Here is a 123,711-nt window from a genome sequence, read left to right as displayed (position 1 = left end):
GTTACTGAAGTCCTCAAATCTTGATTTAAAGACTTCAAGTTACAGAGAATACACCATTTACTCTACTCTAATTCAAACCAGCAAGTGACCCATGCCCCATGCTGCAGAGGAAAGGAAAAAACCCCAGGGTCTCTGTCAATCTGACCTGGGGTAAAATTTCTTCCCAACCCCAAATACAGCACTCAGTTAGACCCTGAGCATGTGGGCAAGACTCACCAGCTAGACACTTGAGAGAGAATTTTCTGTAGTAACTCAGAGATCTCCCCATCTAGTGTCCCATCTCCAGCCGTTGGGGATATTTGCTAATCGCAATGACAGGTGGGCCATATGCCATTGCAGGCAGTCTCATCATACCACCCCTCAAACTTATCAAACTGAGCCTTAAAACAAGTTAGGTTTTGTTTCCCCCCTACTCCTCTTGGGAGGCTGTTCCAGAACTTCACTCCTCTGATGGTTAGAAACCTTTGTCTAATGTCAAGCCTAACTTATAGATGGCCAGTTTATACCCATTTGTTCTTGAGCCAGCTCTTCTCCCTCACTGGTGTTTATCCCTTTGATTTATTTATAGAGAGCAATCATATCTCCCCTCAACCTTTGGCTTGTTTAGCCAGAAAAAAACCAAGCTCCTTAAGTCTCCTCTCATAAGGTAGGCTCTCGGTTCTTCTGATTATCACAGTAGCCCTTCCCTGCACCGTCTCTGGTTGATTGTGCAGTGTTGCTGATGAGTGATGAGCTGAAGGCAATCGTGCAGAAAGGCTCTGACATCCAGTAATAGACTATTGCATGGCACAGGAGAGCTGGTTGAAAAATCTCATTTTATTTCAGCAAAAATGTCAAATACAAAGATCTTGTCTTTAAGTGGTTCATGGAAAATGTCAAGTTTTTGACCAAAAAAAATCAAAACAAATGTTTGGTACATTTCAGATTTTAGATTTGCATTTTGTCTTGGTTTTCAAAAATCAAAGTGAAACGAAAACTGCAGTTAGAAATGAAGCCAAATGACAATTTTTGGTTTGAATTTTTTTCATTGACAGTTTAGTGGAAATTGAACCATTTTGGGGACACATTTCACCAACACTGTATTTTTTGGTTGGGGGAAAAAAAAATTCAACTGAAAAATTACAACCAGCTGTAGTTAGGAGTAGCAGTGACTACTGTCCAATGAGATAACAAATTCAGTCTGCCTCTGTTTCAGCTTTGAATCACTTGAGTATCTCCTGAGTGAAATCTAAGGTTTTATTCCACCAGTCCCTAAAAAGAAGGTGAATCATAGATTTCACAAACGGAAAAGGCCTGTTAGGTCATGCCTGTCAGTGCAGAATTGTTCCGTACAGCACAGCGTCTCGTGTTTCATCCAGTCTATTTTAAATTGTGCCAGGGGATCAGGTTTCCATCATTGTTCCATAGGCGAATATGGATATTCTCTGATATTCAGCCTAAGTTTTCCTTCTCTTTAATGTCATCCCATGTTCACTCAGTGTCAAAGGACCACACGGTGTCTCTCCATCTGGTGCATATTTATGTCCATCCAATAGGAAAACATTGCACATGATCAACCATTGCCTCCATCAGAAATGAATGTTGTTTGCTGTTAGTATTTAAATTTTGGTCTTATTTTTCATGATGACAGAGGCCAAGAAAAATTCATGGATAAGAATTATGGTAACACTGCTGTGGGCATCGATGCATTTGGAACTGGTCAGAGTTTGATAACAAAATGTTAACAGTCCCAGGGAACGAGGAGGGTGTTGTGCATTAGAGGCAAAATGCTGCACACGAGCATGAGAAAAACATGGAAACATGAGATCAGCAGATTCTAGGCACAAACTCTCTAGCCCCAGTGAATGAACAAGAGAAGGATCATGGGGAGAGGAGGAAAAAAGGTGGATGGTTTCTATTTCAATGTGATCAGAAAACAACTTTTGAAAAATGATTTACAAATTCCACTCCTGCCAATGCTGTTTTCTCGGATAAATAAATAGATGGATGAACATCATTTGATGGTGAGAAGAATTTTTTCCCCACGTGTGTGTGTGTGTGAATAAAAAGGTAGAAAACAGCCTAACATTTCTTACGATCCTGTTGTACACTTGAAAGGAAAGTTGAGTGTTTATTCAAGATTTTTATTAAATGCATGCACATCGTCAGGCAATTTATTAAGTTCAGAGTCCACTGAAGTCCAGGGAAAGATTTCCATTGATTTCAAAGGGTTTTGGATCATCCCCTTAAGGAAGCAAGTACATAAAACCTCTGGTGATGTAACATTGCTCCTAAAAAGTGTTTTCCCAGGTGCCATGGCTCTGAGAAGAGAGGTCTTCATTTTAGTTCCCAAGTTGCCTATATTACAAATAAACTCGGAAACTCCTATTTACATCAAGAATGAATGACGAATCCAAGGTAGAGAGAGTGATTCCCGCTAGAAGAGCCCACCACATTTTCAGTTTCTTGCAGGAATGATTGTTTTCTGTTCCTCATTTTGGTCTTTGTCAAGTGTCGTGTCCCACGTTTGGGCCTTTGTAGGTTAAGAAATACACACTTTGGTCCCCTCTCTCTCTCTCTCTCTCTCTCTCTGTCTGTCTCCTCCCTCCCTCCATTCCCAGCTCTGAGGGGGGCGTTCTTTAGTGGTCACAGATCCTTCTGCCCCTTTCTATTCTAGTCTGTCCCTGTCCCTGTCCCAGTCCTGTCTCTTTCCCACCCCCCCTTCCCTGCCTCCTCAGCTCAGTCTCCTCTCCTAGTTACTCCCAGTCTTCATCCCCCTGTGTTCCTCATCCTAGGCCTTGCTTCCTTGCCTGTCCAATCTAGTCTCCCTGGCAGAGTTCCAATATTTTCCCCACTCTGACTCTTCATCCCAGTCTCCCTCCACCCCCAGACTCATTCAATCTCACTCCCCCTGCCCAGCCCCAGTCTCCCACTGTAGGTTCCTTGTCCCAGTCTGCTTGCCCAGCCAGTCCCAGGCTCCTTCCCATCTGCTCATCTTATCTCAGTTTGCCACCCACTAGTTCCCAGTCTCAGCCCTGGTCTACACTAGGGGTTAGGTCGAATTTAGCCATGTTAGGTCAGTTTTAAAATGAATGCGTCTACACAACCAACCCCGTTCCGTCGACCTAAAGGGCTATTAAAATTGACTTCTGTACTCCTCCCCGGCGAGGGGAGTAGCCCTAAAATTGACCTTGCTAGGTTGAATTTGGAGTAGTGCAGACGCAATTCGATGGTATTGGCCTCCGGGAGCTATCCCAGAGTGCTCCAATGTGACTGTTCTAGACAGCACTTTGAACTCCAATGCACTAGGCAGGTACACAGTAAACGCCCCGGGAAATTTTGAATTTCATTTCCTGTTTGGTCAGCGTGACAAGCTCAGCAGCACAGGTGACCATGCAGTACCCCCAGAATTGCAAACGAGCTCCAGCATGGACCGAAAGGGAGACACTGGATCTGATTGCTGTATGGGGAGAAGAATCTGTGCAGGCCGAACGCTGATCAAAAAGAAGAAATGCTAATATATATGCCAAAATCGCACAGGGCATAGTGGAGAGAGGCTACAACAGGGGCACACAGCAGTGCCGTGTGAAAGTCAAAGAGCTCAGGCAAGCCTACCAAAAGACAAAGGAGGCAAACGGTCACTCCAGGTCAGAGCCCCATACATGCCGCTTCTATGAACAGCTGCATGACATTCTAGGGGGGGACCCTACCACTACCCCACCACTGTCCATGGACACCTGCGAGGGGGCAGTCTCCCGCAACAGGGAGGAGGATTTTGTAGATGAGGAGGAGGAGAATGTGCAGCAGGCAAGCAGTGAATCCGTTCTCCCCAGCAGCCAGGACCTTTTCATCACCCTGGAGCCAATACCCTCCCAAGGCGGGATCCCCGACCCTGAACCCGGAGAAGGCAGCTCTGGTGAGTGCACATTTTTAACTACAGTACAGGGTTTAAAAGCAATAGTGTTTAATGTTTGATTTGCCCTGAAGAATTGGGATGCATTCACGACCAGTATAGCTACTGGAAAAATCTGTTAATGTGTCAGGGGATGGAGCTGGAATCCTCCAGGGACATCTCCATGAAGCTCTCCTGGAGGTACTCTGAAAGCCTTTTCAGAAGGTTTCTGGGGAGGGCTGCCTTATTTCATCCTCCACGGTAGGACACTTTACCACGCCAAGCCAGTAGCAAGTAGTCTGGAATCATTGCAGCACAAATCATGGCAGCGAATGGTCCTGTGTTTTGGTCGCATTCAAGCAACATTCGGTCTTTATCTTTCTGTGTTAGCCTCAGGAGAGTGATATCATTCATGGTCACCTGGTTGAAATAGGGGAATTTTTGTAAGGGAACAGTAAAAGGACCCCGCTGAGTTCTTTGTGCTTGGCTAAAAGGGATCATCCCGGAGAATAGCCACACGGCGCGGGGAGGGGAAAAGTGATCATCCTAGACAATAGCCAGGCGGTGGGGTGTGGGGAAGTGTGTGCTGCACATCCACCCGAAAACTGCAGCCCCTCCTTTTAAATGTGAAACCCAACCAGCATTGCTTGCTATGGGAAAGGATGGCACTGCAGTTTGAAACCATTCCCACATGTTATGAAGGCAGAGGAAGCCAACCCCACGTACCAAAAGGCTGCCTGGAAACTGAATTCTGTTGCCAAGCCATGTGTGATGTGTCACCATACGGGCAGGCACTCAATATAAAAGGAAAAATGCGACCTTGTACCTAAAGCACATGTGCTGTCTGCTGTGAATTGCTTGACTCACTGTGAAAGAGTCTCCCTTTTGTTCTCAGAAATGTATCATCTTAAATTTTACTCTCCTTTTTTATCCCCCCCACAGGTGCAAATGTTTCTGTGCTCCCCCTATCATCTCTGTCCCTGATGTTATCGCAGATTAGAAGGCAAAAAAAGCGCACTTCCAATGACACGTTTTCCGAGCTCATGCAGTCCTCTCGCACTGATAGGACACAGCTTAATGCATGGAGGCTTTCAGTGGCAGAGGCCAGGAAAGCATTAAGTGAGAGCAAAGAGCAGAGGCAGGAGGCAATGCTGAGGCTAATGGGGGAGCAAACGGACATGATGAGGCATCTGGTGGAGCTGCAGGAAAGCCAACAGGAGCACAGACCCCTGCCGCATCCATTGTATAACAACCTGCCCTCCTCCCCAATTTCCATATCCTCCTCACCCAGATGCCCAAGAACACAGAGGGGGAGGCTCCGGGTACCAGCCATTCCACTCCAGAGGATGGCCAAGCAACAGAAGGCTATCATTCAAATAGTTTTGATTTGTAGTGTGGCTACAATAAGCAATGTGGCCTTGTCCTTCCCTCCTCCCACACCCCACCCCACCCGGACTACCTTGTCAGTTATCTCACTTTTTTTTTTAATTAATAAAAAAAGAATGCATGGTTTCAAAACAATAGTTACTTTATTTCGAAGCGGGGAGGGTGGTTGGCTTGCAGGGAGTTAAAATCAATAAAGGGGGCAGGTTTGCAGCGAGGAGAAACACACACAGCTGTCACACCATAGGCTGGCCAGTCATGAAACTGGTTTTCAAAGCCTCTCTGATGTGCAGCGCACATAACTGTGCTCTTCTAATTGCCCTGGTGTCTGACTGCTCAAAATTGGCCGCCAGGCGATTTGCCTCAACCTCCCACCCCTCATTAAACATCTCCCCCTTACTCTCACAGATATTATGAAACACACAGCAAGCAGCAATAACAATGGGAATGTTGGTTGCGTTGAGGTCTAACCTAGTCAGCAAACAGCGCCAGTGAGCTTTTAAACGTCCAAATGCACATTCTACCACCATTCTGCACTTGCTCAGCCTGTAGCTGAACTGCTCCTTACTACAGTCCAGGCTGCCTGTGTATGGCTTCATGAGCCATGGGAGCAAGGGGTAGGCTGGGTCCCCAAAATTAACTATAGGCATTTGAACATCCCCAATGGTAATTTCCTGGTCTAGGAAGTAAGTCCCTTCTTCCAACTACTCGAACAGCCCTGAGTTCCTAAAGATGCGAGCGTCATGCATCTTTTCTGGCCATCCCATGTTGATGTCGGTGAAACGTCCCTTGTGATCCACCAGTGCTTGCAGCACCATTGAGAAGTACCCCTTGCGGTTTATATACTGGTTGGCAAGGTGATCCGGTGCCAAGATAGGGATATGTGTTCCATCTATCGTCCCACCACAGTTAGGGAATCCCATTGCAGCAAAGCCATCCAGTGTGAAGTGCACATTTCCCAGCGTCACTACCCTTGATAGCAGAACGTCAGTGATTACATGGTTACTTGGATCACAGCAATCCCCACAGTAGACTTGCCCACTCCAAATTGATTCGCGACTGACCGGTAGCAGTCAGGCGTTGCAAGCTTCCACAGGGCTATTGCCACTCGCTTCTCAACTGTCAGGGCAGCTCTCATCTCGGTATTCCTGCGCTTCAGGGTGGGGGAAAGCAACTCACAAAGTTGAAGGAAAGTGGCCTTATGCATGCGAAAGTTTTACACCCACTGTGAATCATCCCATACTTGCAACACTGTGCAGTCCCACTGCCACCATGATGCCCCAATTGCCACAGCCTGTGCTTTCAGGAATGCCTGTGTCCATGTCATCATCACAATTGTCCTCGTGCTGGCGTCTCTTAGCCCGGTTCTGCACATACTCCAGGATAATGCACAAGGTGTTTACAATGCTCACAACAGCAGCAGTGAGCTGAGCGGGCTCCATGCTTGCCATGGTATGGCGTCTGTATGGGTAACCCAGGAAAAAAGGTGCAAAACGATTGTCTGCCGTTGCTTTCACAGAGGGAGGGAGGGAGGGAAGGAGGGGAGACTGACGACATGTACCCAAAACCACCCTCAACAATGTTTTTGCCCCATCAGGCATTGGGAGCTTAACCCAGAATTCCAATGGGTGGCAGAGACTGCGGGAACTGTGGGATAGCTACCATGCACTGCTCCGTGAGTCGATGCTAGCCACGGTAGTGAGGACGCACTCTGCCAACTTAATGCGCTTAGTGGGAACATACACAATCAACTATATAAAATCGATTTCTAAAAATCAACTTCTATAAAATGGGCCTAACTTCATAGTGTAGACATACCCTCAGTCTCCTCCCCACTCCCTGGCTCCTTATCATAATTCACGCCCTCCACTGTCCTCGTTCTTGCACACTCTCTGCATTCAAGTCAGGTGGCTTCTTACTCCACCCTACCTGGTACTAGCCATGGGAACACTGAGAACACAGGAGAGACCATCTCCCCCTGCTTTCAGTTCTGGTGCTTGTTGCCACTGGAGTACCAATTGCATAGAAAATGCTGCTCAGCCCCTGTGGCCCTGAGCGGGGTGCAGATGGTATCTTCAAAGAAGTTGGCTGCCAAAACCCAACCTGTTCATACTGAGCATTTGCAAACTGAGATTTTTCAAAGGGCTCTCACATGGCCAAATGTAGGCAGTTTTTCATGTCAAAAGCACATTTCTGACATCAGGGCAACTCCCCTGTCCAATTTCAAGCCATTACTCCAAAATACACAAGTGCTAGAGCTTCTCTACAAAAATGCTTGTCGGAATATTTTTAACATGGGCACGATAATGTATTTTCCCCTGATCTTGCTTTTATAAACAGCTGAATTGTTTTTGCGGAAGCTTTCAAAAAAATAAATAATTCAAACGGAGGCAAACACCCGGCATGGAAAATTTCAGCTCAAACAATTGAAGTCTGGTGAAGTTATAAGCAACTGAAAAGAGGATCTTGTGTTGGGCAACTTGAGCTAGAAGTGTCTCTACCAGTGCCTCCTATTATGTAAAATCCAAACATGGAGTCATCTCTTTAGGAACATCCGGACTTGAAATAATTCCCCAGCCTCAGTCTTTTTCGTGAACTTTCTTGTTCGTGAAAATCACTTTCAGTTCTATATTTTCACCAGTAGGTGCCACTCTCCTTTTTTACATGTCTTACAGTGCAAGGTGATGGGGGACTGGCGTCCAAGTTCAGATCTGTAGACAACATCAGGCACGTTTGGATCCCGAGATTTGCTTAAAGACAGATCTGTAAAATAAATACATAAAGGGCCAGATCCTCAGCTGATAGAAAGGGACATCAGTGGAGCTACACCAACTTGCACCAGCTGAGGATCTAGCTCTAGACTTTACAGTTTGTAAATTCAGGTGCAGACATTAGCTATTTTCAAATAGCACCCACAAGTAATCACCCTTAATAATGCTAAGTACTTTTCCTCTTCAAAGTACTGAGCAAACACTAGCTAATGAACCCTCCCAACTCCCGTGGGAGGTAAGTAAACATACTTCTCCCAGATTTAACCATAGGAAACTGAGCCATACGCCCTGATTCTGGCTTGCGCTGAGTTCTGTTCACTGCAGCAGAGGCAGAGGCAGGGAGGCAGCACGCACTGGCCCCTTGGTTCTCAGAGTGCACCTGCTCTGGCCCCCAGCCCCAGCAGACGTTAGAATAGCCTAACAGCTGCTTTAACTGACGCTAGCTGGCTATGAGCCCGAGGAGACCATATGCCAGTTCCAAATTGGCAGAGTTCAAGTGTGGTCTGCTGCACCATGACACTAAGGGATGTGAAAAGCAGTTGGCGTAGACACAGGCTATGCTAGTTAACTCCAGCTAAGACCTCCCCTGTCCTGAGAGAATTCTGTGCTGGCCAGCTAGGGCCACTTTCTGTCACCTAAGCAATGCAAAGAGCAAGGGGGTGGGGGGCGGGGAATCTGAGCTGTAGGGAGTCTTAAGCAGCTGCCCAAGGCCACATAGTAAGTCAGTGTCAGAGACTAGGTTAGGAGTCATGATTCATGGTCCCCTGCTCTAACCATTAGTTCTTGCTGCCTTGTGAATTTTGTCATCCACCTTTCCCAGGAAGGATGCTGCTGTGTCACACCCCCACTACACTGCCACACCAGCTTACTTATCACCACCGTTCAGCTGTACCAGGCTGGGACCTTGGAGTTAACAGTGCTGGGAAGTTAGAATTTCCACATAGCACTGAATGAGACTTCCTAATTAATCCCTATTCCCTAGGCTTTTGTGTCGACTTTAACACTGACAGTCAAATATCTCAGCAAGCAGGGATTAGCTGACTCAGGAATGATCTGAATCTTTGGCAGGCAGGCAGGACACTGGGAGGTTATCCAGATGCATAATGGGGGAAGAGAAACTACCCACAATTTAGGGTGGGCAATCTGGTGCCTCTCCTCACCCTGAATAAACAGAGATGCATGTGGTTATTACACAGCATAAACTGCTAAGGATGGGGTAATGGAGCCATGTGCTTTCAGGCCAGTGCTGTCAGCACAAGGGGCAATGACCTTGAAAGAGGCAAAACATACCTGCAATAGAGAAGGGGAAGGAACACTCAGCCACTGGTCTTGCTTCATCCCAAACCAGCCATGCTAGCACTTCTGCTTTTGGTTCCCTCTCCCCATCTAAGTGAGGGACTCTGGGCCCATCCTCCATTGCTGGCTCTGATCCTAGGCCCAGTTACTATTGAACTGTTCACACTCCAATACATAATGGAACTTCTGAATCTGAATCTGAATCCTTCCTGAGCCATCAGAGGTCTTTCGTAGCACAAACAGGGCTCTGCCATCCCTGTCTATCCTGGGCTGCTCTTTGCATGTTTTCCCTGTTGTTAATTCCCATAAATTTTTGCCTTCTCTGCAGAGTGACTGATGGAGGGATTCTTTCGGTCGGCCCCTTTTACATGTTCCTCCGTCTGCTGAATGGCATGCCTACCATGGCAGATCCTCTGGCTTCGTTCTTAATACATGTCCCAGATATGTCCATTCTCTTTTCTGGATAACTTTAAAGATAAGTGGTTGTTGGACACTCTGACCAATCTCAGCATTTGTTATAAATTCAATCCATTTAATACCTAGTATTTCCCTGCGGCATTTCCTTTTAAAGCCATTGAGACATCTGTCTGTACCTTTGGTGGATTTCCAGCTGTCACATCCATATGTTAAGGTGCAAAGACCACTGGAGTTGAACATCTCGTGTTTGGTCTTTAAGTTATAGATTTTCAGTGACCAAACCTTTAGCTTGCTCCAAAAACTATTTAGCACTCCAGTGGCTCAGAGTGCATGCTGCTGGACCATGCATCAGGGCTCAGCACAGACAGAAGAGGAGGAGGTCGCTAGCCATAGCAGAAGGGGTGAGGCAGTTGTGAGCTGCAGGAGAACGTTTTTACTGTTTGGCTTTTTTTAATTTAAAAAAAAAAGAATCTCCCCCCACCCCCAAATGTGACCAGTTGGATAGCTGATCAAACCCCACAAACTTTGCAACACAGGTTTTCATCCAAGCTTTCGGGGTGGGGAGGACATGGAGGGGGAAAGTTTTCCTCTGAACTCTAATTTTTGATGAAAAACACTGTTACAAACTCATATGTGGGAAATTTCCACCAGCTCCAACTAAAGTGTATCAGTGTGACATACATAAAGCTGAGCCAAATGATCACCACAGTCACTAGCCCGTTCTGCAATTGAGACTCTCTGGGTCACTGAACCGGACTATCAAAATCTGCCATCTGGGTGGGAATGAAGCTACATTGGCGAAGAAGGAGTTAGGCCACATCTCCTTTCCGTGGACCAAGATATTTTGTAAATTACAGGCCCAGTGGAGGTTGTAGCCTAATGCTGATCCATGTTGTAAAATGCCATCACTTCACGAGCCCTGGATAACAGGGAGGAAATTTGGGCTTGCCATACTGGGAGAGTTCAACGGCTCAGTTAGTCTCCTGCCGCCAGCAGTGACCCACACACAAGTGCATCTCTGCTATCTCACTGGATCCTCTGACGTGGGGCTGCGGTAGATCCAGGTCAGTGGAGGAGGAGAGCTCTACAATTTTGGTTGCAGGGCTGTGGTTTAGCGTGAAGGTCCCAGAAGAGGGGAACCCTGGCAAGAGTCAGGCTGAGCTCTAAGTAAGTGCTCTGCTCCTGCTTAGATAGCAAGCAGAGGGACTCAGGGTCACTTCTCCTTGCCCTTGCCTGATACAGGCTCCTCACATCGCCAGGTGGAGGGTCTGCAGGGGCAGCATGGAGAGGCAGCGCTGGGGCAGCAAGGCTGCCTGAGGACAGCAGGAAGGAGAGCAGGTGTAATGCCGACAGACCCAAGTCGTCGGTGGGCAGGATTGAACGGGGGACCTACAGCATAGGCATGAGCTGTTAGCTAAGGCTGTAGCACAGACTCATTTAACTCTCTCTAAGTGGTCACGGTGCCACTAGATGGGACAGAACACCACACCCAGAGCATGTGTGGGTTACACAGGGAATACAGTCTCTCTACTAGCAGAGAAAGAGAAGCTGTACTGCCCTGCAGCCACCCTTACTTTAGCACCCGTTGGTTAGACTTGCACCATACCCCGGGCTCTCCAACCACGTGGCTGCATGCAGCAGTGACTTAGGAGGAAGCCAGGGCAAACCACGCACACCCAAGGATCGTGCACGGCCTGCTGGGGGCACCAGGACCTCTAGGGAGCTCTGAATGGGTGAGTTCATTTCTCTCACGAATAGTGCACATTTGCCCCCTCAGACACTCGCACTGTGCCTCTACACCTATCCTATAAAGAGGTATGCTCCGCCCAACTCTCCCTGGGACAGCAAAACAACTCCATTTGGGCAAGTTGTGTGTTTTAAAGACACAAAAAGACACTCCCCATGAGGTCAGCCTTGGCAGCCCTTGCCCACGCCCATGGTGTCTGCAGGAAGTGCGCCATTGGCTGGTATTTGAAATCCTGGCTCCCTAGATATGCTCTGTTTCGCACCCACTAAGAGGCTGAATTGATCTCCTCAGCCAGAGCCAGACAAGCCAGCTTTGTTCTGTGGAGGCATGTGACAGGCCAACTGAAGAAGAAACTGTTTCAGTGGGATATTGTTTCTGCTGGGCTAGGGAAAATTAGAGAGGATCCTTGCCTAAGGCATGTCCCCAATCCCCTTTCTTTGCCCCTTATTCCTAGTCATCATAAGACTGGAGGAAAACATTGACTACCCTGTCCATCCAGATGCCAGGGGGAGGTGCTACCTGCCCCAGCACTTTGGCACATGAGATTAGTGTTCCTAAAGTCTCTCGGTTTCAGAGTAGCAGCCGTGTTAGTCTGTATTCGCAAAAAGAAAAGGAGTACTTGTGGCACCTCAGCGACTAACCAATTTATCTGAGCATAAGCTTTCGTGGGCTACAGTACTAGTTAACCTGGGCTTGTTGCAATAGTGTGATTGCAGTTTGAAAGAAAAAGAAGGAAAACTGGCTCCTTTTTTATGAAATGGTGGTGCTGTGGAGGGGCCTGGCAGCACACCAGGTGTTTACATGCTAACTGACAGCTGCATTGATGGTGTCCAAGAAATTTCAGGGCTTTATTAACTTTTGGCTGCAACTTGAGACTGTTTTGGAAACAAAACTGACAAGGCAAAAGCAGGTAGACGTGTGTGTGTGAGAGAGAGAGAGAGAGAGAAATGGTGTGTGTGCACACATTTGAGTGTTCTGTGTGTATATGTGTGTGACTCTGTAAGCATGCACAAGTGTGTGTGTGTTCTCCATGTGTGTACTTTCTATGTGTGTCCTTTATGTTTGTTACTATATGTGTGACAGTGAATGTATGCGTGTGTATGTTTGCATGTATGTGGGTAGTCAGTGTGTGTTTGTACTCTGTGTGTGTGACTAACTACTTGCGTGCATGTGCGTGTGTACTGTGAGTGAGCGAGACCATGTGTGCATGCACGTGTGTACTCTGTGTGTGAGGGAGAGACTGTGAGCGCACGTGTGTATTCTGTGTGTGAGGGAGAGACTGTGAGCGTACGTGTGTACTCTGTGGTGAGGGAGAGACTGTGAGCGCACGTGTGTACTCTGTGTGTGAGGGAGAGACTGTGAGCGCACGCGTGTACTCTGTGTGTGAGGGAGAGACTGTGAGCATACGCGTGTACTCTGTGTGTGAGGGAGAGACTGTGAGCGCACGTGTGTACTCTGTGTGTGAGGGAGAGACTGTGAAGGTACGCGTGTACTCTGTGTTTGAGGGAGAGACTGTGAGCGTACATGTGTACTCTGTGTGTGAGGGAGAGACTGTGAGCGCACGCGTGTACTCTGTGTGTGAGGGAGAGACTGTGAGCGTACGCGTGTACTCTGTGTGTGAGGGAGAGACTGTGAGCGTACGTGTGTACTCTGTGTGAGACAGACTGTGTTTGTGCGTGTACTCTGTGTGTGTGACTATTTCTGCATCTGCGTGTACGTATATATGCATATGCTGTGTGTGTGCGTGCATGTGTACACAGTATGTGTGTCCCTGGGTGGGTGTGTGCTCACGCGTGGATGTGTGGTTTTCCCTTTTTTCATGCACAAGATCATCATTTGAATTCATTATAGAAAACATTTACAAGTGGTGTCTATTGAGCCCCTCCTGCCTTCCTAGATAAAAGACAAAAGAAGAGCTTGAGCCAGTAAAATGCTACAGCCAGTGTGAAATACTGTCCTTGGTAAAACACTGCCATGTCCTAGAGTAATTGTGGAAAATCCACTAGTAACCTGCTTACGCGCTGAAATGATTCTGAGCACTGAGTTTCCCATACTGCACCACTTTGAAGTAAGCGGAGCAGCCCAGTGGTGAACCCACAGCAAACCTGCAGCCGCCGTACTCTGTGCTGCCACTGGGCATCTCGCTACGGCGACAGCTGGGTTTCATGGTTAGCCCTTATGCTCTGAAGAGTTTTCTCAAACAAGGATTTTTCCCCAGCATTCCCCAGGGATTAGTAACAGGGCAGCCTGTTAATAAGGGGCTCGAGGACACAGCTCAGCACACCCCTTAGCACAAAGAGTAGAGTACTGTGGTGTTTGTGAAAGAACTCGATGAGTCCTTCACGTGCCAGTCATCTCCTGGTGAGTCAGCTTGAAATTTTGCTGGCCTAGGTCACTGGGTCTAAAAGCAGCTGCCAAGATCAGGGATCATCATGGAGGCTACGTCATTGGCTCTTAAAGCAGCACTGTTTACTCCAGTACATCTGAAGCCGTTTTATGTTTGTTCCATCGCTGACTGCAGGGAAAGGCATGGTCAAAAGGAAACAGGAAACAGCCATATCTTTCTGCCAAGAAGCCTGGATGCTCAGAGTAGGCCGAGCAATCATGTGAAGTCTGGAGCCAAAACATGAGACCCCTGTGGATACCATACACCAAACATTAAACAGGCAGAAATCTTGTGGTTCTGGACATAAGATGACCACCTACAGGGGATAGGAAGGACCTTTGTCCCCCAGGAGCAGTATTGCTAGGTGCATTATGGGTATTTAGCCTTCATCTGAATCACCTAGTCTTGGGTCTCTGTAGCTCAAGGGCTGCCCATACATGCCATTTGGAGCAGGGCTTTTTGCAACTTGGATGCATGTTCCCTAGGAAACAAAGCAGAGGCTTCCAAAACTGCTTTGCATTTGTACTGAACTGGAGACCCTCTGAATAGGCTAAAGTATCAGGTGTTACCCCATTGCCTATCTATCCTCTCTCTACTCCCCCACCATCCGCCCACTTGCCCCAGTCTCTTTAACTCCCCTGGCATTTCAGGCTTCATTTAATTTAGCTAGTACTGTGAGTGGCATATGCTAGAAGTTTAATTACAAGAGTAGTTGGCAAAAAGAAAAGGAGGACTTGTGGCACCTTAGAGACTAACCAATTTATTTGAGCATAAGCTTTCGTGAGCTACCAAAGTGAGCTGTAGCTCACGAAAGCTTATGCTCAAATAAATTGGTTAGTCTCTAAGGTGCCACAAGTCCTCCTTTTCTTTTTGTGAATACAGACTAACACGGCTGTTACTCTGAAAAGAGTAGTTGGGTTGCAACACATCCAGCAATGCATCCCTTTAATCAGTCAAGAGTCCCAGGCCTTGTCCCTCTTGGCTACTAGAACCTAAAAGGGAGCCACTGGGTCCATTCTTGGTGCAGATTGTCAGCACTTCCCTTGGAGAGGGCAGGGGACAGTATCTCTTAAAGAAGGTACTGTTAGGCTGTCGGGGGCCCAGCTTTTTCCCCTAACTGGTCCCCTTCAATTCATCCGCAATTAGACCTGTCTGTAAACTCTTCTCCTAAATTCAGTCTATCAACTCCTAATCTCCATAGATTAGTCTCTTTTCATCTCCTGGTTGGCTTCTCACAGGCAGCCTGGCATGGAGCTGTTGCCCCTCTCCTATGCCAGGCCTTTCCGCTTGTTGTCTTTATTGGTCACAGCTGTGGGGGCATGTCTCCCGCACTGGCAATTCTGGCAGCTGGTTGGGCGTGGGATTAGCCTGATTGCCTATAAGCAAAGAAGATTCTCCTCTCCCTTTGGCCCATGCTTAGTGTAGGGTTTGGAAACCCTATTACGCAGGCCCTTGCTCAACTATAAACAATTGGTTGACATTGTTAGTCTTGCTGATTATCTCCCAGCTTCTGCTCTCCCTTTTCGGGGGGAAGCAGAGAAGGAACTCTGGCAATAACTGGAGTGCCCAGCTTCCCCTGGCCCCGGTCAATCAGGTTTTTAGGTCTGGATATAGTATGGAGCCTGCACTCATCTCACTGATCAGTACCCTTTTCCTGGCAATGGACAGAAATCAAGGTCCAGATTATCAGCTGGTATAAATCAGCATCGTTAATAAAGCTTTGATGTCAATAGAGCTTTGCTGATTTACACCAGCTGAAGATCTAGTTGCAAGCATCCATTCTGATTCTTTAAGATCTATTGGCAGCCTTTGGTAACATTGTCCAGGAGGTCTCGCTGAGATGGCTGCAGACCCCGCCAGTGGCGAGTCATTTTGGAATGGTTCTGTTCTTTCCTTTCCTTTCTGCTCCTTGGAGGTGATAATAAGTAACCATTTGTTTCCCCTGAGAGCTCTTTATTTCCTCAGGTACCACAGTCATCTGCTTCCTGTCCAGTGTCTCTGTGAAGCTGTCAGGGGAGAGAATGTGTGGTATGTGGTGCCTTCAGTCTGCAGTTGACACATAGTTAAGTCTCCATTTCATCAGAGCTGGCTGGAGTTGCTGATCGAAGTTCCCAGTGTCTCACCTGGATAGGGGTTTGGAGGAGGACAAGCTGGCTGACACATGCTATACCTATAATATAACATGCTATATACTATATAACAATAATGACTCCCACCTTTTAATAATCAGCTTCACACCCTACCCACTGGCCTTACTGGATTCTCAGCAGCTCCCAGAGCCTTGGAGAACAGCTGTGGCCAGGAATTCTCATTGTCCTCTAGCCCTGTCTGGGAAGTTGAGACCTTGTCTTTTGATGTGGACCTCACCATCGTAATTCACCCTCACCCCTGCCATTCCAGGATGGCAGGGCTTTTTATTATATGAATAGATGTTCCCTATGGTCCAGGCTGAGGGTCCAAAAACCACTTTTTTCTTTGGATTGAATTAAACTAAAAATCTTCTTTTTGGAAAAGAGGAATCTCCCCCATCCTGGCCCTACAGCATGCAGCAGTCTGAAAAGTGCTAAAGAAATTTTTACACAACACTGGAGACCTTGCAAACTACTGCCTGGTGTATAACGTCCATTGTCTAAGCAAGCTAATCAAGGAGCTAGCAAAAGACAGTCTCTGCCTGTCAGCAGCCAGTATCTTGGATCCATCTCAATCAGGCTTCAGACTAGCACATGGGATTCAGGCAGCCTTTGGTGCATTGGTGGATGGCCTCCTGCAGGCCAGAGACATGGGAGGTATATCCACTTAGCCTGCTTGACATCTCTGTGGCATTTAAAACTATGCCCGTCCCGCCTCCAAGAAGATGCAGGGCCAAATGCAAACACCTTGACATTGGCTCAGGTCATTCGTCCTGTGATGGAACCTCTAGAATTGTTATGGGTGACTGTTCCTCCACCTTCACAGCCCTAATCTGGGGATCCCCACAGCTACCACTCTCTCCTTCATAGTATTCAGCATCTGTTGAGAGAGCTGTTGAGAGAACAGGCCAGCTGGCTGCCTGCTCCACTGCCACATAAACCATCACCTCCCAGCTTCTCACTGCTGAGCCAACATCAGCACTTGGCCTGTGTCTACACTGCGAAATTAGGTCGAATTTATAGAAGTCGATTGTGTGTGTCCCCACTTAAGACCATTAAGTCAGCGGAGTGCGTCCACAGTACTGAGGCTAGTGTCGACTTCTGGAGCGCTGCACTGGGGATGGCTATCCCACAGTTCCTGCAGTCTCCGCTGCCCATTGGAATTCTGGGTAGAGATCCCAATGCCTGATGGGGCAAATGCATTGTTGCAGGTGGTTCTGGGTACATGTCATCAGGCCCCCCACCCCTCTCTCCCTCCCTCCATGAAAGCAATGGCAAACAATCGTTTCATGCCTTTTTTCCTGGGTTATCCGTGCAGACGCCATACCACGGCAAGCATGGAGCCTGCTCAGCTCACCGTCACCGTATGTCTCCTGGGTGCTGGCAGAAGTGGTACTGCCTTGTGGCAACAGACGGTGCAGTATGACTGGTAGCCATCGTCCTCTCCTGGGTGCTCTTGGCTGACCGCGGTGAGGTCGGTCAGGGGCACCTGGACATAAATGTGAGTGACTCCAGGTCATTCTCTTCTGAAGTTTTGTCTCATGGAGATTCAGTCTGCCTGGAAACGATGACGGCTACAGTTGTACTGCACCATCTGCTGCCAGGCTACCCCTTGCTCCCCCCTCCCGCCGTGAAAGCAACGGCCGACAATAGTTTTGCACCTTTTTCCATGCGGGCGCCATATTGCTCTCAGCATCGTCATCCACCCACCGCTTCCACTGCCACTCTGCTCTCCTGCTCTCCTGCAGACGCCATACCATGGCAAGCATGGAGCCCGTTCAGATCACCCCAGCTGTTATGAGCGTTGTAAACACCACACGTGTTATCCAGCAGTATATGCAGAACCAGAGCCTGCAAAAGCAGGCGAGGAGGTGACGTCAGCGTGGTGACGAGAGTGATGAGGACATGGACACAGACTTCTCTCAAAGTACGGGCCCCGGTAATTTAGACATCATGGTGGTAATGGGGCAGGTTCATGCCCTGGAATGCCAATTCTGGGCCCAGGAAACAAGCACAGACTGGTGGGACCACATAGTGTTGCAGGTCTGGGACGATTCCCAGTGGCTGAGAAATTTTTGCATGCGTAATGGCACTTTCATGGAACTTTGACTTGCTTTCCCCTGCCCTGAAGCACAAGAATACCAAGATGAGAGCAGCCCTCACAGTTCACAAGTGAGTGGCGATAGCCCTGTGGAAGCTGGCAATGCCAGACAGCTACCAGTCAGTCAGGAATCAATTTGGAGTGGGCAAATCTACTGTGGGGTCTGCTGTGATCCAAGTAGCCAAAGCAATCACTGAACTGCTGCTATCAAGGGTAGTGACTCTTGGAAATGTGCAGGTCATAGTGGATGTCTTTGCTGCAATGGGATTCCCTAACTGTGGTGGGACAATAGACAGAACCCATATCCCTATCTTGGGACCGGACCACCAAGGCAGCAAGTACATAAACCAAAAGGGGTACTTTTCAATGGTGCTGCAAGCACTGGTGGATCACAATGGACATGTCACCAACATCAACGTGGGATGGCCGGGAAAGGTACATGACGCTCGCATCTTCAGGAACTCTGGTCTGTTTCAAAAGCTGCAGCAAGGGACTGTCTTCCCAGACCAGAAAATAACCATTGGGGATGTTGAAATGCCTATAGTTATCCTTGGGGACCCAGCCAACCCCTTAATGCCATGGCTCATGAAGCCGTACACAGGCAGCCTGGACAGTAGTCAGGAGCTGTTCAACTATAGGCTGAGCAAGTGCAGAATGGTGGTAGAATGTGCATTTGGACGTTTACTGACTCGCTTAGACCTCAGCGAAACCAATATTCCCATTGTTATTACTGCTTGCTGTGCGCTCCACAACATCTGTGAGAGTAAGGGGAGACGTTTATGGTGGGGTGGGAGGTTGAGGCAAATCGCCTGGCCGCTGATTATGTGCAGCCAGACACCAGGTCAGTTAGAAGAGTACAGGAGGGCGCGCTGCGCATCAGAGAAGCTTTGAAAACCAGTTTCATGACTGGCCAGGCTCCAGTGTGAAAGTTCTGTTTGTTTCTCCTTGATGAAAACCCCTCCCCCTTGGTTCACTGTACTTCCCTGTAAGCCAACCGCCCTCTCCCCCCGCCTTCGATCACCACTTGCAGAGGCAATAAAGTCATTGTTGCTTCACATTCATACATTCTTTATTAATTCATCACACAAATAGGGGGATAACTGCCAAGGTAGCCCAGGAGGGGTGGGGGAGGAGAGAAGCACTGGGTGGGGTGGGGGAGGAGGGAAGGACAAGGCCACACAACACTTTAAAACGTATTGAATGCCAGCTTTCTGTTGCTTGGGCAGTCCTCTGGGGTGGAGTGCTTGGGTGCCCGGAGGCCCCCACACCACGTTCTTGGGCTTCTGGGTAAGGAGGCCATGGAAGTTGGAGAGGAGGGCGGTTGGTTACACGGGCTGTAGTGGGGGTCTGTGCTCATGCTGCCTTTCCTGCAGCTCAACCATACGCTGGAGCATATCCGTTTGATCCTCCAGTAGCCTCAGCATTGCCTCCTGCTTTCTGTCAGCAAGCTGACACCACCTATCATCTTCAATCCGCCACCTGTCCTTGCGTTCACATTGTGCTTTCCTGCACTCTGACATTGTTTGCCTCCACGCATTCTGCTGGGCTCTTTCAGTGCGGGAGGACTGCATGAGCTCAGAGAATATTTAATCGCAAGTGCGTTTTTTTTCTCTTTCTAATCTTCGCTAGCCTCTGGGACGGAGATGATAGTGTGATCGTTGAATCCTTTGCAGCTGCAAGAGGGGAAAAAAGGGAGAGGAGTAGTTAAAAAGACACATTTTAGAGAACAATGGGTAGACTCTTTCACGGTGAACCTTACTGTTAACGTCCCATAGCACATGTGCTTTCAGTACAAGGTCACATTTTGCCTCTTATATTGAGGGTCTGCTGGTTTGGTGTGGGAGATCGCACATGCAGGGCCAGCGAGCAATGGAATTCGGCCCGCAGGCACCATGGTAAGCCACAGTCTTTTGGCTTCTTTAACCTTCATACCATGTGGGAATGGCTTCAAACAGCAGCACCCTCCTTTCCCATACCAAGCAGCCGTTGGGTTGGCCATTTAAAAGGAGGGGCTGCAGTTTTCAGGTTAATGTGCAGCACAAATCCAACTAACACACACATTCCCAATTCTCTGGGATGACCGCTTCACCCCTCCCCCCATCGCGTGGATAACAGCGGGGGAAGATTTCTTTTCAGCCACAGGCACACAGCCCAGCAAGAACGGCCACCTCTGAATGCCCCCTTAATAAAATTACCCTATTTCAACCAGGTGACCATGAGGAGTGACCATCCAGGAGAGCTTTATGGAGATGTCCCTGGAGGATTTCTGCTCCATCCCCATACACGTTAACAGACTTTTCCAGTAGCTGTACTGGCCGCGAATGCATCCCAAGTCTTCAGGGCAAATTAATCATTAAACACGCTTGCTTTTAAACCATGTATTTGTAAGCAGAGTCAGGATGAGCTCTACCCTGACATCTGGTGGTGAATTGTGGCAAGTTGTGGAAAAGAACTTCAGGGGCTGATCTTGTTTGCATAGGCACACCCACCCCGCCTAGCATGAGCCCACAGCAGCCCAAATGGTCACTTTGGCTGCTGTGGGATCCCCAGTTTCTCTATTATTGGGGCAGGAAGAATAAAGTGTGGTTACCCTGATTATGTGACTCAAGGACAGTGGAACTGTTTTATGATGGAGGGACTCGCCATCAACTCAGTAGCACTCACTAGACAAGGGACATGGGTTCCAAAGCCCAGTGAATTGAGGGAGGGTGGGGATAGGTATTTGGGTTAGGGGCTTGTTTTGAGAGTCTGAAAGATCAGTTGTATTGCCTCCTTTCTCTACTGTGGAATATCAGAGCTAATTTTGATTCCAGTCTAGTTACAGGCTGCTGAGCTGAATTCACTTTGGGCTAAGGGTGCACCAGCACTGAGGCTCTCCTACTACAAGCTGAAATCACTGAGTGCTGTATTAAGTAGGGGGGGGCCTGAAGATATCTTGTGGAGCGGCTAGCAGAGCAGTTCACAGGGTGGCTGGTGGAGCGGAGGGGGCTGGCTGGCGGTGAAGACTGTAGCAGAACCCCATGGAGAAGCAGTGCAGTTGGCCTCGGACCATGTAAGGTGCCCCTTAACACCCTCCTCTCCCGTTTCCACCCTGGCTGGGAGGTAGAACTCTGCAGATAAACTTTTGAACTCTGGGGCTGTACTGACCAGGGACAGAGACTTTTGGGTTGTTGGATTTTTGGGACTTTGGGTGATTTTTGGGTTGCTGGACTCAAGTACCAAAGGGAAAGGACACAGCCCAATTTGCTGGGGTGGGTCTTTGCTCATGGTTTGGTTTATGAACCCTAGTTGTGGTGTTTTCCCAATTTAATGCTGATGTTTATCTCATGTTAGTAAAGATTTTCTGCTACACTGAGACTCTGTGCTTGCGAGAGGGGAAGTATTGCCTCTTTGAGGCACCCAGGGGTGTGTGTAAAATTTTCCCAGATCACTGGGTGGGGGCTCGAGCCAGTTTTGCATTGCATTGTTGAGAGGGAACCCCTATGTACTGAACCCGGCCCTTGCTGCTATCAACTGGGCCTGGCAGAAGGGTTACATATTATGTTTACAAAGGTACACTCACCAGAGATCCCTTCTCCGTCTGGCTGGTCCAGGAGCCCACCTTGGATGGGTTCAGGGGGTACTGGCTCCAGGTCCAGGGTGAGAAACAGTTCCTGGGTCTTGGGGAAAACGGTTTCTCCGCTTGCTTGCTGTGCGCTATCTTCAACCTCCTCCTCATCATCATCATCTTCCTCATCCCCAAAATGCACATCCCTGTTGCATGAGAATCCATTGACTGAGTCAAAGCACAGGGGTGGAGTAGTGGTGGCTGCACCCCCTAGAATGGCATGCAGCTCATCATAGAAGCAGCATATCTGGGGCTCTGACCCAGAGCAGTCATTTGCCTCTGGTTTTTTGGTAAGTTTGCCTGAGCTCCTTAAGTTTCCCGCGGCACTGCTGCGGGTCCCTGTTATAGCCTCTGTCCTTCATGCCCTTGGAGATTTTTTCAAATGTTTGGGCATTTCTTCTTTTGGAATGGAGTTCTGATAGCACAGATTCATCTCCCCATGCAGTGATCAGATCCCGTACCTCCCGTTCAGTCCATGCTGGAGCTCTTTTGCGATTCTGGAACTCCATCATGGTCACCTCTGCTGATGAGATCTGCACTCACCTGCAGCTTGCTACGCTGGCCAAACAGGAAATGAGATTCAAAAGTTCACAGGCCTTTTCCTGTCTACCTGGCCAGTGCATCTGAGTTGAGAGTGCTGTCCAGAGCGGTCACAATGGAACACTCTGGGATAGCTCCCGGAGGCCAATACCGTCGAATTGCGACCACACTACCCCAAATTTGATCCAGTGAGGTCAATTTCAGCGCTAATCCCCTCATCGGGAGAGGAGTACAGAAATCGATTTTGAGCCCTTTTAAGTAAAAAAAAAAAAAAAAAAGGCTTCATCATGTGGATGTGTGCAGGGTTAAATTGATCTAATGCTGCTAAATGCTAGACCTAAACTCGTAGTGTAGCCCAGGGCCTGGATAAAGAGCAGGTGGCTAACGGGGAACCCAGTAACACAGAGGTGATGCTGGTAAGAAGAGGGAAGCTCTTGAATGAACCTCCCCGCGATCAAGGGCATTTGCCGTCAGCTGAAGTCAGTCCACAGCCGTGGAATCTGCCTCAGACTCCTCGGTGCTAGAGGATGCCCGAATAGCCATGGGAGCAGAAGACATTACCTCCGTCTGCAACCAGAGGCAGAAAGTAAAACCAGAGCCTGAGCAGGGACAATTAAAGACAATTTTTAGACTCCTTTCCCGGTGAATAATCAACGAAGATGCTACTTGTGACACAAGAAACAACATAGTAGTTCATGTTTCAAATGGTTATTTACAGGCATGCACTGGCCAAGATTTTCAAACTTGGGTGCCTACTACTATGGTCATCAGAGAGGGCCCATGGAGTATAGGGAGAGTGGTAACATGGCCTGGGTACTGGGCTAGGCGTTCTGAGCATCAGGTTCTAGTCCCAGGTCTGCTGCTGGGCAACTGTGGGCAAGTCACGTCCCCTCTTTGTGCCTGTTTTCCCTCTGGGTCTATTAGATTGTAAGCTCTGTGGGGCAGGGCCTGTCTCTTACTATGTGTACTTACATGATGGAGTCCCAATCTCAGCTGGGACCGCCAGGCATGATTGTAATATAAATAGTCAAACCATGTTTAGGCACCTTAGCATAGGTGACCTAATATTGAGCAAGTGCTGAGATACCCATAAATCCCTTTGAAGCAGTGGGAAAAGCCCTTCCGATATTTATTTAGGTGCTTAAATATGAATTTAAGAGGCTAACTTTAGGCATCCAGGGTTGAAAATCTTGGCCACAGTATACAATCAAGCATATACTGAGGAAGACAAGTATATACACTAGTTGAGGCAATTCACATTCAGGTAATGACACATGATCAAGGCACAGAGGCTGAATTTTCAAAACTGGCCACCCATAAACTGAGGCACGCAAAATTAGAGGTCACTTTTTGAAATTTTTGGCCAGAGCTGTCAAGTATGAGCTTGTGGCAATTTCCATACAATGCCTGGGTGCCCAGAAGGCTGGGATCAATTCAGAGAAGAGTCCTGACTCAGGATCTAGATTATTTGACTGTTGCTCTCACTCCAGTGAAATTCATCTGAGTAGAGAGGCTGTTCCAAGGGTTGGAGGGCCTTGTTCTGGGCCTCTGCCGCAGCGTGAAGTGCTGTGATTAGAAAAAAGAACAGGAGGACTTGTGGCACCTTAGAGACTAACACATTTATTAGAGCATAAGCTTTCGTGGGCTACAGCCCACTTCATCGGATGCATAGAATGGAACATATAGTAAGAAGATATATTTACACATACAGAGAAGGTGGAAGTTGCCATCCAAACTGTGAGAGGCTAATTAATTAAGATGAGCTATTATCAGCAGAAGAAAAAAAACTTTTTGTAGTGATAATCAAGATGGCCCATTTAGACAGTTGACAAGAAGGTAATATCCTCACACCTTCTTGTGTATATATATCTTCTTACTATATGTTCCATTCTATGCATCCGATGAAGTGGGCTGTAGCCCACAAAAGCTTATGCTCTAATAAATGTGTTAGTCTCTAAGGTGCCACAAGTCCTCCTGTTCTTTTTGCGGAGACAGACTAACATGGCTGCTACTCTGAAACCAGTGATTAGTAAGTAACTAGTCTGTTAGCGCGCATCAGTCCTGGGACCATCTGAGTCTAGCTGTGATTTTTTTTTTCCCCATCCCAAACATCTGCTTTGAAACCTGAGTGGTTTCATTTTACAATCCCAGTTTCTACGCTGGAGAAGGCTCCATGGGGATGTCTACACCAGGGGTTCTCAACCTTTTCCTTTCTGAGCTCCCCCCGCAACCCATGCTATAAAAACTCCACGACTCACCAGTATCACAACTGTTTTTCTGCAAGGGCCAGAATTAGGGAGGAGCAAGCAGGGCAATTGCCCGGGGCCCCATCCCACAGGGGTCCCCGCAAATCTAAGTTGCTCAGACTTTGGCTTCAGCCCCTGGTGGCAGGGCTGGGAGCCCTGGGTTTCAGCCCCACCTTGCAAGGCTTCAGCTTTCTGCCCTGGGCCCCAGCAAGTCTAACACTGGCCCTGCTTAGCAGACCCCCTGAAACCTGCTTGCGGCCCCTTAGGGGGCCCCGGACTCCCTGGTTGAGAACCGCTGGTCTACACTATGATGGCGAGCAAGCCTCCCAGACCAGGTAGACAGACCCATGCTAGTGGGGCTCGAGCTAGTGCACTAAAAATAGCCATGTGGCTATAGCAGCTCAGGCTGTCAAGCCGACCTGACCCCTATGCTTGCGAGCCTGAGCTCCAGTCTGAACTGCAACATCCACGTAGCTATTTTTAGCGCACTCGTTCAACCTCTGCTACCGTGAGTCTGTCTAGCCGGTCTGGGAGGCTCAGTCCCAGCTGCAGTGTGGTTGGTGTTCCTCAATGTGGAGGAGTCTTGGCAGGATAAATTGTGATCTTTATCAGGACAACTTTAACTGCAAATTAAAGGAAAATGTCAAAGGGAATTTAGTGCTGGCAAATAGCAAAGGATTGACAGCCATGGAGGCTACAGGCAAATGTTCCACGGGACAGGCATTAGCAGGGTAAGATTTCCCACACTTCCCTGCCAGAACCACCACTAAGGGTGAGAAGGTAGTTCTCTCTCTGCATCCACTCAGCGCGTGGCTGATTTCTGGGAATGGCCATGCATTTTCACTTCAGCTCCTCCATAACTTTTTTCTTTAGTGGCTGCACCTCTGACGCTGTTCAATCCCTCCCTCACTGTAAATGGTTTCCAAATGTGATGGAATTCAAACAAAGTGCCTTGAGCACTTGCTTTCAAGTTCCCAAGGCAGAAATTTCAGCCCTTTGGAAGCACATGACACAGCAAAAAAAAAAAGAAAAACACCAGCGAGAAAAGGAGGAAGCTGGAAATGCTGTGGGCTTCATTTCTGCAACAGACACAGCATTTCCTGTCCCTTCCAGGTCATGATTCAGCATTTCCAAAGTCAAAGTTGGTTGGGTCAGCTTCATGTCTGTGTGGAGCAGAGGTGAACTTGAGGGGCACGAGGAGGAACGGGTATTGTTACTGTGACCAATTGAAAGAAACCAGTTTGGACTCTATCAAAGAATGAGCTGGGTTGTAGTCTGCGAGATGAATCTATTCTGCAGCTCATGTCAATGAGGGTCCAGCTACCCGACGGCTGTACTGGACAAGTCTGCTCCTCTTACTCTGCGAGCAAAGGTCTACTGCCACTGCATTGTGCTGGACATGTCTGCTCCGGTGGGGAGAATCTAGTTATCCTGTTTCCTCTATTGTCCCTACAAGGGAGCGTCTCCCTGTCCCACCACTGCACCCTGCTGGGTGCGTCTATTCTCCCATAGTCTGCCTTTCCCACTGCCGCATGGCCCCAGGCATACCTCTCCAGTGTCCCACATTGTGGGGCACGCCCGCATCTGGCCTCTATTTTTAAAGTTGTCCCACAGTCCTGCATGCCCAGTGCCAAGTCCCTGCTCAGCAAGCATCCTTGGTGCATGATGTCTTCGTGTCACAACCAGTCACTGCCGCATTGCAAGCAAGTGGAGCAAGGCCAGCCAACATGGCATATGAAGGTCAACAGCTGCAACTGAGTGCCAGTCTCTAAAGTGTCAAGAGCATGCATAATTTTCACCTTAGCATCTTATGGATACCAGGTCTGGCAGTACAGGCATAAAGGCCATAAACAACTTGCAAGATTACTAGCATTGCTGGAGTTCTGTTGCATCTATCTAATTTTCTTTATTCAGTTCAATGTGAGCATGCAAGCTCAAAAAACTCAAATGCTGACCTAGCATGCTGACCTCTAGGATTGTCCACTAATTTCTATTCAAATGAACAAACTCGCGAGGCACCACAACCAAAGGAAGTGTTGGAGTTGGCAAAAAAAAAAAAGCAACCACAAAATACAATAACACTGAGCATTAGAGCAAATGAATGATTTCTTTTATTGGAAGAAGTGGCTTTCTGCGGAAAGCATGCTTCTTGCACACAGAATCAGCATTTAGTCTCATTATAATATGTTCCAGGCTGCTTGCATGTTTGTTCCTACATATATTTTGAAATAAAACAGTAATCAATAACAAAATGTATGGCCCTTATTGTGTTCCTGATTTCCCTCATTTTGAGGGTCACGGTTCCACATTTCATAGTCCGGGGATTGAGACGGCAGGTGAGTCTTCTTCACTCCCCATGCCAGTAATGGTCCCCCCGCCCAGAAACTGTACTTTGTCAGGCTAATCCACACAGGACTCCATGTAATCTGTGTGGATTATACACATAGGTCTTTGCTGCTTGTCCCAGCTGGAACTAGGAACACGTTAGAATGAAAAATACTCAGAGGAGAATTAGCCAAATCACCTTCAGCCTGCAGAAAGGATTAGTTCAGGTTTGGTTGAAATTCTGGGAAGAAAGTCAAGCTATTTTTTATTGCATTTAAACGGACTTGTACTTCCCTAGTCCTTATGTGGGCTGAGAGTTAGCTGTTCCACAGCAACAGAAACGTGATGGCAGCGGGAAAATACACTGTGTATGGAGGTCCATGTCAGGAATAGGGGTGCATGAGAGAATAGGGGGTATGTGCTGGGAATGGACCGTTCATAGGGGATGTGTGTCAGGAATGGGGAAACTCACTGGATAACGGAGGAACTCACCCGGAATGGAAAGAGAGACACTGGGAAGCAAGGTGCACATTAGAAATGGGGGAATGTGTCAGACTGTATGAGGTACATGCTGGAAGTTGTGGAACATGACTGAATACAAACGTCTGTCCATCCATTTCACAGAGTAGACTGGCAACATCAACCCCACTGTTGGCTGCCCCACTTGTCACAGTGCAATCTGACAAGGCCTTCTGAAGGAGCATGCCATGGGCATGGTGATGTGGTTGTGGGTTTAGAGCTTACTTAGCCTTGAAATGGTTGCCATCACATCACAAGAGGAGAAGACAAGATGAACAGTCATGGCCATTTATAGTCCTGTAACATTGTTTATTCATTATGATCACAGAGTAGCTTTTTGTCCAGACATAGACTGAACATGCCAATAACATGATGATGTTGTTATTAACTGTGCACACAACCCCATCATTTTACCTACTGCTCCACAAGAGATACAGTGAGGCAAACTATCAAGGTTCTTTCCCCACTCTGAACTCTAGGGTACAGATGTGGGGACCTGCATGAAAACCTCCTAAGCTTTCTTTTACCAGCTGAGGTTGTTTTCATGCAGGTCCCCACATCTGTACCTTTGAGTTCAGAGTGGGGAAGGAACCTTGACATGGTGGCAGAGCGGTGGGATTAACTTGAAATCATTTTGAGATCAATTTGAGATTTTTTGAGCCAGAAACACAGATTTTAAAAGGGAATTTTTTTTTCCTTTGGGCTGCTGGAAAGCAGGTTTCCAACTGAAAGCAGCTGGAGTTTTTTTCTCTGCTTTGGGGCCAGAGCAGAGACAAAAGGGAATTGTCTTTTGTGAGCTGGAGTTTTCTCTACCTAAAGGTAGTTAACCTCCTGCAGGGAAATTCACAAGTCTTCACAGACCTGAAGTTTTTTGGGGTTTTTTTGTTTTTTTTTCCTTCTCCTAAGAGTAACTAGAGGGGTTTTCTGCCTATTTGCCTGGAGACAAAGGTGTAAGGGTTTTTTTTAGGATTTCTCTGTAGGCTGACAATCACTATAAGAGAACAGGATAAACAGAGGTATCCGGACAGCACAGCAAAATTTTACAAGCCAAATTTTTTTGTTTTGGTTTTCTTTCTAACTCTCGGGTGTAAAGTTAGTTAAAAACAGAAAGGTTAGGATGACAGACTCCACGGTTCAACAAAAGCTGGAATTAGCCAGATTTGAGGCTGAGGAAAAAGAAAAGGACTATGAAAGACAGATAGAACTCATACGGAAAGAAATGGAGGCAAGGGGAAAAGAAAGGGAGGCTGCCCACAGGAGGGAAATGGAGGCAAGGGCCAAAGAGAGGAAGCATGCACTGGAGATGGAGAAGGCAAAGGCTCAGCAAAATATACCAACAAACCTTAACAATCCTTCTCCAGGTACCACTTCCCATCCCAGAAAGTTCCCCACCTACAAGGCAGGCGATGATACCGAGGCCTTCTTAGAAAACTTTGAAAGGGCCTGCCTTGGGTACAGCATCTCTACAGACCAATACATGGTAGAGCTGGGGCCGCAGCTCAGTGGACCCTTAGCTGAGGTGGCGGCTGAAATGCCTAAGGAACACATGAACCAGTATGAACTGTTTAAAACCAAGGCGAGAGTCAGAATGGGGCTAACCCCCGAGCATTCCCATCGGTGGTTCAGAGCCCTAAGGTGGAAACCAGACGTGTCATTTACCTGACATGCCTACCACATTGTGAAACATTGAGATGCCTGGATATCAGGAGCAAGTGTTAAATCTCCAGCAGATTTGCCCTTCCTAATGCTAATGGAACAGTTCTTAGAGGCTGTTCCTGAGGAAATAGAAAGGTACATCCTAGATGGGAAGCCCAAAACTGTAATTGAGGCGGTGGAGATTGGAGCCAAATGGGTGAAGGTGGCAGAAAAGAAAAAAACTGGTCACAGTTGGAGCAGATACCAGAAGGGACAACCTCAGACCACCCCCTATTACCGGGGGCCGCTCAAGGCCCCAACTACCACCCAAGGAACCCTCCATTCACCTTATTGTCCTGCCACACCGTTCTCCAGCAACCCACCTCGCCCCAGAGACCCGTCAGCTGGACGATGTTTTAAATGTAACGAGCCAGGACATGTAAAGGCCAACTGCCCCAAGAACCCCAACAGAGTACAGTTCATTGCACCGGAATCACACCAGAGATCCGCAGGCCCAGATACCTCCCAGATACCCTTGAAGCAGAGGGAAATTGTGAGTGTGGGCAGGAAGAAGGTCACTGCATGGAGGGACACCGGAGCACAAGTGTCAGCTATCCATGCTTCCTTAGTGGACCCCAATTTAATCAACCCAGAGATCCAAGTGATGATTCAACCCTTCAAGTCAAACTCTTTCGATTTGCCTACAGCCAAGTTGCCTGTCCAGTACAAGGGCTGGTCACGAATGTGGACTTTTGCAGTCTATGATGATTATCCCATCCCCATGCTGTTGGGGAAAGACTTGGCCAATCATGTGAAGCGAGCCAAGAGGGTGGGAATGGTCACCCTCAGCCAGGCTAAATAAGCCGTCACGCCTAGCTCTGTTCCAGAAACTTCTACCAGGACCCAGTCAGAGGTGATGGACCCGGACACCAGGCCAATGTCTGCAACAGCAGTAGTGGATCCAGTCCCAGAGACCCAGACAGAGACAGAGCCAGAACCAGAACCGGTGGAACAACTAGCACCAGACCCATTGCCAGCACTGAATCCAGTACTTGCAACCCCAACACCAGAGGGCCCCACCGAACCTGAACCGGCAGCAGCTGATAACTCTACACAAGAGGCTCAGCCGGAGCCTGAACCCCAACATAGTGCACCAGCAGAAAGCGGTTCACAGTCAACGGAAACAGCCCCATCCCCTACATCGCTTCCAGAGGGACCAAGCATAGGTCCACAATCCAATAAGGAACTGATGTCTCCAGCATCAAGGGAACAGTTCCAGACCAAACAGGAAGTAGATGAAAGCCTCCAGAGAGCTTGGACGGTAGCACGGAGAAATTCACTGCCTCTCAGCTCTTCTAATCTATCCAGGTTTGTTGTAGAAAGAGGACTTTTATACAAGGAAACTCTTTCTGGTGGACACCAGGAAGACTGGCATCCACAGAGACAGTTGGCAGTTCCAACTAAGTACTGGGTCAAGCTCTTGAGCTTAGCCCGCGATCATCCTAGTGGCCATGCTGGGGTGAACAGGACCAAAGACTGGTTGGGGAGGTCATTCCACTGGGAGGGAATGGGCAAGGATGCTTCTACCTATGTCCAGACTTGTGAGGTATGCCAAAAAGTGGGAAAACCCCAAGACCAGGTCAAAGCCCCTCTCCAGCCACTCTCCATCATTGAAGTTCCATTTCAGTGAGTAGCTGTGGATATCCTGGGTCCTTTTCCGAAAAAGACACCCAGAGGAAAGCAGTACATACTGACTTTCATGGATTTTGCCACCCGATGGCCGGAAGCAGTAGCTGTAAGCAACACCAGGGCTAAAAGTGTGTGCCAGGCACTAGCAGACATTTTTGCCAGGGTAGGTTGGCCCTCCAACATCCTCACAGATGCAGGAACTAATTTCCTGGCAGGAACTATGGAAAACCTTTGGGAAGCTCATGGGGTAAATCACTTGGGTTGCCACTCCTTACCAGCATCAAACAAATGGCATGGTGGAGAAGTTTAACAGAACTTTGGGGGCCATGATACGTAAATTCGTAAATGAGCACTCCAATGATTGGGACCTAGTGTTGCAGCAGTTGCTCTTTGCCTACAGAGCTGTACCACATCCCAGTTTAGGATTTTCACTATTGGAACTTGAATATGGCCACGAGGTTAAGAGGCAATTGCAGTTGGTGAAGTAGCAATGGGAGGGGTTTACACCTTCTCCAGGAACTAACATTCTGGACTTTGTAACCAACCTACAAAACACCCTCCAAACCTCTCTAGCCCTTGCTAAAGAAAACCTACAGGATGCTCTAAAAGAGCAAAAAGCCTGGTATGATAAACATGCCAGAGAACGTTCCTTCAAAGTAGGAGACCAGGTCATGGTCTTAAAGGCGCTCCAGGCTCATAAAATGGAAGCATCGTGGGAAGGGCCATTCACGGTCCAGGAGCGCCTGGGAGGTGTTAATTATCTCATAGCATTCCCTACCTCCAACTGAAAGCCTAAGGTGTACCATATTAATTCTCTAAAGACCTTTTATTCCAGAGAATTAAAGGTTTGTCAGTTTACAGTGCAGGGACGAGATGACGCTGAGTGGCCTGAAGGTGTCTGCTACGAAGGGCAAAGTGCTGGTGGCGTGGAAGAGGTGAACCTCTCCATGACCCTTGGGCGTATGCAGCGACAGCAGATCAAGGAGCTGTGCACTAGCTATGCACTGATGTTCTCAGCCACCCCAGGACTGACTGAACGGGCATACCACTCCATTGACACAGGTAATGCTCACCTAATTAAAGTCCAACCTTACCGGGTGTCTCCTCAAGCTAAAACTGGTATAGAATGGGAGATCCAGGATATGCTACAGATGGGGGTAATCCGCCCCTCTCGCAGTGCATGGGCATCTCCAGTGGTTCTAGTTCCCAAACCAGATGGGGAGATATGCTTTTGCATGGACTACCATAAGCTAAATGCTGTAACTCGCCCAGACAACTATCCAATGCCACTCACAGATGAACTATTAGAGAAACTGGGACAGGCTGAGTTCATCTCTACCTTGGACTTAACGAAGGGGTACTGGCAGGTACCTCTAGATGAATCCTCCAAGGAAAGGTCAGCCTTCACCACACATGTCGGGCTGTATGAATTTAATGTACTCCCTTTCGGGCTGCGGAATGCACCTGCCACCTTCCAAAGACTTGTAGATGGTCTCCTAGCGGGATTAGGAGAATATGCAGTCGCCTACCTTGACGATGTGGCCATATTTTCGGATTCCTGGGCAGAACAACTGGAACATCTACAAAAAGTCTTTGAGTGCATAAGGGAGGCAGGACTCACTGTTAAGGCTAAGAAGTGTCAGATAGGCCTAAACAGAGTGACTTACCTTAGACACCAGGTGGGTCAAGGAAATATCAACCCCTTACAGGCCAAAGTGGATGCTATCCAAAAGTGGCCTGACCCAAAGTCAAAGAAACAGGTTCAATCCTTCTTAGGTTTGTCCGGTTATTACAGACTATTTGTACCGCAATACAGCCAAATCGCCGCCCCACTGATAGACCTAACCAAAAAGAAACAGCCAAATGCCGTTCAGTGGACTGAAGAGTGTCAGAAGGCTTTTAACCAGCTTAAAGCAACACTCATGTCTGACCCTATACTAAGGGCCCCAGACTTTGACAAACCATTCCTAGTAACCACAGATGTGTCCGAGCGTGGTGTGGGAGCAGTTTTAATGCAGGAAGGACCGGATCAAGAATTCCACCCTGTAGTGTTTCTCAGCAAGAAGCTGTCTGAAAGGGAAAGCAACTGGTCAGTCAGTGAAAAAGAATGTTACACCATTGTCTACGCTCTGGAAAAGCTACGCCCATATGTTTGGGGACAGCATTTCCACCTACAAACCGACCATGCTGCACTAGAGTGGCTTCATACCACCATGGGAAATAACAAAAAACTTATTCGGTGGAGTTTAGCTCTCCAAGATTTTGATTTCGACATCCAACACATCTCAGGAGCTTCTAACAAAGTGGCTGATGCACTCTCCCGTGAAAAATTCCCAGAATCAACTGGTTAAAATTGTCCTTGAAATCTGGAAAATTTTGTTAGTCTTCATGCAGTTAGTAGTATATTTAGAGGTGCATGTGTCTTATTAACTCTGTTTTCTCCTAGAGCTCCAATAAGAAATCACAGACAGTGTTTCACCCTAGCTGTGATTTGGGGGGCATGTCATAAATATAAAGGGAAGGGTAAACTCCTTTAAAATCTCTCCTGGCCAGAGGAAAAACTGTTTCACCTGTAAAGGGTTAAGAAGCTAGGATAACCTCGCTGGCACCTGACCACAATGACCAATGAGGAGACAAGATACTTTCAAAGCTGGAGGGTGGGAGAAGCAAAGGGTCTGGGTCTGTCTGTGTGATGCTTTTGCCGGGGACAGAACAGGAATGGAGTCTTAGAATTTAGTAAGTAATCTAGCTAGATATGTACTAGATTATGATTTCTTTAAATGGCTGAGGAAATAAGCTGTGCTGAATGGAATGGATATTCCTGTTTTTGTGTCTTTTTGTAACTTAAGGTTTTGCCTAGAGGGATTCTTTATGTTTTGAATCTAATTACCCTATAAGGTATTTACCATCCTGATTTTACAGAGGTGATTCTTTTTACTTTTTCTTCTATTAAAATTCTCCTTTTAAGAAACTGAATGCTTTTTCATTGCTCTTAAGATCCAAGGGTTTGGGTCTGTGGTCACCTATGCAAATTGGTGAGGATTTTTATCAAACCTTCCCCAGGAAGGGGGATGGCAAGGTTTTCGTGAGGATTTTGGGGGGAAAGACATTTCCAAACAACTCTTTCCCAGTAACCGGTTAAACGTTTGGTGGTGGCAGTGGAAGTCCAAGGGCAAAGGGTAAAATAATTTGTACCTGGGGAAGTTTGAACCTAAGCTGGTAAAAGTAAGCTTAGGAGGTTTATATGCAGGTCCCCACATCTGTACCCTAGAGTTCAGAGTGGAGAAGGAACCTTGACACAAACAAAGCCTGCCCCAAGGAGCGGATGAATCAGAAAGCACAATACAGAACAAAGCAAAACAAACACAGGATTTTGTCAGCTCATTATAGCCGGCATGCTTACTACAGTTGGTGGGTCTTCGGATGCATTCTTTGAAAGTAAGGCTGGGAGCCAGCAAAGCCTACATTGCGTGGGAGCTGTTCTGAGTTTATGGCGGTGGCATGGAAGAAAGATAAAGAGAGTCATGAGGATGCGAAGGCAGAACGGAGGGAAGAAGAGGGAGTATAGTAGGAGTTGAGGGGACTTTAGCAGGGCAGAATTGTGGAGAGCTTTGAAGCGAAGAGGAGAACCTGGAACTTTGGCCAGCAAAGCACTTAAGCACATGGATAGTCCTGGTGAAGTCATTGGGATTACTTATGTACTTAAAGGTAAGCATATGCTTAAGTGTTTTGCTAGACTGAGGCCTTGATGCAGAAGGGCAGGGGAAATCAGTGCAGGGATTGGAGTAGTAAGGAGATATGGCCTGAGTAGGGGGAAAGGAAGATTAGGTAGCTATATGCTTATGTGCACCCACATCACTATAGTATCTGAGCTCTCTGGCAACTTTGTTTTGGGTGGAGACAGGAGAGCTATCCAGGGGACAATATGTCCTGCAGGCAGTTTCTGTATCTCTGGCAGCTCTTGGGACAAAAAGAGCAGAGTGGCCAAATTTCAGAGAGCTCCAAGGCTAGGAGGATATGAGTGGATTTAATTAGAGTTAATTTTGGGTGTAATTAGAGTGTTGGGTGCCATAGGCTGACAAGAAACGAGTCGGTGATGGGAAGTAGAGGCAGTCAGGGCATTAAATAGGCCCAGAGTGGTGTCATGGAGGAAGCATGAGAGAAACTCTTTTACCCCACAGACAGAGAAGGGGAAGGAGATAGAATGGAGGCATCTGGAACTTACATTTGTAATATTTGGGGCTTTACCCCAAAGGGACTTGAAGATGCTCTGGATGCTGACATACATTTAAGGGGACGGTATGGTTCAGCTGCATGGATACATTTTACGTCCATAAGGCATTGGCACAGTTCATAGCAGGGGATGCACAATCTCTGGAAAAGCTTTTGTCGTGGAGGATAGATCCCCCACTCCCATCTACACACACTAAAGCAAGGCCAGCCATTGTCAAAAGCAGGTCTTGTTGCCAATAATAGCCCAATGTCACTCATCTGAAGACCAAACTCCTGATGCTAATCCAGGCACTGGTCCTTAAGCACATGCTTGGACAACACACCTGTTACAATGGCCCTTTAAAAGATCAAATTCTACCTATGGTAGCTCCCCAGGTGAAGCATCTGACTGGAGGGAATCACACAACTGGAAAAGTAAAATGAGCAGGAAATCAAGTAACTGCCTGTGGGGACTATATAAGAGAGATCTTGGGAGAGGCCAGGGCCAGCCAGAAGGTCTGGGATTAGAGTCCAAAGTGGCTGGAAACCCAGATCAGAAGCAAGACTAGCCAGAGCTCTGATACAGAAGTGACTGTGAAGCCTTGGGAGAAAAGGCTGGAAACAGCTTGAGGAGACCAGATACAAGGGTGAAGGGAAAATAGTTATTGTTAATAACACTAATAAGACAGAACCCAAAAGGGGAGACCTCAGTTGAAATGCCAGCATGGGAGTATTTGAAGGGTGCAGGAGGAGGGGAAACAGAGGCACAGCTGCACCCCTCAAAGGAGCAGGGCATATCGCTGTGTTATACAACCTAATCCCACGAGGTGTTGAGAGCCTTTGACTCTCATTGTGAAATTCACTCTTGTTCAGAAGGCTGCTCTGCGCCCTGAAGGCTTAGATGAGATTAAGTGGTACATAGGCTTGGTGCTGGTCCTCCGCTCGCGGGAAAGTTCCACCCGCGTGATGACAGTGGGAATGAAGGCCATTCAGCACCAGGAGCCACTAGCAACATCGGGCCCTCAGTGAGAGAGATACAGAAGGGATAATTAAGATCCAGCACAAGGGTTTGGCAGCTACACTTAGTAACTCCCTGAGGTCATTGCAGTTCCTGCTGAGAGTAACTATTTGCTCAGGCTTATCCCCAGGTCTGTATCAGAACTGGATGCAACCAGCCAGTTATCTAGCAGGCACAAGACATCAAAGAACTAGATTTGGGTCAAACGCCTTTACCTCCAAAACACAGGGACAAGGGCTAAACCTTCTTTGAAGCGGTCTGTGTGGATGGCCAACTCCCGCCCTCAGAAAAGCAGGTCATCCCTGCAGGGGAGACAGGAGGGAAAATTCTGCAGCCACTGCAGAAACCAGTTGTCCTACTGGATTCTGGGGCTGGCTCATGGAAGGCAAGGAAGCTGACAGTGCTGCTGGGACACTAAGGAAATGAGAGGGCATTGAATTAGCTAGATGCCCAGCTAAGGGTCAACTATTGCTCTGAATGAAAAAAGAAAAGGAGTACTTGTGGCACCTTAGAGACTAACCAATTTATTTGAGCATAAGCTTTCGTGAGCTACAGCTCACTTCATCGGATGCATGAAGTGAGCTGTAGCTCACGAAAGCTTATGCTCAAATAAATTGGTTAGTCTCTAAGGTGCCACAAGTACTCCTTTTCTTTTTGCAAATACAGACTAACATGGCTGTTACTCTGAAACCTGTCAATATTGCTCTGAATGACATCCTGTGCACTCTCACTAACTTCAACAGGGTCACATGGGGAGTCCAATTTGATTCTGGGAACCCATTCCCAGGTGGAGTATATCTGTGCAGACCTATTGACTTCCACATAGCTACTGAAGATCTGGCCCAGCTGTCTATATAAGTTAGCTCATCTCAAACAGAATCATCACGTTGCCCCGCCGTGTGTTATCAAAGGTACAAGCGAAGCAAAAATATCACCCCTGCATATGCACATCTATTTCAAACTTATTTGCCCCCTTAAAGTTTGGGTGACTGGAAGGCTGATGGAAAGGTAAGAGCACAGGTATGAAATGTGCAGGTACTGGGCCAGCTTCCCACTCTGAGCGGCCAACATTCTTCTGTGTCTGTCCCCCATATGCTCAGCTCTGGCCGGCACACCTCCATCCTAAATCTTGCTGCTTTTCCTTCATCACTTCAGAGATCCTGCCTTTCCTCTGTGTCTGCAACACCAACACCCTCATCCGGGCCCTTCACCTCTCGCGTCTCAGCTACTGCAACCCCCTTCCCTCTGGCCTTCATGCCTGCAGCCCCCTCCAGACAGTTCCAAACTCCATTGCTAAGATCCTCCTCCTAACCCATCACTCTGACCACATCGCCTCCCTCCCTGAGTCCTTCCCCCTCCTCCACCATACCAATCACAAGCTTCTTGTCCTCCTTACTTAGCCCCAACCCACCTATCACATCCTCAACTGCTCTCACCATCGCTTTGGACAATAGCTGACTTTTGTCTACTTCTGCCCTTCCTTCCATATCACCCCATACCTATTGAACGTCCTCCTTGATACAATCCATGCATCCACAAGGCAGGATTTACACCTTACACGCCCCTAGGCACAGCATCTTCAGCGCCCCCGCTGCCTACCACCGACTGTCGTGTTGCACACAGTTTTAGAGAGGTAAGCCACCCCTAGAACGTTGGTGCCCCAAGGCACGTGCCTACAGTGCCTAATTAGAAATCTGGCCCTGTACACCCACCTCACTATCCTTCATCAGCTCCCTGCTTGGGACTCACTGCTATCTGCTATGGTGTGTTACCAGACGAAAATAATCAGACAGGTAGGGAGGGGAGACCACTCCCACTGATCTGCTTACAGCTAGTCTAGGAAAAAACATCCTTGTTCTGCTATTAACTCATTCTCCCTTCCCGCCCCACCCCCTAGGTTTGTCTCTCGCACCCTACATGTTGGCATCAACTCTTTGGGAATGTCCTTTGCTGCAAATCTGCACCCAGCTTCATGAGGCCCTGATCTCAGCTGGAGCCTCTTAGCACTACAGAGGGATAAATAGAAGTAGTTATAATCATAGTAAGCAATTAACTTTATCTTGGGTGACACGCCCCTGATATTTGCTGATGCTGCTCAACAGGATAAGTTACTATGGCTAGGGATCAGGACTGAACAACATTCCCATGCTTATTCAGCAAATTCCTGCTTCTCCTCAGATCATTTCTGTGATACCTTCCAGGAAAAAGGAGGGGAGTCCACAGCATAAGCTCTTCCTCCTGCTTTGCATGCCTTCCACAGGGGAGAACAGTTCTTGAAACTTCCATGCATTGCCCCAAAAGGGGTTGAATGCATATTTAAAATATCCTGGGTCACGTCAGGTGTTTTCAGTGTCCAGAGCGTGGGTTTGGTAACCTGTTTTGTTAAATCTGATAGCGCTAACATGTGTGTAGGTGAGCCATTGGCTATGTGCCTTCACCCCTTACACTGCACCTATGGGAGCCAATGGGAATTTTGTCAATGACTTCCATTGGTGCAGAATCAGTTCCTAGGGTCAGATCCAGTGCCCAGTGAAATCAGTATTAAGATTCGGATCAGATACCCAGGATATATCTAGGAGTATGATGGCGTGTTCTCCCCACACTTGCCCTGAGAGGGTTAAGGCAGACTGAAAAGGGGGCTAATTAACCCAACAGGCCACAGCTGAGGGGAATCAGGTGACTAGGCAATCCCCCGATTGAATGAGGAAATCCAGCTGAGGAGGAATGAGCTGGGCTGGGACTATAAAGGCGGGAAATTGGCAGCAGAAGGAGGCTGCTGGGAAAGTCTGCAGTTGTTTCCTGGGAGAAAGGAGGTGTGTTTGGGCTGAAAAACCAAGAGTGGGGGAAGCTTTGAGGGTAGAACAAGGCTCAGAGAAAGGCAGTGAGATCTAGATGGGAACAGGCCTGGACTGCTGGCTAGAGGGTCCCTGAGTCAGAACCGGAGTAGAGAGCGGGCCTGGGCTCCCCTGCCAGCTACTGAAGGGGTAGCACAACAAGGCAGTGAATGGGAAGACTGCCTAGGACTGCTGAAGGAAGATTTTAGTACCCTGGAAGGGGAAAAGGGATGTAGTGACTTGGCTGGAGGTCTGAGTCACAAAGAGGAGCAAGAGAGGTGCTGCAGACCCCAGAGAGAGAGGCGGAGGATGGTGCGCAACTGCGGGAAGCGGCATTGATCTCCTGGGCTATTCCCCATAGTGACCAGGAGGATCCTAGTGGTGAGTTGAGCACCCTGTCACAAGGAATCAAAGCACTTGGCTATCTATGGCAGCCACTCCCCAACACTGCTGACCTCTTGGCATAGGAGAAAGCGTATTGATCCCGCCTGAAGCTTTAAGCAGTAATCCCAGGGATTTAAATGGAAATTTAGTTGCTAAAGGGACTGTTCTGGTCCTGGCAGGTGGCCACATAATAATGCGAGGCAATTACTACAGAGGGATTCTTGTGAGCACTGAGATTTTTGCTGACCATCCTGACCACAATTCGCAGGTGACCCTTAGTTTCTACTTGCCAAAGGTGATGCTTCCTAAGGCACAGATCACTGCTTTCCCAGAGTTGACAAGATTCAGCAGCAGGCTGGAGGGAGAATTGGTCAGTGGCAGAGGGACACTGTATAGGGCTAAAGGGAGACTTGGACTTTGCCTCTTGTCCCCTGTCCCCGCCTGGCTCTCCTTTCCCTGCCCATGATGTGGAAGAACATTTACCTCCCATACCCTTGGCTGTCCCCAGGACTTCACCCCTTATGCTGATGAATATGGCCCAGTGGCATTAACGAATGGATCTTTAGTAAGCCACGTGCCATATAGAACTGACTTAAAGTGCTCATTGCGGGGCTGCTACCACCTCCATCAGTGTCCAGTCATTACTCCCTGCCATCTAGGTTGAGACTGAAGCTGAAGGCTACTCTGATTTGTGCCGGTTGCCATAAGTGGTTGTTCCAGCAGCTGGTGACCGGATTCCCCAGCCACTGCCCCTTTTCCATGGCTCCCCCCCTGCACAGACTGCAGGGACAGGGGATGGCATATGAACTAATGCCGTGGCTCTTTGCCACCCAAAGATTCCCCTGTACCAGGGGAATCTTCTGACAGTGAGGTCTTCCAGCTTTATGCAACTGAGCAACACAAAGCAGCCCCAATGTATTGGAGAAGGGGGCCTTAATGTCTAGCCAATGTTTTGGTTTTGGGCATCACCTGTACAGCCGTGAAAGTAATTTACTCCTCAGCAGCAGTTCTGTTTACCCCTGTTTGTAGGGCTTTTGGTCCCTGTCCTGTAAATTATGGTGACCTCATACAGATGGAGGTGAGATGTCCACCTCTCAGTTTTAGCTGGTGGTTTGGATGTTGGATTTTCAGATACAAAAAACAGTGACTTATGAGCCGAATAAGCTATAAATGGCCACTGACATCCATTGAGAGAGAACTGCCCACTTGTCCAAACTGCTGCTAGAACTTCTGTCTCTGTTGGAGGATTTCATCTGCTGCATGAGGAAGGAGCTCTATGAAGCTTAATTTGAACATGTTTGAATTTGCCATATCATATTCCCCACCCTAAGTCATCACAGCCCACTAATAGCTGGTCTGCGAAAGAGGCTGAAGTTTCAGTTCTGATGGTCTAGGCAAACCCATTACCTTTAAGAAACAGCATGGCCCATGAGCAGGGTGTTAGATGGGGACTCAGGAGCCCTGGATTCTATTTCTGGCTCTGCCACCAGCCTGCTGGGTGACTTGGGTAAGTCACTCCCCTTCCCTGTGCTTCTCTTTCCTGTCCTGCTCTTTGTCTCTTTCCTATTTAGACTGTAAGCTCTTCAGATCAAAGACTCTCTCTCGCTGTGTCTGAGTACAGGGCCTAGCAAGATGGGACTTCTAGGCACTACTTTAATACAAATAACGATAACACAAAGGACAAGATGCTCCACTGATATAAAGCAGTTGGTCACTTGATAGCAGCTGGCTCAAAATGTTCCTCCCCCTCATTGATACTGAGTGTGACTGGAACAGTTCCTGGGAGTGGCTCTTGAGACCCCTCTGGAGAGATCACTACAACTTTACTCTGACTTCTGAGCTGGGGAAGCAGGTTCAGGCTATGGCTACGCCGTGGACCCTACAGTCGCACAGTTCCACTGCAGCTGTGCTGCTGTAAGGTCTCTTGTGTAGCCACTCTGTGCCAGGTGGGGAGAGCTCGCCCACCGGCATACTTAAACCACCCCCAGTGTCAGTGGGAGACGCTATCCCCGCCAGCGCTTTTGTTGGTGAAACTTTGGTTGGTTGGGGGTGTGTTTGTTTTTTCACACCCTTGACTGACAAAAGTTTGGCCGACAAAAGTGCTAGTGTAGACATAGCCTCCGATTATCCCTGTGTCTATTGGGTGCTGGTACGCAGGCAATCTGCCATGGGATGCATGTCCTTTTTTAGCTAATTTCTCCCTTCAGTGTGAGTAGTTTGCTCTTCTGGTTGGTGTGTGAATGTTCCCACAACCATGTAGCACCAGGGCTTGTTTCATCTTGTCCTCCACATAATTTGCTAATGTGTAGGAGGCGATGCTTTGCCCTCTGAGTGGTATTTTATTTTTCCCCTTAGATCTCTATAAAAGGCTGCAAAATCACATTGGCCAGATCCTCAGCTGGTGTAAATCAGCAGTGAAGTGCAGAGAGCTGTGAAATCAATGCAGCTGTACCCATTCACACTGGCTGATGCTCTGACCCAGAGCTATTTTGTTTTGCTGGTTTGATATAACATTCTGGCCCAAACTCACCCCTGGCCAAAGCAGGTGTAGTTTTATTGTCTACCCTGGAGTTGTACACTTGTTCCAGCAGGGATCTGGCCCCCTGTGTTACCCCCTGCATGTGGGTACCCTTTCATAGGTCAGAGCAACTGCACCTGTGTTCCCCCTCTGTGGTCCAATGAGGGCACCTGCGCTTAGGCTTCCAGCTTCCTAGCCATCAGCTCTCTTGGGCGAAGACCCATGACTCTGTCCCTCCTGACCGTGCTATTTACAGGCTGCACAGTCTCCTACCTATAATATGAATTCCCCAGCAAAACAGACTGCTTCAGCAGGCCTAAGTCTCTGCCTTGCTTTCTCTTCAGAGGCTATAAACTGCATAATTGCCCACATGTATAAGTTATCACACAGCTCTTTTTAAGCAAGCACATTTATTCTTTAGGTAAAAGCTTTACAGAGACCATATTTTAAAAAACTCTAACCAAACCTACACACATGCTAATAAGCTGCCCAGAGATCACCCCCTGACCCCACCAAGGGCTCTGGCCACTGAACTGTCCTTCAAATACCACCAAAGGGTGTTTGTGTGGTTACAATTTCATAATTCCTTTCACTGCAAACAAGAACACTCATGAATTTGTGAGTCTCTCATTTATACTGTTTGGGCCTTTGATCTGGAAATACATAATTTGTAGACAAAGGTCCTCTCCTCAGGGCAAAGCTTCAAAAGGCTGGGGTTTTGCATAACCTGCACCACTATGTATTTCCTGGGAACCCCACTTGTCTTTGTCTAGCACAGTGTTTCAAAGAGTCCTTTGAAGCTCATAGCATTTCCCAAGGTTTACATGAGTCATGTCTCCTAGGGAAGTTACATACAATAGCACACAAACATTTGCATTTTAATACAATCTGCTCCTAAGATACTTAAACTTAATTTAATTAGGATTAACTTAATTCAGTAAGTAGCAGAAGGGTAGCTGTGTTAGTCTGGATCTGTAAAAGCGGCAAAGAGGCCTGTGGCACCTTATAGACTAACAGACGTATTGGAGCATAAGCTTTTGTGTGTGAATACCCACTTCATCAGATGCATGTAGTGGAAATTTCCAGAGGCAGGTATAAATATGCAAGCAAGAATCAGGCTAGGGATAACGAGGTTAGTTCAATCAGGGAAGATGAGGCCTTCTTCTAGCAGTTGAGGTGTGCACACCAAGGGAGGAGAAACTGCTTTTCTAGTTGGCTAGCCATTCACAGTCTTTGTTTAATCCTGAGCTGATGGTGTCAAATTTGCAAATGAACTGAAGCTCAGCAGTTTCTCTTTGAAGTCTGGTCCTGAAGTTTTTTTGCTGCAGGATGGCTACCTTTAAATCTGCTATTGTGTGTCCAGGGAGGTTGAAGTGTTCTCCTACAGGATTTTGTATATTGCCATTCCTAAGATCTGATTTGTGTCCATTTATCCTTTTGCATAGGGACTGTCCAGTTTGGCCGATGTACATAGCAGAGGGGCATTGCTGGCACATGATGGCGTATATTACATTGGTGGACATGCAGGTGAATGAACCGGTGATGGTGTGGCTGGTCTGGTTGGGTCCTGTGATGGTGTCGCTGGTGTAGATATGTGGGCAGAGTTGGCATTGAGGTTTGTTGCATGGATTGGCTCCTGAGTTAGGGTTACTATGGTGCAGTGTGTAGTTGCTGGTGAGAATATGCTTCAGGTTGGCGGGTTGTCTGTGAGCTAGGACTGGCCTGCCTCCCAAGGCCTGTGAAAGGGAGGGATCATTGTCCAGGATGGGTTGTAGATCACTGATGATGCATTGGAGAGGTGTTAGCTTATGACTGTATGTGATGGCCAGTGGAGTTCTGTTGGTTTCTTTCTTGGGCTTGTCTTGCAGCAGGAGGCTTCTGGGTACACAGCTGGCTCTGTTGATCTGTTTCCTTATTTCCTTGCATGGGTATCGTAGGTATTTCAGTAAGGTTTGTGTAGGATACTGCAGAGAATTGCCGTAACAGCCTCACGCACACACCTCCCCAATTGCCGCACTGTGTTGTCTACGTGACTCCTCCACTGAAGGGAGCATTTGTAGTTCCACTCTTTGACGGCCCCTCAGTAATGTATTGAGTGAGCTCATGCTCAGTCCCTGGTGTATGGGTGTGGGTGTCCTTTGCCCAAGTCTAGCAGTTTGGCCAGCCAGTTCTGAATCCCCAGTGCTCTGTGCTGTAGCTTGGTCCAAGCACCCACCGTTTGGTGCTATCACTTTGGTTCTCTCTCTCTCCTCATCCCCCATGCTGACACCAGGGAAGTTGCAAGTAACAGCTCACTGACCTAGACATGTGTGATAGGTAGATATGCTCCCCTGGACTTGCTTTGCCTAGAAGAATACATAAAGGACCAAATCATGCTCCCCTGATCACAGGAGTAAGCCCATTGGGATATTCAGATGAGTAAGGGAAAGCCACCCTTGGCCCAAACTTTGGGTTCAGATAGTCAAGGCATATTGAGCCAGATCCACCTCCTGATTCCAGCTGCTTTGCACCATTCCGGTGGTACAATGCAGCCAGAGAGCCAGGCTAACTGGCTCTTTGAGGATCCCCATTGCCCCAGCATGGGAAGAAGTGGTCATGGCTGGAATGTCACTACACCCCGTGATCCTTGGCTGCTTGTGTGAGAGCAGCATTGTGGCTGCTCCAATTTATGCTGGGAACTGGGCTGGCAGCCAGAAGGGGTCTCAAAGCTGTCTTCTAGCCTCCTTTGTACACACACAGCCTCTCTGAGCTGCACTGACATCCCAGGATCTCTGAGCCCATGATCTTTTCATCACTCAGTTGGAATCATGTTTGGTAAAACCCCACTGACTTCCAGTGGCATGGTACAGTAGGAGAGCTCTTTGATTCCCAGTGCTCAGAGCCAACACTCAGTTCACAGTCTAGCTACCAATTTTTTTTCTGTGTCAGCCCCATCGCACTTGTTGTCACAGGTCCTAGCAAGCACCCTTCCCTGGCCACCCTCTAGGATTGCTGTAAGGGGATTCCCAGGGGTGTATTCAGCTCCTGGAACCTGACTGAAGTCCAGCCACTGCCCCAATCTCAGGGTCCCTAGGCGCACTCTCAGGTGCAGACCTTCTATCTAGCACCCTCCTTCAAGTATTGGAACCTGCTGTCCAGCCTCCTAGGCCCTCTGGATGCAGCAAGGATCCTTCAGACTCCCCACTCCAAAACACCCCTCTCCGAGAACTCCATCGCCAAAGCTGTGGTTAACATGACCTATGAGGGAAGATTGGGAAAAAATGGGTTTGTTTAGTCTGGAGAAGAGAAGACTGAGAGGGGACATAACAGTTTTCAAGTACATAAAAGGTTCTCCTTAACCTGTGAGGTTAGGAAAAGAAACAATGGGCTTACATTGCAGCAAATGCAATTTAGGTTGGACATTAGGAAAAACTTCCTAACTGTAGGGGTGATTAAGCACTGGAATAAATTGCCTAGGGAGGTTGTGGAATCTCCATCGTTGGTTAGACAGACACCTGTCAGGGATGGTCTAGATAATATTTAATCCTCCCATGAGTGCAGGGGACTGGACTAGATGACCTCTTGAGGTGCCTTCCAGTCCTACAACTCTGATTCTCCTTGCTCCAGAGAGAGGTTCCCAGTCATGACCAAGATAGTGGTAGTTTCTTATTCCATGCTCATTGCTGTCATAGCTGGGGTCACTGTTACTAGAGAGATACCACAACTTGTTGCAGATCTAATTAATCAAGAATTTTTGTGATTTAAATGGAAAGAGCTAAGTCTCCCCTAATCCGGAATTCACAATGACTGGTCATGGATGGCATTCACTTCGGCCCAGATCCTTAAAGGTATTTAGGTGCCTAACTCCCATTGATTTGTAGGTATAAATACCTTTGAGGATCTGGGCCTTTGTGCCTTCAATAGAAAGAACTTTTAAAAGGCATCTCAGCTAAAACAATGAACCAAATTCAGGGTGAGTGAGTCAAACCTGACTAGAGGGAGTCTAGGGTTGTGTAATTCACGCCTTCTTGCAGCCCCCTCAATGTTCATTTTATATCAAGTTAGACTCCATCTAAGTTCACTTAGATTTAGGCACACACCCACTTTCCAACCTGTAGTTTCCATCCCCACCCCACCCTTATATCCCGCCTGTGGCCAGGAGAGAACATGTAGCAAGGAAAGCAATGAACTAGAGTGAATAACAATGTGAGTAGTTAAAGGAGGCCACTCCTGGCAGCTCCTTCTGGCGCCAGTCCATGTATTCCCGTCGTCTCCCTTGCACACTGGGAAGTGGAAGCAAGCAGATCTAAGGGAATTGGAGTGTCAGGGTGTCTTAGGCTATGTCTACACTTGGAGCTAGAGCTGTGACTCCCAACTCATGTAGATCGACTCCTGCTAGCACGCCTCGAGTAACACACTAAAAATAGCAGCATAGCCAGGGCAGCAGCAAGCAGCAGCATGGGCTAGCCGCGCCAAGTACATACCCATGCAATCTAGGTTGGTTTGTACTCCGCTTCCTTCTCCCACTGCCTCTGGCTTGGGCTTGGGAAAGCCCAAGACCCTACAGTCCAGGGCACTGACCAGGAAGAGCCGAGCCCTGCATATGCCATAGCCCTGCAGAGCACTGGCATGGCGAAGTCTGTCCGCTCCTCAGCTAAGCTCTGGAGGGGTGGGGGGGGAAGCAATTTCCAGCCTGTTTGTGCCCCAGCTCTGCAGGCTCCCCGGCAGGCCCCTGGGCAGAGGCTTAGCGCCCTCTTCACCCACTTCAGCAGGCTGGGTTATGTTGGTGACCGGCAGCAGCACTATGTGGGCAGGAAGGGACAAGCTGCTTCCAGCTGCTGGGGGGTGGGAGGAAAGAAGAGATGAGCTCTGCAAAGACACACAGGCCAGGTCATCCCTTCCCTCACCGCTCCTCCCTTGTGGCTGGAAGCAGCTCCTATCCCTTCCCTCCCGCACAGTGCCAACAGGCTGCTGCTGGCCACATTCTGGTGTGAACCCTGGCAGAAGTCTGGGGAGGGGGGCATGGGACCCTGTGTGCCCCCCCTACTGTTGACTTGGGATGGCGTGGTGCCAGAAGAGGCAGGTCCATGCTGGGAGCCCAGCCAAGCATGGCGGGTGGTGAGCGCCAAGAAGGGAGGATTAGTCAGTCACCCCCTCCTGTGTGAGAGAGGTGGAGGGGTGTGTGTGTTACCTCTCCCCATGTGCTGGGGGGGCACCCCTCCCCATGTGAACCCTAAAGCCTCAAAGATAAGAAGATAAATAAAAAGAATCCAACTACGCAGTATTTCTTTTTAACAGGAGCTCAGTCAACTTGATGTTAATTTGAACGTTTGCACTGCATAGATCTGATTGATTGCCGTTGAACTCACTTGAATATGAGTAATTTTAGCAGGTGTCCCGTATTCAGCATGCGGAAATATAGTCACCCTCTAACACTACCTTACACATCACCTCTGAATTTGGCCCAGTGAATATCTCTACAGATCTATAAAGCCTGCCTAGTAAACAAGGGGAGCTATCCAGAAAACTCAAGGCACCAAGAAGTGTTCTGAATAGAGACACTTTAACGTTTGAAGATGATACATTGTGCAATCTGGAATGATCTAGTCTGCAGAACGACCTGCATCCCACACCCTACGTTTTAAATATACAGCACACATTAAGGTCGGGCGTGAACACTAAGATCACCTCTGCTGATCTCCCACACGTCCCAGAGCCAAACATTTCTGAACTTTGGTGTGTCTGTGTGATCCAAGAACCTGTCTGTGCCAACTGGCACAGAGGTTACAAGAATGTCCTGATTCTGGTAGGTACATTCTGGGTCAGCAAAGAATGTCATGTGAGGTCTTAAAAACCAGGGTCATGCTGGTCATTAATATCATTGTGAAATGTATGTACGGATATTATATAAGCAGGTCTGTATGCGTACTGAAAATATGTTTTTCGATTCTGTGTCATAGCAGAGGTGGAGAAAGAGGTCATCTGTCAGACAAAAGTTGTTTATTTGCCTGTCTTTCTGTCGGAATGTAAATTAAATATTGTCTCATTCGCAAGGGGTCTCCCACCACCCATCCAAACTGAATGCAGATGAAGGACTGTAAGAATTTTAGACAGGAGCGAACAGGGATAGAAACACCTAGGGGAAGAGAACCTTATGTTGAGATACACTTCAAAGGCTTCCTGGACTATACTTGGGGAACAAAGAAGAGCCCCTGTCATCCTGCACGTAGGAAGCAAACAGGCAATGCATTTACATTCATGAAAATGGGATCACAACCAGTCAGTTGCAGGATTTGAGTAAGATAGACTTCATCAGACAGAAGATCAACCTAATAGTTAAGCTAGATCTCTACAACACGTTATGATTTTGTTTTATATGTAACCTTTGTTTCCTATTATCCTTACTCAATATCTCTTGAAACTTTGGTAATAAATTTATCCTTGTTTTTATGATAAATATGTCAGTGCGGTGATATTAAGCAAGGTGCTGATCCTGACTCTCACAAGCTGGTGTGTATGCTGTTCCCCTGGGGACATCAGACCAGGTATTTGTGTGTGTTCAGTGGATAAGGGGCTGGGTACTACAGCGGAATTCCTCAAAGCTGAGAATTTGGGTACAACTATTGTGAACGTGCAAGGCAAAGTAAGAGCTGGCCTAGCCCAGAGGAGAGTGCTCGGGTGGGTCACAAGCTGGCGGTGGCAGGGAGCTAACACCACACTATGTCTTCCTCACACAAACGGGGGGAAACACAGTGACGCACAGTCCTGGGTTCCCCAAGAACAATCACGGTCTGCATAGTGGAGCTTGGGCTCACTAGCTCTAACAGCTGGCAGCTTTGGGTGTTTATTCAGTCCTTATTCAAGAAAATTCCCACAGATGTCAGTGAGAGTTTATCCTGAGTACATCAGAAAACACAGTGAAGTAAGGACCTAACCGTCTGGCCCACGGAGTCTGCAATTCCTTATTTAACCACCTTTTTGTTACAATTCTAAACCTTCTTGTTAATGTGTAGTTTTTACAGTGTCTATCCCAGTGCCCAGCCCAGGTGATGGTAAGGGGCCATAACTCAATCTATCCCACATGACAGCTGCCTGACCTTCAGAGAAGAGGTTCCTGATATTTGGAGGTGCATGTCTGATAGTATTAAAATCCCCCTCTCATGTTAACGTTTTAACTGTAAAGTATTTTGGGATAGCGTTTATATGGAGGACGCTGTACTAGTCACTGCCTTGTCCAGCCACTAGGATCTGCACATTCTTCATCGGTCTTTGTACTCGTAAATTAAGAGATGCTGCATTTAGACAAATGATCTGAACTTGAATGCCATTGGGTTGGCTGAGGAGATGAGTTCCAGCAGGCCTGGAATTCCTCCCATGTTAGTCACCAGCTGATGAATTTCTTCACAGGGTCTCTAATGTGGTTCTTCGGCTGGCTCCTTTGGCTAGAGGCACCTGCCTTGTGTCTCTGTCATGAGCACCAAGAGGAGAATTAGCTTGATATGTTCCCCTTTTCTCATGAAAGTCCTAAGTAACTGAGGAGTGCTGAGTATTTCTATGGGGGCAGGGTGGAGGGAATCCTACTTGCTCCCATCACCCCTGCCCTCTACAGAGCAGTAGGAGGTCTGCCGTGTAGCCACCGTTTCAGTCCAGGAGATGGAGTGGGCTCTATGGTCACAGCACTTGGAACCATTCAGAGGTAGGTTTTCTGCCTCAAACCTGACCCACACCCTAGTGCACAGTGTCTGTTGCAGATGAGTTCTGCAGAGTGCATGGGGCATATCTTTCAAGGACAGCAGAACCACACGGACTCGGCTGAGAAAGGGGTAGGTGAGTAGGACTGAATCATCCTGAATTGCAGAGGTTTTTCTGGTGAGAAGTCCCCTTGCAAATACCGGCTATGGTTAGAATTCTAATGCCACTATCCCCTGAAATATCCCAGCATGGGGGGAGGGATAGCTCACTGGTTTGAGCATTGGCCTGCTAAACCCAGGGTTGTGAGTTCAATCCTTGAGGGGGCCATTTAGGGATCTGGGGCAAAAATTGGGGATTAGTCCTGCTTCAAGCAGGGGGTTGGACTAGATGACTTCCTGAGGTCCCTTCCAACCCTGATATTCTATGATTTCAACTATAATAACATAAGGCTGACACAACACAAAATCATGTAGCTTTCCCAATAGAAAACCAAGCGGAGTGCCCCAGGGGATGATTCTGGGGACGGTTTTGTTCAACATCTTTATTAATGATCCAGATGATGGGATGAATTGCACCCTCAGCAAGTTCTCCCCCCCCAGCTTTGTCCCATCTGAGAGGTAGATATGCTGGAGGGTAGGGATAGGGTTAAGAGTGACCTAGACAAATTGGAGGATTGGGCCAAAAGAAATCTGATGAGGTTCAACAAGGACAAGTGCAGAGTCCTGCACTTAGGACAGAAGAATCCCATGCACCGCTACAGGCTGGGGACCGACTGGCTAAGCAGCAGTTCTGCAGAAAAGGACCTGGGGATTACAGTGGACGAGAAGCGGGATATGAGTCAGCAGTGTGCCCTTGTGCCAAGAAGGCCAACAGCATATTGGACTGTATTAGTAGAAGCATTGCCAGCAGATCGAGGGAAGTGATTATTCCCCTCTATTCGGCACTGGTGAGGCCACACCGGGAGTATTGTGTCCAGTTTTGGTCCCACCACTACAGAAGGGATGTGGACAAATTGGAGAGAGTCCAGCAGAGGGCAATGAAAATGATCAGAAGGCTGGGGCACATGACTTACGAGGAGAGGCTGTGGGAACTGGGGTTATTTAGTCTGCAGAAGAGAAGAGTGAGGGGGGATTTGATAACAGCCTTCAACTACCTGAAGGGGGGTTCCAAAGAGGATGGAGCTCGGCTGTTCTCAGTGGTGGCTGCAGATGACAGAACAAGAAGCAGTGGTCTCAAGTTGCAGTGGGGGAGGTCTAGGTTGGATATTAGGAAACACTATTTCACTAGGTGGGTGGTGAAGCACTGGAATGGGTTACCGAGGGAGGTGGTAGAATCTCCATCCTTATGGGTTTTTAAGGCCTGGCTTGACAAAGCCCTGGCTGGGATGATTTAGTCAGTGTTGGTCCTGCTTTGAGCAAGGGGTTGGACTAGATGACCTCCTGAGGTCTCTTCCAACCCTGATATTCTATGATACTGAAGTTCCTTGGAAATCTAAAAAAAAAAAAATGCCCACAAGCCAGCTCTGACACACTGCACTCCTGGATCTTGGGAAAGCCTCCAGTTGCTCCTGGGATCATACAATAGGCATCAGACATATTAGTTTTTCTTTTTTGACATAGGCTCTGTCTACACTAGCACTTTTGTCAGTGAAACTTATGTGGATCTAGGGTGGGACAGCGGCCGGAGACACTCTCCTGCCAGCATAGATGCTGCCACACGTTGGGGGTGCATCGAGCAGCTGCCTGGGAGGCCTTGCAGCGGTGCAGTTGTGCCGCTGTAAGGTCTGTAGTGTAGGCAGAGCCTAAAGCCACGATTTTTTACTGTGCATAAGAGTGACAGCTTTGAGTTCCACGACCAGCTTGCAGCAGTTGATGCAGGCCCCCCTATGCCGTCGCATTCTCCACCTTGATTCCCGTCTTTTTCTTTTCCGCTTTCTCCTCCCTTCTTCTTGCTGTGCGTGGTTTGGGTTTTTTGGGGGGTGATGATTATTTTTGTTTTTCAGAGACTCCTCATTCATCCTGGTTCCTTTGTTTTGTATACGAGGGATTCAGCATCCCTCCCTTGTCCAAATGTCTCCTGTACTGTGTTTGATTTGTCATGTTGTTTGCATCTATATATTTGGTTTGCTTTTCAATACTTTATTTAACAATGCAAAGACCCTCTATCAAACAGAGTTCTAGGCCACGTTTGGGAAGCCAGCTCCATAATTTCTAGGCACTGTGATAGGTTTGCAATGAGCCTGAAATGCAGCGCTCTGTTGGCACAGGAACTGCCATACCAAATCAGACCCATGGTCCCTCTAGTCTAGTATCCTGACTAACGGTGGCCAGTCCCAGATGCTTCAGTGGAAGGTGGGGAAAAAAAATAAAACCCCTGTGTGATATTTTGGGAATCACGCAGACCAGTGAGGGGTTCTATCGCTGCCTGACCTGTCACCTTGGGGGTCTTCGTGCTGTGCAGCTATGGTTCAGATCCCTAATGCCAGTAGCCAGCCCATAAGCATAAGGTCTCACCCTGGCTCCCACCAGCCCCGTTACTCTTTGCATTGTGATACCAACAGCCCTTCAAGTCCTGAGTCTCTCCAAATAGTCCTCCTGAGTTCTTAACCCCAGACACTCGCACCATTCCTCTGTGGTTCATCGCCCGCAAAGGTGACCTCAGTCCCCCAGTTATCAGCTCCCTCTGGCATACACACTCCACACGGCTTGCACACCAGAGACCTGCCTGGGATAAAAAGAAGTATTTAATAGAAAAATCAAAGTAAGGGAAAGCAAATATATGCCAGTTACATAGAAAATACAAAAAATGACACAACCTCAGGCTTTACACTTTCATATTAGATAAAATCCCTTTTCCAATAAAAGTTACTGATTTCCCTATGTCCATTTCCCAGCACACCCCTAGCTAGAGGAGGGATCTAGGATTTACAGACAGCCTTGAGCCTCTCCCCCATTTAAAAAAAAAACACCTCACTTCCAAGCCTGCTTTTAAAAGACTTTTTCCTTTTAGACTCACGGTTAGTCAGAGCAGGATGTTCGAGAGCTAGGATGTTCTTCACAATTTGGAGTTGTCTCAATGTCTTTCAGTTAACTCTAATGGTCCATCATGGTCTTTTCCTAGGCTGGCCAAGGGATAGTTACTTGATGCCGGTTTCATGTTCGGGACGTGCCTTTCCCTGCTTAACTGCTCACCGCCCTGCTGTGAGGTGCAGCTGAAGTTGCACCCCAGATTGTGAGCACTGTTTTCTATGTACACAAATACATAATTCATAACCAGTGTGTATACATATTTCATAATGACCATCAAGTTCAGAACATTACAAGCGTTCATAAAAGGCCTTACTCAATATATTTTTATAGTACAATAATACAGTATGCAATCAGTTGGTTTCCCTGCTTATTTTTGGCAGTTCTCCCCATAGGGTCTCTCCTTGGGGTGTCTAGACCCTGATTGTCACACCTTGTTATGGACTGGTCTGCTGTCACAGTGGGTTGATCCCTTTAAGGGGAGTCAGGGCCCGGTCTACCTGTGACAGACTTCTTTAAAGAGAAGAGGCCCATCTTCACCCACCTGTAAGTAATTAACTGCCTAGGTGGCTGGTTGGCAGCTAAATGGCTAATGAGTATTTGAACCTGATAAAGGACTACCACAGCATAGAGAGAGGTGCTTCTAGACAGAGATGTTCCCAAGGGCTAAAGCAGGATAACTTTCAAGGAAATGGACCTCCCAGATCACTGCTGCAGGACCTCTTCTTCAAGGAGCTCCATGCTGCCTGGAGAAGAGCTGCAGTCTGTGGGAAGGCCCTGGCTCCAGGGAAGGAGTGCCTTGGGGGCCATTTTGGGCAATGTGTTGTGGGTCAAGGGCCTGGTTGTAAGACTGATAACTTCAGGTGGAGTCTGCCTAGGTGAAGGTCTGCCTTGTATTTCTGTTGAGCTTTCTATTAATAACTGAAACCCTCTGAAGAGGGGTGCTGTCTAATACATGAAAGTCTGGCTGATCTTACTGATGACCCAATTGGGGAGACTAAGACAGGGAGGATGGGGTGGGGATAACATGTGCCTTTTACACTTGCCCACAGAGACTGTTTTCTCTTAAACCCTTAGATGTTGAAGAGTGATAGTTGATATCCGTTCCAGTGCCCACCCCACAATGATCCTGCTGGGTTTTGCTGAGTCAGTAGTGCCTGTGGCCTGTTCCACTGCCTGGATAGAAGGGTACAAGGGTGTAGCCTTTGGGCATAGAGTTAAGGTGTGAGCTAGATGGTAAGAGGTAAAGTAAGGTACAGTTTACTACCGTGATGGATTTGGATGGGGCCTTGCATAGGTTTACTTTGGAAGTCCCTTTTTGTTTATAAAGCAGATTTCTAACTGTTCTTGGAGCAGTCTCCCTCTATTCATCTCAAATTAGACCAATCCATTAATTTAATCTAAAATGAGTCAATCAGCACTTAAACTCCAGGGGTTGTAGTCTTCCTCTGTCTCTGTCTGTTTCCTAGGGACAGCCTGGCATGGGGCTATTGCCCATCCACCATCCCAGGCCTTCCTGCCTCCCCATCACAATCTGTTACCCTTCCTTTATACCTAGACTTGTTTCCTTAGTGGCCCAGCTATGAGTGCATGCCTCCATGATTGGCAGTTCTGGCAGTTGTGCTAGGCTGGGGTCAGCCCGGTTGCCTTAAATGGGGAAGACTCTCTGCCCATTACAGGGGATGACTTTATTTAGACTCAGAGTGTAGTTTTGTTTGGGCGGGGGTAAGGATGCTACCCGCCTTCCTTTATGCAGCGGACCCATGCGGCTCTGCTGGAACTGAGAGGATGAGTGAGCGGGATTTGCCCTGACTTAGACTTTTTCAGACTGTCTCTGCAAAAGAGACACAAGGGGGAAATTAAGGTGCTAATGGACCAGCAGGGAGGAGAGCAGCAGCAAGCTCAAACGGCAGCTCTTTGGTACCATCGGGAGACCCTTCTCCAGTCCAGGAAGGGAAACTGGAGGCAACAATGTGTGAACCTGGGGCGGTGCCCAGGCTGCCTGGAAGTCCCAGCCCATCTGTAGCCACAAGGGGGCAGGAAGATAGTCCCAGGGGCATATCTGGTTATGTCTGTATGGGTGGCTACTGCAGCTCAATGGGAGGAGGAGTCCTGGCCAATCCAGTTATCTCTGTGCCTAATGAAGGAGAGACAAGCAACGTAACACCTCCTGGGTGAGGAGGCAGCCCAAATGAGCTATGAAAGCTGCCATCCTCCCTGGGCTGGGACTCTCAGAAAAGAAGCACTGATGACTGTTCAGGGGGACATTACTGTGCACACTGGTTTGACATCAGACTGGGTGGCTCAAGCTGCAGAGAGTGTTGAGGGGAGCGAACAGAGCTGCTGCCTGCAGAGCAGTATTGAGACCATCTACTTGGGAAGGTCCAGGCTTTGGTGCACTAACTCCCACAGTCTGTGCTGGCTGAGGCACCACTGGTAATGGAGAAGGATCTGCAGGCAGAGCAACTGGTGAGAGACACTAGTGCCTGATGCAGAAGAGCTATCCAGGAAACAGAAGGGCTTGGTGAGCTCAAAGCTGTAGCAAAATCAGATGAGGCTGCTTACCTATCCCAGTGGTTCTCAACCCGGGTATGCATGCCCCTGGGGGTACGCAGAGGTCTTCCAGAGGGTACATCAACTCATCCAGATGTTTACCTGGTTTTTACAACAGGCTACGTAAAAAGCAGTAGAGAAGTCAGTACAAACTAAAATTTCATACAGACAATGACTTGTTTATGCTGCTCTATATACTATACACTGAAATGTAAGTACAATATTTATATTCCAGTTGATTTATTTGATAATTATATGGTATAAATGAGAGTCAGCAATTTGTCACGAATAATGCGCTGTGACACTTCTGTAATTTTTAGTCTGATTTTGTAAGTAGCTTTTAAGTGAGATGAAACTTGGGGTACACAAATCAGACCGAAGGGGTACAGTCATCTGGAAAGGTTGATAACCACAGGCGGGAGCCCCAAGCACCTCTGATTGTATGTTCCTGCCATAGCACTCTCAGTTCTGCCCCTAGACTGAGGTCAACTTTGAGGCAACTGACCAATATGAGAGTCTGGGGTCTTTGGTGATGTCACTGTGCCCATGCAGGTGGATGGAGAAAGAGTAAATATAGCCTGCTGGACTTGGGGTGCAACTACACACTGAGGTGGGAGGAAGGGGTTGCCATGAGCTCCTTCAGCTTGAGGAGCCTGTTGCATCCTGGGAGTCCGCCTCTCATACCCTTTGGCTGTAATTCCCGATGGCTGTACGGAGAAGGGACCTCAGTCTGACTCAGAAGGGGTGGCCCCCTTGTTACCCTTTGCTGTTATTGTGGGATGTTACCTGAAAACCTTTTTCATACATCCTGAGGGTCAGGGGATGAATTGACAGCCTGGAACTGAGTAGTGTCCGTGGTGGAAGGGTGGCCAGGTTCTTTGGCAATTCCAGGGGTCACTGAGGGGTGCTTGCATCTGATCACTGCAGAGAGGAAACTAAGGAGGGTGGCCTGGGCTTTGCTCAAGCAGGGAGGAATGTAACAGGTTGGCACTGTTTGCCTGAGACGCCCCAAGCTGTTAGCAGGTCTTCAGCCTTCTGGGAAAGTTTTAAGTGGGTTTTGCTGACATTGCTACAGCAGACAAGGGACACGGGGAATAGAGAGAGCACTAAGGTGTAGGGCAGTTACATGCTGAGGGTTTTGCTGAGTCACTGGTAGAGCAGGCACATGACACATTCAGGCATACAAGGGAGGTAGGAGTTGCTCTCTCAGGCAGTGGGTGAACTGGGGTTTGGCAGACTTCCACCCTGAGGAAAGGAATGCTAAGGGCATTGAGGTGGGGGAGAAGCCTGAGGCTGAAGGACCTCGCCAGCCAGCCAAGATGGGAGTTTCATGTAGAACTAGTTTGGCAGCCACTCTTTGTTAATCGGTCAGACCTCAGAGGGGTGATTCCTGACTATACACCGGTGCAGTTCTGTGCTGGCTGGGGTTCGGAAGCCACTTACTTCCGGGCACCTAAACCAGCAGCAAGACCTTCAGAGGGGCTGAGCCCTTCTGCTCTTGTTAATGTCCGAGAGCAGCTGGGGCTGAATATCTGTTAAAATCAGCAAAGTTCTAGTCTGGGGACTCAATGTGGGTTGAGAACCAAGATTCCTCCCCCCCGCCCCCTAAAAGTGACTAATGATTTTTTGGGTGTCCAGCCAGAAACACTTGCCAAGGGCCCACATTTGCAGGCAGGGCCGAGCACTCGCCCGGCACTGGGCAAAAGGTTTTAGGCAAATAGTTTATTCACTGACAAATGCAGTTTTAGTTGACCTGAAACTATTTGCAAACTGGCTGAATAGGTTTGGCCAGAAAGAACTTTGGGGGCTAGATTCACAAATCATTTAGGGGAAGAGGTGCCTCCCTGATAACTCTTAGCCTAATGGTTCAGGTACCCACCTGGGATGGGGAAGACTGAGGCTGGAATCCCCACACAAATATTTGAAGCCATGTCTCCCCTAGCCCAGTGTGATGCCCAAAGCACTGGGCTGTGTATTCTGGGTTAAGTAGCTTGCAATCTCTCCTGTGCAATCCATTACACTTTCTATAAAATACTTGAGCAGCTGTTGGGGCAGAGGGCGAGAATGACTCCACACCTAGTGGCAAAGGCACACACCTGCTCCAGGGTGGGGATTCAAGCCTGGGTCTCCAGATTCAGGTTGACTTAAACTGTGAATTCAGCTTGATTTTTTTGGCCAATACTTCTGGTCCCTCCCCCCCCACCCCCCCCAAATGCTGAAATTGTTCATTTCAGCATTTCTGAAATTAAATGCTTCTGAAAGTTGTTGGTTTTTTGTTTGTTTGGAATGTGCCTAAATTTTATTTTTTAAGTAAACTCTGAAAAACATCATAAAATATTTTCTTTAACCCTAATAGCATTTTTCATTAATTTTGCTTAAAATTCAAAAAAATATATCTTAAATAGCCAATTTCTAATGGGAAAAAATTAATTTGCCCAGTGTCACAATTCTGGGCACCTGCACTTTTGTATTTCCTCTCAGTGGCCCAGCAAAGGCTCCCTAACTATTCCTTTTCTTAGATGGAGACCAACTTCTCTCTTCCCCCTCCTGACTGGGTTATTTCCAGGCTCAAGAGTTCCCTGCCTTCCCTCTGTTATTCCCAGCAAAAGACAGACTCTCTAAACAGTCCTGCTTCTCTTTCCTCAGAGGCAGTACACCATGTAATTGCTACAGTTGTAAGCTAGTGCACAGCTCTTTCTAAGCAAGCCTATTTTATTCTTAAGGCAAAAGCACTATAGAGGAAACATATTAAAAACAATAAATGAACCTACATGCATGCTAATAAGCTTACCCAAGATCATCCCCTGCTTCCAACAGGGGCTCTGGCAGGAGCAGTCCTTCAAAACTCACTTAGGGATTCTCCTGTGGTTTCAAGTTCATCATACCCTTTGCTCAGCACAAGAGCAGTCTTATGGGAACTTAGTAGGCTAGAGTCCTTCCAACTCTTCCCTAAGGACTGGGACCTTCAGTCGATCAGAGGTCCTGTCAATTTGCTGGATCAGAAAGCAGGCCCTGAGTCTGTTTACCACCAGGTGATTTATCCCAACATCCTTTCTTTGTGGGCTGGAATCTAGAGAATCCAGTTTGAACTTTTGAAGAGTGTGACTAGGTAATGAGCCAGACAATAGATCCCCTTCCCAGGACAAAGTTTCAAAGGGCTGATAACTCAAGGGATTACATTAGCATACCCCTGCCTCCCAGTGAAGTTACACACAATCTCAGGGCAGGTCTACCCTTAAACTGCTGCATCAGCACATAGATGCAGCTGCACCCTGTAGTGCTTTAATGAAGACCCTCTACACCAATGGAAGAGAGCTCTCCCGGTAGCGTAATTAATCCACTTCTGTGAGAGGCAGTAGCTATGTCAACAGGAGAAGCTCTTCCACGGACTTAGTGCTGTCTGCCGCAGAGGTTAGGTGGGTATAATTACATTGCACAGGGGTGTGGATTTTTCACACCCGAGAGACAGTTATATCCATGTAAGTGTGTAAAGTAGACCAGATCTCACAATAACACACAAACAATTGCATTTTTAATACAGTGGCCCCCAATAGTATTAAACCTAATTCAAGAGGGTTTATCCAGAATATTACATATCTGTCATGTTTGGCTCTAATCCCAAGGTGAGCACCCATCATTAGTCACTTCTGAAAATCTTGGCTTATCTGCTTTATTAATCTTTATAGAACTGTTCTTTCCTCCAGCACTTTACAAACACACAGGAGCCATGTTTTCTCCCCTGAAGAGATTACAATGGACAAGGGGACCCCAGGCAAAAGATGGTATAAAAGTTCATACAGGGGAGGGTGTGCAGAGATTGTACAGAGAGCGAGGCAGGACAAATTCTGCTGAAGGGTTGAAGGTGGAGGAAGGACACTTGGCTGACTCTCTGAAACTTGGCGGGGGAGTACAAAGAAGGATGTGACGCTGAGAGTGGGAGAAAAGGCAAAGGAAGGAGAGCGAACTGGGAGGAACACAGGAGAGTAGGAAGAAATTTCAGCGGAGGTGGGGGTGAGATTCTGTAGGGCCTTCTGGGATGAGGTGTTTGAATCTGATGGAGGCTGATAAAGGGATTCAGGGAATGGAGTATCTATAACACCAAGCACACCACTCCAATTGCTATTAATGGAGATCCCTGTTGGCAGCCTCAGTGGAGGCCATAAACTGAATGGGCTTGGAAACTCCGCTCCCTTTTCTCCCATAAGTTTGGAGAAGCCCCTGTTCTACGTGTGCTGTAGATTTTTTTTTTTAAAACAGCCATGGCTGTCTGTCTGGCACCACTAGCCATCCTTCAAATTCACAGACAATCTCCTTAGCAGAAGTATCCTCCCAGCTGTTAGACCTCTGCCCCTTCCTCCCTGAAAGTCCCCTTGCAAAGTTGGTGCTGCTCAAAGCCGCATCTCCTGCCAAGCCTTTATTCCTGCTGGGACTCCTGCTTTTCTCATTGACCGCAGAGTAACTCTCCAAATGCAACTGTGCAGGGAAAAAAGAATCCTTACAATGGCTTCTCTACTACTCCAAGAAAAATATAATAATAGCAAGGTGGGGGTGTGGGAAAGGAGCCACGCTTCCAGGGGGTGCTTCAGGCTGTGAAAATCCCAGTCCCTAATTATATTTGATGTTTTTCTTACTCCTCTATGCTAGCTGTTAAGCAATCAAGAGAATGAAAATGGACCCTAGGATCAATATAATGTAGGGGAGCATCCTGGCTACACTCCTTTTCCTCCAGCCCCCCCACTGGCCAAGGTAGGTAAGGGGAGTGGCATAGGAGTCTCTATGTGGACAGGGCTGGAGGTTCTCCTCTCCCTCCACTCAGATGATTCTCTAGTAGGGCTTCGCAGATGGGCTTAGAGCCCAATTCTCTCAGCGGCAGGAGGCCTGCAGCTAGCCATTATAAAGCACATCCCATCCTGATGGATCCCTTTAGTCTATGCAGCCAAGATTTGTTTTACTATCTTTAGATTGGAGGGCAGCAGCCACAACCCCTTCTTCCCCCCATACCCCCTAACTACAGAGTGGTTAAAATTTTGGTCAAAGGCCCCTTTCTTCCTAAAAAGTGCTCTAAGACCTTTAACATCCAGGCAAACCAGACTACACCTGGCTTTTCAGGGTATTCTCTAAAAGATCCAGGGAATCTGGTTTATCTGCCTTGAAATGGGGCAGCTGCCCAACGAAAACTCAAACCTACAGGACCAGGGAGTCTAGGTACTGCAATTTTGCTAAGGTCCTAAGCAGGGATCCCAAATTGTGGTCCATACACCATGGGTGTCCCACAAAACCCTTGCTAGTGGTCTGCAGGGAGCTAGCAGCTCTCGTGCTGCTGTCCCCTCCTCCTCCTCGTTTCTAGCTGCTAAATTGCACTAACAATCTTTAGTTCGAAGCGCAGGGATGCTTAGAACGTCAGCCCTTACCCTCTGCTATTCAGCTGCAGAGTGCATGCTCCTGTCTGGTGTCGCTTGTCCCACACGAGGCTGCTCGATGTAGAGCTTAACAAAGCTATGCATATTATGGGGACTTTTTGTGCAACTCCATTGCCATGGCTGCCAATACTTAGCAACACTGTACCACCCCATATTCGCCGTGAAGGGGCCTACATCATGCTCCTGGACTCTCCTGCTGTGAGAACAGCAACTTGCCTCAGTACTCTGACCTCTTCAACCACCTGCCAATTCACCAATCTTCTAGGCGCCCTTTGTGGTCATTTGGGCCACCACAAGACATGGTGGAATCTGCTTGGCGTAACGAGAGGTCTGTGATGACGACCGTCATTAATAATCACTCTCGCCATCTGCCCACCACGTTTTGACCTGCCAAGACACTTGGGGTCATCCCTGAACCGATTTCGAACAGGACAGGACCATTGTGCAGCCAGTCTCTTCCAAGGGGGTTCCTCTAACGACCCACCACCAGGTAGATGCAGTTAACTTCGGGCTATGTGGCATATCCTCGATGAGTGCCCCCTGACTTATTTCCACGGTGAGCTAGGGGCTCCTCACCTGACTGATAACGAGGCTATGAAATGGCTGGGCACACTGCATACGCTGGGAGAGACTAACAGGCAGGTACAAATACATTAAATACTTCCCTGATCTCATCTTTCCATGCCAGTAGCTGCCCTGATTGCCTCAGGAAGGTTATATGATTGTGAGTGGGAGGTAGACATGGCACAATCTCTCTACCAGTGTTGCAAATTCTTGCAATCGCAGTGCAAGTCTTGTCACGTTTGGTGTTTTTCGTAAACAGTGTGAGTCCACCAGCATCGCACTCTTCACTTTTTTTTCCCTTAAGTTCTGAGCTTTCCTGACTGCAGAGAAAAGCCTGAAACCTGTGACCAAGGTCCAAATTACAAGCCAGACAGCAAAGCAATCCAAGGCAGCCTCGTGATATTCTGTGGCGGGATGGGGGTCGGGGGTAGGAAGGGGCTGACTCATGGTGTTTGCAGGCTTGGGTTAGCGACACTGCTGCCGGAAAGTCTGGCCGCAGGCAGCCCTCGGCTACCTCCCTCCGCCTGACTGTGGCGTTTGCAGGGTTAAATCCCTTCCCCAGCTGCCGCCTCCCTGGTGATCACGTGACACGGAGTGGCACTTTTAGCCCGTCAGCTGATCCCAAAGTCACAGGGTTCCATGCTCAGTCATCCCCTGCCCTGGGTAACGCACGGATCGGCTTGCCGCCCAGGTCACGCCGGGAGCCCGCTCCGCAGCAGCCATGGGGCTCCGCTCCTTTCTCCTACTCCTGGCCCTTGTGCTCCCATGCTCGGCGCTGATCAGGTGAGCGAAGGGCTGCAGCTGGGCACGGCTGGACAGCAGGCGCTAGGGGCTCCCGGGGTGGGGTCCTTGTAAACAGAGGTGCTGGCTGGGAGCCCGATGGCTACAGCAGCCGCTCACCCCTTCCGCCAAAGAGCTGCTGGGGGCGTCTGTGTTAGAAGCCCTCCTGCTTGGGCTTGCCCCATTGCCCGGCTGCCTGCGGTAACTGGGGAGGGTTGCAGGAAAGCAGGGTCTTTGTTGCTTAGGAATGTGCGTGTGTCTCTCGCTCCTGGGCGGTTGCGATTTCTCTCTGCCATCATGAGCTCATGGGGGATTAGGGCTTGACGTGAGGAATTAGCTGCAGACTCAGGTAGACGCCTACCAAATCAAAGAGCCGGCCTCCCTGCATCCCGGCAGGGGCTGGAAATGGGAGAATTAAGCAAAGAAGTAAAAAAAAAAAAAAAAAAAAAAAAAATCTGACCCAGCGTGAGTTCAAATTTGGTCCTGGGCTAGACCCGGACTTTTTCTATGGGCTTCCCCCCTGGGAAATGCACCTGCCTCTCCAAGGGCACACTTCGCCTCAGGAAGAGGCATGAGGTGCGCTTTATAGTGTCTTCCTACTGCTAAGCAGAAGTTAGGAGCATGTAGTGTGCCACCCTGGATGTGTTGCAGCTGTTTCCCCAGTCACCTTTCCCCAGGGCCAAATCCAGCAAACGGGCTGAGCACTCTCAACTCCCCATTGAAACTGGTTAGAGTTGAGGGTGCACGGCGTCGAGCAGGATGTGGTCCTCAGGAAACAAACCCTGTCGGGCTCAGGTCGCTCACCCAAATTCATTCTTGCATAGTTTCAAGGTAAATGTATATTGGGGGTGGGGTGGGGCTTGTTTTGAGTTAACTTTCACTTGAAACTGACAGTCAAGAGGAGAAAATTCCTGACCACTAAGTAAAACCTCAAGTCTTGATTTCTCAGAAGTTCTGTTGACCTTTACAGGAGCAAAACTTTCCAAGCCCTGATTGTTCAGAAGGTCTGGGCACCTGCAGCTGCTATTGATTTCAGCTGGAATTGTGGGTGTTCAGTCCTTTTGAAAATCAGGGCTTGGAAGGCTTTGGCTCCTGTGAAGGCCAATGGAACGTCTGAGAGATCATCAAGATTTGAGAGTTATTTAGTGGTCAGGAATATTCTTCTCTTGTTGCTGAAACTGGCAGTCAATATGTTAACTTCAAACAAAACGCTCCACAAAATATACATTTATTCTGGAACTAGGTAGCAGTGAATTTGCGGGATTTGTTGGCAGCAAGCAGCTCTTGACCAGGGGATTTGTGTTGTGGAAACAATGTGCCCTCTTGTTGAAGTCTGTTGCTTTGATCTGTGATACAGAAGTGGAAGTTTCCGGACACATCAGGAGCCTGATCATTGTGGCCCTGCACTTTGCACAGTCAGTTTCACCAGCGCAAAGTGTGTGTAAAATGCTTTGCAATCAGAATAGTAGTGTACACACACACACAACCCCCAACTGGTGAAAATAACTATTCTAGGTGCTGGACAGCAGTGAATGAGGGCCTGTGAGTCAGGAGTCTGATCTAGGGAGTGCCAAGCTGGGATAGTTGTCCTCTCAAATTGAACCTCAGTGGAGTCTTTACAAAGTTCTAAATCATAAGCAAAATAGCTGTAAATTGTCTTCCTTTATTTCATTTTCTGTGAGCTGTGGTCTGCTTTCTGTCAATATACTAACTTTTCTTATCTGCACTGGATCATGACCAACAAAGGAAGTGCCTTTACGTAGGTATTGACTTTACCACTCTTCGATCCTAGGGAAACCGCCTGATACTGGAGCTATCGTTTGCTGCATAGAGCCCCTCCTGTGCTTCCCTTGTTTCTGGACTCTGAGCAGTTTTCAACAACTGTTTCAACAAAATTATACTCTTGTTGCTGGCCATCAGCAACCAGTACAGCCATGGTACCTGACCGCTGGCAAGAACACGGTCAGTTTCCCAGTGTGGACAGGGCCTGAAATACAGAAACTCCAGAAAAGTTGGCAGAGTCCTTACACACAGCAGCATCCAGATGCATGGTCTCCCTGGGAGAGGAGAATGGATGGTTTTGAGCAGGCTGACTGCCACACTTTAAGGGGCAACTTTCTTGAGCAAAGCCACTGGCTCCAGAAGATCATTAGTAGCGCAGGGGCCTTGAGCATTAAAGTGCTTTCCCTGTTCGAGTGAAATCGCTGAGGCGTCGCCTATGCTGGGATCTGGAGGCTGGATCAGTAACTATCATTAGCATGGTTCCCTAATTCAAGTGAACAGGGAATCCTTTTCCCAAACTAAACAGCGCTGTACACCACTCCTGCCGCCTCCCCAAACATGGTTTTATAAGCCCTTCAGGGCAAGAATGTTCTGTTTTCTATATTCATCCAGCACCCTGCTAATGGGAGGCCTGGTGTAAAGCCCACTGAAGTCAATGGAAAGACTCTCTTTGACATCAGTGGGCTTTGGATCCAGGCCTTTGTCATGAAAACAATGTCCTGTTCTATGTGTTGGAACATAGCTAGAACTAGCGTGGTTCTGCTTCTGGTATGAAGAGGGCCTTAAAGAACAAGGGGAGTTCCCCAAAGAGGGAAGGAAGGAGGAGAAGGGAATAACGGTGATACCCAAACGTCCTGATATTTTATTTTTCTTCCGGTGCTGGTAGCCCACCTCCCCTCCACGCATAGACAAACTCACGTGGGTCACTGAAGTTGAGGTGAGGCTTCCAACTCTTAGAAGCAGCCCATGCTAGAAATGCTGGATTGTGACACACCTTAAGTTTGGCTCATTCAGGGATGTCTACAGTAGGACCTGGGGTGCCGTTCCAAGCTCAAGGACGCACACTTCCCCAGCTGGAAGTGTAGTAGACATGCCCCGGATGGAAAGCAATGAGTGCTTCTCTTCATGCACAGGCCTTGGGAATCGAGAGAGACAGACAACATGGCTCTCTGGATAGGGCACTGGGCTTCAACTTGGAAGACCTGGGTGCTCTTCCTGGCTCTGCCAAGTACCTGCTGTGTGATCTTGGGCAAGTCAGTCTCTGTACCTCAGTTACCTCAATTTCCCCATCTTGGGGGATAATTGCCGTTTCCTCCTTTGTAAAGCACTTTGAGATCTACACATGAAAAGCACGAAGAGCTAGGTATTCTTATTAAGGCTCCAGAAAGAAGACCCGACAGTAGGCTTCAGAAAAATATAAACTTTGTCGAAGTTTGCCCCAGGCTGGGAGTTGCGCTGTAAACATTGCTGACATTAGGAGCCAAATTCTCTGCTGATGTAAACTGGCAGATCCGTTAATTCCAATGGAACTGTGCCATTTTGCACCAGCAGAAGATGTGTTCCTGAGAACCCTATAGGCCTTGGTGTGCATTTCTTTGTATGCACAGATCAACAGAAACAGGTGCTGTCACCCTGGGGAGAGGGGAGGAGGAGGGAAAATTCTGTCCCTCAGAACATTAAACAGCAGCATGTTCTGGATTTTTGTAAGACTGCTACTGAACCTCTGAGCGCTCCTTGCGTACCAGACGATCACTTGCTTTGCATGGGGCCCAGCCTTGCCTGTAGGGGAGGTGGATGCTGTTGTGTGGCATTGGCAGGGTTACTTGCTTTACCTGGCAATGTGCTTTTCTTTCGTTCCCAAACAGAATCCCGCTGACTAAGTTCCCCTCGGTGCGCCGCATCCTAAATGAAGCCGGAAGCGAAATCCCCGATCTGAATGCCATGGGCGAATTCCTGAAATACAAGCTGGGTGTGCCTGGCATAGGGGATCCCACCCCGGAGACCCTCAAGAACTACATGGATGTAAGTACAGCAGCTGATTCTGCAGGGTCACTGCTCTATTTGGCAGCATGGTATTGCAGGGAGTTCCCTGTCTCAATGCATAGGGTCTACCATTAACCTGGAAACTTGTTGTCATCAGCACCTCTTTGCAGCATGCAAGGACAGGAAAAAGAGGCTGTTGCTTGCCCACAGTGATAGCTGACTCATCCTGCTGCAAATGCTTCTCAAGTGCCTGACTCTTTGCTGTGAATATTGAATTGCACTCAGGCCTTATCCCTTCAACAGCCCCTGCACATGGGTAGTATTTGTTTGCAGACACATTCTCTCATCCAGTGCTGTGGAAATCCACTCCCGAGGAAACTCACCCTGCCAAAGTCAGGGCCTCAGTTCTGCAGCAAGCTCCTTACTCTACCTCAGTTTACCCACATGTAAAACAGTGATAATACCTCCTTTACAGAGCTGTTGCAGGGATTGCCTAACTCTCTCTTTGAAGATTTGATCCTTTAGACTCTAGTCCTGCTTCCACAGACATCAATGGCGATGCCTCATTTGGCTTCAGGGGGAGGAGAAGGCCTTTAAGTGTAGCACTACATGAGTACACAGATGCAGTACAGAGTCCCAGGGAATGGAGGAGCCAACAGTTTGAAGGGCGAGCTCCTCTTATTTACAGCTATTTGCAGTTTTAATAAACCCGCTGCCACACCCAAGAGAGCTTTAAAACAGTCTTCACAGCTTCAGTAACCTATTTCTTTTCCCCTCATTGCTAATTACCCAAACTTTGACTGTCAGTAGAAGCTTTCTCCTTTATAATCAGACCTTTCAACTTCTTGCCTGATTGGTGGTGCCACCAATCCGCTGTCTGTGATGCAAGGGCATAACAAATTGTAGTTTTCACTGAATGCATCAAGCAGGAGGGAGAGGTAGCCGTTAGTATTACTAGTCCTTGTGGCCAGGGCACTGGGCTGGAATCTGTAAGAGCCAAGAATAGAACCCAGCTCTATCACTGAGCTGCTGGGGAAATGAAGGTGGGAAGTGATTTGCCCATCTGTAGAACGGAGATAGCGATATTGATCTCTTTTGTAAAGTGCCGTGCTATCTCTGGATGAAAAGAACAATTACTGCTGTTTGTTCGAGGCCCAGATCCAGCAAAGCATTACTGCTTTACTTTAAGCTGTTGAGTAGTCCCATTAGAGTTAAGCATGTGCTTTAAATCGTTTGCTGGATCAGAGCCTAAGCCCATAGGAATCACAATGGGAGCTGCTGGGCGCTGAGTTGTTTTGAAAGTCTGGCCCCAGATGAGGGTGCTGAGCATTTGTCAAAATGGCCATGAGCTCTTTGGAAAGTCTGGCTTGTCGAGTGCACTTGAGATTGGGCACTCAAGAAAACAACAAGGCAGATGTTACACACCCACACACTGGCAGCAGCACTGATGAGGGTCAAGTGAAAAGGGAATCCAGAAACAGAATGTATGTGCCATTTTGCTTTAGTAAAACACTGCATATATTTTGAGAGTGCAGGGTTCCTTTCATCAAAGCTCACTACCTGGGTTTGCATTGGACACACACAGACGCTTTGTAGTTCATTAATGGAGCAAATTACATGTTGGATATTCAGGAAGCTGCCTATCCTCAGCCTCGCTAGGGACTTTATGTAACTTGAATGCTGGAGGGAGGTTCAGAACCCACTTCAAAAGGAATTGTCCCCTTGTGGATTAAGGGGAACCTGCATTAGCTTTTAGCAGTATAGGATCCATGAAACATGGTTATAGTCCTCTTCCATCCAGTAGGGGGCATTGGCACACATGCTCATTATAATATTAACCCCTTGATAGCAGTGGTGCTGACACTAGCATGAGGGAAAAACCCCAAGCATTCAAGGCCGCAATTGTTTACTGAAGTCTCCTCTTGGCACATGACCGGAAACAGATTACAAAAGGGGGATGTGAGCTTGGGTCATCTGATGGGGAATCAGCAACATGATTAGGGCTGTTGTGTGACACTGTCAGCCAGGATCTAGGCAAGTGTTTTCCCTGCAGATGGAAAAGAAAATGCCTTGCAAACATCGAGGAGGCAATGGGTGCCTGAATGATAGGGGAGGATAGGAGAGGCAACCCTCCGCCGGGATAGAGGTCATTTCCCACCTCCGCAGCTTGGATCCTGCTGAATCACCCTTGCCAGCATTATCCCTGGTTCTTAAAAATGTAGGCCTCCCATTGACTTCAATGGGCTTTGGATCAGGTGTTTTCAAACAGGGCCTCATTGTGAGAGACCCTCATTCGAGGGCTTTATCCACCCTCGGTAAATGACTCAGCTCTCATACTGCAGGCAGAACCTTCCAGAAGGGCCCACCTTTGAAGCAGGTTCTTTCTCCTACGTAGTAGCCATGCTGCTGTCCTCTAGAAAGTTACCTATTAGCTGCTTCACGTAACCAGAACAGGGCTCAGCACAGCTGCGGTGATCTGCCCAGCTCTGGCGCTGCCCATGTTTCTGCTCTTGATTCGTATTGCATCGCACCTCTTCCCCCACAGCTGTGCTAGTCTCACCCCTGCCTAGTTCCTTCTCTCACTCGCTTCGTCAGACCTTCCGGACACGCTGCTCCCCAGACAGGAGGTTTAGACTGTTTAGTTATGCCAAACTTTTCTAACTGGGGTGCTGAAAATTAAACACCCAACCTGATTGTGAATAAGTGGCCTTATCTCTTTTTTTCCTTCTGAGTTGCTAAGCATCTGCAGCTCCTGTTGACTTCAGTTGAATATGTGGGTGCTCAGCACTTCTGAAAATTCGCCTCCGGTTGGGCACCCAAAACATGAGACCTCTAAATTTCAGTGGCAATTCAGCCTTGGTTCCTACAGGACAGGTGGAATTTTAAAGCTCCCAGACCTGAAGGCATCAGACTTATGAACAACCATACATGTCGCGTCCTGCATATGTGGAGTGCTCTCCTGGGAACGGGAATATCTTGGCAGCTTTTCACTTGCACTCCCCAGCCCCCTGGGCTCTTGTCAGACTTCCAATTTCTTCCTCCCTCAACTTCCTTGGGATCAGCAAGGAGGGACCGCAATTGGTTAATCAGCGATGTCAAAACAGAGGGAGGTGGGGATTACACAACAGTGGGGCTGCGATTCCGAAACATTTCTGGCTTCTTCTTCTAAAGACCTTTTTCCTCATTTTCAGCTCTTGCCTGTTGGGAGCTGACACTTAAGTCACTTCTCAGGTGCTGTTTTTTTCCATCTTCAAATCTTGTTGCTAGAAATGATTTCAACCCCCTTTTGGTTTATTTTCAAGTCACAAGAAAGTCAGAGGGATTTGGTTGTGCTGCTCTTGTGACATCAGGCTAGAACACTGGATCCCAGGAGCTGTGGCAGGGCAGATTTATTATTTGTCTTACTGTAGCGCCTTGCAGCCCAAGTCATAGACCAGGACCCCCGTGTGCTAGGCACTGTACAAACACAGCAAAACCAGTCCCTGCCCCCAAAGAGCTTACAAACTAACAAAAAGGCCAGAGACAACAGGTGGAAACAGATGAGCGTGGGGTGGTTAAAGGAAATAATGAGACCATATTAGTCAGTGTGATGGGCAGTGATGTAGCTCAGACCACATTCTCCTTCCATCTGAAAGAGCATGTAGCATGGGCCCAACCACTGGGTGGGAGAGGATTCGCAGAAGGGATCACTGTAGTTCTTGTGCATGATATCAGCTGTGTCTTTCTTAGCCCACCCCCACCTTTTTTTTTTTTTTTCCCTTCCGGGCAATGCCCCCTCTCCTTCCCACCCAGCTCTGCATGCCCTATGACTGAAGAGTTTAAAAATAACAAGGTTTCATCCCTTCCCCTGAAATATACCCTCCTTCTACCGCTCATCGCTGCTTGTCACCCCAATCTGGACAGTGTCCCCTGGTTAGATGGGCAGAAGATCCTGCCCAAGTCTCCCCAAGAGGCCCCTCTCAGAGTTTTGGTTGCCGCTGACCAGGATGCCGGTGACTCATTTTGTTCTCCTCCCCCCAGAACTTGTGGCCCACAGGTGGTACAGAATGGTACCCAGTATTGACTCATAAGGGGATACTCTGCGTCTGTTCCTGTTAATGGACAACTCATGCCTTAAAGTCAGCTTTGTATTGTTTCCAATGGCTTGTTTTGGTTTTTCCCTTTCTGGTGCAAGAAAGTGGGGAATGGGGTGGGGGGGGGTCAGTTGTACCTTTGCCTTCAGGTAGGGAGACCCTGACAGTGTGCCAGAACCCCACCCAAAGTGCTAGGAGACTGGGGGAGCCTCTAAACCTCCTCAGCAGAAGTAGCCATTTGGGCATGATGCACAATGGAGACTGCACACCCTGCATTGCAATGCCATTGAGATGTGGGTCATGTCATGAGAGTGACATGACAGGTGGTATCTCCATGGCTTTCTTAACTGTATTGACCTAGTTCTCCTGCATCCCTACACCTAGGATGCCCTCCCTGGCCGAGGGAAGCAGTATCTCTGCATTCAGGTCTTCAAGCACCTCTTCCGTGAAGCTCATCAGTATTTAAAGCACATAGCACTTCCTCTGGGTTTCCCAGCATCTATTTGGTTCTAGTGTATACATTTAGCTGTCTAGTTCCTTGAGCAGCGTCTATTGGCCAGATCATGGCTTACACGGAGAACGCTTTGCTTTGCGCTGTGAGACTGGTGCAATCTTATAGCCGGTTTAACCGGCTACCTTAAGAATTTCCCCTTAGGAATCTCCAGATGGCATAGAACTGGCCTAGCAGCTGTGGGTCGCCCATCCCACTTCCAACATAGGGGTGTGACGTATAGAAGGGGTGTGTGGCTAATGTACAGCTGCATTCCTGTCTCAGGTCCCAGAACAGCCCAGTGGGGCTCCATTGCAGCCGGCAGAACTTAAAGAAACCCTGAGTCTAAGTTCTGTGGCCCTGTCATAGGGTGAGTTGGGCCTGTCAAAGATTCAAGCCCCCAGTTCTAGCCTACACTTTGATCAGGTGACAGTCATGTGACTGAAGGCATTAGTCCATATAGGCCCAGCTAATCCTGTGATGGAGACTGACCCAGCGAAGCACTTAAGTATCTGTTAGTTTTTAAGTACTTTTGTACTGGATTTGCTGCAAATTCAGTACAAAGTCAGCCTTGTAGGATTGGCATGTGGGTTTTTTTGTTTGTTTTTTGTTTTAAGATCAGCTCCGTTCCCAAAGTTCAAGCTCCCTTTGGAAGTCAGGGAGTCTGCAAAGCTTTTCTTGTCTGTCCTCTTACTATTTGCAGTGGTGTTGTAGGCATGTTGGTCCTAGGATATTAGCGAGACAAGGAGTGTGAGGGGATATCTTCTGTTGGTGGAAGAGCTGTGTGTAGCTCAAAAGCTTCTCTCTCTCACCAACAGAAGCTGGTCCAATAAAAAATACGACCTCCTCCACCTTGTTGCCTTGCTAACAGATTAGGCTTTTACAGTGCTCTGGCTGGCAATGTGCAAAAATTTAAATAGCCCATTACATGGAGGGGATTTGACCATGACTGTCAGTGACAAGTGGAAATCTGTAACTCTTAGTGGAGAGGTATTTGCAGGGTTACAGAAGGATGCTTCAAAAGATCAAATAAAGGAGAAAGGACTGGGAGATTTTTCTCTTCAGATTGTGACCACTTCTAGTTTTTAACCCAGTCAAGTACCTGTTACAACACTTTGGTCACCTGACTCAATTACTACAGGGTTACGTGTTGGTTACATCAACTAGTATCTGTGTTTGTAATCTGGTCACGGGGCAAGATTGTAATTGGGTCCCCTGACTTGGTTCTAGTTAAGGTGTAGATGAGGTCTTTGCATCGACCCAGGGTCATTCTCTTCTAGTATTAAGGAAGTGCTTTAAAGTAAGCTGATCTTTGGGTCACTGTCTAGTGGCTCCTTTTCCCCACTGGAAGAATGCAGAGAAGTGAAAATCCTCAGCACAGCTGTTGGGTGACCTTTGAGGCGTGCTGGGTTTGGACAAACTTTGGTGACCATGCAAAATAAAAAACATAGAAAACACAGGAAAAGTGCTGAATCATTGGCCCATCTACGCTGCCTTCCCTTGTGACTGCAAGTCAGCGTATTGCTGGCAACCCGGTGGAAAGCTGGTCCAGGGCTATTCTGATCAGATGAGTTCTTGTGTGTGAAACCCCTTCAGTTAGGGCAATTTAAAAAACAAAAAGCCAACATCGCTCCATCTGCATTTCATTTTATTCAGCCTCCCCTGCTGCGCTCTGGCTATGCTTCCAGTCAACCCACTGCCATGCTGCTAGTAATGGGCTTTCCTGGTCCGTCTCCCAGAACTGCTGGTCAGGGGAAGACTGATCCTGTGCTACCTTGCTCCTTATGTGGCTATGCCTTACAAACCCTACTCCACTGTAAGCTAGTGGGATGTTTATTGGCTAGCACTTGGGGACAGTATAAATGAGCACAGCAGGGGCAAGGCAGTAGAGAATCATGCTCAGGATTCCATAAACTGATGTAGTCAGGCATGTGTCCCGTGCTAATCCCTCCTTGCCTGCAATAAGGGGTTAATTTTTTTGAGTTCTAGCAATAATCGGAAAGCACCACTGCCTCCCCATTACAGTTTATTATAATGGATCACTAACTCCTTAGTGATCTGAGCTGCCTTACAAAACTGCTAAATACTTAGGACCCTGCCTCACTGCAGCTGGCTATACACTGCAGTGTCCTTTTTAATCAGGACCCTGAGGTTTGGAGGGTGTTTTAGGGCAAAAATTGACCTCCCTTCCTCAGAGCTTTCCCTCTAAGGTCCTGATTGTCTGTGGATCAGGGCCTGAGATTTTTATTTTAGTTGCCCAGCCTTCCCTTATTACTAAGCACCCATCAAGCCTGGGGCCCCCACTGTGCTAGGCACTGTACAAACACAGAGTAGCAGATGGTCCCTGCCACAACAAGTTTACAGTCCAAATTGACCAGACCGGTGCAGCGTGGGAGAAGGGTAAATTCAGAGGAAAGAAAAGTGAGGGGAAGAGGAGTGAGGGGGCAGGACAGAGAACAAAAGGCTAAGAGGGGCAGGTGCAGAGTGAACTGGGGTGAAGAGATTGGGCAGTGGGACAGGGTCGGATCAATCAGCAGAGGAAGTCCTTGGTATGTCTGGTCCCGGTTTTGGCTGCCTCAGTGCCGCTCCTACCAGCTAGACTGGAGCCTCCGGCTGATTTTTCTCACTGCAGTTTTTCCCCAAGACCACATGGGGGAGGAAGGGCCAGGGGAAGTCACCATCTGCGTTCTCGTGCCCCCGGAGTGTGTGTTTTGGGGTGAGGCGTTTCCTTGCATAGTTCTGGGTCAGAAGAAGAGGGAAGAGCAGCTCCAGCTGGACCCCATTTTACCCTCTCCGCACAGTGCAACAGTCCATGGTGTGTGGCTTTCCTTTGCCCCCAATCCTGATGGTTCCCAACACCAGGAATAAACTTTAGGACGGTGGGGAGATGTCCTCCATCATGTGAGAGTCCCAGTAAGCAAACCCAGAGCATCTGTGTGCCTCACACCCAAGGGCTGTGCCAGCTCTCAACTTCCTTCTGCCATCAATTGGAGGGGGACTGCCCTTCCCTCCCTGCAATCGCTCCTATAACAATAAGCAAAATTTTGCTGCTGCTCGGGGATGCCATCTATGCCGCATGAACAGGAGCACCAGGCCTGCCTAACTGGTGTACTCTGTACCGCCATCTCTGTGTTCAGCATGCTGCAGTCCAGGGCATCCAGCCACCCGCACATGTAGCTGGCTGATAAACTAGACTCCAAGGTTGCTTCTAAACTGCTGGTCCAGCTCTTTCCCCACAATACTGACAACGCCTCTCCCACCCCCCTTCGTTAAACTCCTTCAGGCACATCTTGTGCAATCTCTTGCTACCCCCTGGCTCAGGGGAGCTGTGTTCTCCTACGCTTGCCGCTTGAAAAGTTTCTGATCCCTACTAGCCTGCCAGCCAGGGTGGGAAATACTTGTGCTGCCGCTCCTACCTCTTGCAATTTGCGGGAATCAGACTCTTGTGCACTGTAATTGTCACAATGCCAGTTGGCTTTCTAATTTTTTTTTTTCACCTTACTCCCTCTTTTCACTTTGTAATAGTTGTGTTTCCTTCCTGGCTTCACTCCACCTTTTTGTTTCTTTCCTATAGTAGATGGAGGTGTGTCTTCAGCATTTGCCTAGGATCTTCCTTTTCTCTCCCTCCACCACTTCTCTGCCTTCTCGCCTCTATTTTTTATCTTTGCTTTCTTTCTCCCTCCCCCTCACCTCCCTGCAATAAACAAATAAATCATCCTGTCTCTGTGAGTTTCCTAACTTATCTTTTCCCTCTCACTCACTCACAAATAGGGGTTGAAAATCTTTCCAGACTTCTGTGTACCATTGTACTAAAACTACTAGCCACCAGAAGTTGGTCCAATAAAAGAGATTACCTCTCCCATCTTGTCTAGCCAAAGCCTGGTAAGAACGAAGGGAAGGCATGACCCATGTGAGAAGCCAGCCCCATGTCTAGCTCCTTGGAGTCCTACTTGGAATCTCTGTCTTTGATCCCTGCTCAAGGGCTTCTTTCATACCAATCCCTGGCTTGCAGGTCTAGTAGGTGATCATTGTGTACTCCCTATTATACCTATCCCCTCCCTGCTGGAAGGGAAACTGAGCATTTCTCTCACTCTCACACCTACCTTTTTTTTTTTTTTTAAGCTGCAACGGTGCTTGGAAAGTTTACTGCTACTCTACCTCTATCTCAGCCTGTTTACGAGTCCTGACTCCTCTCCACTGCCCAGTGACTAGCTTCATGTATGCTGCTGCTACTTACAACTTTCCCCAGTGTCAAGAGGGCTGAAACTAACCTGATTCTTGGAATGGCAACAATGCAAATTGGCGAACCTGTGGTCCAGTTTCACTCTGCTGCAGCATGGCAGAGTGAAGATCAGCTGCAGAGGCACCTGGCTGTCTCCAGACTCAGACTGCACTGCATCAGTACACACTTGGTTCACAGCTGCAGGGTTCTCTTCACTGTCCTAAGGATTAGAAACTTCTTATTTTAATGAAAACTTCAAATGAGCAGAAGCTAATGGCCCTAACCTGGGAAATCTACCTACCTAGCACACAGGAGCAAGCAAGTGTAATCTAGCCCTACTTACAGTTGCATATTGGAGTTAGAACAAAAGCTCAGGGAGGTGGATGCCCAAGGTACTGTCTGCGGGCAGCCAACTTTTTGTGGCTGATGCTTTGTTTTACATTTTAAAAAATAAATGTGTTTTTTTTTTTTTTAAATGAGTGGGAGTGAGCTGGTAAGAAACTAGAGGGATGTCAGGCTTGTCTAGGCAGGATAAAACCACCACAGAGGTGCACATCCATCTGCCAAAGGAACTGATCTATGTACAGTTTTGTTATGCTTGGGAGGAGCTCGAAGGCGACAGCCCCATATCCATGCTGGGGCACCTGGAAGAGCATAGAACACAGGGGTTTCACGTACTGATTTAGAAGGACCTGTTCTGTTTCGCACAGGATTTTCCTGGCTGACGTTAGTTACTACCTGCTAAGAACTGACAGCAGGTGAGGTACTTGAGAGATGACAGAGTCACTTTACTTCCAGTTGTAATATTTCTTTATTAGTCTCATTCCATGTCTAAGTGTAGTAACTTCCAGGTATTCTCTGAGGAATTTCCCTCTGTCTGTGTTATGGTAGCACCTAGAGGCCTTGACCCTATTGTGCTAAGTGCTGTACAAATACCTAGTGAGAAACAGACTCTTTTACATTCTAAATGAACAAGACAGGTGAAGGGAATATTATTACCGCCATTTTTTTTTCAGAAGGAGAACAGAGGCACCAGGAGATCGAGTGATTTGGCCAACGTCACCCGGGAAGTCTGTAGCAGAGCTGGGAACAGAACCCAGATCTTATGACTTGTACTGTAGGGCTTTCATCACAAGTCCATCTCTCTGTACAGCACTTTGTAACTGTGTGGCTTGGGTGGAGGAGAGAGAGGCAGACTCCTACCCAACCTGCAAACGCTGTAACCTATTCCGATGCTCCTGTATCTCTTGGATTCCCTGCTATTCCTTTCAGTGATTCTTGCTGTGTGAGGCTCAGGTTGCTGTAGGACTGAAATCAATGGCAGTTAGGCTCCTAGTTACCTTTGAGGATCTCGGTTTGTGAGCTTACCGCAGCCCACGTTCCTACACTAATTCCTCTTGAGAGAGGCTGGGATTGGAGCAGCTGTGAGCTCACCACTACTATGCCCTTCGCTATAAGTGATTCCTTCTGGAAGAGGCTGGTACTGGAGTGATTATGAGCTCGCTACCGCCAGCACTTGTCTACACCATTCCCTACTCCTGCTGGGAGAAGTAGGGATTGCAATTGCAGTCTTACACCACTAAGTTATTTATGCATCAATCCCAGAGGATTATCCAGTTCAATTCAATTTTGAGCGAGAATACCCTCCTTGTCTCCAGAAACTTTCATCTGTATTAACACTCCTCTCTGCGCTCCTCTTCTCCCCCAGGCTCAGTACTACGGCGAGATTGGTATTGGGACACCACCGCAAAAGTTCACCGTGGTCTTTGACACTGGATCATCCAACCTCTGGGTGCCCTCTGTCCATTGCAACCTCCTGGACATCGCCTGCTGTAAGTAGCTCTTGTGCTGTATAGCTGCCTGTCTTCATGACCTTTAGCAGTCTCCTGTTCCTTGCATATCCAGGACAGGCACCAAAGAGCCACCCTGCAAACCAGGGACGGAAGGTCAGACCACTCAAGGGAGAAACCCAGAAGGCAACCGGCATCCTCCAAACAAGTCTGTCCTGCAGACTTCTTGGCCCATGAGTGGGCCAGCTGGAGCAGTCAGGGAGAATAACCCAAGTGAAGCACTGAATGCTTTAGGGCTCTCTGTGTTCTCCTTTGCACGCCAGTCCCCAGAATGGCTTCCCCAGCTTAGGCAGCTGCAGCATGGCTAAGCTAGACACGGCACTGGGAATACACCGAAACAGTCCCTGTCTTTGGCACCTGCAACCACTAGGTCTTCAAAATAAGAATCCCCTTTCTCTTTCCCCTTAAGTTTGTCCAATCCCAGGGGTTTGGAGGTTGTAGTCTTTTATATTTTGCACTTTTCAGGCTCACCAGAGCAAGCCCTTTTCTTGCCCTGTGATGATAGTTTCACTGCATTATTGGAGCACGGTGCTGATATCTGGGCATTGGCGCCCTTGTTCCCTTTGACTGAAGGAGCAAGGGACAAGGAAAGTCTATGCTGACGTTTTTTTAATGGCCCACCTAAAATGGGGGAGTGGCGTTGGCGGTGGGGGGTGAGTGAAATAGAAACACCAATAATGTTCCAACTCTTACAGCCGTTTTCCTCTGTAGAGGTCAAACCCTTTACAAAGGAGATGTCAATATCGTTATCCCCATTTTACAGATGGGACACACAAGGCGAAGCAACGTGCCCAAGGTCACAAGCATAGCCAGGAATAGCACCTGTGTGTCCTGAGTCCCGGTCCCGTGAGCTATCAAGTTAATGGCCCTTCCTTCTCCCATCTCTCCTCCTGTTCTGTCTTTTTTCCCGCCCCCATCTCCCACACACACTCACATTAATTCTTTTCGGAATGACCTTGATTGGGTAATGAGCCATTCCATGTGTCGCTCTGCTTCTCCCCAAATTATAGCTGTGTTGTCCTATTGCTCAATGCTGTCAAAAAAGCCTATCTTGCTAGATCTGATACCAACTGTCCTAGTTTCTAGTTTATTACTGCCCAGACTATGCATGCACATGTTTATGGATCTATAATTAATAATAACTATGTTTTTAAAAATGTTGTGGCTAGAACCAAAGGCTTACAAATTACAAGGTTTTCGCCCTGTGATGTTACAGTATAATCTCCAAAGAAGAAGATGTCAAACCCAACTGTGGTAAAATGCCTTTTAAAAGCCACCAAATGTGCTACTTAAGCAGAATGTATATTTGTTGGCTCCACTTTCTCCAAACGTGAAAGGTGACCTGCAAAGCCGGGGGGCGGGGGGAAGAAGGTGAATATTGGACTTGTGCCCTTTGTGATTCATAGTGGTTTGGCAGGTGGATGAATATTTTTATATAAAATATTTGTATAACATATATATATATATATATATATAATATTTATTTATTTATTTATTTTTTAGTGGGTTTGTTTCCCATTTGTTTTTATATATTGGAGATTTGGGCCCTGTCTAGGCTGGAGACTCTCTGATTCAGGACTGGTCTGTCTTGGAGATTTTGTACAACTAGAGAGCTAGGGAAAGGTTGACAACCCAAGAGCCAGGAGTAAGATAGCTGCGCATTTGAGAGGGGAAGAGATTTTTAGCTGGTCTGTTCACAGCTCTGTGGTCCTGATTCTCAACTTGCACCTTGCATCGCTCATTTTACTCTAGTGCAAAGCAAATGTAAAATGCTCCCAAACTGGAATTGAGTTTGCACAGATGTGATTATGCACAAGGTGCCAGGCAGTGATGTATCAGGCTCCATCTTTTTGGCTTGTTTGTCTTTTGACCTATTTAATTCCAGGGATGAAAAAACATTTGGGAGCAAGGATGTCATTGCTAATGACTTCTTGTCTCCAGCCTTATAATTAAAAACAATCAACGTCTGCTGAGACATCCATTTAGACCCTTGAGCAAAACTGGGGAAGAAATAAATAAAATTCCTGAACTTTCTAAGGTATAAAACAAATAGGCGTGGCGGATAGGGTGACCAGATGTCCCAATTTTACAGGAACAGTCCCAATATTTGGGGCTTTTTCTTGTAATAGGTGCCTATTACCCCCACCTCCCCCTGCTCCCTGTCCTGACTTTTCACATCTGCTATCTGGTCACTCTAATGGGGGAAGACATCCTTCTTCCCTCTTCTTCCTCCCCCCCCCCAATTTTTTTAAAAAATTTTTTTAAACTAAAACCTTCCAGGCCATATTTATAAAGAAGGGCAGAAACCCTATATTTTAAAAAAATCTTTTCCAGGTCACCTTTAAGAAAGAAACGCTATGTGATCTAAATGAGTGAATACAAAAATTAATGTTTTAATACCTGTATATACTTAAATTCACCCAAACTCTCCGGAGCACAAAGCATCTTCCTCTTGGGGCCATTATGGTGACTTGAGCATCACTCTCTTGGTTTCTAATGTCCGCTGACATATCAGCCATGTGTAGTCTAGTCTCCAAATCCGGTAGCCAAATCCTATTCAACTGCTAAATTGGATCTCATCATTGAATTGCTCACATGTTAGAAATGCTTTATAAGGCATTCTGGAATTGGCATATGTAAGAATGAGGGTTCTGCTTACCCTCTCCTTCAACATGCATTTACTTCTAAGAGCAGGGGAAGCAGCATGATCTGGAGCTATGAGGGTGGGATTAGGAGTCTGGTGGTCGTGAGTTTCTTGATCTATGTTCCACCACTGACTTTAGTGTGACCTTCACTTCTCTGCTTCTTCCCCTCCCCCCCCCCTCCCCATTTGTAAAAGGAGGATCCTCTATCACATCTCTCAGGTGGGTTGTGACATTAATTTCTAGGAGTTCCTGACAGCTTTTTTTTTTTTTTTTTTTGACCCACTCAGTTAATTAGCTAATGCCTGACCAGTGCTTCAGACAGGCAACGCACTGTGTAAATTGCTGAGCAGCATTCATATTGTGTGTACCTCCTGTGTTCCTATTCCTCGCTGCAGTGATCCATCACAAATACGACTCCTCCAAATCCAGTACATACCAGAAGAACGGCACAGCTTTCGCCATCCATTATGGAACCGGGAGCCTGTCTGGATACCTCAGCCAGGATGTTGTGGGGGTTAGTATTGACTGTACTTCACTTCTGCAACCCATGTAGGCCCTCGTTGAGCCAGGAATTCAGGCATGTGCCCTTGATTTCAATGGGACTTAGTAATACCTAGCACTGCTCATCAGATCTCAGAGCATTTTACACAGGTCGGTATTGTAGGGTGGGGAAACTGAGGCACAGAGAGGGGAATCAACTTGCCGATGGTCACCTAGCAGACCAGTAGTAGTTAGGCATAGACCCCAGGTCTTCCGACTCCCAGTCCAGTTCTCTAGTCACTAGGAAAGACTGCATCCCACTATTCCTTAAAGGTAAGCACATGCTTAAGTGCTTTGCTGAGTCAGGGCCTTAGTTGGGGATCTCAGTCCACCTCCCCTAGGGACACATGTCCACGTTGCAATTGGCAGATCTCATTGGCGAGGCTAAGCATTGAGTGAGTGTAGTTTAATCTCCATTCTACCACCACTAGGGGTACTTCCATCATATCAGACTTGAGGCAGTCCGGAGTAAGCTTGCTCTGCTATTGCCTGTATTGCATTAGTTTTGCTTCTGTGTAGAAACTTGGGGCCTACACTTTCAAGTGACCTGTGATTTTTTTGGGGGGGAGGGACTGCATCTTTTTATTTTTTTCACCCCAGCACTCAACTTGAGACAACTTGAAGGGACCTGATTACCAGAAAGTGCGGAGCATCCACCCTCTGAAAATCAGGCTACTTCAGTGTGTCTCCAGTGAGGCACTCAGAAAATGAGATGCCCGAAATCACTCATCACTCTTGAAAATGTGGGCTCCGGGCTTTCCGAAGCACAGCTGTGACTTAGAGCTCAAGTCCTGTTGAAAGTCACTGGGACTTGGGCTTCCAAATTACGTAGGCCGAGGTCCTCAAAGGTGTTGAAATCCATGCAAATTAGGAGCCTATATACCTCTGAGGATCTGGGCCTTAGTTTTCAGTGCTGGCTTGAGAGCCCTAAACTTGCTTAGCAAAATAGATAGTCTATAAACCTATTTTAGGTAGGCCCAGAAATCCACTGGCATTTTCTGTGCCTGTCCCAGTTGAAAAGTGTTGGCTAACAAAGTCTGCTGGTATCAAAAGAAGGGGATCTCTCTCTCCTCCTCCTCCTCCCCCCCCACACTGAGCAGAAGAACAGCCTGAATTGAATTTCCCATCTGGCTTGGACTAGACTCTAGCTCCCCTCTGCCAGAGTCTTTTCTAGACTAGTGCAGAAATACTTGACTTACAGCCAGAACGTTCCCTTGTAGGTGTTATCCCCGTAAGCAACAGGAGACTCTGGGACTGATTCGGAATGAATCCTCAATGGGCAGAGTCTCACTGTGGTCAGATGACACCATGAGTGAGGTTTCCTCTTGCTAAGATTCACCGTCAGTATTGCCCGGACGAGTGAGAGGATTTGCCACCCCACAATAAGCAAGGATTGACCTTCAAAACCAGTAGATCTTTCCTCCCCCTATTCCCACCCCCAAGTACTGCACTGGTCTTGGGAGATCTGCAGTGCCCAATGCTATCCCTGTCCCTCCATTCTAGCTCTCTGTCCCTGCTCCCATGCCTAGATCCCTGGCATCACAACGTTCACCTCTAAGAGTTGTTCTAGACCCTAGTCATTCCATTTCAACCTTGCAGCTTCTAGGATTCACTAAAACCCCTTCCAAGGATTTTGTGGCTGTTGCCCAGTGAAGTCATTTTGCATTTAGCAATAAATGTTCCACTTCTGTTAGGTTTAAAAAAAAAAAAAAAGTCTCTAGCACCAATAGAGATGTCTGCTTTTGCCCTGTGCAGTCGGCTGCTGTTCATGGGATTGGAGGATTGCAGGGAGAGAGCAGCGGGGGGAGCTGGGCACAGGTGACGGGAGAGATGAAGAGGCAATTTGAAAGGAGCTGCTCCAATGATGGAGTGGGGCGGTGATCCAAAGCAGCTGGCTTTATGGGATTGTGTTGGTAGGTTTCAGTGCTCTCCAGTTTAATGGAGGGAGTGAAATGAGTCAGAAGGAAAATTGCAGCTTTTTAAAATTAGTTTGTTCCTGAGCCTGCTGGGGGAGAGGAGCTCTGTGCAGCCATTGCAACTTTCAATGTTCAGCTTCCCTGTGTGCTTAAGTGATCGAAGTCTGTCCTGTGATGAGCCGAGTTTACAATCCAAGGGAGCAGTGCAGTGGGTTCCTGGCACTCTCAGAGGTGGGGCGCTAAATGCTGGAAACCTAAGTGGCTTCCCGTGCTGGGCCTGTTCCTGCTTTCATTGCACAGCCCAAATTCCCACTGATGTCCGAGAGAGGCTTGGGATGCACAAGAGATGTGAAATGGGGGCCATTGTCAATGTCTGAGGCCAGACCTAAAATGCAGCCGTCAAGCTGGGCCAGATCCTCAGCTGGTTGATATCAGCAAAGCTCCATCAAAGTCACTATTTGCCAGCTGTTGGTCTGCCTTGGCGGGTGTTTGGCAAGGACAGCTGACTAGCTGAGAGGGAATGGAGGACTGTGACTTTCCCTTCTCTGCTTTCCCCTTAAACCCCTGCCCCTAAACAGTAATTCTGGGCATCCTGAACCTTTATTGAACATCCTAGGGAAACACACCCCATGAGAGGTAATAGAAACACAGAAATGTAGGGCTGGAAGGGACTTCAAGAGGTCCTCTAGTCCATCCCGACACAGTGAGGGAGGACCAACCAAGACCATCCTTGACAGCTGTTTGTCCAATCTGGTCTTAAAAACCTCCAGTGAGGAGGATTCCACAACCTTCTTTGGAAGCCTTTTCCCATGATTCACTAGCCTTGTAGAAAACCTTCTGACTTCCTGATGGAGGTGGGAATCGTACTCCAAGTAACAAACGATGAATGCAGTTGTAGCAGGGGAACCCCTGCCTCCCAGAGTGCTAGTGATCCCAAGTTCTGCCAAGGGGATTCTAGCTTCACAGGAAGCTTAGGGGGTGCTTTACAAGAACAGGACAGAAAACACAGACAGCTGAGTGCTAGGCCGATGGCCCTGCACAGTGAAGTCCTCATTTAGCCACACAGCAGGAAGGGCGAGTTCAAGGCAAGATTCCTGGCTGGGGTAAATTGACCCCACTCCACTGAAGTGATTGAATCTACCCTGCCCTACACCTGCTGAGGATTTGGCCTTCAGCCTTCATGCCCCTTTCAGTTTTTGGTCTTTCTGCTGAGGCTGCTAACTATGGTGCCAATTGCAGGATGTGATGCGGGAGACCTCTCTGCAAGGAACTGGAGCGAGGCCACCAACCAAGCATCCACTAGTAATGATTTTTTATCATTATGTACTTGGATGGGAGCCAAACAAGTGACTTAAAGAGGGAAAGTTCTGTAACCCAATGCCTTTGCTCTGCTAAAGATGCTCTTAGGCTTCAAGCCTGAAAGTGCGTGCATGCCTGGCTACCTTGGTGCATGTCAAAATGTTAGCAGTTTTTGGTCAGCTTCCCAGATGGCGTAAATCAGCGTTGCTCCAGCTGGGGATCGGGCCTGTCAGATATTTCATTGCTCTTGTTTAAGCACTGAAGTAATTCTGTGGTGGTGCATTTATAACTTCTGAAAACACCTCCCTCTTCTCACTGCATTACCGGACATGTCACTCGGGTCTTTTCTGTCCCACATCCTGCTCTGTGGGTTTTCTCTCTTGTGACGCAAATGACACTTTGAAACAAAGTGTCCTTAGTGCAGTTAAAATAAGAACTCTCTGCACACAAAGCAGGCCTGTGCACACACCCTTACACACTGACACAGAGCGAGGCACTATCTAACCCTAGGGGGATTTTAGTCATTCACAAGGGATCGTTTTCTGATGTCAGGTCAGAGAGGCTGAGCTTTTCCTTTTCAGTACAGTTCATCTCACTGTAATGCCGTCAATAGGAGTTTCAGACCCAACCAGCAGGGACTGAGGAAAGATGGACTCTGAAAGCATCCTGGTCCAATTGGTAAAATTGCCTGGGCTCATTTTAAGCCATGAGATCTCGTGAACAGCTAGAGATAGAAACCAAAGGCCAGATCCCCATCTGGTATAAATCATCATAGCTCCGTTGACTTCACTGGGGCCAAACTGATCTCCTAGTGCTTTACACCATGTCAATCCTTCTAGCCATGAGTCTGGCAAGATCGCTGACCTTAAATTCACATCGGTCTGATTACCACTTTGCCCCTCCTACCACCCCAATACAGCCCTTCAGTGCCCACCTCAATTTCATGACCTGCTTTCCTGAGAAATGTGGGAGCCAGCATCTGTGGTGTCTGCTCTCTGAATGTTTGGGGTCTCCTAATTCAAAGGGCATAAGTAGGGCCGTAAACGTAGATGGGGAAACTTTCCCTAAACTGAGGGACATGCCATCCAAATCCCACTAGACAGACAAACGTGGTTCAGAGCAACAGTTCATGAGGGGAGGCTGCAGATTCTAGCTAGGAAAATAAGGTAGGTTGGGTTTTGAAGGAGGAAAGAGAGCGGTGGGGGAGGGGAGGTTGTTTCAGGAGTAGGAGGCAGCATGGTGGCCGCTGAGAGCGGAAGGAATGGAAAGGTGAGGAGGCACGTTGGGAATGCAAGGGGAAGTTGTAGCTGGGGACAGGATTCTGTAGGGCCTCAAGGATAAGGAACAGGAACTCGAATACAAGGCAGTAAGTGACCAGAAACCAGTGGAGGGACTGAAAGAGCAGAAGTGATGTGGTCAGAATGGGAGTTCCCATTAGCAGTGGTTGCTTCAGACATGCCTTTGATGGGGGAGAGCAGTGAGGCAGTCAAGCCAGACAGGAGACGGTTGTCGCAGGGGTGGGTTGCAGGGGATGACCTCAATAAGGGGATAGCAAGGAAAGGGCAGGTAGAAGCTACAGGACTCAGCAACTGGCCAGATGTGTGTGGAGACAGGAAGGATAACGGCACTGCCAGTGGTTGGGGGGGACCTGAGAGCCAGTCTGAACTGGAGTCAGACACGCTAGTGCAGAGCTTAGGGAGGAGGGCAGTAGGGGTGGTGGTCGCTGTGGTAGGTGAGGGAATGGGTGGGAGAGGTACTCCCTCTCTTTAGGGGATGCCAAAGCGGGGACAGAATACAGAATCGTGTGGGGCAGAGAGGAGGCCAAGAAGTTACTAAAAAACCACTCTGAGGACATGAGGCGAATCGGGAAAGCGCAGGCCCAGGGAAGCCATGAGGTGAAAGCCCAGGAGAGAATGGGATTTATTATTGTTACTTACAATAATAGTAAGCACCTAGCAGCCCCAGTCCTGGACCAGAACCCCCTTGTGCTGGGCACTGTACAAACACTGAACAAAAAGACACTCCCTGCCCCAAGGAGCTAAGCTATTGGTGACCTGCAATTGGGCTGTTTCAGTTCAGTGGAGGGGGCACAGTTCGAGCCGAGGGGCTCAAGGAGGGCGAGCCAAGAGAAATAAGAGAGCAGCTAGAGGAGTAAGTCTGATCCAGGGAAGGGAGCATAAGCATTTCCTGTCATGCCATTCACAGGGAGCTAAGAGGGTCCAGTGTCGGTCTGCCTGCAGTAGATGTGAGTTGTATCTCCAGTGGCCTGTACTTGTAGCATAGCGTTCTGACCTGAGATCCACCCATGATTTCTCTGTGAGGCACGCATTAAGGGGCAGGATCTCTCTAGCCAATGCTAGACCAGAGAACAGCTCTCGCACGTTGACTCCATCCTGTTTCTAGGAAAGTGCTTTCTCCCACCCAGGTACTCTGAGACTGTCTGTCTCTTTTTAACCATCTTGGTTTTTGGTGGACTTCCCCCCCACCCCTGCAGATTGGTGACTTAGTTGTCAAGGACCAGATCTTTGGTGAAGCAACCAAGCAGCCTGGCATAACCTTCATCGCTGCCAAGTTCGACGGCATTCTGGGTATGGCCTTCCCGAAGATCTCTGTGGACAAAGTCACACCCTTCTTCGATAACGTCATTCAGCAGAAGCTGGTGGAGAAGAACATCTTTTCCTTCTACCTCAACAGGTGACGCTGTGGGGGGCACGGAGCTCATTCTTGAGACATCTGGTCTGGCTGTCTCCAACCTGTGGGCCACCTCCTGTCCTCCCACCCTCATTCCAAGGGCCAGATCCTCAGCTGATTGGGGTGCAGCTGTATTGAAATTGGCATCCCTTTACACCAGAGGAGGGCCTGGCTCCAGAATCCTATTCCTGCAATAGGGTCCCTTACTCCTGCAGGGAGAGTGAGCATTCATCTCTCGCTGTAGCTACTTCCCACAGGTTGCTTGGCATCGGGCAACTGATTGAGGCGCTCCGGACATAGCTGCTTTGTTGTTTTAAAAAAAAAAACAAAAAAAACCTGATTCTTTCAGTTCTCTGGAGCTCCGCTGATTTACATCATCTGCGAAGCTTTCCCTTTCCTGAATGCCTACAGCGTGTTTGTCACCGGGCAAAGTCCGCGTACGTCCTGCCCCGAGGCTCTGGCACTCGAATGGCCTGATCCTTTGAGGAGATGAGCGTCCCCAAAAAGACTTGAGGATGCTTAGCAGCTCCCTTTGTCCAGCCCTAAGTTTCTTCCCCGTCTGGCCCCTTAGGCGTCACTTCCACCTGTGCAAAGTGGGTGTGTTAATGCCATCTGATCAAAATGGCAAGTATCGGGGGGTAGCTGTGTTAGTCTGTATCCATGCAAACAACAAGGAGTCCGGTGGCACCTTAAAGACTTGAACAGATTTATTTGAACATAAGCTTTCGTGGGTAAAAACCTCACTTCTTCAAATGCCACCGGACTCCTTGTTGTTTCTGATCAAAATGGTAGCCTTTCACATCCACTTTGCACAGGTGCCATTAACAGTGTCATAGCCAAATAGGGCTGGAAGGGACCTCCAGAGATCATCTAGTCCACCCCCCTGCACTGAGGCAGGACCAAGTATACCCGGATGCCTACCCAGGGGGTAGAGGAATGGGGTCTCAGTGCAGAACTCTACCCGCTCTGTATATGTTGGCAGAAAGTCGAACTCTGGACTGGGAAGGAGTCGTGGATTCCTTCTGAGTTGGTTCACATTAGCCCTATGCATGTAGTGATGGGAATCACTGGTGGGCCTTGCTGAAGGAGTTGAGGCCTGATTCTCCTCTCCCTTGCACCAGTGACAGTTGGGAGTACCTCCACAGAGCTACATTGGTATGAAACCAGTGTGAGGGAGGGGAGATTCAGGGGCTTTGTTTCTAAGAGGAGGGGTTGAATGTGGTGCTGTGGTGGACCAGGAGAGGCTGTGAGTTTCAAGGGGAGTGGGAGAAGACCATACGGAGGAAGGACTGGGATCATGGCAGCAGGAGGCCCTGACTCCATGGCGTTGGCTGGTTTTGTCATACCCATCACCACCCCTCCAGACTTGAGCATGGTTTTCCATTTACTTGGGAGAGACCAGACTCCTTGGGCTGAAAACTCTCTTTATTGGGGAGCGGTTTCTGGTTCAGTTAAGGCTAAAAATCCCCCATAGCAATGCTTCCTCACACCTATTCAGCTGCAATCTGTGTGTTTGAAATAACCTGGAGAATTTGGTTCTCTGGGCCAAGAGTCAGGCAATAACAACGGATCATTTGATCAGCTGCATCCCTACCCACATAAACACATGTTGTTGGCTGGATGCAGGGTATTGTACTAGTGCATGGGGTGACAGAGCTTATTCTGCCCCAGCCCTAGCCCAAAGTGCAAGGGAGATAAAGAAATTGTCTATGTCTGTCTCTTTAGTCCTGGAGCTAGTGGTAAAAAAAGTTGGCCAGTCTAGGCTGTCAGTGAGCAATGATCCTTCTTCCATTGCTCTTTCCTTGCATACAGTGAATTTCTCCAGGTCTCAACACAACATCCATAGCTGTTACAGGATGGCTCCACCCTCAGCTAGCCTAAGACATGCTAGAGTCCCCTTATATCCCCTCTCTCCTCACAGCCTAAGCCACAATGTTGGTGGTTTAATATTTTTACACCTTTCATATGTGGGTGCCCTGTGTGCTCGCACTCTCTTCTTCCCACCCCCTGGCATGAGTGCACAGGGATCCCTTGTAGAATGAGCGTGCTTGGAGAAGCAGTGTCTTCCTTCCTTCCCCCCCCCCCCCCCCCCCCCCGGCTTTACTTGAATTGATTTTCTGTCTCTTCTCTTTCAGGGACCCATCAGCTCAGCCTGGAGGGGAGCTGCTGCTGGGGGGGACTGATCCCAAGTATTATAGCGGAGACTTCAACTGGGTGAATGTCACACGCAAGGCATACTGGCAGGTCCACATGGATCAGTGAGTTCCACCTCCTTTTCCGCGTTCTCTCTCTCTCTGTCGCTCACACACACGTCTGGACTGTACCCTTCAAAATCCCATAGCACACCTAGCCAATTAGTCCCTGGGAAGTAGAGAGAGGCAGAAGACAATGGGATAAATTCTGCCCTTGAATACATGGGTGTAAATCCCATTGTTTTCTATCAGGCCTGCTCTGTGCTGGGCACAAGCCACCAGTGCAAACACTTATAAGCTGCAGCTTATGCCAACTTCAAGCAGGAGTAAACCCACCAAATCACGGCTTTTGGCATCTTTACCTGTCTCCCCCGGGGCCTCGCTACACCGATTGCTATCGTTCCCAGAGGGGACGAAGCCCCAGAGTTGCTTGAACGTAAGGGCTGAATGGGGCTCCAAGAATTCAGCACTTGATGGAAGGGGCCCTCTTCTTACAGGCATGCAGTAGTAATCACTCTGCATTGCTCAGGGAAGTGAGAGAGAGACTGAGCCTGGTTGCGTGGTCCAAGCAAAGGGCTGTTAGCCAGGAAGCCCTGACTTCTATTCCAAGCTCTAGACCAGGTCTACACTACAAAGTTTTGTTGGCGTAGCTTTGTCAGTCAGGGGTGTGGAAAGAGCCACAGCTGACACAGCTCTGACTGTAAACCCCCTCCCAGTGTAGCTGCAGTGATAGTGACCGAAGATGCCCTCTTCCAGCATAGCTAATGTCATTAGGGGAAGTGCTGTCACTATGCCAACAGAAAAGCTCCTGTGGGCATATGCTGTGTCTACACTAAGGGCCTCTGCTGGTATAGCTTCACCGGCAAAGCTTTTGTAGTGTAGATAGGATCTAAGGATCTCCAAGTGCCTCCCACCCTTTGCTGGCACCTGGGTTAAGTATCATTATCCCCAAGTTATTTCATGTTTGCAAAGTGCATTGAGACCCTTGACATGAAGGTTTTATAACAGTGCAGAGTATTGTGATACTTAACATCTGCAAAGGCCAAACCAGTCCCCACCTCACCGGCCTAATACACTTCCTTTAAAGTAAGAAATGTTACACAACCCTTTTAACCCTTTGCCGTCCACTGTGGTACATACTGCTGCATAAAGCACCGTGGAAACGGATTCAGATTTCTGCAGGGGAAGTGCCAGAATACATACAGGCTTATGTGTCATCATCCTGGTTAACTCACCCTGGTAACAGGTTTAGCATGTCAGCGAGCTGTGGGACACCAGGCAGAAATTAAAGATGTCTGGACAAATGCAGCTTTGGCCGTACTCCAGCAAAGTACGTATAACTTCAATCACATGAGTGCTCTCGTTGAAGTTGATGGGACTATTCACTTAAAGTGAGGTATTTGATCAAGTGTTTTGCTGGATTAAGGCCTAGGTTTTTCCATACTTCATCATATTCTGGGAGTTTTAACTCTTAATTCCCCTACACAAGTTTGCCAGTATTTTTATACTGTTCTATCAAGGTTTTTTTTCCCCTGTTTAACTGATTCATTTTTGCAACCTGGGCTCCAACTTACAAAGGGCTTTTATTATCTGGGAATCTTCTTCTTCACACAGACTGGATGTTGCCAACAGCCTGACCCTGTGCAAAGGGGGCTGTGAAGCTATTGTGGACACCGGAACCTCGCTCATTACAGGGCCAACGAAGGAGGTGAAGGCGCTGCAGGCTGCCATCGGGGCTAAGCCACTCATCAAAGGACAGGTAAACCCCGGCAGAGAAACTGGGTGGTGCATTGGAAACTCGGGGAGGGCAGAGTATTCCAAAATACTGGTGCCCCCACTCCTTGGAATCTCTACACTGGCTTCCCCTCTTCAGACAGGTTAACATCAAGCTTCTCCTTACTTTGTAGATCTCTTATTTCTGTCCTTCCCTGCATCTCTACCTGTCTTTCCTCCTACAGCCCCTTCCCACTCTCTGTGCTCTGCTGAAGCCCCTCTTGGGGGGGATTCCTTTTCTCCTTTTTCTACTCCTGAAAAACCTCCTGATTAATATGGCCCAAATGCCCTCCCTTTCCCTGCCCATAGCTCCTGAAACCCAATGGTAGTGTTCCATCAGCACTTAAGTCTTTCTGTCCTGCGTCACGCCTCTAGACTGCAAGCTCCTTGGGGCAGGGACCTTTGGCACGGCGAGCCAGATGCTGTACACTTTACAGCCCCATACAGAGAATTAAGGGCAGCAGCCTGGGAGAGGGAGACACACACGCTGCTCCTCCCTATCCTGAACCGCAGCTAGTGAGCTTGGATTCTCTCTCCTGCTTTGGAAACTGACTTGCTTGTGTGGGAGGAGCAAGTTGCCATGGAGAAATCACAGCCCCCCCTGAACCGTGATCACGCCAGTTCTGGATAAACTAAGACTGAAGCAGCCAGTGAAGAAATGGACTGGAGTTTAATAGTCTCCCACGCTGTTTCTTGGCCAGCTGGGACAAGAATTAAGGCCTGATCCCATTGACTTCAGTAGGCTTTGGTTCAGACCCTGTATCCCCTCCCTGTAGCAGTGGGGGAAGGGGCGGAGGTAAACTCACATTTGAGAGCACTTGCACAAAAGTCCTACAGGTTTTAATGTACAATGAGAATCTTCCCAGGGGCTTTTTTCCCATCCTATAGAACCTAGTAGAGAATCAAGTCCCCAGTATAGGATTCTGTAGGGTGGTTAATAAAGGTCTAGGAAGGATCTCCTTCTCTACTAAGTTCTGTAGGGTTTTAGAACAATGTGTATAGAGCATTATTAACCTATTAACTTATTATCAGGCTTATTAACTTCTGCAGGGATAAGGGTGCCTGTAATGTAGTGACATTCGTTCTGGACCTGGCTCTCTCCAGGCCCCATCAACAGCACTCAGAGAATTTATGTATAATTAGATGGATTGCACCTATCCATAGTCTCTAGGGGTTTTTGTTTAACACCATCTATTCCTATTGCAGTAGCAGCTAGAAGGGCCTAACCCTACTATGCTAGATGCTGTACAAATGCCTAATGAAGAGACACCCCCTGCCCCAAAGCATTTACAATCCAAGTAATAGGACATGCCAAAAAGGGGTTGAAAGCGTCTCCCTCCAAGGGCTTCCTCAGTGCTAGAACAGAACCATCCCCCAGCTGTCCCAGGCAGGATGTAAGAATATGGTGTTACAAGCCCTTGAAAAATCTCCCTCGACATACAATGAAACAAATACTCGTCCATTACATACCCCAGCATAGCTCCTAACAAGCCCCATTGACAAAACTGGGTCTGTGGAGAGCAACTTGGGGCCCGGCTGGCCAAGGGATTGAGGTACTTGAACCCCTGTATTTGTGCCCCTGCTCCTGCTTTGCTCATCCAGTGTTTTGTGCTTTATAGTTCAGCAGCTCCTAGGGGCCCCATTGTTCATAGGCGCCCTGTGTGCACTTAGTAAAGTGAGGAGCTCTGAGGGTGGGGTTTTCAAAGGAGCCCAACTGCATTCTAGTCCCATTTCCCATTGAATCGGCGTAAGAGGCACCGCAGACAAAGGGTGGGAGGAGAGCCCGGCAGAGTCATGGAGTGACTTGCCACAAGTCTCCCCGCGGATCCGTGGCAGAGCTGGGAGTGGAACCAAGGTCTTCTGACTCTCACTCCAGTGTGCTACCCCCAGGACCACACCACCTCTTGATCTAGTCTTCCCACTGGCTGTCTGAAACTCTGCACGCTGAACTGCGCTGAGCCCTGCTGATCGTAAGGGGCCCATGCCTCAGCAAGGAACCCATTCGGATTTGATTTAAGGCTGGAGGGTGCTAATTACCATAGGCTGCCTCCTTTCCTTAACCCGCAGAAGGCTGTTGTCTGAGCACAGAAGGAGAGGCCTGACCATCTCCCCTAGTGACCCCCCTTTTCCTTAAGCCTGCCAGCCAGCTGCCTTTCTGTGCCCATGGGGTCTTATGCTTCAGTGTACTGCTGCTGTTTCCTTTTCAGTACGTGATCCCCTGCGATAAAGTGCCGTCCCTTCCCGTCGTCACTCTCATGCTAGGAGGAAAGCCCTATGGGCTCACAGGAGAACAGTACACCTTCAAGGTGAGTCCAGAGCAGCTTCTACCCAGCTCCCTTTCCTACGCTAGCTGTTCTTACCTAGATGTAGGAGGCCGGGCTTTCGTGGTGAAATCCTGGCCCCTCTGAAGTCAGTGGTAGTCTTATCAATTCAGTGGAGCGGGGGTTTCACCCCAGTGACCACGTGAATCCTGCCAGGATAGTGCCTGTTCACTGCTGTAAGGTTAGCGGTTTGCCAGTCCTATCTCTGAGTCCGCATCATAACCTGCTCTCTTGAAGAGAGCAGGCAAGACTCCAAAGCATGATCCGTGGAGCAGGATCAGCCCAGAGCTTCAGCCACAGAGTCTGACACTCACCTTGCTCACTCTGGTCTAAATCAGGAGTAATTCTACAGAGAGTGAGACCACTGTGTGTGTGGTCAGAATTGGTTCCATGCACTATGGTTCCAGCTGAGACCCCTGCATGCCAGACTTGAGGAGAAGCATGAGTCTGAAGAATCAGGATGTTGTCATGCTGCTAGGTCTGTAGAGAGCAATGGAGACCTCCACTGGTTTGTTGCAGTAGTAGGACACGACTGAGTAAAGCCATCAGCCCCTGCAGTGGGTGAAACTAGGGAGGCAGAGTGAGCAATAATGGACAGGACGTCATGTGACTCCTACTATTGTAGTCCATCTGCCACTAGGTTTGGAGAGCTCAGGGCCAGTCCTTGTCATGATAGATCATGATGATGATCACGGTTAATACCTCACCCCACGTAGAGTCAGTTCCACCAATCGGTGCCCTAGAGCAGAGCTTGTGGGAGGGCAGGGGAAGGGATGAAAGACTCGTCCTTCTACTGACCACCTCACTCTTTCCTGTAGATTTCTGTACAGGGAGAGACCATCTGCCTGAGTGGATTTTCAGCCCTGGACGTCCCACCTCCTGGGGGCCCGCTGTGGATCCTGGGAGATGTATTCATTGGCCCCTACTACACAGTGTTTGACCGTGATAATGACTCTGTTGGCTTTGCCAAATGTGTCTGAGTACCTGCCCCACCACCCCTGCCACACGCATGCACTGTAGAGAGTGAGTACCAGGATTAGGAAGCAAATGAGGAAATAAAAGAAATGGAAATAGATTTAAAATTAAAAAGGAAACAATATTCGTGCCCTTTTAATGACCCTTTGCCGTCTCTTGAATAAGTGATAATCAGAGCTGTAGCGGATCACTCAATCTAGAGCAGCCCCTGCCTTGTTAGATCTTCCAGCTCCATTTTAAATATTCGCTATTGAAGCTGCACAATGCCCACTCATGACTCCAAGCACCGGTCTCGCTAATAGGAGAGCCAGCTTATGAGATCCATGCGATGATTCCACTCCTCCTGCAGAGAACCCACATTGGTAACAGTCTCTGGATTCCATGTACATGCAGAAAACTTTCTCCTTATTCCTCTTCTCTAACCAATGACAGGGTGCGGGAGCTAAGTTCATCTTACGGCTGCTCCGAGTCACATGAGGAAGAAAAGCAATAGTCTGGTGGCTCTCAATGAGCTTGTGCTGCTTTAATGTGCTTTCTTGTGGAGCTGAGGAGGGTGGTCAAGTGATGGCTGCATGAGCCATCCCTTAAAACGCACAAGGGACAGTTTAGGATCAAAATACATTAGCTGAGTTTCTTGTGCGGCAGCACAATGGGAGCACTTGGCGTGGTGTGACCATCCCTGTTGAAGTGTCTCACCTGGCAGGGATGACAACAGGGGCTCCAGCCCGTAGAACCCTCAGGGAGCAGGAAGGGGACCATGGTAGGATTTGATAATGGTCTTTGAGTTCATGTCTGCAACAGCCTATCTTTATGCTTAAGGCTGAGCAAACCAGATCAGATAAATAAGAGATGACCCAAACTTTTCTTAGGTTTGAAATAGTTTGGTTGGTTGGGGTTTTTTCTTAAAGTCCTACGGTTTGGGAAAATTTGTCCAGAGCTATTGATCTGGGAGGTAACATTTTTTTGAAAGCGTTTAAGTTACCTAGAAGCCTTAGGTCCTACTGACAGTCAGTGGGGCTTAGGTGCTTTCAAGTAACTTAGATACTTCTTTCAGAGTAGCTTTTGAATGCTTTTTCTTTAGATGCTTTTGAAAATTTTACTCATGGCATTTTTGATCTGATCAAACCAGCCTATTAGCAGTCAGACGAGAGACTTGCAAGACTTCCACATCAAAGAGGTTTGGGGAAGCATCTCAAGTTCCAGGTGTTTCTCTTTACCAAGCTTCTGAACCTCTGGAAGCCAATTCATTTCTACTCTACGCTCCCTATTCTGAACCCTGGCTTACTTTTCTTGTTAAAAACCACGTAAACGTACACCGTGCTATACAAATATAGAGTGAGGCACATTGCCCGCTCTAGAGAGCTTACAGTCATGCGCACAGACCCACACTCATCCAGTTAAGAGCCATCAGCTATGTATACAAAACTGTTCACCCAGTTGGGCCCTTAGACAAGACAAACATGGGGCAGTAGTCCAGGGGAGGGACTGCAAGGAGCAAGTGGTGGATGGAAGGAGGATAAAGTGGATTTTAAGTAGGGTTTTGAGTAAGTGGGAGAGAGTGAGCTTGGTAGAGTTATTCAAGGCTTTGATCCAAAGCCCACTGAAGTGAACAGGGAGACTCTCATTGACTTCAGTGGGTGTATAATGCAGCATGAGCACAATACAGAGGGTGAAAAAGAAAAGCAAAGACCCAGATCGTGCCCTGGTGTGAGCCAGTGTAACACCAATGTTAGCAGTAAGGTGAGAGGATTGGGAGTAATGTAGGGAGTGAAATCCTGACCCCCCTGAAGTCAATGTGAGTTTGGCCCCTGACTTTAATGGAGCCAGGATTTCCCCCAGGGAGCAGCAGGCAATGAGAGCAGTAATGTGCCTGGGGGCATATAGGAAGCTAGTCACACTAGGGAACATGCACTTTTCCCCAGGACCAAGCCAACATTGAGCCTGCCATCTGGGGAGAGAAAAGGGCTGCCACTTAATGAGGATGTTCAGAGAGAATGGGGTGGAGATGATCTAAAATGATTCCCATCACATAAGCCTGCTGAGCGCCACCCTTTTCCAGTCCATTGCACTCCCTGTGATGAGTTTGCTAACGTTGACTCAGGCTTTAATAACAACCTCTGCTGCTCAGACTGGGAGGGGTTTCGTTGGTGCATAGTTAATGCTCACAATCATTACTGTTACTCAGACACCTGGAAGGGGCTGCCTGAGGCAGCTGTGACTGGTGTGAATGAAGTAACGCTAATATATGTGTCAGTCTGCACAGCCCCAGGAGTGATAAATACGCTGTTCCCACCATGGCCTGCCGTCTGTGCATGCTCTTCGGCTGCAGCCTCGGATTAGAAGCTGAATGCATCTGTTACAGCCTAAAGACCTAGCTAGGGAACAACAGTGTGTTCCCCAAAACCATCAAACACAAATCCTCAGCTGCCCTCCAGAGAGTCCCATTCGCAAATTGATCAAGTGCCCAGAGCTGTTTAAAGTTTGAAGTTAAATCCTTTCTCAGCTGAAGAATTTATCCCATACAGTGACTTAAACATAGAACTTTTTTTAGATGTCTGTTAATTAGATTTGGTGGAAGGTAAAATCTCTAGCAGGGAATTGACTGCAAGGTTAGATTTTATTAAGGATCTATTTTTAACCCCTTCCAAAGCAGGCAGAGTGCATTATATGAAGGAGCCATTGTACATTAGTTGCTGTTAAACATATAATGCCCTAGGACGTTTATACCTGAGGGAAGAATTTGGTCCATAGTGATGCCCTAAAAGACACATCTTAAGACAGGCTGGGGGGAGTGGTTTATTTGATGTAACACATTTGCAATGCAAAGATTGTGGCACTTCTGAAATCAGTCTCTTTCCCTTGTTGTTTTACTTGTGTTTTTCAACCGGAGCTTGAAATGCTTTTTGACTTTATTTTTGGGGCAATCCGACGTGCTGTCAGAATTCCTGTCTCTAGATTTATTATAGAAAATTGAAATGAAAACGTCTTTTCTCCCCTTTGCCGTGTTGCTGTTTTCTTTCAAGTGGTTTGGAATTGCCAAGGTAAAGTGAACATTTCACTTAGGTCAACAAAAACCCACTCTCCTGTTGGTAATAGCTTTAGATAAGCTATTACCAACAGGAGAGTGGGTTGGGGGGCTGGAGGGGGAGAAAACCTGGATTTGTGCTGGAAATGGCTCACCTTGATTATCATACACATTGTAAGGCGAGTGATCACTTTAGATAAGCTGTTACCAGCAGGAGAGTGGGGTGGGGGGAGAGAAAACCTTTTGTAGTGATAAACACCCATTTTTTCATGGTCTGTGTGTATGAAAACATCTTCTGTATTTTCCACAGTATGCATCCGATGAAGTGAGCTGTAGCTCACGAAAGCTTATGCTCAAATAAATTGGTTAGTCTCTAAGGTGCCCCAAATACTCCTTTTCTTTTTGCGAGTACGTTGTGTGTATGTTCAAAATATGTTCAGGTGGGCTTCTCTGGCTAGGCTCCCCATGCTGGGGGTTGAATGTCCCACTGGGGTCTTCAGGCGTGGCTGCCCTTTAAAGGTGCTCAGAGGCCCGCCTGGGCTTTGCTCTTCCCCTCTGACCTTCTAGTTCCATAGGTCAGAGTGGGAGTGAGGAGTGGGGCAGAGGAAACTGTGGTAACTCCACTTGTGGCACTGCTATGAAATGTCGATCCGAGCAGATTGTGCAGAGCATCGCAATGGGCTCCTTACTCGCCTTCCTTACGTGAGTTCAAGCAGGAGTGAAATATTTAACACTGCTGACATTTGTATTATCTTCACCGGGAATCTGAGGTAACATGCCTTTGAGATGCAGGGGCCAGTGCACATCGCAGACCTGTTGGTTCAGGCTCTCTGCAAACAGAGGCAGACAGAATGGTGTCAGTTACAGAAGGTTTACCTCTCAGCCACTAGGGATAGAACCATACTGTCCTGAATTTTTAAATTATTAAAATGTTAGGTTGAGATTCTGTAGAACAATATGCTAACCTCCTAGCGCTGACCCAATACAACCTAGCCCAGGGGTGGCCGAACTACGGCCACAGGGCCTCATCGGGCCCTTCAGATGTTTTAATCCGGCCCTTGAGAGCTCCAGCTGGGGAGCGGGGTTGGGGGCTTGCCCCGCTCTGCGTGTGCCGTGACTCCATGCAGCTCCCAGAAGCAGTGGCATATCCACCCTCCGGCTCCTACATGTAGGGGCAGCCAGGGGGCTCCACATGCTGCCTCTGCAGCTCCCATTGGCCAGGAACCATGGCCAATGGGAGCTGTAGGGGCGGTGCCTGCAAATGGGCAGCGTGTAGAGCCGCCTGGCCATGCTTCTGCGTAGGAGTCAAGGCGGGACGATATGCTGCTGCTTCTGGGAGCTGCTCGAGGTAAGCACCATCCAGAGCCTGCACCCCTGACCCACTCCCGCTCTCTGAACCCCTCGGTCCCAGCCCAGAGAACCCTCCTGTACCCCAAACCACTCCTCCCCAGCCCCATCCCAGAGTCAGCACCCTCACACACACACCCCAACCCCTGCCCCAGGCCAGAGCCCCCTCCTGCACCCTGAACACCTCGTTTCTGGCTCAACCCCAGAGCCCTCACCCCCTCCAACACCCCAACCCCCAAATTCATGAGCATTCATGGCCCGCCACACAATTTCCATACCCAGATGTGGCCCTCAAGCCAAAAAGTTTGCCCACCCCGACCTAGCCAAGTTGGAGCTCTGAAACCACCACAGTAGGCACCGTTCTGCTTGACATAATGCCTGCTTTAATTTACATCCACTCCCCCTGACCATTATAACACTAACACCTAGCTCTTAGCAGCAGTAGATCTCACAGTGCTTTGCAAAGGATGGCAGTGTGGTTGTGTCCATTTTACAGATTGGGAAACTGAGGTGCAGAGTGGCGATGAGTCTTGCCAAGGTCACCCACCAGGTGAGTAGTAGAGCTGGGAACAGAACTGCCATAATCCATTTCTTGAGCTTCTCGGTCACATAACAGTCAAGAGGAAGGGAATGCCCAGGCACCCCGACTGTGTGGTCCTCAGGAAGAGGGGCAGTACAGCAAATATAACACAGGCAGTACACAATGAAGGAGCCACCTACCGTAAGATAATCCTCTCGTGACCAGCTGTACCAGCGTTAGGACCTAATTGTGTTGGAGATATGTCATAAAGCAGACCCACACAGACACACACACCCCCCCCAATGGCCACAGATCAGAGCCCAAGTTTATAATCCTGGCTCTATCAATGAAGCACTGTGTGCCTATAGATAAGTCACACACCAACGTCTTTGTGCCTCAGTTGAACGATGTATGAAATGGGGATGACACTAAGGGATTCAGATCTAGGAAGAGCACTATTCATTTTTTCAGCTTTATAAAAAATCCAACGTATGATCTAAGCCTCTTGCCCATATTATTACTTTTTGTATTATGGTGGTGCCTAGACACCCCAACGAAAAATGAAGCGCCTCTGTGCTTGGTGCTGTACAAACAAAATAAGAGTCAATCTCTGCCCTGAAGAGTTTATTATCTAAACAGCCATGACAGACAAAGGGAAGTATTATCCCCATTTTACAGATAAGAAATTGAGGTACAAAGAGATTAAGTGACTTGGCGAAGGTCACACAGGAAGGCTGTGTGTCTTAACCACAAAATCAACTTTTTCCCTAAATTAGCATCTATAGTATGAAAGGAGTCCCCATAAATGCCTATCAAACACGCAATGCTCAGCCCAGAAAAAAAGATTTACTCAATTGCCAAATGTTTATTAATATAAATATGAGGGCAAGGTACCTGCCTCAAAGACCTTTTAAAGCCCTAAGCCTAAAAAGAGCTCCTCAGGTGAACTCATGCAGAACTGGGGCCAAAGCAGTTACATTTTGAAGGAAAGATGGAAGGAAGTGACGGAAGTGATGTTAACATGCCTTATTGGGTCCATGGTTTCATTTTGATCTTTCTCCTACTGGTCACCCTCTACTTAGTTAACATTAAGGGGAGAGGTAGGATTGCTAGGCCTTGCTGAAGAAAATAACTCACCTAAAAAGGGACTGTCTGGCGCGTACTTTAAGAATAGGCCCAAAATATAGATTGAAAAAAAAAAAGTGGAAACAAAACCTAACGTGACTAGAAATGGTTTCCTGATCTTTTTAGCCTTTGATGAGAGCTAAATTACAAAACTAGCTATAAGCAAGGTTAGAACCGATCCGTTGGGGATTAGTACAGGCACCAGAGCCTGCTTGCATGGATCTAGCTGCAGAATCTGGGCCTAAACTCATTTCAGAGTCTACATGGCGAGAAATGGAAAAAATTAAACACACAGTAAAGGAAATGGGGAATTAGATTTATTTTATTTTTATGGGGGTTGGTTGATTGGTTCTTGTTTTGGTTGGGTGGTTGGTTTTAATTATTTCTGGTGTAATTAGTGACAAAGGGAATGATGTTTGACTTTTGAAATGGGATTGTCAAGCTGGTGGAGTCCTTTGCTACAAAAGAGATTGTAAACGCTTTGAGGTAGGGACTGTCTGTTTGTACGGCGCTGAGCCCAACGCGGTCGTGGTCCTGGTCCTGGGACTCCAACGTAGTCCCACAACACAAATAAATAACAATAATTGATAAAAAGGATGAGCCAGTGAAAAACAACCTAGCCAAGCAGCACAGCTCCTCCTTTTCCCTTTTTTCTGCCCGGCTCATCTTTACCCCTAGATGCCAGAGTGTATATGAGCTAACAGGCTCCATTTGGTGGGCACTGGGTTTTTGCAGCTGTCCTCTGATCAGGCTGTTTATTCCAGGCAGCTAGGCCTGAAAACACAGGTTTTCCCCACAGCAATTTGCTCATCGTGCCACTAGGAGATGCTGTTTTCACTGCGGTAGCCTCCAGAGGCTGGCAGTAATTACTGCTCCCTGGCTGGTTGTACTGCTCTGAGTGCTTTCTCCATCCTCAGCAGCTAGTGGGATTTCAGCTTCCTTCAGGGAAGTGGGAAAGGGCAGAGAAGGAAGGGGAAGAGAAACTCAAGACAGGAAAGGACGAGGGGGGCACAGCTGGCTGAGGGAGAAGGGAAGGGGAGTCACAACAATGGCCTGATTTTCAAAGGTGCTCAGCTCCCACTGCCATCCCATTTTCAGCCCCTCTGAAAATCAGGCCATTAAAGTGACAGGATGGGGAGAGCAGAGGGGAGGGCTCACAAAGCTATAGGAGAGGAGAACAGGCCTGTCCTCGGATCACCTTGGAAGGGGCCAGAGGGCCGCTGCCTGTCTCACGCTTGCACGCCAGCCTGCCTTCCGGAGACATGAGGTAAGAAGGAGATGGGGCCCGTTGCGGGAGGAGATAGGAAAGTTGTGCAGCCTGGTGCCCCCCCAGCAGAGGTTTTTGGATGTTTCCTCACCCCACTGGGGTGCTCCCAGGTGTAGTGTTGTGCCAGTGGCATGCAGAGCTCATGCTTTAAAACATGTCTGCAACTTGCATTGGGCCACAGCACCAAGGCAGCGGAGGAGGGTGGGGTTAGTGCAGTTTTGGTCTTGAAGAGGAGCCAACCTTTAACAATCACTGCAGCCCATCACTGGGAGGCCCTGATCATTCCCATATTCATATCAAAACACCCTGAAATTCACCAGAATGCCCACACGATGTCTGATTCGCCAGTACTCTGCACCTCATTTACACCTGGGGCAAGGTTCTCTACCCTGCTGGCCAGGTGGCTCCATGCCCACCACCACTCTCAACCTGTGTCCTGCACGGCAACATTATTTCGTTAATTTCTGCAATGCAATTTTAACATTAACAACCTGCTTCATTTGCCCTTCCCCTGCCACCTCCCTCCACTTACTGCATTGTCTCTCCACAACTAAATTCATTTGACTTAGTTGATAACTTCATCTGTATTAAAATTTTCCACTTATCACAGAGAAGATAAACAGTACACACAACATGTACAGAAGAGCAAATATGATACTCTAGTTCCAAGAGTCCAATTCTCCTCTTGCTGACCCTGCTGCAAAGCAGTGAATTAGTAAATACTAAGCAACGAAGTCAATGCAATTACACCAGTGTAAAGCTCATGTAAATGAATGGAAGATCTGGCCCCATGGTCATGGAGGCAACACTCTCAGACACTCAGGCAGTATCTAGAAGACAATCTCTTACTTTTAGAAACTCTTTTTACTAAAAACAAATGATGAAGCACTTTTGTCTCGGGGTTAGTTGTTTTCTTTTTCCTCTGATTTTTTTATTTTATTTTATTTTTAGGTTCCTTTGGGAGGGGAAGAGAAGTGGAATGCAGCTTAAAAGCTAGAAGACAGGAGAGAGAAAGCATGGGGGAGGAGGCCTCACCCTTCCAAACGTCAAACAATATTATTGTTCAGCTTGCTTAGCATTCAATAGGGAGAATTTCAAAGAGTGGGGCTAGGAAAGGGGTGCCATAGGATTGCTGCTGTGTTTCCTCCCCTGAAAAGTTGAGCAGTTCAGTCCTACATAACTCTCTTGGGCAGAGTTATGAAGGACTGAACTGGTCAAGTTTTCAGGGGAGGAAACACAGCAGCGGCTTCAGTGGGCTTTGGCTCAGGCCTTGTTTGCAGGACACACAGCATCGTTGAAAAGCTGCCACCTCTGGCGTGGGCTGGAGACAGCCAGCTGGTGCTAGTGTACTATACAGCAGTGACTAGGATTTTTTTGGCCAGGAATCTAGAGCCAATGAGCAGACGTATGTGGTGGTGTGGTACCTAGGCAGAGCAGACAGGACCTTGTTTTTTAAAGTCTCATCTAAAAGAGCCACATGTATGTAGTAAACTCCATTGGACCCCATTCTTAGGTGCACGCTGGCAGCATAAAGGGACCTTACAGGGGATGGAAAGAGCCCTCTGAGAATACCCACTGTGCGGCGGGGGGGAGCCTGGCATCAGAGTTTTGCTGCTGTCTCACTCCCAGCTCTCAGTGTGGAGGGCAGGGAAGGGGAATGGCCAAGGTGCACTACCCTCTCCGGCTATTCTCTGCTTCTTAAACACCATAGAAGGCCCTGGTAAGCAGAGGTGTAAGTCAAGCAACCCTGAGGCTGCTCTGACTTACACTGGTGGCCAGGTAGGCCCCAGAATAACCCTAGAGGACCAAGTGTGTGAATACAGCGTAAAGCCGCCTATGCTCCTTCTCCTCCAGCCCTGCCTTAAGCACAGGGAGAGGGTAACTGAGAATCAGGCCTATGGAGTCTTTAGGAGGCATGAGTCGATGCTGCTGGCAATTGAACCTGTGGTTCCAGAGAGCCTATAGAGTTTTATGCATCTTCTGGCACAATGGCAAATTAGGGACTCTTGTAAAATGTAAACGTTCAGTTCCATAGCAATAAGCAATAGATTGTTAAAGGAAACCTAACTCTCTGAGGGAAACACGCTGGCCTTTATATTAGTGAAAGGAGGAAATGAGAGCTGCAGCAGTGACAGAAGAGGAGATTGCAGCTCAGGGGCTACCATGACTCAGACTCTGCTCCCATAGTTTGTGATGGCATCCACACCTGCTTCGGAACGGAAATATGGCCTGATATTCCATGGCTGCTGTTCGCTGCTTTCTCCTTGTGAGGCTTTCCACATAAATCTCAGAGCATAGGTCAGCTGTCAACTTTACACAAAAGAAAACCAGGGAGGTGGATAGCAAAGGAATGGAGTCAGATCTGGACAGGCAGTGTCACCCCACTCCTCCGCACACCTTCCCAGCCACACCCAGGTAAATGTTCTCTCTTGCTGTTGTCGTAAACAGTCGTCCCATAATGATCCCCTAAGCAGGTTTTCCCAGGCCATGGGACTGAGTCCCCCTGGTGGGGCCTGAATTTCTTGCCTTACTTTTTTGTTAGAATCTGGAAAATAAGAAAATGCAAATGGCTACCTGAGGAATATTTTTTGTCAGATACAAACATACGTACGTATGTATGTATGTATGTGTGTGTATGTCTCTGTGTGTGTGTGTTCCAGCTGCAGCTGGTTTCTCGTGCATCCAGTTAGGGCTGCAGGGATCAGGGATTCCCTGGCAGTCACTCCTCCCTGCTGGTGGGGGCTGGCCCTGACGGCAGGGAGACTCTCTCCTGATCTGCCCTCAATGCTTCTCCCACAGGTGCCCACCCAGCCACCGGGGGAAGGCGAAAGCAGTAGTCTCCAAGCCTTGCCCGCAGGCAGCACTGTGGTGAGGAGCTCAAGGGGGAATGGAGGCTATCTCCTTGAGCCTCTTCCTCCCCTGCCACATCCTGTACCCGCTTGAGCCCCGCGGAGATTGACAGGTCACTGTCCAATTATAGTCTGGCTCAGTCCAGTCTGGATAATCTCTGCAACCACAAACAAGCTCCAGCGTCCCTCTGGAGTGCGCCAGGGTAACGCTGAGCCGCTGTAGCTACGTGCATTTCAGAATTCTCCTTCCTCATCAACAGCTGCTCTGTATGAACGTTGTCTCCAGCGCACAGGACCACTGGGCCTAAACTCCTTTGCTGTGATCACACCTGATAGTGCAACACCTGAGAAGCCCTGCCTGGAGGGGCACTAACTCATTGCCTGCCAGGCAGCATAAGGGTTCAGGCTGTCTGATGAAGGGGTGGTAGCTGTGGTTGTGGAGCGTGGGCGGCTCGCACCCCTGTCTTGCAGACCTCAGCCCTTTCTCTGTCTAGGCTTTTCACAGAAATAAACCAGTTTCCCTGATTTACCTTCAACGTCACATCAGACTCGCTTCTTTGGGGGAACCAGCCTCGGCTTCTAACAGTATCCAGCTACTGGGCCAGAATATTGGATAAAGCAAACAGACCATGATATTCAGACAGGAGATCCTGTCATGTCTCCCTAGCTGTGCTCTTTCCTCTTCTTTCCTTTTATTCTTCCTATTCATTAGGTTTTCTTCTCCATCTCAGGTTTTAATTCAGTAGTTCTCAGTGCCCATATTTCCGTTAGTTGATTATTTTTGATTAAAGGCCCATCTTTCTCTCCCTCGCTTTCTAACATGTTTGGATCTGGCCTCTCTTCCCCAGTCCATTTTTCACCTTCTGTGTTTTTTTCTTTCCGCCTATTCTCCTTTCTCGGTGCCAGCCTCTTCCCCTCTCCCTCAGCCCCCACACTTTTGATTCTCTCCTCTCAACTTCTAAAGCAGTCTTGTTGGTCCTGTCTCTGCACCAGTCCCCTCTCCACAGCACTATCATTTCTCTCCAGTTTTCTTGCCTCACCTACTTACTTGTTCCTCAGAACAAGTTCCAGGTTTCACAGGAGGAGTGGGTGATGGAGTAATTTTTGGTGTGTTGCACTCCAAATGCAGGTGAACTGATGGCCCTGTCTGTATAGAAACATAAGGACTACATCACCAGATCAGAGCAATGTTTCATCTAGTCTAGCATCCTGCCTCCAACAACTGCAAGTACCAGCTGCTTCAGAGCAAGGTGCAAATAATGCTATAAAGGACAATTATGAAACGGGAAGTTTTTTTTTAACCCTTGCCAGTTTATATCCCGTATAATTTTTCCCCATCTAATGTGTCTGTAGATGTTCTCATTAGCCATATAAATGTCTAATCCTTTTATGAATCCTGCCACAGTAACATCTTGTGGCAGTGAGTTCCATAGTTTAATTGTACATAGTATGAAAAAGTATTTCCTTTGATCAATTTATTCTGTATACTTTTAAACTATCCTAGTCTTTCCAATATTTTCTCCTACTGAAGTCTCCCCATATGTCAAATAATTTTCCTTGCCTGTATTTCCTCCCCTTCTATTTATACTTTTTGAAATGGATTGACCAGAATTGAGCACAGTATTCAAAATGAGGACATCCCACTCATGTATATAATGGCACTATAATATTGTTGCCCTTGGCCCAGTATTTGGGACTTTGCAGGTGGTTTTCTATTAGGGGGAGAAATTGATGATAGGACTCGGGTATCGATGGAGCAATCCTGTTTATTTCCAAAAGTGTGCACAAAAGTCCTGTTCCCCTGAATACAGAAGGAGCAACCCCCAATTCACATGGCTTCGCTCTGACCTGCCTAGTGCCTTGGGTGCTTCCACCCCTAATAGTCTGCAGTAGTTTTAAGTACATAAAGCGGCTTGATTGCTCCTTCTGTTGAGAGTACTTGGCACACCCATTGGCTTTAATTGAGGTCTGTGATTGCCTTTGGATCTAAGGCTATGGCTATACTAGAGAGCTTACTGAGCTGCAGCTGTACCTCTGCAGTTCTGCCACTATAAGGTCTCCCGTGTAGCCACTCTATGCCGATGGGAGAGAGTTCTCCTGCCGGCATAATTAAACCACCCCCAACAAGCAGCAGTAGCTATGTTGGTGGGAGAGCGTCTCCTGTTGATGTGGCACTGTCAACACCAGTGCTTTTGTTGGTGAAACTTATGTCGGTCAGGGGAGTGTTTTTTCCACACACACACCCCCCGATCGGCAAGAGTTTGGCCGATAAAAGTGTTGTTGTAGACAGAGCCTGAGACTCACATGGTGGCAGCCTTTAGCACCTTTCAACATAACCATAGTTTGAATATTATTTTTCACTCCTTTCCTTATACATCACCACATTTTGTTTCCACTCTTCGTTGAGCAGAGGTTTTGATTCAACTGTCCAGTTATCCGCAGGTATTTTTCCAGATGTCAAGTTAATTTAGAACCCAGCAATGTGTATGAGTACTTCAGAGTATCCCTTTCTATGTACAGAGTTTCCCTTTCTATGTACATTACGTTGCACTGAGAGACAAGGTGAGTGAGGGAATATTTGACCAACTTTTGTCAGCGAAAGGGAAGCTTTTGAGCTTACACTGAGCGCTTCTTCAGACCTGAAAAATCATGGGACCAACATAGTTACAACACTGCAAAGTACATTACATTGATCAATAGTGGTAATCATCTGCCCATTCACCTCGTTTTCTAGGTCTCAAGTACCTTCTCTCGTCTTGACTTACCTAAATAATTGCGTGTCACTGCAATATTTTCCCACCTTATTGTTCATTCCCTTTCCCAGATCGTAAATGATAATATTAAAGGCACAAATCCTTACATGGAAAATTGTGGCTCCCTGCTGTTAATTTTTCACCATCTTGAAAATAGACTGTTCTTTCTCTTTGTTTTCTCTCTGTTAGCCATTATGTTATCCTCAGGAGAACTTTACCTCAGAAGCCTTGTGCTTGTGAACCACTCTCATAACCTATGACAGGTTTCAGAGTAGCAGCCGTGTTAGTCTGTATCCGCAAAAAGAAAAGGAGGACTTGTGGCACCTTAGAGACTAACAAATTCATTTGAGCATAAGCTTTTGTGAGCTACAGCTCATTTATATACACAGAGAACATGAAACAATGAGTGTTACCACACACACTGTTTCATATTCTCTATGTATATAAATCTTCCCACTGGATTTTCCACTGAATGCATCCAATGAAGTGAGCTGTAGCTCACGAAAGCTTATGCTCAAATAAATTTGTTAGTCTCTAAGGTGCCACAAGTACTCCTTTTCACATAACCTAGCCACTCGTGTGTCTTACAGTCCTTTCTTTAATTATCATTTCAACACAAGCATCCCCTCGTTTTTACTGCTTTCCCTACCCTACCCAGTGCCACAAATTGGAGCCACCAGCCTTCCAGCCAAAGAGGACCGGATGCAATCTGTTTTCATCATGATCCACCACTGCAGGGGGCCGTTAGTGGCCTTGTTGGGCACCATCTTTAGGTTTGTCCCCTCTGGGACAATCTGAAAATTGTTTCCTTGCTGCATTGGGCACCCCACAAAGTGAGGTCGTTAGGTTGTGAAGTTGGGTGAGCTGGGTTGTTTCAATGTAGCTTTGGGGATAGGTAGAAAGCAGAGATGGGAACCGTTTAATTGAACCCCTGCCAACAACAGGGATGCACAGAAAACCGGACCCAGATCCCAACCCTTCCTGGCTTTTCCCACCCTTAATGACGTCCATCCATCTCCTCCTCTCTGCAGCTGACCGCACTGTTTCCTGTGTGCTTCCAGCCGCTGTTGGCCTGGGGGTACTTCTCTCTTGTTTTGATTGCGTGTGCATGTGTCTCTCCCTGCATGCAGAATCTCTCCATTCCCCGTGACTGGAGCGCAAACGCCGCCGAACACCCTCCCCACATTAGACTTGTGCTCCCAGCATTTGGTTGACCAGACAGCCCTGTACGGCGTGTATATGTTTGGTCTAGGTTACCAAGGCCTCGGCAGCGACTCCATAGTTAAGGCTGCATCGAAATCTCTCCTTCAGTATCTCGATGGGGGTTGTGGATGGCATCTGTCTGAGGTGATCTTCCCGGCGAGCGCGGGCACCAATGCCCACGCCCTTGAGCCATGCACCTGGGAGATGTGCCTTCCTGGCAGGTAGGTGCAAGGAAACGTGAACCAGAAGGTCATGCTCCTGGGCCGGGAGGGAAAAGAGCATCGGTGACTGAGATTACGTGGTGCTCTCCTGCCCAAAGGCTGTAATGAGCAAGTGCGCCTTGAACTGTTTGTTTCAGGGGGACGCTAGTTGACCTCTTTCCTCCCCAGCCCCCCACTGTCCACCCCCTGCTTCCCCTCCTTCACCAACTCCAGTTATTAAGAAAGAAGAGCCGGAGGCAGTCCTGAGCCAGAGATGCAGCAACTCCCTGCGTTCCTCCTTGTGAGTATCCCTCGCTCTCTGCTCTTGCGCCTTTCCTAAGGAGATGGATGGATGGACAGGCGGGTGGCTAGAGGCAGATGGTTCCTGCTAATTACACAGCTAATGGGGTGGGGAGCAGCAGACAGCCTCTTCCCAGCCCACCCTCTGTCCTCGCCCGTTCTTCCGCCTCTCGCCTCGGGGTTGGCCAAGCAGGAAAAACTGCTGACAGGCAAAAGGAAATGGGAAATTCAGTTACATCAGGCATCCCAGGGAGATGAGGACTCAGCAAAAAAAAAAAAAGAAAAAGAGAGAAAAGCAGAGAGAGAAGCTCTGCTGCGGCTGAACCGCCGGCTGGATTGACAATCATTTAACCTCCCCCCAGCAACCAGCTTCGATCCTGAAATGGGACAGAGAGCAGCAGGGCCCGGATGGATGGCTGGATGGATGGACAGGGCTGGGGGGGAGGGAAACGCTGGAACGGCATCTGTTTGGAAACTCTCTTCGGAACCTCCCCTCCCCTTTCTTCGGGCGTGTTGTTCTTTCTTTCTTTCTTTCTTTCTTTCTTATAAAGAGACGAAAGCAGACACTGTCTCCCATTCCAGCTCATGGGGCGGGGGGGTTGGGGGGCAAGTGAGGCAAGAGCCACCTACGTTATTGCTGGAGGTTTTGGCAAGGATAATGTAGGACAGTGGGAGCAGAGGAAGAGGGTGACAGATGTCAGAAGCTCCTCGACCTCTCCGGCTATTCTGCAAGGGGGGGGAGACGGAGCATGCTGCAGGAGCTGGGACACCCTGCTCCACTGCTGCATTCATTACAGGCTGCTCAGTGTGCAGGAGAATGCTCCTTTGTGGTACACGAGTGTAAATACTACTCTCTGTCTCCTCCCCCTCCTCTACCCTGCTCTCCTCCCTCCCCTCCACCTACTCCCTCTCTCTTCTCCCCAATCTCTCCTCTCTCCTTCTGTCTCTCTCCTCTCTCTCTTCTCCCTCTCCTCCATTTCGCCCCCTCTGTCTCCTTGGTCCCCCCCTGCTTTATTCCATCCCCGTCATTCACCGTCTCCCCTCCCCACCCCCAATCTTTCACAGGGGATTTCACTTTGCCGGGATACAATCTGGTAAATTTGCAACAGCCACCACGGAGAGAACACAGGAACCCCCGTTGGGCCCACCGTGTCCCTTTGACGGAGCATTCTGGATTCAGAGACCCCCCCAGCAGGGTTGCTTTGCTGGCATTCCCAAGCCCCCCGCCATCCCGCAAGCTTCACCTGCCCCATCTCCCTCTTCTGCTGTTTGCTTCATGGAGAACAAGAGCTGCAAAGGGGACAGCCTGCGGCCAGCTGTCCAGTGCAAACACTCTGTCGAGAAGAAGACAATGACTAACCCTACCACGGTGATTGAGATCTACCCAGACACCACCGAGGTGAATGATTACTATCTCTGGTCCATCTTCAACTTTGTATACCTCAACTTCTGCTGTCTCGGCTTCATCGCCTTGGCCTATTCTTTGAAAGTAAGTACTGATTGCAAGCCGCCCTGTGGGGAACGCACTGAGCCAGAGCCGCAGCTGGGGTAAATCGGTGTCGTGGCTGTTGAAGTCAGCAGAGCAATGCCAGTTTACCCCTGCGGAGGATCGGGCCCTGTCATGTTAATACGCATTGTCAGGGGAGATCTTGGGAATGGAAATGTTGTTTTGTGCGTGGTGTGGGTATCCATGGCACTCAGATACCAAGGTAATGGGCACCACAGAAGAACTGAGATAGAGAGATGAGAGGAATCAGTGACAGTGGCTCTGAATTGGCTTTTATTGTGACTGGAGATTGACAATTCTCACTCATCTGGGGGTTGGTTATAGCGTAATTCTGAGAATTAGAAACAGTTGAATTTTCTAACAGGAGGACAAACAACTTCCTCCCCAGGTAGCCAGAATCCCTCAGCATCTGGAGACCTGCGTGGAGCAACCCCCATCGTCATAGGAGAGGGCTTCAACTGGATGCATAGGCTACTGAATGCACAGGCATCCTGAATGCATAGGCTACTGAGGGCTCCCAGGTGTATGATGATGATAAGCACTTTACATCCTCCCCAAATCAAACTTAATTCAGCCTGGCAATGTTTCTGCGGGGGGGCAAGGGGGAGATAGTATTCTCCCCATCTTGCAGACAGGAACACTGTGGCAACTTGGTGATGGTCCCAGAAGAAGTCCATGTGAGAGCTTGGAATAGACTCCTGGAAATCCTGGCTGGCAGTCCTGTGTTCAGCGCACTAAAGCCTCTCACATCAGTCTGGTACCAGCATGCTGAGGCTCTGCGTAAGGTGGTTTAGCTAAAGGCACTGGGCCAGATCCTCAAATGGTGTAAATCAGTGACTCACTGACTGTGGTGGAGCTCTGGTGACTTATGCTAAGTCAAAGATCTGGCCCAATACTGGAAAAGGAAGTCAGTCTTTTAAGAAGTCCTTGGGGGCCTGATTAAATCGGGACTCAATGGGAGTCCTTCCGTTGATTTCAGCAGGCTTTGGATCGGGTCCTTAGTGAGTGCTTTCTGGAGTATGGGGATAGTGAGGGCTCCAAAGAGAAGCAACTGGAGGACCTGCGAGACCGATGGGACTGGCTTTAAGCCCAAACACACCAAGCAGCCACTTGTGCCCCAGCTCTTTTTGTGTCTCCCCCCATCCCATCCTCTACAAGTTCTGCCACTCAGAGCACGGCCCCACCTCCTCTTCTAGCAGTGGGACCAGAAAGGCATGAAACAACTTGTTTCCTTCCTTGGCTCTGGCTAAAGCAGCAGTGAGGAAAGCAGCTCATGGCCTGATTCTCCCCAGGGTCCCCTAAATCATAAGGCCAGCCTTGGAGACCTGCCAGGAATGTGAAAATAAGGTCTGCTAACTAAGGTGATGGAAGACCGTGGAGGGCTTCATAAGGGAGGAATGGAAATAGATGCATGAATGAACTGGGAGCCGGCATGTAGTGTGCAGCTCACGGAGAATGGGACCTGTGTAGTTCAAGGGTGTCCAGCCTGTATCCTGCTCTCTGTTTTCTGGATCACCCTCGAAATGGAGTCAGTCTGATTCTAAGAGGCCAGTTGCCCCAGTCTGCTACTCTTCTCTGAGGGCTCCAGACCTCTGCGTGTCTGTAAAGTAACACTCTCATAAGGTAACGCTATCCTTTGAGTCCATGAAACCTTCCTTAATTATTCCCTGTAACTGCCGATCAGAACAGACCAGCTGGGCTGCAGGATTTTATTGCTGGTGAACTGAGCCAGCAAGCAGTATCCAATCATCTGTCAAGGAAGAGAGGGTCTGAGGGTTTGGAGGGTTTTTTGTTGTTGTTGTTGTTTTTCATAAAAGCAATTAGATAATTATATATGTAAATGAGACCAAGCCCCAGGCTCCTGGGTGGCCCTGAATGTGTCATCATTTGGGTTGCCTCAGGGACAGGAATCTAGTGGATGTGTTTTGGCAGGCAGCATTTACAGGAAGGCCAGTGTACAGAGGGATTTCATCACAGAAACAGATCAATTAACCCCATCTAACTCCAGTGACTGTGATTTCCACAAGAATACAAGGAGGCTGTTTCTGAACCAGCCAGGCCCTGGGGCTCTGTTATAGCAGAGGCAGTGTGGCCTAGACCACTGAGCACAGGGACTCAGATTGCCACTCACTGGGTGACCTTGGGAAGTCCCTTACCTTCTCTATGCCTCAGTTTCCCCATCCACGAAATGGGGATGAGAATGCTCACTCACCTTCCTTGCAGGGGTGTCAGGAGGCTTAACTCACTGCTGTTTGTGAAGTGCATTGAATGTAAAGGACTATGCAAGTGCTGAGCATTACCATTGCCAGGGCTGTCCCAAGGACATTTAGGGCCACTGCCAACATCAGACAAGGATGGTATGGAAGGCTCGCTTACCACATAACACTCCGTGGGATGGGCACACCACTATAGGGCAAGAAATAGGATTTTCCCCTCTCCCCTGCCCCCCCCATGTGTTCATTAGCTTAAATTTGCTTTAATAACATGGATGCTTCTCCCCAACAAGGGAAACATTGGTGGGGCGGGGAGGAATGACTAAGAGAATTAGGCTGAACTCAGGAAAAGGAAAATATAAGCTGAAGATCAGGAGACGGCACTCTCTACTGGAATCCATGGTCTATCAGTCTGTGGAACAGTCTCCTGCTGGAAGTGGGGTAATCCCCATCACTTGAGAAATATACAACTAAACTGAACCAGACAGTGGTGAATTAGCTGTAGGGCACAGTCCTGCTCCGGCAGGGGATGGACTAGACCAGGGTTTCTCAACCTTTTTGATACCAAGAACCAGCTTGCTGCCTTCCTAAACTGTGTCAGGGAGATCTTGGAGACTGGCACCAGTCCATGGACCAGTCATTGAGAAACACTGGACTTGATGACCCAACAGGTCTTTCCTATCTCTGCTAGCTTCAGTTCTTTGGCAGAATAAAAACGGCAAACATAACGTTCCTCAGAGATACAGGACAGAGTCAGGGAATGGCAAGGAGAGAGTGACCATGATATTTCAGGCCATGATGGGGAGGACAGCATACGAGAGAAAATGGGGGAATATCTGGATGTAGCAAAAGAACTCCCCTAGGAAAGGCCTGTAGAATGGAAGAGAAAATGTGTTCATTTCTATTGTCTTAACCATCCTATAGAATTTAATAGAGAATGATATCCCTGCTGTGGAATTATTTTGAGTGTGTGTACGCACGAGTGCGTAAAAGACCTACACTCTTTATTAGTTGCTGTAGAATGTTAGTCATTTCTACAGAGCCCTATTGGTTTCATTTCTATCTCTGTTACATTTTGTAGGGCTTTCCCATAAGGTAACAAAAGACTGGAATGAGGAAAATATCTGGGAAAAATGTCATTAGTTAGACCTTCTTCTTGTCCCCTGAAACAAAGTTTAGCAATGCAGATTTAGGCCCCAGTCCTTCAAGGAGTACCATGCTGAGTAGAGACCCAGTGGAGTCAATGAGGCTGCGGGACCAGGGCTGCTATTATGAATAAAACCAAGGTGTTTCTTCATTGGGAACCGCAGCTGTGTGATTTCCTGGCTAGGGTGCAGCCAATGCGCTAAAGGCTTTAGGGTCCCCAGATTTTGTTCTTTAAACTTACTTCAAATGGTGTAAACATTTTTAAAACCCTAAGAAACATTGTTTTAAATAACAAAAATGCAGCATCCCATTGGCTTCATTAAGACTACTTGTGCTGAAAGCTAAGCCCATGTTTAAGTACCTTGATGAATCAGGGCCTTTAGTATGCTTTAATATTGCCTTTAAAAATGTTTCGAAAATAATACACTCACTTCTGATCTTTCTTTGTCTTCATGCCTCCCAGGGTGCATGTGGAGAGAGAGCTCTATAGATCTCTCGCTATGTGTAGATTGTTAGACTGCAATAGCTCCAAAATGTGCATTGGTCCCTGCACCAAAGAGCTTACATTTTCAGTCAGAGAAACGTACCAAGTGGGGAGGGGGCACGGGCTACAACATACAAGCCAAGGATTTGATATAAGCTTTGTATCTGCACACCTGGTCTTTACTTATACCCCCTCTTTCTAACCCATAGGGGGCCAGATCCTCAGCTGGTGTACATCGGTCTCGCTTTGTTGACTGCCTGAAAAACTTGGCTAGGAAGACGAGTTTTGTTTTGTTTTTTCAAAAGCAAATTTTGTGGCCTTGACTTTTGCCCAGGATATTCAGCTTGCTTCCCCTCTCTCTCCTATTTCCCAGCTCTAAGCACTAATAAATGATGCATCAGCACTTACTGTTAAGAGATCAATCACCAGCAGTTTTATCACAAGAGACCTTTGGGGAAAGCCAAATCCTTCAATGTACCAATTACACAAAAAGGCAGTAGATCAGGGAGGCCAGGATCACAGTCCATTTTTATTCTAGATGTCTAATTTCAGGATGCATATATGGACATCAGGAAAATGAGGAACCTAGACTCCTTTCTGTGTCCACCTGTAGTTCCAGGGTTTTACTGATTTAAAAAAATATCTTCCCATGTGTGTGTTACATGAGGTGATCCTATGCTACCGCCAAAAGATGCATCACACCGAGCATGTGGGAGCTACAGGGCATCTGAGATCCTTGCATTTATATAGCCTGTTTTCCATTTTAAATGAACATAAGTTCTGCATATGAGTAATGTATGTGTTGGAGCCATATTGATTGTACCTTTTACTGCTCCAACTCTAGTAATGGCAGTTTAAAGTGGAAAGGAAAATGAATAGAACAACAGTGGTGCAGCAATACCTGTGTCTGACGAAGAGCTTACTTTGTGGAGCCTCTTTCCTTCCCAGTGGAGATCAGGTTTTAGTGCACATCTAACCATAGGGAGGCAGTGAGGTGTAGTGAGTAGGTACAAAGCTGGGAATCAGGAAACCTAGGTCTTATTCCTGGCTCTGCCCCGGTGGGTGATTTGGGGCACTTCCTTTCTCTGTCTCCCCTCCCACATTTTGTCAGTCTTGTCTATTTAGAGTGTAAGCAGCTGGGGATGGGGGTGTGACCGTTGCGTCTTTGCATTTGAGGGAAAGGCATTAGAATGGCCCAAGAGGTCTAGCTCCTGGGATTCTGTGGAATGAGAGAGGTTGCAGCTCCTGAGTTCTCAGGCAGGTGTATGGAAGTAACGACTCCAGGAGAAAAGACATCAGCCTCTCTTATTCTCTTAGAACAGTGTTTCTCAACCTTTTTGACACCAGGGACCGGCTTGCTGCCTGCCTAAACGGTGTCAGGGAGATCTCAGGGACCAGTCCCTGCCAGTCCTGAAGATCTCAGGGATTGGTCGTTGAGAAAAACTGTCTTAGAAGACCAACAGTTTTCAGGAATTAAAATTAAATCCAGCTGCTTCCCAAGCAGTACCGTGACAGAGTGAGCCAATGAGACAAGATCCTAGTGTTAGTCCATGAGGAGAGTCTGTACCAGAAGTGCTCACGAGCTGGAGGTCTTACAACCAATTTGTAGAGCAACCCAAGACTCTCCCTCCTTTCCTACATGGGAAGTTATTTGTGTGCAGGGAAGCAGAAATTGGTGTACTATATGGAGGAGACGGGTCTACAGGCCCCCCCCCCCCCCCAGCCAGTGCACACAGCCTACATGCAACCAGCAGCAGGTTGGATAGCAAAGCCAAAGCAGCATTAGATACGATCATATCAGAATTATTATTATTAAAATGCATGTATCTGCATGGTACGCTGACACAGTACTTGACAGCCGTACAATGTGACTTGTCCCCTGCTCCTGAGGATCTGAGGGGGACAAGGCCTGGCCTAAAATCAGGGAAAGGAGTTTGTGGAGAGAGTGTTGCTGAGGAAACCAAGGCAGGAAAGATCCCTGGAAGAAAGGGAGTGTCAAAAAGAGAAGATAGTGGACACTAAGCAAACAAGTAGACAAGAGACTTCCAAGTCCAGAACACATGAAGGTGCAAAGCCTGAGTGCAAGAAAGAGACAAAGGGGAGAGATGAGGAGAGAGTATTGGGAGGCACATAGGAGAAAGTTGGGCAGTAGGAGAAAATGAGATCAGAGATATTGGAGCTTGGAGCTGATGAACTATGAGACAGGAAGCCAGGAACAGGAGCGGAAGAGGACAGACGGTGATGTGGTCAGAACAGCAGAAGAGTAAGATGATTAGTGCTGGCATTCTGGATATGCTGAAGGGAGAGAGGTGAGCAGCTGCCTGGGAAGGCGGTGACAACTGTCCGGGGGGAAGTTGGCCAAGGCAGGTACAAGTTCCATTAGTGGAGCTGGAGAGGAGACCCTGGATCTGGTGAAGTTAAAGTGCAAGACTGGATTTAACAAAAGGCTGGCTATGGAGGTGTGGGGAGGAAGGAGAGAGAAACGTAGGAATTGACATATTGGATCAGATCTAAGGCTCATCTAGTGCAGTATCCCATCTCTAACAGTGCTAGCCACCAGATCATAGAATCATAGAATCATAGAATATCAGGGTTGGAAGGGACCCCAGAAGGTCATCTAGTCCAACCCCCTGCTCAAAGCAGGACCAATTCCCAGTTAAATCATCCCAGCCAGGGCTTTGTCAAGCCTGACCTTAAAAACCTCTAAGGAAGGAGATTCTACCACCTCCCTAGGTAACGCATTCCAGTGTTTCACCACCCTCTTAGTGAAAAAGTTTTTCCTAATATCCAATCTAAACCTCCCCCACTGCAACTTGAGACCATTACTCCTCGTTCTGTCATCTGCTACCATTGAGAACAGTCTAGAGCCATCCTCTTTGGAACCCCCTTTCAGGTAGTTGAAAGCAGCTATCAAATCCCCCCTCATTCTTCTCTTCTGCAGGCTAAACAATCCCAGCTCCCTCAGCCTCTCCTCATAACTCATGTGTTCCAGTCCCCTAATCATTTTTGTTGCCCTTCGCTGGACTCTCTCCAATTTATCCACATCCTTATTGAAGTGTGGGGCCCAAAACTGGACACAGTACTCCAGATGAGGCCTCACCAATGTCGAATAGAGGGGAACGATCACGTCCCTCGATCTGCTCGCTATGCCCCTACTTATACATCCCAAAATGCCATTGGCCTTCTTGGCAACAAGGGCACACTGCTGACTCATATCCAGCTTCTCGTCCACTGTCACCCCTAGGTCCTTTTCTGCAGAACTGCTGCCTAGCCATTCGGTCCCTAGTCTGTAGCTGTGCATTGGGTTCTTCCGTCCTAAGTGCAGGACCCTGCACTTATCCTTATTGAACCTCATCAGATTCCTTTTGGCCCAATCTTCCAATTGGTCTAGGTCCTTCTGTATCCTATCCCTCCCCTCCAGCGTATCTACCACTCCTCCCAGTTTAGTATCATCCGCAAATTTGCTGAGAGTGCAATCCACACCATCCTCCAGATCATTTATGAAGATATTGAATAAAACCGGCCCCAGGACCGAACCTTGGGGCACTCCACTTGATACCAGCTGCCAACTAGACATGGAGCCATTGATCACTACCCGTTGAGCCCGACAATCTAGCCAGCTTTCTACCCACCTTATAGTGCATTCATCCAGCCCATACTTCCTTAACTTGCTGACAAGAATACTATGGGAGACCATGTCAAAAGCTTTGCTAAAGTCAAGAAACAATACATCCACTGCTTTCCCTTCATCCACAGAACCAGTAATCTCATCATAAAAGGCGATTAGATTAGTCAGGCATGACCTTCCCTTGGTGAATCCATGCTGGCTGTTCCTGATCACTTTCCTCTCATGCAAGTGCTTCAGGATTGATTCTTTGAGGACCTGCTCCATGATTTTTCCAGGGACTGAGGTGAGGCTGACTGGCCTGTAGTTCCCAGGATCTTCCTTCTTCCCTTTTTTAAAGATTGGCACTACATTAGCCTTTTTCCAGTCATCCGGGACTTCCCCGGTTCGCCACGAGTTTTCAAAGATAATGGCCAGTGGCTCTGCAATCACAGCCGCCAATTCCTTCAGCACTCTCGGATGCAACTCGTCCAGCCCCATGGACTTGTGCATGTCCAGCTTTTCTAAATGATGCTTCAAAGGAAGGAATAGGGACCACGCAGCAGGCAGATGTGGGATAATCTGCCCCCCACATTAGGTCTTATCCGAATCTCCAATAATTAGAGGTTGGTTTAAGGCCTGTGGTAGAATCCCTTCTAGAATTGCTGTTATCATTCATAAAGTGACATGGAGAAGGGATGGACTTGTGATTAAGGAACTGGATAGGAACAAAAGAGCTCTGACTTTAATTCCTGTCTCTACCCCCAGCCTTCCTATGTGGTCTTGGGCAAGTCACTTAGCATCTCTGTGCCTCCGAGATGCTGTTCTTCTGCCTTCCAGAGGGGTTATGAGGATACAGGCTTTAATGTTTGTGGAGCACTGAAATATCATAGTAATGGTCATGTGAGTATTGAGAGAGACAGTGGTGAGGCCGGGATACAAGGAGGATGGGCAACTCCTTACTGGTGACAGAGAAGGGAAGGGGAGGAAATGTCCATCTACTCTTAGAGAGCTTGACTTTGATGTGCTGCCAGGGGCCATGGCCAAGTGGGCATTGGAGATGTGAGCCCAGACAGAAGAGGAGAGGCCAGGACAGAAAGCTGTAGGAAGCTTAATCAGACTATAAACAATTTGGGGCAGAGACTGTCTTTTTGTTATATGTGAATATAGTACCCATCCCAGTGGGGCCCTGACTGTTGGTTGGAGCCTCTCGGCTTTACCACAATATAAATGATAATGAATAACAATGAATCGTTTGAATAGAGGTGCTAGCTGATGCCACAGGAGCATATGGGAAAAGAGGAGGGGACCAAGGACAGAACCCTGAAAGAGTCCAACAGACAGAGGGAGAGGGGAGGATGAGGTGCCAACAAAGGGGAGGCCAAAGCAGCCATCGAAGAAGTCAGAAGAGAACTTGGGGAAAAAGCGGAAGGCAAAAGAAAGCTCAGATATTTCGAAGGCGGTAGCGAGCTCAAGCAAAGTATGGCTAGAGAAGACTCCCTGTGAATTTGCTCGGAGAAGGTCGGTCATATTATGCCACCCCTCAAGACATTTTTGGTGGAGCAGAGAGGGCACAAGCCAGAGTGGAGAGGGCAAGATCATGGGCACGCTGGCGGAGTTTTCAGGAGAAGGTGGACATTAGAGAAGCAGCTGGGACTGTAGAATCAATAGTACTCTGGGGGAAGGAGACAGAGGGGAGAGTGTGATAAGGGAGGGAATCAGAGACGTAACCAGGATGAAGAGGACTAGATGGGGACAGGAGGACAGGCTGTGATCAAAGGCACACTGAGGGTTAGACATCAGAGTCAGAAACAAGGGTGAAGGAGGAGAGTGTGGGACGGGTGGTGGAAGGGTTGGGGAAGGTGGCAGAAGAGCGTCCTTGATGGATATTCTCACTCGGAACACATGCGCAAGCTGGTAAGATCCGGGGCTGAGGATGAAGTGGAGGAGGGAGGGTGCTGGGAAGAGGGATCCAGGAGGGTGTTCCTGGTACAGGGGAGTGTGAGGAGAGGGGCTGGGAGCACAGAAATTGGCAAGGGAGAAGAAGCAGATCTTGTGAGCTGGGAGGAGGGCAGAGGTGGAAGAAGAACAGTAATCTGTGCAGTCATGGGACTCTCTGTGAAAGTGCTCAGCGGTGCAAGAACTGGAGCGGAAGAAGCAAAGGCAGGGAAGAGCCAAGGGTGGGGAAGAGAGGAAAGGGCAGCTCTGGGTGAGGGGGAAGATGGGAGCTGAATGAAGGAGAGAAGTTTGAAGCTGAGACGGGGTGGGGGGGGGAAGGGCAGGAAGAAAAGGAGGAAAGAAAAAATGGGGAAAGGGAGGTGAGGGAGAGGAGACTAGTGGGAAGCATCTGAATGGGGATAGGGAGGTGAAGGAGAAGGAGACAGAGGCCTGGAGAGAAATAGAGAAGAATGGTGAGTGGAAGCCAGTAGGAGGGAGGTAGAGGAGCAGAAGTGTCCCTGGAGGAGTTTGTCTCATGCAATGAATACTTGTCCTCTCTCCCCCTCGGCCTCTCAGGAGTGTAGCTCTGCCTGGGACCTTCCTTGAATGATTTTCATTCTGGTGAGCGGGGCTGACCCCGTGGGATACTGCCCAGCTCCCTTCATAATGGGGAGATCCCTGCTGGCAGGTTTCCCAACAGATTAGGATTGTCTCCGTGGCGGGCTCTGGTGCTCACTACATGGTGTTTTGGGGCTTGATTCCCACACCTACTCCCTTCTGCCCAAGATAATGAAACCTGTATTCTTAACCTGCACAATCCTCCTTCCCCAGACCTCAGGTGTGCAGCGACTAGGGCTTGTCTGCCTTAAGCCCCACACCCTGATTTTGCATAGGGCCCTGCACTGAAAAGGAGGAGCTTTCTTGTGCTTACTGTGCTCTGCAGGGAGAGCAACAGGCCCCATGAGAGAGTGGCTCACTTCCCAGCTCTGGGTGCACTATTCTCCATCTGGCTGCTGCTGTTCTCAGTTGTTGCTGCTGGGTGTGGGCGACAGTCCGGTTGTGGCACTAGACGCTCTCCAGGTCTAGATGCACCATGGGGGGTGGGGGAGTAAGGTACAGATACTTACCATACATGTGCCACGTGTTTGACTGACCGCCGCAGTAGATTCTCGCATGCATCCTTATGTCAGCGAAAGACTCCTTCCCAGAAGCCCGGGGGAAGCGTTATAAAAGCAGGGAGTGCATTCGCAAAGGACCCTCCCCTCCGGGGCAACAGAGTGGAAGAGTCCACATATTAGAATGCATGGGACGTTACTCCAAGGTCTGGAATGAGCTTCAGGCCTCCGTGAGCTGGAATCACACAGCAATTTGCTGGGACTGAGGAGGCCGTTACCGCCTTGTGTCCAGTGAGTCGTGTCAAGCTCCCAGGACAGCGTCGGGTTGTAAGTGCTGCAAGAGTTACAGAGCAAATCACTGAAAAATGACTTAAATCAATCCTGGTACATTTTTGGAAAACTCTTGGTCGATAAAGGCATTAGATTCTTTCTAGGTAGGACTGTGGTGCAGGCTCAGGGGCTTATGTGGCTTGCCAGCGACATCTGGTGTTCAGACAGGAGCACCGTAACTGTGTTCACATTTCTGAGAGCAAATTTAGGGTCTGCCGGAAGCAGCAGGCATTGGAGGCTGAAATCCTCCATCCACGGAACAGGTGCAACAAGGACAGCGTTCCCATGCTGCCCCGCTCTGACCACCTCTGGGAGTGAAGAGGTAAATCTCCAGGCCCATTCTGTCCCTATCCTGTTTGCTGAGACTGCCGGCCAGGGTCTAATCAGTGTCAGTTGTGGTGGAAGTTTTGTGGTGTGGACACGCATCTGCTACAAACTGGACTGAGAGCACCAGTGTATCATAAACTACTGACCAGCTGCTGGGCGATAACACCATTCGGTCACTATCAGCATGGACTGTTGTCAAACTCAGGAGTGTACAAGGTCATTACCAATCTTCAGAGCCATCCTGTCCTCCCCCTACACGGACACGTTTAAAGTCACGGCCTCTGAAATAGGGTGCACATCAGACCATGACATTACAGCTGAAAACTGCCAGTTGTAGCCTTGGTAGGTGTAAACTGCATAGGACCTGCCAAAGGAGAGCGGTAACCCAGCCATATTAATGTGCTGTAGGATTGTGCATGGCTTTTAACTGCAGTGGGAGCCAATGCCAGATTTCACACGCCCAGCCTCTGAATGCAGTAGAAAGCACATTCACAATGGAACAAGTGCCAGCGTTCCCACTCTAAAGGCAGTGGGACCCAAACCCCAGCACATCAGTGTTGGGATTCACACTCCCGCCTTCGGAATACAATAGGAAGCATGCACTAGTGCTAGAATTCACTCTATAGTGCACCCAGGATCCATACCTGAATGCACGATAGTGCCAGGAATTACACTCAAGCTCTGAATGCAGTAGAAACAGGTACAAAGCGGCCACATGCACTAACCCCTGTTTATATCACTTTAAGCTGGTTAGTTTGCTTGTCTTTTTTTTTATATATATATGTCTCTCCAAATTCTTTTTGTCTCAGGTCCGGGATAAGAAACTCCTCAATGACCTGAATGGAGCTGTCGAAGATGCCAAGACAGCCCGGCTTTTTAACATCACCAGCTCGGCACTCGCCACTTTCTGCATCATCCTCGTCTTCATCTTCCTGCGCTACCCACTCACTGACTATTAGAGCGAGGCCAGCAGCCGCTGCCGAAATGCCTCAGTGCCAGAAGTGTCCACCGAATTTCCTCCAGCAAGGATATGAAACAACAATCCATCTTGATTGCAAAAAAATAAATACAAAATAAACCCCACCAAGCAACCCCCCCCCCATCCTGACTGGTATTTGAACTTCTGTAGAAAAAGAAATTACTTTTACATTTTTTACCGAAAAATATTTATTTTCATGATAAACAAAAGTATGTGATAACATGCAAAGCTTAGAACTAACCACAACATGAGCCAATAGCTGCGTAGCTAGACACGGCAATCACGGTGGCGGCCGAGGAGTCAGAGAGAACGTTGTGTCATCGACGAGCCGCTGATGAAAGTTACATAAGCAGCCCAAGCACTGAGCTGTGTTTTAGATGGAAAACAGCAAATAGCCCTACTGGGAGAGGTGAACTGTGGATCTACCGGGAAGCATGTGCGCTGATTTAGAGCTCAAGAGAGGGAGGAAAAATGCCTGCTTCTGCGAGATAAAACTGAGGAGTAATGCAGGGCAGATTCAGGACATATCAAATGTGTTCAGGCTGCTACCACGTCCTCTCTCTCTCTCTCTCTCTCTCTCTCTCTCTCTCTCTCTCTTCTCCCCTTCTCCTCACTCCCATGGATATTTTGTTCTTTTCTTCTTTTTATACATTTTTTTTCATAGAATTTCATTTGAAGGTCAGAATAGCTTACCATTCCCCGTCCCCAGAGAGCTTTATCCTTGGGAGTTCATAGTGGAGAATCCTGAAGCCTCCCAATAAACCCCAAAGATTTAAAACAAAACAAAACTCCTCCATGGAATCGCCTGCAAATGCTGAGAACGTAGGCAACCTTTGGAGAACTTGCATATATCCTGTATACTGACTCCTATTGTATTTCTGTAAACTTTCAATAAAGATGATAATACCTCTGCCCATCCGATGCCATTCTGGTTACTTTCACAGATTGCCACAGGTTAGGGGGTTTTCCCCCTTCGCTCCCATATTAATCCAATGAGGGGCAGAGAAGAGAATTAAGACTCCTGTTGAACACTATAACTTGCCTCTACAGCCATAATCCCCTACCTTTGATGGCTACGTGGATGGGCCTGGAGTAATGGGCAGCCTCACTTAAAGTGAAAGAAAGTTAAATAACAGGCAGGGAGCAGCTCGACAGGCAGTGCAATAGGGGACTGATACACAAGCAGCAACCACAGTGGCAGGCATGGGAGGGGATGGTGCCGGTTAGAACCCAGTGGAGGTAAGAATTCCCACCTTGTATATCAGCAAAATGTCGGGACTGGAGTTGGGAGAGGGGAGGAAAGAGGTGCCAGGAGCTAGGGGAAATCTGGGGGCTTCTAAATCCCCTGACCAGGCACATGTGAAGTTCATCCCCATCCTAGTGAGGACATGCCGCTCTGGAGTACATGGACTGGAAAATGTCTTAATTCCAGTGATGGTGATACGCTGCTGAGAGTTTAACAAAGGAGCTCCCTTAAGAACATTCCACCTTGCTCAGCTGGAAACGTTACATTCCCTGGGTCAAATGTGCTTTCCACTGAAAATCATCCACCTCTCCGAACCCATCAATCCTTCCACCGCCCACCCCTTTTGACCCGTGCCCTTCCAGCACGTCATAGAAACACGAGCACCACCAAGTGGCATCTCGGACTAGCAGCTGTTCCACACAGCAGCAGCCGAGGTAGGCAGGTGTCTTGCCACCTCTGCCTGGAGTGCAGATGGCGGGTGAATTATCCTGTGGGCATGCAATGATTGGCTGGATGCACAGTGGGTTCCCTGGGTGGGAATGGATCCTCTTTGTTGAGAACTATTCGAGCCCTGAATTGAGACCTATAGTTGCGGGAGGGGGAGGAGATTATCCCACATCTGCCTACTGCAGGGCTCTTACACCTTCCTCTGAAGTATCTGGTGCTGACCGCTGTCTGAGACAGGCTACTGGACTAGATGGACTTTGGGTCTGATCCAATATAGAAATTCCTGTGTTCCAATGTCTCCCCTGTTTGTTTCCAGTCTCTGCTAGCCAGTGTGGAATTGGAGGGAGTTTCCCCATGATGCTTGTGGTGGGGCTCAGGATGGGGTTCCCAGCTCCAGGCTGCCCCCCCAGTACCAGCTCTTCAAACTTCAGACAGGGACATGTGTGCTGGGGAGATGCAGCCTGCAAGGCTCCCACTCAATGCTGCCACTCCTCAGTCCTGTCTCCTCTGCCTCGTGCAGTGGCTGGTGGAGGGGACCCATGTGATAAACCCCCATGGACTGGTGGGAGGATGCAGGAGGGGTGTTCCTTTACCAGCAGGTGCCCCGGCAATCGTGGCTATGCCCATGGCACTGCCCCAGCCTTGGAGAGAGCTGATCATTTTAACAAGCAGAGCCAGTCTTAACATTCTAACTACTGTACATTCCAGCAGTGCAAAAATCCCTAATGGAGACAAGATGCTGATTCAAGCTGGGAACTAAAGGACCCATGGGCATCTGGGTCAGACTCATCATCGCCAGGAGCAGGAAATCAAGGTACAACACGAATTCACGCCTGCACGCTAGGTGCCCAAGCCACTAATGGGATGGGTCTTTCTTTTCTAATTGTTCAATCATATCAGCACAATGCCGCTGCTGTGCTATTAAGACTGAAATGGCCAAACCAATAGACCACGAAAGGGTACCTCGCTGAAAACTTAATTAGACCACCTTTATTAGCCTTCCTGAGCAAGAGTGCTCTGTTATGCTCATAACAATGCCGTGTACAATTGCTATAAAATGCATTCTGGTAGAATCCAGTAAGATTACCCGTAGCCTTTGCATGAACGATCACACCAGAGCCCCTTCCATGCAGCTTCTTCTCAGACAATTCCGGGTTCTGGTCTAAAGTGACTGTATCACTCTTTTAAAAGCACCAGATTGACCAAACTGGAGAATAAAGTCTAGTTACAGCTCAGCTTTTCCAGCTTCTCTCTAATGTCCTGCCAGTATGCCCCAGCTCTAGCCTGGGCAGCATTTGAATGGATAACCTAGAGATGGAAGTCCATTAGTAACCTGAGCCATCTACCTTCCTGCTTGACAAGAAGAAATTGGTGATACTGACTTAGCCCACA

General features: G+C 48.2%; 2 protein-coding genes across 2 annotated transcripts; both read left to right on the top strand.

Annotated features, from left to right (window-relative positions):
* The first annotated feature begins 61,475 nt into the window (after positions 1-61,475).
* On the top strand, positions 61,476-95,796 carry CTSD (cathepsin D). Its single transcript, XM_073347227.2, has 9 exons — positions 61,476-61,645; positions 65,290-65,446; positions 75,901-76,024; positions 79,083-79,201; positions 84,937-85,136; positions 87,269-87,391; positions 88,940-89,084; positions 91,306-91,404; positions 92,238-95,796. The coding sequence occupies exons 1-9, from the start codon at positions 61,584-61,586 to the stop codon at positions 92,397-92,399; spliced, it is 1,191 nt and encodes a 396-aa protein (XP_073203328.1). The 5' UTR covers positions 61,476-61,583; the 3' UTR covers positions 92,400-95,796.
* A 3,877-nt stretch (positions 95,797-99,673) lies between these two features.
* Positions 99,674-121,542, top strand: IFITM10 (interferon induced transmembrane protein 10). Its single transcript, XM_073350319.2, has 5 exons — positions 99,674-99,678; positions 106,411-106,704; positions 106,859-106,984; positions 108,049-108,472; positions 120,457-121,542. Exons 1-5 carry the CDS (start codon positions 99,674-99,676, stop codon positions 120,604-120,606), a joined length of 999 nt encoding a protein of 332 aa, XP_073206420.1. The 3' UTR covers positions 120,607-121,542.
* The last annotated feature ends 2,169 nt before the right edge of the window (positions 121,543-123,711 follow it).

Source organism: Lepidochelys kempii, chromosome 6 (genome assembly GCF_965140285.1).
Source record: "Lepidochelys kempii isolate rLepKem1 chromosome 6, rLepKem1.hap1, whole genome shotgun sequence".
Lineage (NCBI taxonomy): Eukaryota > Metazoa > Chordata > Testudines > Cheloniidae > Lepidochelys > Lepidochelys kempii.
This window is presented reverse-complemented; position numbering and strand designations above follow the sequence as displayed.

Coding starts and splice junctions, on each gene's coding strand:
- CTSD (XM_073347227.2), top strand. CDS start 61,584: ATGGGGCTCCGCTCCTTTCTCCTACTCCTGGCCCTTGTGCTCCCATGC. Junction 76,025..79,082: donor CCTCCTGGACATCGCCTGCT/GTAAGTAGCTCT, acceptor TCCTCGCTGCAG/TGATCCATCACAAATACGAC. Junction 89,085..91,305: donor AGCCACTCATCAAAGGACAG/GTAAACCCCGGC, acceptor TTTCCTTTTCAG/TACGTGATCCCCTGCGATAA.
- IFITM10 (XM_073350319.2), top strand. Junction 106,705..106,858: donor GAGATGTGCCTTCCTGGCAG/GTAGGTGCAAGG, acceptor CGCTAGTTGACC/TCTTTCCTCCCCAGCCCCCC. Junction 106,985..108,048: donor AACTCCCTGCGTTCCTCCTT/GTGAGTATCCCT, acceptor AATCTTTCACAG/GGGATTTCACTTTGCCGGGA.